This window comes from Peromyscus eremicus, chromosome 17 (assembly GCF_949786415.1).
Source record: "Peromyscus eremicus chromosome 17, PerEre_H2_v1, whole genome shotgun sequence".
Taxonomy (NCBI): domain Eukaryota; kingdom Metazoa; phylum Chordata; class Mammalia; order Rodentia; family Cricetidae; genus Peromyscus; species Peromyscus eremicus.
Window position 1 is genome coordinate 34276030 of NC_081433.1, and position 144179 is coordinate 34420208.

At 37.2% G+C, this 144179-nt stretch overlaps 2 protein-coding genes, 2 long non-coding RNA genes and 1 pseudogene across 8 annotated transcripts; 2 read left to right on the forward strand and 3 right to left on the reverse strand.

Moving 5' to 3' along the window:
• Window positions 1–17073: 17073 nt before the first annotated feature.
• Window positions 17074–64103, reverse strand: LOC131894553 (disintegrin and metalloproteinase domain-containing protein 26A-like). Of its 3 annotated transcripts, none has more exons than XM_059244840.1 (2): window positions 64050–64103; window positions 17074–19658 (listed from the first exon to the last, which is right to left on the reverse strand). In XM_059244840.1, exon 2 carries the CDS (start codon window positions 19518–19520, stop codon window positions 17241–17243), a length of 2280 nt encoding a protein of 759 aa, XP_059100823.1. In that variant the 5' UTR covers window positions 19521–19658; window positions 64050–64103; the 3' UTR covers window positions 17074–17240. The 3 variants fall into 3 exon arrangements, 2 of the variants coding, with proteins under 2 accessions (XP_059100823.1, XP_059100822.1); XM_059244839.1 differs by lacking the exon at window positions 64050–64103 and adding an exon at window positions 30667–30790; XR_009374942.1 differs by lacking the exons at window positions 17074–19658; window positions 64050–64103 and adding exons at window positions 21908–22050; window positions 30667–31177.
• Window positions 30790–99156, forward strand: LOC131894555 (uncharacterized). 3 transcript variants are annotated; one of them, XR_009374943.1, is made up of 4 exons: window positions 30790–30910; window positions 64027–64297; window positions 96192–96450; window positions 98688–99156. It is a non-coding gene; the product is annotated as an uncharacterized LOC131894555 (long non-coding RNA). The 3 variants fall into 3 exon arrangements; XR_009374944.1 differs by having other exon boundaries at window positions 64027–64293; XR_009374945.1 differs by having other exon boundaries at window positions 30813–30914.
• Window positions 45830–64167, reverse strand: LOC131894554 (disintegrin and metalloproteinase domain-containing protein 26A-like). Its single transcript, XM_059244843.1, has 2 exons — window positions 64050–64167; window positions 45830–48367 (listed from the first exon to the last, which is right to left on the reverse strand). The coding sequence occupies exon 2, from the start codon at window positions 48227–48229 to the stop codon at window positions 46067–46069; it is 2163 nt and encodes a 720-aa protein (XP_059100826.1). The 5' UTR covers window positions 48230–48367; window positions 64050–64167; the 3' UTR covers window positions 45830–46066.
• Window positions 99157–103457: 4301 nt separating the features above from the next.
• Window positions 103458–103968, reverse strand: LOC131894534 (large ribosomal subunit protein P1-like; annotated as a pseudogene).
• Window positions 103969–121180: 17212 nt separating this feature from the next.
• On the forward strand, window positions 121181–122949 carry LOC131894533 (uncharacterized). Its single transcript, XR_009374936.1, has 2 exons — window positions 121181–121312; window positions 122570–122949. It is a non-coding gene; the product is annotated as an uncharacterized LOC131894533 (long non-coding RNA).
• The last annotated feature ends 21230 nt before the right edge of the window (window positions 122950–144179 follow it).

The following is a 144179-nucleotide window of genomic DNA, read 5'->3' on the forward strand; positions in this document are numbered from 1 at the left end:
TATTAAAATTGATTTAATGAAGAAATAGAGCCTTTGAAGAAAAGCTAAACTGAAATGAAAACCCTGGAAATTAAACAAAATGCTCAGAGGAAAGACTCTACAACAATTTGGATGAAGTGGAAAAAAGAACATGAGATCTTACAGGAAAACTTGAATAAATGGATCACTAAGTAAAAGCTCCAAAATTCAGGCACACAACATACAGGAGGTATGGGGCAGTATGAAAGAGCAAACCTTCAAATAATTGTTTAGGAGAGAGAAGAAAGCAAAGTAAAAGGCACAAAAATATTTTAAACAAAATCATAGATGAAAAATTTATTTCCCGTTTGTAAGGAAGAGATGTACCAAGATTCAGACTTCTACAGAACACCAAATAACAGAACCAGAAAATAAACTCTCCAAGTCATATGGTAATGAAGCCTCTAATTGTATAGAAAAAGTAAAGGATATTCAAAGCTCCAAGGGAGAGATTGAAGTCCCACAAAAGGTAGACCCATTAGAGTAACACCCAACTTTTTAATGGAGGCACTGAAGGCCAGAAGGGAGCCAGGACTGATAACTACAAGCTCTGAGTGAACATAGATGCCAAATGAGAATATTATGGAAATATATGAGGAAATGTAACCAGGGAAACTACTGTCAGTAATAATTCAAAGAGACAGAAAAGATTTCATGATGAAAACAAATTTAAGGAATCTATTCCCATTGAGACAACTCTACAGAGGGTACTGAAATTACTGTTTCAGTCTGAAAAGAAGGCTTTGTATACCCACGAAACATTAGGAATAAATAATTTCCAAAAAGTTAGGCAAAAATAATCTAAATATGACCCAAATTTATATAACAAAAGCTAATATTTTAAAATGCTAACATAAATAGTAATATTCTCATTTTCCCAATGAAAGCACACAAAATAATAAAGTAAATTAGAAACAGGATTCATATTTCTGCTGCCTCTAAGAAAGACAACTCACCATCAAGAACAGATATCATTTTAGGATTAAAAAAATGGAAAAATAAATTCAAGCAATTATAACAAACTAAACTTTCAACAAAAATTAATCATAAATCATAGCAAAGGATACTATTTAATCATTAAAGAAAAAATTGAATTCAATATTGCAGTTCTAAATATTTACATGGCGAACACAAGAACATCCTATTTCATAAATAAAAACTATTAGGCCGGGCGGTGGTGGCGCATGCCTTTAATCCCAGCACTCAGGAGGCAGAGCCAGGCGGATCTCTGTGAGTTCGAGGCCAGCCTGGGCTACCAAGTGAGTTCCAGGAAAGGTGCAAAGCTACACAGAGAAACCCTGTCTCGAAAAACCAAAAAAAAAAAAAAAAAAAAACCAAAAAAACAACAAAAAAAAAACTATTAGATGTACAATCATATACTGACCCTGATACAATAATAGTACTTGACCTCATTAGGTATTTGTATCAATGGATAGGTCATTCAGACAAAAGCCAAATAGAGAAACACTGTACTTCATGTATCATAAATGAAATCAACCTAAGAAGACACCTACCATTCTACCTAGACATTAAAGAATATACTTTTTTCTCAGCAACACATGGAAATTTCTCCATTGATCACATATTACAACATAAAGACTCAACATAGAGTATAAAATTTAAATCACATCCTTCATCCTATCTGACCTAGATTAAATCTTGATATCAACAACAAAATAAGTGACAGAAATTGTACTGTTTCATTAAATCTAAAAAACACTACTAAAAAATTGGGTTTAAGTAGAAATTAAGTAGGAAACTAAACATTTTGTAGACTTGAATAAAAATAAAAACCCAGCATGCTGAAATCTAAGTGACACAGTGAAGCAATTTCATAGCATAAAGTTCCAACATTAAAAAAAAAACTGGAGAGATCATATATAAATTGTAAGCTTTAGGAAAATGAGATAAAACAACATATGAAAAGTGTACATAGGAAGGAATATAAATTCAAGGCTGAAATTAATAAAATAAAAATGATAATCAATACAAAGATAGCAATGAAACAGAGTTGTTTCTTTAAAAAAAAACTAAGAAAAATGGCAAATCTTTCCCCAAATTTATCAAGAGGTAGAAAGAGAATCCAAATTGATAGAATGAGATATCAAAAGGGAGACATTATAAGAGACACTGAAGAAATTCAGAGAATCATAAGAGCACACTATAAAAACGTGTGTTCCGCACAAAAGAAAAGATTAATTTCTCAGGCTATACTATCTTCCAAAGTGAAAGCAAGATGAAACAATTTATATAGGCACATGAAATTTAACAAGAAAGAATCAATAATTTAAAAAAATATCCCAACTAAAAGAACTCTAGGATCAGATGGATTTAGTGCAGTATTCTACGTCACCTTCAAAAAAATAATTAACATTTACTCTTCATTTTATTTCATAGCACAGAAACTAGAGGAATATTTTCAAAATTTTTTGGAGCCACAGTTTCTCTTACCAAATTTGAAGATTCAATAACAAAAAGGAAAAATATAGACCAATAACTCTAGTGAACAAAGATGTAAGAATTCAAAAATAGAATAAAAAGGTTATCTAATGATCAAATTGACTTCCTCCTTCAGATGCAGGCAAGATTCAACATACGTAACATAAACCAATGAATACAATCCAACATGTAAAGGCACCTAAGGACAGAAATCATGTGATTCTCTTAACAACAGGAGGCCTTTAACGAAAATCTAACATCCATTCATGATAAGAGCCCTGAAGAGAATATGAAAAAAAGGAACATATCTCAATATAATTAAGGTAAGTTACAAGAGGCCCACAGCCAACATAATTCTAGATGGAGAGAAACTGAAGGCTTTTTCACTAAAATCAGGAACAGGACAACGACTTTCTTTTTTTTTAATTGAAAATGTATTCTTTTCACATATAATACACTGAGAGCATAGTTTCCCTCTTTCCACTATTCCCAGAACCCTTTCATCTCCCCTCTCTCTTAGGTTCACTGCCCCTCCTCTGTTTCCCTTCAGAAAGGAGCAGACCTCCAGGAGCCAACAGTCAAACACAACAAAACAAGAACCGGTGAGACAAGACACATATTGCAGCTGAATAAGGCAACCCAATAGGAGGAAGAGATTACTGAGAGCAGGTAAAGGAGTCAGAGACATATTTGCTCCCGCTCTTAGAAGTCCAAAAAAAAAAAAAAAAGATAACAGCCATAATATACACACAGAGGATCTGATGCAGACCCATGCAAGCTCTGTGCTTGCTACTTCAGTCTTTGTAGGCTCATATAAGCTCTGATCCACTGATTTGGTTGGTCATATTCTTCCAGTGTCTTCAACTTCTCTGCCTCCTTTAATCTTCCCTCCCTGTCTTGCTTGGGGTACCCTAATCTCTGAGGAGAGGGACCTGATAGGCCTACAATTTAGACACTCACCACATATGTCTGGCTGTTGGTATCTGCACCTTCTCCTATCTTCTGCCAGAGGAACCCTCTCTGATGAAACCTGGTACAGGAGCTATTATATGAGTATAGCAGAGCATCATTAGAAATCATTACATTGATTTCTTTTTTTGCCATTTGTATTTGGTTCTACCCTAGGTTCCTGGCAATCCACGAAGTGTCAGGAATGGATTGCCTTCTGTTGCCTAGGCCTCAAGCTAAACCAGACACTGGTTGGCCACTCCCACAAGTTCCATATCACCATTGCCTCAGCATATCTTGCAAGCAGGATAGATTGTAGGTCGAAGGTTGTGTGGCTGGGTTGGTGTCCAGGTATCTCTTTCTGTAGTCTGTAGTATCATCCTGCATCAAGGAGACTAAATGGGTAAAGACTCCATTCAGACCAGCCCTACCTCTCTACATTCAATGAGATGTCAATTTTCAGAGAGTGACCTTCTGCCCTAAAATGAGCCTGGGTTGTTTAGGGATCTCCACAGGTTTCCCTCAGCCAAGAAATTGACTGAATGCAACTCCATCCCACCACTGGAAGCCTTGTCTGGCTATAGAAGATGACCAGTTCAGACTTCATATCCTCCATTAGAAGGAGTCCTCATTAGGTTCACTCTCATAGATTCCAAGAAGTTTCTGCTGCAGTAGGTTTCCACACTGTCCCCCAGATGCCCTCCAACTGCAGACATATCTTCCCACACACTTTTTTCCATCGTTCCACCATTTTTTTGATTCCTCCTGCTTGCATACCTACCTGATTCGAGTCCACTCACAGTATCTGTTCTATTATCCCTTCCCAGGGAGATCCATGAGTCCCCACTAGAGCCCTCCTCTTTATTTAATCTCTCTGGGTCTGTGGATTGTAGCTTGATTATCATTTATTTAACAACCAATATACATTTATAAGTTAATACGTATTGTATTTTCTTTTTGTGTCTGTATTACCTCACTCATGGTGATTTTTTTCTAGTTGTATCAATTTGCCTACAAACTTCATGATATCATTTTTTAACAGCTGAGTAATACTATATATATTACGTAAATGTACCACATTTTCTTTACACATTCTTCAGTTGAGGGACATCTAATTTTTTTTCCAGTTTCTGGCTATAATGAATAAAGCCACAATGATCATAGTTGGGCAAGTGTCCTTGTGGTAGAATGAAGGCTCATTGAGGCATATGCTCAAGAGTTGTATAGCTGGGTGGTGAAGTAGATTGATTCCTAATTATCTATGGAACTTCCATATTGATTTCCACAGTAACTGTACAAGTTTGCACTCCCACTAGCAATGGAGGAATGTTCCCCTTTCCCTACATCCTCACAAACTTGAGCTGTTACATGTGGTATTGCTTTTTAGCCATTCTGACAGGTATAGGGTGGAGTCTCAAAGTATTTATCTGCATTTTCCTCATGTCTAAAGCTGTTGAGCATTTCTTTAAGTTTTTCTCATCTATTTAAGATTTCCCTGTTAAGAATTCTCTGTTTAGATCTATACCCTATTTTTTTTAAATTTGGATTATTTGGGGTTTTTTGATATCTAGTTTCTTGAGTTCTTTATATACTTTGGATATTGGTCTTCTGTCATATGTGGAATTGAAAAAAATCTTTTTTTTATAGGTAGGCTGCCATTCTGTCCAATTGATGGAATCCATTGCTTTATCAGAAACTTTCAGTTCATGAAGTTATTGTTGATTTTAGCACCTGCACTATTAGTGTCATATTCAGAATGTTGTCTCCTGTGCAAATGTGTTTGAAGTTATTCTTTACTTTCTCTTCTACCAGGCTCAGTGTGTTTGGTTTTATGTTGAAGTGTTTGATCCACTTGGACTTGAGTTTTATGCAGGATGCTAAATATGGATCTATTTACGTTCTTCTACAATCAGACACCCAGTTTGACCAGTGACATTTGTTGAAGATGCTTTCTTTTTTTCCAGTGTATTTCTGGATTCTTTATCAAAAATCACTTGTATTAAGAGTGTGTATTTATGTACAGCAAGGATTTTTGATAAATATGGGGCTGGAAATCTTAGTTAGAGCTATAAGACAAAATAGAGTTAAGGGACAGAAATAGGAAAGGAAGTGTCCTTAATGAGAGATGGTACAATTTTTTTTTTACACAAAAGACCATAAAGACTACTCCAGGAACCTTGTACAGCTGATAAACATATTAATCAATGTAGCAGAATTCAAAACACAGTGAAATTAGTAGGTTTTCTTTACACAAATGACAAAAACACAGAAAAGGGCATCAGGAAACCCATCCCTTTCAGAATAGTCCCAAAAATGTCTTTGAGCAAGTGGAACTTGGGAGTGACAGAATTATATAATGAAAACATAATAAAAATGTTAATAGATTGAAGATGGAATTTGAGACATAAGAAGGTGGAAAGACTGCCCATGGTTAAGACTGCACAGGCTTAATGTCACAAAAACAAACATCATGCTATAGGCAGTCTACAGATTTGATGCAAACTCCAACAAATTTTAACACAATGGTTCACAGAAATTGAAAAATAATCTTAAATTTCATACGAAAACGTGCATACAATAAAAGTCAAGTTTGCAATAGCAATCCTCAATGATGGAAGGTCTCTTAGAAATAAAATCCTTCTTGATATTAAGCTACACTGCAGAGAAATAGTAATAAATATAACATTTTTATTTAATAATTATAATAAATTAAATAAAACTAAATACATGAGAGTAATAAAATGCTCTCCTGGCATTCACATGAAGGCAGCCAATTAGGGAATAAAATTGAAGACTTAGTGTAAGTTTGCACACTTAAAAATGACCCAGTTTTTGACATATAAGACTAACATTGACACTGAAGAAAAGACAGCACCTTCAACAAAGGTGTTAGTCAAAGGGAATATCTAAACTTAAAAGCATGTCATGAGTTCCATATTCCTCACTCTGCACAAAAGTCAACTGTAAATGTACCAAGGACCTCAACATAAGACACGATAACATGAACTTAGTAGATGACAATATATGGGATATGCTTAAACTCCTTGCCACAGAAACGGACTTTCTGAACATTACCTTAAAACACAAGCATAAACAATTTACAATGAGACCACACAAAACTAAAAAAAAAAAGTTTCAATATGAAGAGATGATAATTTGTTATGTATGATTCTAATATCAGAATATCTAAAATGATAATGCAATGTTCCTTGAGCCTGGGTGGCTGGGTCTGGGTGACAATGTACTTACTATACATGTGTACTTCACATTAATTGTTCTTTGAATTTTGACAAGTTGTGTCTTTCTGTAATGGTCTCCACCTGCTACAAATAGACTCTTCTTTGTTGAGGAGTAAGCTACATATCTCCGGATATAAGGGCCATGGATACCTTACTCAGAATAACTGTTTCTAGCTCAAATAATTTACCTGAAAATTGAAATTTTTATTTTTTTCTTAAGAATGGAATAATATCTTCTTGTGGAAATGTGTCACATTTTCATGATACTTTCATCAGCTGATGGATTCATGGGCTGTTCCTATATTTAGGCTTTTATTATTACTATAGCTATAAGTTTTTAGAATGCTGTTAGAAATTCCATGGTTTAAAGAAAATGGCAGAAGCTGGTTCTCCTCCAAGTTCAATGGCTTCATCAGCAAAGAGTAATTCATAGGCACCACGGCTATATAGGGTTGTTGACGGCATTTCTCCCTCAGCAGCCTGTAGGTCTCCTTCAGATCTCTGAGAGCTAGTCAGTTTTTAGGGAGGAGGTTTCCATGTAACATCTTGATCAATTCTTTCTAGTCCTGTGTCCAAAGTCTGTGGTGTTGTCAACATTAGCCTCTTAAGTTCTTTGTCTGCAAGGAGACCAAGCACTGCTGCAATAGATTTATGGGTCTGTTGCACTCCTCTAAGAACAGGAGGTTTGCCACACAAGAGAGCCATTAGATGAGGCCTTCTGTTGCAAGACAATGTCTTCTAAAACATACATACAAGTTACATTATAAATACTAGGTGAAGTTCAAGAATACATATGCATGTGGACACTTGTATGATGCATGTAACAATTCATGATAAAATGGGACACAAATTTGAAAAATAGCAGAAAGGATTATATGAGTGATTTCGGAGGGAGCAAAGGAAAAAGAGAAAAGATGTAATATATTATAAATTCAAAAATAAAATGAAATGTGAAAAAACGTTTTACAAAATATCTCTGTTCATTAAAAATATAGAGAAAAGGAAGTGGAGCATCTAGGAAGGAAACTGTGAGTCTGACCGGAGTTGGGGATAAATATTGGACTGAGTATGATCAAAAGGTATCATATTAAGTACTCAAAGAATAAATTTTTATTATTATATTTATAATGATATACTATGATAAATTATTAATAATTTATTGATAAAATTAAATGCTCTCAAATGAAAACAAATAATTAAAAACATGAAAAAAATATTGGCAAACATAATGGGAGCATCTGTTACTAACACTATAACACCTTGCAAAGAACATACATAATACTTCAGGCGATGCTGAAATACTGAAACATTCACCATCTGATAAGAAACAAATCAAGAATATCCATTGTCCTTACTTTTATTGAATATGGTACTGACAATCATCAATTGTGTAGTTATAAAAGAATGGAAATAAAAACCTACTCAAATCAGAAAAAAGGAAGTAAAATATTCTTTGTTTAGATGACATAGCCATTAATATGGAAAATAATAAAGATGACACAAAGAAGTTAACAACTACCAAATAAATTTAATTTACTTCCAGAGATTCCATATAACTTCTGATCAAAAGCAGTGCTTACATACAAAATTCATATATATATATATATATATATATATATATATATATATATATATATCTTATATTAAGGAACGAAATGGCAGTTCCATTCATGAAGAATGTAAGTACATATAAGTGCACAAAATGAAAATTTTTACTGAAGGGCTCAGGCAAATATATGAATTAAGAGAGGTAAAAAGTGAATGACTGAAATGCAGACTACCCAAGACCACAATTAGAAGAAAAGAGTCAATTAAGAAGGAAAAATTATTAATCACCTTGAAAGATATTTGTGCATGTGTTTATGTGAAATTCTTTAATTGTAAACAGGTCTCATATTTGCCAACTACACTCTTTAAATATTTAAATTTGATTAACATTTTTCATTTGTGACTTTTGAATTTGGTGACGGTTGTAGGTTTTTTTTATAATACATACATATATATATATATATATATATTTTAATGTCAGCAGCATTTGACATGAAAGCACAGGTTGTGGAAATCTAACAAGTATCTACATTACTTGGAGATCTACAAAAAATTAATAGCTACTGAGAGAGGAGAATCTGTCTTCTTCATAGACAAACCCTCTAATAGGTTATCCATTCCCTAGTGGTGAAACCTAAATATATATACACACACATATATGCTTATATGTATATACATATGTATATATCTACATATGCATATATATGTATGTACATATTAATATATATGTATAAATATATATTAATGTACACGTAGGAAATTCTAAAGAAAATTCTTGAAAATCTTAGCTCAAGTAACTCTGAATAGTCTTAACATTCAATGAACAGTTTTTGCTTTGTGATGTAGTGGGTAGCCATTCCAGCTTTGATCTGGAAGTTCCAACCCCCATTGAGACTTCGGCAACTGTCCGCCTACAAGGCGGGGCCAAGGGAGGCGCCTGGAGACCCAAGATCTGGATGGGCAGGCTGGCACTCTCTCTGTTCCCGGGACCCTGGACGGTAGAGGTGGGCCAAGCAGAGCTCCAGAGAACACCGCTGGACTGCAATACACCTTCCCCAGACCCCGCGACCTACCTATCCTTTAATTTGTAAGTCACGCCATTAAATAAATCTCCTTTTAACTACGTGGAGTGGCCTTAATAATTTCACCAATATTGTGACTGCAATATTATGTTACAACTTGAGGTATTCTGTACTCCTGCTCTCTTACTTTTCATATTTACTTAGTTTCATGTGCTTTGTGGTAAGAATTTGCCCATTAATCAGTCTTCTAGTTCAGGAATTCTGTGATGTGATTGGTTCAGTGTCTCTACTGTGATCTTGCTCTATCTTGTAATAAGTAGTTCTAGAAACTTCACTTGGAGGACAGTGAGATGTCTCAAGTGGAGGGACATCTTTTCACTTGCCACGAAGCCTGACAATCTGGGATTGATCCTTGGACCCATGAAATAGAAACAGAAAACTAACCCATCAGATTTTCTAGTGAAATCTGTGTGTGTGCGTTCTCCACAATGACATACAGATGCACTCCGACTGATGAAATCATTTTATAAATCCATTTTCTTCTTTTAAACTTGTTCAGCACATTCTTCATTGTTGTCTTATGTTTTGCCTGTATTCCTCCTTTTTCAAATGCATTGATCACAACATTTTCTTTAGTGGATATATTCTTTTGATTATATTGACTGGACTCAGAGTTTCTGTTTCATTCCTTCTTCAATATACTTATCTACTTTACTTTTAAGATTATAATTACTTCACTTCCACTTTTATTTCTTCTATGCAAACCCTCCACACATCTCTCCTTGCTCTTTTTCATATTTGTGACCTTTTAAAAAATTATTTTAAAATTTTAATTATTATTGTACACATGTATGCATATATAATACATTAGTACAAACAGCTCAGTTCGTGAATAAAAAACTTCACTATATTGAATGCATACAATGTTTAAAATGAATAGAAATCTTTTATTGTATGCACTGTAGTTATAGAACCTTGAAGCATATCCATGTGGAAATATTCTTTTATTTCCTCTGTGAGTAAACAAAGCAGAAAAGCTGATTTTTTGAAGTCAGTCATTTGACAAAGTGAAAAATACTTGATGCTTGGGAAGGAAAGAGTTTATTTCATATTGCAGCTTATAGCCCACAATCCAGGTAATCTGGCTGGAAATAAAGGCAGGGAATTGGTGACAGGACCTGATGAATAGGCTTTGGAATTCAATCCACCTCACAGTCTATCTGTGCCATTGAGGCAAATATTTATCTTTGAAAACATATACTTATAAATAAATTCACACGTGGCTCCAAAATGGGCTAGGCTCAATGCACCATATCCATACTTTAACAGCAGATGGGCACCATTATGGCAAGTGTGTTTATAAGGCTATTTTTTTTTTCGAGAAAGGGTTTCTCTGTGTAGTTCTCTGTCCTGGATCTCGCTCTGCAGACCACGCTGGCCTGGAACTCATAGAGATCTGTCTGGCTCTGCCTCCTTAGTGCTGGGATTAAGGGTGCTTGTCACTACCACTTTACCAGGCTTTATTGATAAAATTCACTAGGACATAGTGACCTGTTTCATACATGATTCTACTACTTAGAATGTCTTTGATTCTAGGTCCAAGAGTCAAGTACAACCATATCAGTGTGTGGAAGAAAATGATGAACATTTAGTCACTTTATAATGATGGTTATATTTTCCTTTTGTACACGAGACATTGCATTCTCAGTGATACACAGATGTGGGTTGATGATTTGTCAGAGAATAAATTAAAAGTAAAAATTTTAAGAAAATTTACTGAATTGCAAGTGAAAAATGTCAAAAACTTACGTTTATCAAAAAATTAACAATGAATCACCAATATAATGAGAGAGAAAAGAGTCTGTAAGCTGCACAGATTTTGCAAATTCATAGACTGTCCCATGGACTACTGGTCCTTGCCTAGTGAGAGTCCATTTCCACAGATGCCTTGACATGAGGCAACCCATTGGGCAGGTAGGCATATGCTGATACTAGACTATGCTGCACAGATCCTGACAGTCTGTGATTTTTCTCTGTATGTTTGACCTTAGTTCATAGGAATGCTGTTGATTTGTATAAAGTTATTCCATATCCTACCACACTGTTGTATCTGTTTAATCATTTCTACAATTTTTAGGTAGAGTTTTTGGTATATATTTTTTCATTTTACATGCCAATCACAGATCCCCCTTTCATCCCTCCTCCCGTTCCCTGCTACATTTCTCCCACCTCCACCCCTCAACCCCTCCTCCAACAGGGTAAGTTCTCCCATAGGGGGGACAGCTAAGACTAGTACATTCAGTTGAGGCAGGAAAAAGCCCCTCCCCGCTTTATCAGGGGTGAGCAAGGTATCCGACCATAGGTAACGGGATCCAGAAAACTGGCTCATGCACAAGGAATAGATCCTGATCACACTGCCATGGTCCCCTCAGACAGACCCACCTACACAATTGTCTCCTGTATGCAGAGGGTCTAGTCTGGTCTCATGTAGATTCCACAGCTGTTAGTCTAAAGTTCTTGAGTTCTTTGAGCTTGGCTCAGTTGTCTTTTTAGATTTCCCCATTGTGATCTTGACCTCCCCTTGCTCATGAAATGCCTCTTCCCTCTCTTGGACTGGACTCCAAGAGCTCAGCCTGCTGTATGGATATGGATCTCTGCATCTGTTTCAATCAGTTACTGGATGAAAACACTATGATAGTTAGGGCATTCGCCTATCAGGTTACCAGGGTAGGCCAGTTCAGGCACCCTCACTACTGTATTTCTAATGTGTGGTTTATGACATCTGCAAATACAGTTTGATTTCTTGTTTCCTCGTTTGTATTCCTATAATTTACTTCCCATCCCTTGTTACTCTGTCCAATACTTCTGGCATAATGTTGAAAAGGCGTGGGCATAGTAGGAATCTGTTTCATTCCTGACTTCAGTGGAATTGCTTAAACTTTTCTCCATTTAGGTTGATGTTCACTGCAGGTTTCTCATATGCAGACTTTAGTGTGTTGAGCTATGTTCCCTTCAGTCTACATGTTCTAGGACTTTCATCATAAAATCATGTTGGGTTTAGTCATAGGTATTTTCTGTGTCTAATGAGATGATCATGTGACTTTCGTGTAAAATCCATTCATGTGGTTTACTACATTGATTCCATTGTGTATGTTGAATGATGCCTGCATTTCAGAAATGAAGATAACTTGTTCATGGGAGTTGGTCTTTTTGATATATGTCTGTATTCTGCTTGTAAGTATTTTATTGAGCATTTTGAATCTATGTTCATCATGGTTATTGGTTGTAGGTTTGTAGTTGTGTTATGCTTTGGTATAAGTGTGTCATCAGGTTCTTAGGAGTTTGTGCATGTTCCAACTTTTACTATCTCCTTGAATATTTAAGAATGATTGACTGTAAATCTTCCCTGAAAGTCTGTTAAAATTCTGTTGCAAATCCAACTTGCACTGGACCATTTTTTTTTTCAGCTGGAAGGTCTTTAATTACTTTTTCAATCTTTTAATTTTTAATGGGTCTTTTTAGATTGTTAATTTCTTCTTAGATTGAAAACTTCTTCCATCTTATTTTTCTTTCAGGTTTTACAGCTTAATGGAATACTTTTTAAAAGTTTCTCTTTTATTTATTTCTTTGTGCTTTCATATCATGCATAATCATCCCATTCATTTCCCTGTCCCTTTGTGCCCACCCTCTGCCCTTGCAAATTCTCCCCTCACCAAATAAAATAAAATTTAATAGAAACAAAAGATGAAAGAGGAAAAATGAGTAACCAAGGGGAGTTCCAGTGAGGGCTCAGTATGGATAGTGTAGCAGAGAGGAGATGCCTCGAACCAGACTAATGACTCCTTGCAATAAACACTTGCAAGTGAAGATAAATGAATAAAAGTGTTTACTATGTATGCTGTAACATTTCCCTCTTCATTTCTGATTTGGTTAATTTGGGTCCTCTCTTACTTTCTTAGAATTAGTTGGATGAAGGTTCTGATAATTTTGCTTATCTTCTCAAAGAACCAGCTCTGAGAATAATTGATTTTTTGTGTTGTTTTCTTTGTTTATATTTTGTTGGATTCTGCTTTAATTTTTATGATTTCTTGCTATTGTTTAAGGTTGCTACTGTTTTCAAATTTTTGGATTGTATCATTAGGTCATTTCCTAGACATCTTTCTGTTTTTTTTAATGAAGGTTCTTGGAATTGTGACTGCCATTTATGTATCCCAAAAGTTTGGTTGCATTGTGTTTTCAGTTTCAATAGTTTCAGTAAAACCCTTTTTAAAATATTGACTTCTTCCTAGACTCACCCATCATTCAGTGATGATGTGATTAATCTCTGTGAACTAGCATATATTTGAAAGATTTGTTGTCTGTGAGTTTTCAGTTTTATTGCATTATCATCAGATACGATACAAAGAGTTATCCCGTCTCTTTGAATTTGTAACTTTTTGCTTTGTGTCCCCCAATTTTAGAACAGCTTCAGTGACTTGTATCTGCACAAGTGGGGGTTCTAACTACAAGGTTTCAGTGGGGGAAGGTCATGGATGAGAAAGTGAACAGGACAGAAAGCTGGGGTCAGGAGGACTACATCAGCTGATGTCTCATGCCTGCAAGTTTATTTAACCACACTGATTCAAGTGCTATTTGCAGTACATGGACAGAATCAACAAAACACTATCACAGAACGGCACAGAGTCAGCAGGAAGATTATCAAGCAATGTAGTGGAAAGAGAACTCAGGCTCTCTCAAGTGTGTCAGAGGCCAAGCACACAGCAGTCTTGGGACTGATAACCATAGACTTTCATGGGAAAAGTCCACTTCCTAAGAACTGAAAACTTAACTTCCTCAAGGTTCTGGACCCCACCCAGCTGGGTAAGGACACAGAACTTAAGTTCTCTTTATCTTTTCATGAGGACCTTTCAGAGAGGCCCCATTGCTTTCATGTGCCAATGAGAGGAATGTATGTATTCTTTCCTGTGTTGGTACGATATTCTATAGCTAATATCAAGTCTATGAAGATTCATGATGTCAATTATTTTTGTTATTTCTTTGTATATTTATTTTTGTCTAGATCACATGTGTACCGGAGAAAGTGGAGTACTGAAATAATCTTCTATTAATGGATTGATGTTAACCTGTGCCTTAAACCTAGTAGTAAATTCTTTTACAAGATAGAGAGCACCATAATATGGTGCATGTATGTTGGAGATAGTATGATGTTCTTGATTCCCTTGATAAGAATGAAGTGTCCCACTTTATCTCCTTTGGTTAGATTTACTTGGCGTTTACTTTGTCAGATGTTGTGAAAGTTAAGCCTACTTGCTTCCTGCCCTCAATTGATTAGTATACTTTTGTCAACCCTTTAACTCTAAGGCAGAATCTGTCTTTAAAAAATGCATTTCTTGTAGACATCAGATAAATAGATTTTGTTTCTTGATCTATTCAGTCAAACTTTGCTGTATGTGTTAACTGTGATTATTGTGTTGTTGATATTGGATGTTGTTGATTGTGTTCTCAGTGGTACTTTGTGTTATATTTATATTCACAATTTTTTTTGCTATGCTCATTCCCTTTTTTTAGCCCAAATGGGAAATGGTGAGAGTCAGATTTCAAATAGGAATAAAGTGTGGTATTTCTCCATCATTAGAAACACTTATCCTTGAGTTGACTAAGCATGCTAACTGGAATGTGTGGTTCTCGACACTGGGACTAGAGACCAAAGGGAAATAAATGTGGATAGTCGCTCATGGCTATGAAAGCTGTTACCAGACTGTGGGAGGATAATCTCAATGGAGAGATTTGTTGGAGGCTTATCTGAAAACAGTAGAGGGCTCAGAGACTTGAGATCACAATACTTGGTGTGATGTTTCATAGTTGTGCTTAATCTCTAGAACTGATACAGTTCTGCTGGCAAGATTTACGTTAACCTGAAACAAAGTAGAGTCATCTCTAAGCAGAGGAATCTTTGATTCAGAAAATCCCCCCATAAGGTTAGGCTGTGGACAAGTCTATAGAACATTTTCTCACTTAATGATCGATGGGGGAAGTCCATGCCCTTTTTGGTGGTGCCACTTCTGGGCTGTTCATCCTTGGTTGTATAAGAAAGCAGGCTGAAAAAGCCAGAAAGACTAAGGCAGGAAGCAGCACCCCTCCATTGCATCCGCCTCAATTCCTGCCTCCAGGTTCTTGCCCAGTTAGAGTTCCTGTCCTGACTTCTGTAGATGATAGAGATGGATAAGGAAATGAGAGCCAAATGAATCCTTTCCACCCAACTTGCTTTGATAATGGTGTTTCATAATAACAATAATAATCTTAACTAGAACAGGTCTGTTGGTGAGTTTTCAAATCTGTGTTAAAATCACCTGCAGAGGCCTGAGGCTCAGCCCTGAGCTGCCCACAACCAAAGTCTCCACCCCACACGGGCCAGAGTCTCTTTGGCTTCTTCTCTCCTGATGGGTTGTGGGCTCTCTCTGGATCCCCATCTCAGACTTCTTCCACACTAGGTATCTGCCTTCAAACTCCCTCAGGGTTCTACTGTTCTACACAGTCGTTAGAGTTGGTGAGTAAATTAAGATTTCTTAAAGGGAGAAATTAGTTAAAAGGGAATTTTTTTCCCACATTAAAAAATTGGAAACATTTTTACAATGGAGAGAATTTGGTCTCTGTTTGATAACACATTAGGTGGTCTGAAATGGAACTAATAAATAGAGGGTAATTAGTGTTGATGGGATTTATATAATATCAATTATGAATATTATTTGTTTGATCATTTTTTATCATTAAAAAGTTTGGTTGAAATGAGTGTCAAGATAAAAGTTTTAGAAAAACTTGTTAAAACAGATCATAGAAGTATTCAGACCTAGACAGAAAAATTTAAATGTAAACCTATCTCAGCATTGCATTATATGGTTATGGAGAAACAGCCTAAGGCTTTCAAACATTCAATCTTCATCTATCCGGTAACCGTACAGGAACTGCCAAACGCTCAAAAAGTGTACGAGCTGATTGGACTCCCATGCAAATATTAGATTTGAGGAGATTCAAGGAAGCTATAGTCTCAAATGGTATGCATTCTCTGTAAAGCAGATGTTAAAATTGTGGTCAACTTGTAATAGAATTATCCCTCAAGATTGGAATGGTTTGGTTACAGCTGTTTTAGAGTTCTGAAGTTCTGTAGAGACAGACAGGAAGTGATAGAGCAGGACAGAAAGAGGAAGTGATGTAGTTGGGCAGAGAAAGGAAGTAAGATGGGAGGTCACAGAAAAGTATATAAGGTGTGAATGTGCAGGAAGTAGCTTTCTTGGGTGAGGATTCCAAGTAGCAGTAAGAACTTGTGGCTTGCTTGTTCTATTCCTCTGATCTTTCAGCTTTTACCCCAATATCTGGCTCCAGATTTTTTATTAATAAAACTGTTTACCAATTTGTGTTACATTTTTCCACTCTGATTTGCTTTGGTAATGGTGTTTTCTAATAACAATAATTACTTAACTAGGACAGATCTGTTTTTGAGTTTTCAAATCTGTGTTAAAATCGTCTGCATACTGAGAGCCTCTGATTCCATCAAGGTGTGAGCCGAGACTACATCAACCTTCCTCAGAACCTGAAACCATTCCCTCAAGTTTCAGATCTCACTCTGGCTCTCCTAAAGGGCAGGTTCTAGCAGACAGGAATTCCCATGAGGAAATGGTATTTGCAGGTTCCTTCTTGCTATGTGACAAAGCAGACTGAAAAGGGGAAGGGCTTTAGAGCTGAGAGAAAATAAATGCAAAGAAACACATACAGAAGACCATGAGTTGGATGTATGCTAATGGCCGACAGATATCAATTCCATTAAAAATACAGCAACAAAATGATGAAAATAAAATAAAATATGAATGCGATAGGACCTCCTTTTATTTGATGGTGAATGGTTTTGATATCCAAACAAGGAGGTCTCCAAAATTTCTGGCCTTGGTTTTCTTACACACACAGTGATACTACTAGGTTCAAAAGTCTACAAGTTAATAAATGATGGATTTCCCAGAGAGTAAATATTTTCTTATTTTTTCTTTTTGTGGTCTTTTTTACTTTTACGCTTCTCACTTTTTCTCTTTTCACTTTTCTCATGTTTCTTAGATGAAGCCTTATGTTTAATTTTAATGCTACCTTCTCTCTCAGATCCAGGTTCATCAGGTTCAGGTTTTGTCTCTGACATTTGTTCTGGTTCAATTTCTTGGTCTGATTTCCTTCTTGTGATTAGACAAGCCAAGAGAAATAACAAAACCAAAAAAAGAATTAAAAGAGGTAGCATTAAATTCCTACTCTTCCTCTTTCTCCTACGTTCTATCTTTGGTGCTGGTCCACTGTCTATACTACCTCCATAGCCACTTAGTAGACAGTCTGGTGGCTCCCATTCCTCATCGCAATGGCAGTGTTGTTTATTGTTGCACACTCCTTGGTTATTGCATTGGGCCGAACAGTTATTAAACAAAAAAGGGTTAGGGATACACTTCCTATCAATGCACATATAGCTTGGACCACAAGTTGTGCCATCTCTCACTGCTCCGACGTCCTCTGTGGTAATTCCAAAATGGTAGTCCGTACTCCAGCAGGTGACATCATTGAAGTGAGTCCAATGCACTGTTTCATGGTTTCTCCTCTGTGGAATCTCTTCTACATTTTCACACTGAATTCGTCCACAGAGTACATCAGTATTATTACATCTTCTGTAGTTACGGCTATCGTTACCACAGTTACCAAAACGGTCACCCCTTCTGTTCATTTCCATGTAGCAAGTCTCATCTGCACTCTTGGCACTGTCACCAAAAATACTCTGACAGTGTTCTTTGCGTTTAGGACATGTCTTATTATAGCAGTAACCATCATCTCCACAAGAAGTTCCATCTTCCATGTATACATCTTCTGGACACTCAGCTGAAGTTCCATGACACCACTCTGGAAGGTCACATTCATTTTTTTTTTCTCTACACACGGTGCCTGCTGGAATGAACTTGCAATCTTTGCAACAAAGTCCAAAAGCACATTCAGCATCAGGTTTGAACACACACTCTTCGGTACAGCATGCATCACTCTGACATGATTCAGAGGATCCACAGTCACACTGCTCTCCTTCTTCAACTAAACTATTCCCACACGAGGTGAGGTTTAATTTTACTTCTATATCTGGAATATTGTATAAACAATTTCTTCTGTTAATCACTGAATACATATTCTCATAACTGCAGTTGCTGAATCTAGGGGAATTAGATTGATATGCAGCCATTATGCAGTTTGATAACCCACAAGTACAGAATTTATCATCATGATGCATACCCAAATTATGACCCATCTCATGTGCTATAATGAATGCCATGCTTTGAAGTGAATCTGTCGTAAAACTGTTAACTGCACAATTAGAATTTGAGCAAATTGTACCTACATAAGCTAGCCCTAAGTACATGCCGTATCCTTGCCTGGCAAAAAGATGTGCAATATCATTTCTAATGCGATTGTCAATGTTACTCCTCTTCCAAGCACAGAAATTGGATAGGACAATACCTATAGATTCTGATACATTGACATGGTTTGTTTGAGTCCAAACTTCCAGGGTAGTTAAAACCACCTCAATATCTATCTGAAGATAATAACCATTTATTCCATTGACAACTTGCAACATTTCCTGCATACAAGCTGTGACATTATTATTTTTGTAAACATATCGTTTATTATCTACTGCCACATAATATTCAAGATACTTGTGGTGGGTCCACCAATTCTCATATTGGCTTTGCATAAGTGTGGAGTCTTTGCTTTCTTGAATCTTCATTTGTCGTGCTATCTCTTCATCTGTTAACCCACATCTCATAGAAAATGATTCTGAGTCCTCACTGTCTATTTTGTATACCAGATGTTCAAATGTGGATGTTTGGTTCTTGGGCATGATTTCATAAACTGTGCCATTTATCTCTATTATGCCTTGCAAACTCCCAAAACAGGTGTTAATAATGAGCATGGACTCAGGTTCTCCATCTACATAACCATGGTAGTAGCAGTCATTCTGAACAAAAGGCTGTTCTACAAGGAGATCATCTTGGTCAGTGTAAGTGAACAGTAGGAAGTTCCGGGATACAAAGTATTTTGTGGGTTTCATGGTGATAATATGTCTCTCTCCTCCAAAGCGCAGGCTATAAGAGAGCCAGTCTGGGGAAACATCATGTGTACTAGGGTCAGTGATCCTCAAGGGTATCACTACTTCTGGAGGGCTACTGTACCTAGCATGTACAGTTGGTGACCATGCAGAGAGTAAGAGCAACATCCACAGGCAGAGCTGAAGGAACATGATTCTCTCATGGACCAGGGCTTCACCCACAGACACCAGAGGGCTTTGCTCTCTTAGTCCTCACTTTGTCTGGTTGCATGCAGCACTGGTCTTTAATGGTGTGTCTTCTGGCAGAATTGATCAATCAGAGCATCAAGACTAAAGGAAATAGTTAAACAAAGGGCAAATATAAGTAAATCATGATGAAGTCAGGTTAGAAAATAAAATAGCAAGAATTGGGCTTACATCAGTTTATATTCCAAGGTGTGTCAACAGTGTTCATGGAGATTCTGATTGATTGTTGTAAAGTATACTTGTTCCTGTGCAAATTGATTTCTAATACACTACCAGCTTTTAATAACTTGCCCTCTATTCCACATTGTTTCTGAATGTTTTAATTTTCAAATTTTCCTCAATAGCCGTTAACGATTTCATAAGCTGAAAAATAATTTCATATTAGCTCTTGTAGTTCAATGACATTAATTTAAATTAGAAAACACTAAACCTTTTCCTGCTGATTGAGTACATTTATGTTCCTTTCTATCATTGCTTTGGCAAAGCCATGGGTGTCAGAAGCCTCTCTCACACTGAACAGTTTTCTCATGTGTATTTTTCATTTTCTTTCTTAGGTATTATTATTAGTGAATGTGAGTGTGTACAGTAGTGAAGTGAAGCTTGTGTGCCTGTTAACATATGTGTGGAGGCCATAGCTCATCCTAAATTGGTTCCTCAAAATCATATACTTTCTTAAGACTTTTATTTTTCACATTTTAATATTTTATCCAGTTGTTATAAGTTTGAATTGATGTGAGTTTGTGAGTACATGTAGTTGTGTGTGTGTGTGTGTGTGTGTGTGTGTGTGTGTGTGTATTAATGTAGAGTTCAAGAGTTAGTCTTGGATATCTTTCCTATGTCACTCTCCACCTTGGTTTCTGACACAAAGTTCATCTTTTACATGGCACTCACTAAAGAGGGGAGAGTAAGCCTTAGTAATCTGCATATCTCTGCCTCTCCGTTGTTGGCACTGCACGTACAGACCACTAAACCAGGCTTTTATATTGTTGCTGAGGATCAGTCTCACATTCCTCTGCTCGTGAAGCGTTCACTTTACCAATCAAACTATCTAACTTGTCCTGGGTCCTCATCTTAGTGTATAATTATTTGAAAAAAGTAGTCAAGTAAGGTATAAATTGTGTTACCAACTACAGTGCCAAGAGCCTACAACAGTAAAATCATTTATAAAGATATTTAAGGACAATATTGTGGAATTATGTCTAAAATCCCAACATGAATATTCATTATTCATAAAAGTTTTAATTTACACTTAATAATTCTTATAGCATGTAGGTTGATGATACATGGAAAGGAATTATTTATTCCTAATATAAAAATATTAAAATCGTACCAACAAATGTATGTCAGAATTAATGACTAAAACTCGAGTAACCAACAGAAGGTTAACAGAAACACATTAAGGAATAGTTCAGCAAGTATAGACTTGTATTAATTTAGTTCCTGTTAGCAATAATTCCAGCATCCAGAACTATGGAGAAATGATAATATTTTCATCCAAAATATGGTGCATCTATAACAACAGAGATTTCAAGATGACTCTCAGATATCATCTTTTACCCTACCTTTTTTTCTCCCCATAACTTGATCAAATTCACCAATAGCTAACCATTTACCACACAAGTTCTGTACAGTTTGGGATGTAATTATCACAGTAAACACTCTAGAGTCATCATGATAAACTTGAAGGGATTGGAAATAATTAAAGGAAATGCCATCCCCAGATCTGAACAACTGGAAGGGAATTAAGGGAATTTTTTGCTTCTATCCTTTACAATAAATGTCCTAAAAGACTTACCACCAGATGCAGTGATGCCCATGGTTACTTCTAGTTATGTCCTTGCTCATGAAGCATTTGAAAAGCCCATCTTAGGAGCAAAGGTTTTTTTTGTTGTTTTTTTTGTTCTTTTTCATTTGTTTGAGAATGCATAAGAGACCATGAATACTTTTCTTTCTTTGTCTCTCATGGACAAGGCCCTAGATCCCTGTGTCTAGCTACAAGATCTTCTCTTTAGCATTAGGAGCATTGAGAACCTCTGTTCCAAAGAATCAGTGTCTGCTATTAGTTTCCTGTCTGTGGTCATAAGTATCTCAGAGACATTGCGCTCTTGCTCATGTAGATGTAGATGCTTTGTCTACTTTATAAAACAACTATTAAAACTAATTCGTGAATTTAGAATTGTAGGGGTAACTGTGTAGGATTAAATTTCTTTGGTAGACAGCTGAGAAAATATCAATCTGAGACAAGCATATTTTATAAATTGTTGAAGGCAAATGGTAGAAACAAGTGTATTCCTTAATTAAGGTTGCCAGTGTCAGGAAGCTTGGTGACCTGCCAGTGTGCTGCATTGACCCTTCCATCATTTTTACTTATTAATTTCTTTGAGGATTTTACACTTTATATTATGTTCTTCCTCACCCTTCAATTCTCCCAGAACCCTTCTCCCTTCCAATCTACCCAACTTCATGTTGTTTCTCTCTAATAAATACAAACAAACAAATAAAAAAAGAAACACTGCAGAAAACCTGGAGTCCAGTTTGTGCTTGCCATCATCAGGTCTGCCCTTGAGTGAGTCAGTGAGTGGGGTTAATATATCTCTGTTTCCCTCCACTGAAGAAAACCAATTTCCTTACTCTTAGCAGTTTCCACTTACAGAGAGCTTCCTGCCTAGGGGTGGAGCTTCACAATCTTTCATTTAATTTTTTTCCAGAAAATATCTTTTGATCATATTTTTTTAGTGATGGGACTTTGTGCCCACTTCTCCTTCCTGATGAGATTCTCTGTGGCTTGAGCTTGTGTAAGTCTTGTTTTCACAGTTTTGTGAGTTCATATGTGTGTCTGTCTTATTATATGTGGAGAATTCAAGTTTCATAAAGTCATCTATCACTTCTGACTCTTAGAATCTTTCCATTTCCCTCTGCACATAGATCTCTAAGTCTTGAGGGGAGGGGTTTGATAAAGATATCCCCTTTAGGACTGAGACTTCCAACTTTATAGCTTTCTATTGTTGTGGATCTCTGTGCTATTTACCATCCAGTGCATGAAGAAGCTCTTTGATGAGGGTTGAGTGACACTCTGAACTATAGATATAGTATGTTATTAGGAGTCATTTTCTTGTAATATTATTTTATTAGAACCATAGTAGTATGTTTCCATCTAGTTCCCATGACTTCTAGTCTAAGATTCTTGGCCACATAAACAATATCAAATATGGGTTCACTATCATGAAGTGTATCTTAAATCCAATTACAAATGGAAACCCACTATAAATGCTTCCTAAAATTTATATAGAGTTCATATAGAGTTAACATACAATGAGTGATACAATGCCCTAAATAGACATTTCATTCATCCCAATTGCATTCCCAGCACCAACAATGGATTTCATCCTTTTGAATGTTTGTTGTCTAATAGGGTCCCACAAAAAAATTCAGATATTCTAGGCTATTGCCAGCGCCATTTGTTATACTTCACAACCTAATGGTAAGAATATTGCTGAAGATAAAACATACCATGTCATCAGATAAGGAGAAATGGGGCTAGTGTCCAATTAGAATCTTTCCTCCTTTTGACTAGTGTTCATAGTGCTGGAAGTTACCAGTCTCTCCAACTATGGACCTCGTGAGCTCCAATAGCAACTTCCTGGCACAATATATTCCCTGGTGCAATACAGCTACAAATGTTACAGGTGTAAACCACCCAGTTGTTATTGCCTTTAATGCCCACATCATGAGAATCCCTCATTATATGGTAATGCTATATAATACTCAAAAACTCTGACATGGCTAACGTGGTCAAAACCTGTGGTCAGATAGGTCATGAGTTCAAGGGGAAATCCTGTAATAAATATTATGCTTGAAGAACATAGCAGTAAAATGACTTCCAATGATACTCTCCTATGTATGTAGATCACTACACGACTGAACTTTCATCAGAGAAGCTTCTTCTTGTAGTAGCTGGCAATTAACAGAGAGACCCATGATTAGACATCATGCAGAAAGTTTGGGACTTTGGGGCACACAGCCATAGATGGCTATATCATTCTCCTACACTCAGTGTTCAGGGACCTATAGAGAAGAGAAGGCAGAGAGATTATAAGAACTAGAGGAGGTGGATGATTCCAAGGAATCAGCAGTTTATAGATAGACACAGCTTGGCTGGTGCATACAAGAACTTACAGAGATGGAGATAGCACACCAAAATTCTGCACAACTTCAAATAAACGAAATCTCAGCAGGAATAATGGGAAATGAGTACAAAGTTCCACCCCTACCCAGGAAGCTATTTGCAGTTAATAGCTTCTTGGAGAGAAAAAAAAATCAATAGAATGACATTGTGTATGTCAGCTACTATCCAGAAAGGCACAAATGCTCAGGCATAGCTGGACAATACCAAATAGACTCCAGGGTTTTTTTTTTTTTGGTTTGTGTGTGTATGTGTGTATGAGATAGAGAGATATATATAGAGAGAGAACAAGAGAGAGGGGGGAAATTTTAGTGTTGACTTTGACTTTTTATGAGAAAAATAAGAATTTTCATGTGCTTCAGGGAATCTGGAATTAGTTTAAGTAAGGGGAATTATGTGACCAAAATACAATGCATGAGTAATTAATAAATGAAAAAAAAAACCTCTCACCAAGACCAGGGGCTGTGGATAAAGTGTTTGCAACATCAATATATCAATACAAGAAACTCCTGAATTTATATTTCCAGAACCAAGACAGGAAGTTGGAAATGGTACACTAGCCCTTTGAAGTTAGGTAAAGCAGGCAGATTCCATGGGTTTCTTGCCAGCATTTCTTAGAGAAATGGGTTGAATAAAGTTCAGAAAGAGAGCCTGTCTCAAAACCTAATGAAAATGTTGTAGACATTACTAACACCCAATGGGCTTCAAGAGGGCTTCTCAAAACAAAACAAAACAAAACAAAACAAAACAAAACAAAATATTAAACCAAAAGAAAAATTTATATTGCTGTGGGGTATATACCAGATACAACTGTTTGAACATGGGTTAAAGCCAATAGAAAGTCTGTTTGACTATACTGGGTGTTCAGGATCCCAGTATATACTGAGCCTCTATCAGAATGAGCTTTTAAGCACAAAACCCTTTTTCTGAGTTGACATATTCCAGTTAACAATAACAGTTAGTCAGAAGTAGAACATCAGAAGTTAAAAACAGCAAGTTTAGTACATCAGTACATTTTGAGACTTTCCTAAAAGTATATGGACTTCCATGGATTAGGTCTTTGTTTTAGTTTTGGCAGGTGGTGCTGTCTACATGCTGAGCTTTACAGTCTAAATGGCACTTCAATCATGAAGTTGTACTAAGGTCTGGGGGCCTGTTACACAGATAAAGTAAAGCAAAAATCACCAATAAATTTTAACTAAAATATGATGATCCAATCACATGCTATAATATAACTTCAAAAGATCAAAGGGAAAGTGAATACAGGAATCAGCAAGACAAAAATGACAGATAATGTGTTTCAATGTGCCTGGATGCAAACAAACTCCTTTATAAATGACAACCACACTAATAAGAAAACCACACAAAGATTCCATTCAAAATAGCTTCAAAAGATCAAACGAGCTTGAAATAGTTCTAGCCAGAAGTGAAAAGCCTCTACAATGAACAACTTTGTAAATGAGGAAAAACATTGAGGAAGATAGGTTTCCACCTCTCTAGACCTCTCATGATTATGGATTCAAATAACATGAATGACCATCAAACCAAAAGCCCCCTGCAAATTCATTGCAGTTCCCATTAAAATTTCAGTGAAATTCTTCATAGAACTGGCAACATAATATTAAAATCGATATGGAAGCACAGTAGAGCCTGGATAGCCAATGCAAACCCAAGTAAAAACAACATTGCCTAAGGCATCATCATACCTAATTTAAAACTATATCACAGAGCCAGAGTGACAAAAGCACTGTGTTGCTGAGAGAACAACAGAAGTATATTCTAATAGCACAGGAGACACAAAGATGTGTTCCCACAACTACAGCCACTTGCTTTTGAAACAGATGCCCAAACTCACAGCACTGGAGAAAAGCCAGAATGTTTAACAAATGATGCTGACAACAACAGATATATTTATATAGGACTGGAAAAAATCCTTATGTCTCATACTGCATTGAAATAAAACCCAAAATACAACACTCCAAATGGACCAATGTTTTCCTGGAGTGTCTAAAACTCTGCAACTAATAGAACTAAATTGCAGGAAGTAACCTTTAACACTGGCAGAGTTAAGGATTTTGTAAATTAAACTGATTACTCAGGAAATATGACCAGCAGTGTACATATATGGCCCCATAAAAACAAAAATCTTTTATATAATAAAATATCAATCAAGTTTCTGTAGAATAAGAGAAATATTTTGTGTGTTATATATTTCACAGAGGATTACTGTTCAGATTATACAAAGAATTCAAGAAACTAAACATCAACAAAACAAATCCTTCCATCAAAAATTATCCCCTGGGGCCTGGGTAAGAATGAAAATCAGGCCCGGCAGTGGTGGCACACATCTTTAATCCCAACAATCTGGAGGCAGAGCCAGGTGGATCTTTGTGAGTTCGAGGCCAGCCTGGTCTACAGAGTGAGATCCAGGAAAGGCGCAAAGCTACACAGAGAAACCCTGTCTTGAAAAAACAAAAACAAACTCATCAGTAAAGAGAGCATCAGGTTCCCAAAGGCAGCCCTCTTGACAGCAAGAGTCACTTTTTCAGGAATCAGATGATCCACGAAGGCACTGCTCTCTGTCTTCAGTCTAACTATATCACAGAGCTTCTATGTCACTAGACTTTCTTCAAGTGTTAAGTTGTTTAAACATGTCTCCTGAAAATGTTGTTCCATAACCAAGCATAATTGCTGCTGCTGAATCTATTGGACAATGTTTTTTCCCCCCGGGGCCATTGTGCAGTTTTCCTCCCACATTTACAATAAGTACAGTCATGACTTATGCCCAAATTATGACCCAGCTCATGTATTATAGTGTAGGTTAGATAACCCAGTGAGTATGAGAGGAAAATGTTGACTCTACAATTTTGATTTTGAACACTGTTTCAACATTGGCTAGTACTAAATAACCAGGATAGCCTTGCCTTGCCCACAGATATATGACATCATGCCTGTGATGCTGCATGTTTTTTTTCTATTCAAATTGTAAAAATCTTTTAAGACTTGATATATTCTTCCTTATACTTATAGCAGATTTTGTTCAGTCTAGATCTAGGTCCACCTAAAAATACATCAGTAAAAACACCTGTTTGAACGTAATAACCACTCATTCCACTGATACTATATTCTGATAATGCTTGATTCTGATAGGTTGTAATACTTCCCATGTAAACAAATTGTTTATTACCTAATACCACAAAATATTCAATAATCTTTTTATGAGCCTACTGGTTCTCATAGCTGTTTTGCTTCACTTTGGAAGTATGGAAGAAGGGTTCTTGGGCATAATTCATGATGTCATAAATCATGCTACTTATCTCCAGCATGCCTTGTAAAGCTTCCAAATGGGTGGTTAGAGCAACCATGGATTCAGAGTTTTCATCACCTAGTCATGGTAATAGCAGTCTTTCTGTACTAAGGTTGTTCCTCAAGGACATAACCTTGGTCAGTGTAGATAGACCATGAGAAGTATTTGGGTATCAAGTATATTTTGAGCTTCATGGTGATAATATATCTCTGGCCTCCAAACATAGGGTATAAGACAACCAGCCTGTAAAATTCTATCTCTATTCATGTTAATGACCCATGAGTATATATAACCACTAGTAGGGGGAGGGTGTTGCATTGAGCATATCAAGCTTTTAGCCATACAGAAAAGAAAAGCGACCTTCATAGCCAAATTTGCAGGCAAGTTATCCTCACCTGCACCAGCATCTCAGCCAGAGCCACCATATCCTTGTGAGAACCAATGAGGAGCAGAAATCCCTGTAGTCTATGTCTTCAAATTGTCTCTTTCATGTTTTACTGGTATGTATTTTTTCAGAGTTTATCTATCAGAGCATCATAAATAAAAGATACTAGGCAAAGAAAGACAGACCCATGTATAGTAAAGTATGAGCAAGTCAGGTAGAAGAAAATTATAGAGTATGTACTAAAATGGATTGGATATTAGTTCAAGGTATATGAACAGTATGCTTGTATTTTCTGTTAAGTTTGATTGAAGTATTTTTGTTGCTATAGAGGTATATTTTTTATGCAGTCCCCATTTTAAAATTATTTTGCCTTTCCATGTTGTTTCTAAATGTTATCATTTTATAACATTCCACAACAACCGGAAGAATCCTCATCTAAAATGGGTGTTGTATGTTTTTGTTTTGTTTATAGTTTTTATTATTGCATTTCTGTAATGGTGATTTGTAGCAGGCTTTCTTGGACTGCCAGTCCAAAAATCATAACACAAAGACTTGTTATTAATTATGAAAGCTTGACCTTAACATATGCTTGCATCTAACTCTTATAATTTAAAATAACCCATTTCTACTAATCTACTTGCTGCCACATGGCTCGTGGCTTTCACCTCTCCTTCTGCATGTCCTGCTTCCTCTCTGGCTCCCGTTATGTCCCTCCCCTGGCCCTAAATTCATCCCCTCTTCATTTCTCTCTGCTCTGAATTTCCACCTCACCTCTTCCTGCCTACCTACTGGACATTCAGCATTTTATCCAACCAATCAGAAGTCACATTGGCAAACACACATCTTCACAGTGTATAGAAAGATCATTCCTCAACAATGAGTTACATTGTAAAGCTAGACTGAAATCTGGCTTATTAAGTACAGGTTGGATGCTCATTTCAGTCTATGCCTTTTTATTGCCATGGGTGAAAGGAAATTGTTTCAAGACAAACATTTTTCTCATTTGGATTTTAGTGTATGTGTATTCTAGGCATGAATGCCCAGGTTGTATGGATTGTGTGCCAGTTCATAGTACATGTACTTCTCTGTATGAATGTAGGACAGAGTTCATCCTAGAATGGTGGTTGTGTGGAGGCATATACATTGATTCTATGTTTTACTTTTTACACTTATATTTTTGGTTGGTTTTTGGGTGTTTGTGTGTTTCTTTAGATATTTTTGTGTGAGTGTGTATGTGAGATTGTATCTTTGTGTGTGTGGGGGTGTTTGTGTTTGTGAGAGTGAGAGAGATTGAGAGAGGGGGGAGAGAAAGAGGGAGAGACAGAGAGGAAGACAGAGAGGGAGAGAAAGACCCTTATTTTTTAAAATGGTGGTTGACTTCCACTGGTCAATGTGAAATATACCAGGGAACTGTAGTTATTTAACTATAAAATATGAATATATTCCAGAGAAGATATGAGGTATGAAAATCATGATTTGAAAAAAGGACTTGTAGAAAATTATGAGGTCAGCAACTGGACAGTATGGGAGCTACAACATAGGACTTGGAAGCCATGAAGACAGGTGGGAAAATGTATCAATTCATTATGCATGTTTAAAAGGAGAGGGAGAGGGAGAGGGAGAGGGAGAGGGAGAGGGAGAGGGAGAGGGAGAGGGAGAGGGAGAGGGAGAGGGAGAGGGAGAGAGAGAGAGAGAGAGAGAGAGAGAGAGAGAGAGAGAGAGAGAGAGAGAGAGAGAGAGAGAGAGAGTTTAGGACAAGGACTGTCTTCAGGGAGCATTTCAAAGTCACTATCCAACCTCCTTTTTGTCATAGAGTCTGGCATTGCCTTAAAGCTCACTAAAGAGATTCAGCAGGCTGGACAGATAGACCCAGCTATTGTCCTGTCTCTGCCTCCTGACACTGCTAGGAGTCCAAGCACATGCTGCTAATGCCTGCTGTTAGAATATGCTGGTGTTCAAACTCAGGTGGTCAAGTTTCTGATGCATATCCTTTACCAGCTCAGGTCTCTCTCCCATCCAGTGTGCTCATTTTCCTAGAAACAAGAGTGTCCTAATCATGAAGAAAACTAGTTATGAAAAAAAGAGAGCTACAACACAATAGTGCTAAAAGGCCATAAGAGATATTCTCCAGTAAAACAGATTTTGAAGACAATATCTTTGAACTTGTGATTAAAAATTTGACATACTAGGTCACTGTCTATTATGGTTTTGATTCATGTTTCATAATTATTTGAATGCCTAGATTTGTATTGTAACAACAGCAACAACAAAAAGTATTATATGTGTTTTAGTGTAGCACTCTTAATGTTCTGTCAATGTGAGTCTCAGGATCCCTTATTAAATATATATTTCAAAAGTGTGTAACAGAAAAAAAACTGGAAAGAATAATTGTGCAAGTCTGACTTTGTATTCATTAAATTACTGTACACAATGATTCTAGAGCCCAAAGGTGTTGACAAAATTGAATACTTTCAGAATGATATTAACAGTCTTCCAGGCAACTCCAAAATGCCATCTTTTATTCATTGCTTTTTCCCCTTATATTTTCATCAAATTTATCAATAACTAGAAACTCACCATTTAGGCTCCCTGTTATCTAGAGAACATTAAACCACATTAAGAACACCGCAGCACTCTACACACTACACAGGCAATATACCAACTGCAAAGTAAGCTGTGCTTCTTATTCTGAGGTCTATAATTTCAGCACTCAGGGGCTGAAGGCAAGAACATCAGTAGTTCAGAACTACATAGCAAGCACAGGACCAGCCTGAACTAGATGAGACCATGTTTAAAAACAAACATCTTCTGGCTAAATGAAGGAATACTCTCATGAAGTTCAGCACTTCCATGAAAATTCAAAAAATTTAGTGAAACTTAGACTACCTAGCAGTTTCCTTGATACAAGTATCCAATATCAAACATTATATATAAAGCAGAAACATTTTTTTTAAAAATGAGCATGCATTTTAATCTCCAAATAAACTAATATCGTTGATTTTCCTGTGAGTAGAACTGTCTATCACAATGCCCAATGTCACAACAAACTACAAGAACAATGAGAAAAACTCTACAGAGTCATCAAAGAAAGAGAGAAAAGCAGTAGATATTTAAAGGAAATGCCATCCCCCCGATTTTAAACAATTGGCAAAGAATTAGGGGATGTATTTTTATTCTCCTGGTAATCATCTGTCCTTCTGTCCTCTAGAAGACTTACCATGATGGAGTGATGCCCATAGCTCTAGTTCTGACTCTGCTGTGGAATCATTTGTAACACCTGTCTTCTGAGACCACTCATGATATAGGAAACTCAAGGGCTCTCCTTTGTCTCTCATGGACAAGGTTCTAGAATCCTGCACCTAACAACAGAAGCTTCCCAGTCCATAGAACCTGGCAACTGATGAGGTTCTTTTCATCTATTCCTCTTTCATCTCAACCAAACTTATTAGGACTTCTTCCATGTGAGTAAGTCTGTTTCCTCCCTGTCATTTGATATCCTCCAGTATCTCTAGTATGGACCAACCCCATTTCATGACATTCATTTTACTTTACTATATATAAATTGTAAACATCAGCTGAACTCTGTTCTTTTGTTCATATTACACCCTTTTTCTCAGTTCATTTCCTCAGTAGTGGACAATACTATGGAATACTCTTAAATAATTCAAATCTACAGGAACTTTTCTACCCCTTTTACACCATAGCCTAAGGAATCACGTGTCTATCACTTCTTGTCTTTCAATGGCCAATGGATATATCAGACACTGCAACTGCTCATAAAGATGCTTTATCTATTTCATACAACTGTCATAAAAAAGTAAGGCATAAACAGAACTTAGAAGAGGAGACATGAATAAAATAGCAGAATAGGGATACATTTTGTTGGCAATCAGTAACTGATTCTTGGGAAAACAATAACCTGAAACCAATGCTTTTAACAGGATGGCTTGGACACATGGTGGTAACACGTCTATTTACTAATTAAAATTGTCTTGTCACCCACCAGTGTTCTTCTTTGACCCTTCCATCTTTAGGACACTCCTTTGACTCTTCATAGTTGTTCAGGCTTTGCACTACAATGCTATTTGTCAGCTTCTATGGTCTTTTTATAAGTTTTATACCATTTATAAGAGCCAAAAAAAAAATAAGTGAAAAATCCCAATTCAACAGTCAAAATCATATATGGTAAAAAATATCAGGATTTGGGGAAACTTTAAATGTATTAATAATGTACATCATATATCAGGATACATAGCTATACTAATCAGATATTGTCAGATTAATATATGTTATTAGGTTGCTTAAAACTCCAGCTTTCACCAATAGATTGAATATGCAGGGAGAAAGCCTCTAGCCAAATAGTTTCAAATTTGAACAACTATATCAAATGTTTTTACAATAATTTTTTATATATTTTATGAAGACTAGTGGAATTGGAAATTTTCTGTACCAAATAAATAATAATTCTTATGGGAATAACAATGACAATTACCCAGATTTTGTCATCACACTTTATAAATGAATGAGTCAGTTTTTCATGAATACTCAAAAGGATGTACAACTCTGTGTCAGCATAAAAATAACAAATTCTAGTGTATAAAAGAAAATAAATAAATTTATTTGATTTTAAATGGAAAGGAAACAAACATGCAATCAAAATAGCTCACATACAATACTTATTTTTATATACTTATGGATTATTTATTTACTATATTCCCTTGTATAGTTATTTATACTTAATAATATCAACATAAAATTAGTAAAGGGAGTAATAATCTTATCTGACCAAGTTTTATTAGTTTCACAGTAATGAGTTTCATCGTGGCATCTTCATTTGTCTGTATCATCATAGTTTGCTGTCATTCATTGTTCATCCCATATCGTTATTCTTTTAAAGTGCATTCTATACAAGATCCAGTTATGACAATGAAAAGCTTGATCAGATATAGTATGCTAACTTTTAGACTACAATATGTGTGTTCTATTAAATATTACATGACTTACAAAGTGTTCATTTCACAATAATTTTTGCTTCCTAATTTATAATCCAGTAACAATAACACTAACCTGGTGATTGCTAATTCTCAACTTTCCTACTGGTAAACTTAATGAGAATGAATTCTTCTAGGAGTTCTTGAGACTCCTTTATGTAAAGGAGTATGTGTAGTGCTTATGTTTCTATAAAGCATTTGTGTCCCTGAAATAGGAGAGAAAAGGAACAGTTTGATGTATTTATTTCCTCCAGAAATTATTCATTCTGTAAATGCCAATTTGAATCAAACTCCACAATTTTTCATAAGAGTGTAAGATTTAAAGTTTAAACAAAAGTACTGGGTTCACATGAGGTCCCAAATATGAGCTGAAGAAAGATGATACCAATTAACATGTAAAGCATGTCAGGGATAAGTCCAGAAGGCCTCAGTACCATAGAAAGGAGTATAGGCAATGGAGGAGAACTGGAAGGGAGAGGTGGTCTTCCCCATAGAAGATCACATCAAATGATTGTGAAGTGGCAAAGAGTCAGCCCTGAGAGCATAAATACAAGTATCATTATATGGACTAAGGTGGTTGTAAGCATGCAATAACAGTCAGGGGAAGAAGAGGCCATAAATTTGAAGGAAAGTGGGGACAGGAATATGGGAGGTCTTGGAGGGAGGAAAGGGAAAGGAGAAATGTAATTAAATTACAATCTCACAAAATGTACGGGGTTCAGAAGAGCATTGACTAAAGGACATAGCAACGATCATGTTAAAATGATAATCAACATCATTGTGTCTTTCAGCCGATCATTAGCGGTGAATTTGCAAAACATTTTGAGTTTCTCTTGAATATAAGAGGACACTGAGTTTCCAAGTTGTTAGAGAACTGTAGTAGGCTCTGAGGTTACTGACAATAGAAAGCCAGACTCTGAGATGTGCTGCTAGCAGAAGACCAGTCATGCCAGGAATGGGAAAGGTGACTAAGTGGATTTGTTCCCGGGTTTCCATGAGACCATTTTCTGAACAATACCTCACTTACAGCCTAGTGAGTCCTAGAGAAAAAACTCAACAAGATTATGCCAAGAAATTCTTGGTTCATTGAGATGCTGAGGTCATGTACACATGTGTGTTCAAGTCATTAATTTGGGAGACAGTTATTTTACATAGTGATCAATTATCACTATAAAAATTAGGAAATAAATTTTCCCTCCCTTACTTTCTATCATCTTTGCCTTAATAGCATAATGATGCCATCTGATATTTGTTTTGTAAATCAATTGTCTTTAAAAGCTCAACACTGCACTGGAGAGATGTCTCAGCAAGAGAATTAGCTGATGCTCAAGGCTGAGGACCTAATTTTTGGAACCTCAGAACCTACACAAAACCAGCAACGTGCCATGCATCTGTATTCGCAAAATCCTGAGGTGAATGGAATGCATAGATAGGAGCTCCTCAGAAGATCTAGGACCAGCTACCCTGCCCTAACAGTAGTGAACAAAAGGGTCCTGTCTCATATATGGTTCAAGAATAACTCACGTGTCATCCATCAGTCACATAGGAACACATGCACACACACGTATCATACAAATACACTAATAAAAGCATATTAAAAGATATTTTCCAAAAATGTTTTATGCTGAGACACATTATAATTATATTTTCAAAAGTTGAAGACAATGAATTTTGAGATTAATAAGAGAAAGGCAATTCATTATATACTCTGGAAACTCCATAAGGTTATCATTGAATCTTTCAGTGGGGATCTGAATGATTTTAGTCAAAGTGGGAATCAAATAAAATGATAGTAACAAAAGCTGTACCAGACAAAAGAGTCTTGTAACAAGGAGAGACATATGAACATTTTTTTTTCCAGACACCAAAACCAGATGCACTTCAGCAACACTACACTTGCTTAAGAGTGTTTAAATCTCATTGGTGCAAGCAAATATATAGATGAGTATAAAGTATCATTACTAAGTGGTGCTGTATAAATTAATGGTACTTACTGTTTGTTAAAAGACAAAAATATTAGGCAAAATTGCAACCACAAGGTAACTAAGAATATATACTAAATGTAATCAGTGTGACTTCATAGACACAGAATATGTGAAGTGTGTGGTGTTCTTAAAGATTAAGTTCTTATAACCATATAGAGATCATTATAAACACAAGATACTGTGAAAGCTTCTGGTAATTACAAAATTTTGCAATAGATACATCAAAGATTAAGAACAAAATAAGCCACCTACCCACTATGGCAATTTTTGAATGCATGGAATCTGACCCTGCACTTCAGCCCAAAACCTCAAGTAAGAAATTCTAGAGCTGCTTTCACACACTTTACTGTCAGCCATCCCACTCACCAATAGACCCCAGACCATATATAGCCACACTCAGAAGCCTAGTTAGAGGTCATTAGAGTCAGTTCCCTCTCCCTGCCTGTTCACCTACCCAGCACCACACCTACCATGCTCATAAGGGGCTGCTTGGTTTCAGAACCCTGAATTCAAACCAGAACTTTTTGTAGCCAATTTTAGATCTAATCCTCACTGACCCTACTGTTAGCCACCCCACTCACCAATGGGCCCTAGTCTGTGTGGAAGTATTCTCCAGACCCTACTAAAATACCTCTGGAGAGAGTCCTATCTCCTAGTAACCATCTGCTGACCACACAAACCCTACCCACCACATCTATCTGGGGTAGTTTGGAATGCAAATCTAGAGTCTAAACCTGAAATTCAGAAGGAAATCCAAGAGCCTGCCCACCTACCTCCAGAATGCCAGTTACAGATGTGTATAGCTAGTCCTCTTCCTACATGTCATTTCCTCTACCAACCATGTGACCTCCTGTCCTAAATTAGGACACCTAGGACTCTGAAATTAACCCAGAGTGCCCCCCAACTGAGAATCAAGTATCATTTAGCTGATACACGATTTGACATCTTGGGATAATATTAAATAAATATCTGACATCCACCCAACTTAGGCAAGACTAGCTTTTCACGTGGAGAAATATGACAAATGTCCTAACTCTTGATGCCTAGATCCCATCATCCAAACAAACATCAACATTTAAGACAACATGCCTCTTCTAGAATCCAGCAACTTTCTTTTAATATTTCTTTAGAAAAGTGATGTAGCTGAAGCTCAGGACAAGGACTTCAAAATAACAAATGTAAGAGTGTTCATGGAGCTCAAGACAGACAGGAAGAATACATGCCCAAATGAAGACTGGGAGGGAAAAACACTTGATTGACATAATGGAAAACAATTCAAAATATTAAAATTGATTTTAATGAAGAAATAGAGCCTTTGAAGAAAAGCTAAACTGAAATGAAAACCCTGGAAATTAAACAAAATGCTCAGAGGAAAGACTCTACAACAATTTGGATGAAGTGGAAAAAAGAACATGAGATCTTACAGGAAAACGTGAATAAATGGATCACTAAGTAAAAGCTCCAAAATTCAGGCACACAACATACAGGATGTATGGGGCAGTATGAAAGAGCAAACCTTCAAATAATTGTTTAGGAGAGAGAAGAAAGCAAAGTAAAAGGCACAAAAATATTTTAAACAAAATCATAGATGAAAAATTTATTTCCCGTTTGTAAGGAAGAGATGTACCAAGATTCAGACTTCTACAGAACACCAAATAACAGAACCAGAAAATAAACTCTCCAAGTCATATGGTAATGAAGCCTCTAATTGTATAGAAAAAGTAAAGGATATTCAAAGCTCCAAGGGAGAGATTGAAGTCCCACAAAAGGTAGACCCATTAGAGTAACACCCAACTTTTTAATGGAGGCACTGAAGGCCAGAAGGGAGCCTGGACTGATAACATACAAGCTCTGAATGAACATACATGCCAAATGAGAATATTATGAGGAAATGTAACCAGGGAAACTACTGTCAATAATAATTCAAAGAGATAGAAAAGATTTCATGATGAAAACAAGTTTAAGGAATCTATTCCCACTGAGACAACTCCACAGAGGGTACTGAAATTATTGTTTCAGTCTGAAAAGAAGGCTTTCTACACCCATGAAAACACTAGGAATAAATAATCCCCAAAGAGTTAAGCAAAAATAATCTAAATATGACCCAAATTTATATAACAAAAGTTAATAAATATTTTAAAATGCTAACATCAATATTAATGTTCTCCTTTGCCCAATGAAAGCACACAAAATAATAAAGTAAATTAGAAACAGGATTCATATTTTTGCTGCCTCCAAGAATGACAACTCACCATCAAGAACAAGTATCATTTTAGGATTAAAAAAATGGAAAAATAAATTCAAGCAATTATAAAAAACTGAACTTTAAACCAAATTAACCATAAATCATAGTGAAGGATACTATTTATTCGTTAAAGAAAAATTCAAGTCAACATTACAATTCCAAACATTTACATGGCAAACACAAGAACACCCTATTTCATAAATAAAAACTATTGGATATAAAATCATATATTGATCCTGATACAATGATAGTAGTTGAACTCATTAGCCACTCTTTTCAATGGATAGGTCATTCAGACAAAAGCCAAATAGAGAAACAGTGCACTTCATATATCATAAATGAAATCAACCTAACAAGACACCTACCGAACATTCTACCTAGACATTAAAGAATATACTTTCTTCTCAGCAACACATGGAAAATTTCTCCACATTGATCACATTTTACGACACAAAGGCTCAACAGAGAGTGTAAAATTGAAATTTTTTATAAATAAATTTATAAATAAAATCACGCACGGCTCCAAAATGGGCTAGGCTCAATGTACAATATGCTTGCTTTAACAACAGATGGGCAACATTATGGCAAGTGTGTTTATAAGGCTATCTTTTTTTTAATTGGCATTAATGCATTTATTTTCTATTACTTTCGTGTTTCTTTTTTTTCTTTATTTTATTTTACAATAAAATTAAGTTCTACATATCAGCCATGGATTCCCTTGTTCTCCCCCCTCCTGCCCCCCTCACCTTCCCCCCAACCTAACTCCCATTCCGATTTCCTCTAGGACAAAGCCTCCCCTGAGGACTGAGATCAACCTGGTAGACTCAGTCCAGATAGGTCCAGTCCCCTCCTCCCAGGCCGAGCCAAGAGACCCTGCATAAGCCCCAGGTTTCAAACAGCCAACTCATGCAATGAGCACAGGACCCGGTCCCACTGCCTGGATGCCTCCCAAACAGATCAAGCCAATCAACTATCTCACCCATTCAGAGGGCCTGATCCAGTTGGGGGCCCCTCAGCCATTGGTTCATAGTTTTTGTGTTTCCATTCGTTTGGCTATTTGTCCCTGTGCTTTATCCAACCTTGGTCTCAACAATTCTCGCTCATATAAACCCTCCTCTTTCTTGCTAATTGGACTCTGGGAGCTCCACCTGGGGCCTAGCCATGGATCTCTGCATCCAGATCCCTCAGTAGTTGGATGGGGTTTCTAGCACGACAATTAGAGTGTTTGGCCATCCCATCACCAGAGTAGGTCAGTTCGGGCTGTCTCTCGACCATTGCCAGCAGTCTGTTGTGGGGGTATCTTTGCAGATTTCTGTGGACTCTCTAGCACTTTGCTTCTTCCTATTCTCATGTGGTCTTCATTTACCATGGTCTCCTATTCCTTCTTCTCCCTCTCTGTTGTTGATCCAGCTGGGATCTCCCGCTCCCCCAATCTCTCTTTCCCTCGACCCTCACCCTTCATTACCCCCACTCATGTCCAGATTGTTCATGTAGATCTCATCCATTTTTCTGTCATTGGGTGATCCCTGTGTCTTTCTTGGGGTCCTGTTTTCTAGGTAGCCTCCCTGGTGATGTGAGTAGCAGTCCAGTCATCCTTGTTCCACATCTAGTATCCTCCTGTGAGTGAGTACATACCATGTTTGTCTTTCTGAGTCTGGGTTACCTCACTCAGGATGATTTTTTCTAGATCCATCCATTTGCCTACAAACCTCATGATGTCATTGTTTTTCTCTGCTGAGTAGTATTCCATTGTGTGTATGTACCACATTTTATTTATCCATTCTTCAGTTGAAGGGCATCTAGGTTGTTTCCAGGTTTTGGTTATTACAAACAATGCTGATATGAACATAGCTGAACAAGTGCTCTTTTGGTATGATTAGGCATTCCTTGTGTATATGCCCAAGAATGGTATAGCTGGATCTTGGGGGAGATTGATTCCCAATTTTCTGAGAAAGCGTCATATTGATTTCCAAAGTGGTTGTATAAGCTTGCATTCCCACCAGCAGTGGAGGAGAGTTCCCCTAGCTCCACATCCTCTCCAGCATAAGGTGTCTTCAGTGTTTTTGATCTTAGCCATTCTGACAGGCGTAAGGTGGTATCTCAGAGTTGTTTTGATTTGCACTTCCCTGATGATTAGGGATGTTGAGCAATTCCTTAAATGTCTTTCAGCCATTTGAGTTTCCTCTGTTGAGAAGTCTTTGTTTAGTTCTATAGCCCATTTCTTAATTGGACTGTTGGGCATTTTGATGTCTAATTTCTTGAGTTCCTTATATATTCTGGATATCAGTCTTCTGTCAGATGTGGGGTTGGTGAAGCCTACCCATTCTGTAGGCTGTCACTTTGCCTTGTTGACTGTATCCTTTGCTCTACAAAAGCTTCTCAGTTTCAAGAGGTTCCATTGATTGATTGTTTCTCTCAGTGTCTGTGCTACTGGTGTTATATTTAGGAAGTGATCTCCTATGTCAATGCATTCAAGACTACTTCCTACTTTCTCTTCTAGCAGGTTCAGAGTAACTGGATTTATGTTGAGGTCCTTGATCCACTTGGACTTAAATTTTGTGCACAGTGATAGATATGGATCTATTTGCAGCCTTCTACATGTTGACATCCAGTTTTGCCAGCACCATTTGTTGAAGATGCTTTCTTTTTTCCATTGTACACTTTTGGCTTCTTTGTCAAAAATTATATGTTCATGGGTGTGAGGATTAATGTCAGGATCTTCAATTAGATTCCATTGGTCCACATGTTAGTTTTTATGCCAGTACCAAGCTGTTTTTATTACTGTATCTCTATAGTAGAGCTTGAAGTCAGGGATCGTGATGCCTCGTGATGCCTCCAGAGGTTGTTTTACTGTACAGAATTCTTTTGGCTATCCTGGGTTTTTTGTTTTTCCATATGAAGTTGAGTATTATTCTTTCCATGTCTGTGAAGAATTGTTTTGGTGTTTTGATGGGGATTGCATTGAATCTGTAGATTGCTTTTGGTAAAATTGCCATTTTTATTATGTTAGTCCTGCCTATCCATGATCATGGGAGATCTTTCCATTTTCTGACATCTTCTTAATTTCTTTTTTCAGGGACTTAAAGTTCTTGTCATATAGGTCCTTCACTTGCTTAGTTAGTGTTACCCCAAGGTATTTTATATCGTTTGTGGCTATTGTAAAGGGTGATGTATCTCTGATTTCCTTCTCAGCCTCTTTGTCAATTGTATATAGGAGGGCCATTGATTTTTTTGAGTTGATCCTGTATCCTGCTATGTTGCTGAAGGTGTTTATAAGCTGTATCAGTTCCTTGGTTGAATCTTTGGGGTCACTCATGTATAATATCATGTCACCTGCAAATAGGGAAAGCTTGACTTCTTCCTTTCCAATTTGTGTCCCCTTAATCTCCTTATGTTGTCTTATTGCTCTGGCTAGAACTTCAAGTACTATATTGAATAAGTATGGTAAGGCTATCTTTTTCTTTCTTTCTTTCTTTCTTTCTTTTTTGTTTTGTTTTTCAAGAAAGGGTTTCTCTGTGTAGTTTTGGTGCCTGTCCTGGATCTTTCTCTGTAGACCAGGCTGGCCTGGAACTCACAGAGATCTGCCTGGCTCTGCCTCCTGAGTGCTGGGATTAAGGGTGAGTGCCAGTGCTGCTTGACAAGGCTGTCTATCTTTATTGGTATAATTTACTAGGATCTAGTGACCTGTTTCATACATGTTTCTACTACATAGAGTGACTTTCACTCTAGGTTCCAAAGTCAAGTACAACCATATCAATGTGTGGAAGAAAATGATGAGCATTCAGTCACTTTATAATGATGCTTATATTTTCCTTTTGTACTCGAGACATTACATTCTCAGTGATACCCCAATGTGGGTTGATGATTTGTTAGAGAATAAATTCAAAGTAATGATTTTAAGAAAATTTACTGAATTGCAAGTGAAAATGTGAAAAACATATGTTTATCAAAAAATTAATTATATATCACCAATATAATGAGAGAGAAAAGAGCCTGCCAGCTGCATAATTTTGCAAATTCGTACACTGTCCCATGGACTACTGCCAAGTGAGAGTCCATTTCCACAGATGTCTTGCCCTAGAGGCAAACTGTTCGGCAGGTAGTAATATGCTGATTCTAGACTAGGCTGCACAGATCGTGACAGTTTGTGATTTTTCTCTGTATGTTTGACCTTAGTTCATAGGAATGCTGTTGATTTGTATAAAGTTATGTCCTATCCTACCACACTGTTGTATCTGTTTAATCATTTCTACAATTTTTAGGTAGAATTTTGTTTTTTTATTTTATATGCCAACCACAAATCGCCCTTTCATCCCTCGTCCCATTCCCTGCCACATTTCCCCCATCCCCTATCCCTCATCCCCTCCTCCAACAGGGTAAGTTCTACCATGGCGGGCTCAGCTAAGCCTTGTACATTCAGTTAAGGCAGGACAAAGCCCCTCCCCGCTTTATCAGGGGTGAGCAAGGTGTCCGACCATAGGTAATGGGATCCAGAAAACCGGCTCATGCACCAGGAATAGATACTGATCACACTGCCATGGTCCCCTCAGACAGACCCACCTACACAATTGTCTCCTGTATGCAGAGGGTCTAGTCTGGTCCCATGTAGATTCCACGGCTGTTGGTTTAAAGTTCTTGAGTTCTTTGAGCTTGGCTCAGTTGTCTTTTTAGATTTCCCCATTGTGATCTTGACCTCCCCTTGCTCATGAAATGCCTCTTCTCCAAGAGCTCAGCCTGCTGTATGGATATGGATCTCTGCATCTGTTTCAATCAGTTACTGGATGAAAACACTATGATAGTTAGGGCATTCGCCTATCAGGTTACCAGGGTAGGCCAGTTCAGGCACCCTCACTACTGTATTTCTAATGTATGGTTTATGACATCTGCAAATACAGTTTGATTTCTTGTTTCCTCGTTTGTATTCCTATAATTTACTTCTCATCCCTTGTTACTCCATCCAATACTTCTGGCATAATGTTGAAAAGGCATGGGCATAGTAGGAATCTGTTTCATTCCTGACTTCAGTGGAATTGCCTTAAACTTTTCTCCATTTAGGTTGATGGTCACTGCAGGTTTCTCATATGCAGACTTTAGTGTGTTGAGCTATGGTCTCTTCAGTCCTACATTCTCTAGGATTTTCATCATAAAATCGTGTTTGGTTTAGTCATAGGTATTTTCTGTATCTATTGAGATGATCATGTGACTTTTGTGTAAAATCCTGTAGCTAGATTTTTCTGCAGTCCTGCCTGGCCCACGGTCAGGACAAATCTCTCTCACCTGTCAGTCCCGCAGCGGCTCAGACCCAACCAAGTAAACACACAGAGACTTATATTGCTTAAAAACTATATGGCCATGGTAGGCTTCTTGTTATCTAGTTCTGCTATCTTAAATTAACCCATTTCTATTCATCTAAAAGTTGCCACGTGGCTCTCGGCTTACCGGTATCTTAACATCTTCTCATGGCGTAGCTGGCAGTGTCTCTCTGCTTCAGCCTTCTACTACCCAGACCTCCCCTCTCTCTGTTCCGCCTATATTTCCTGCCTGGCTGCTGGCCAATTAGCATTTTATTTGTCAATAAATCATCCACAGCAATCCCTTGATATGGTTTATTACATTGATTCCATTGTGTATGTTGAATCATGCCTACATTTTAGTAATGAAGATAACTAGTTCATGGGAGACAGTCTTTTTGATACATGTCTGTATTCTGCTTGTATTTTATTGAGCATTTTGAATCTATGTTCATCATGGTTATTGGCTTGTAGGTTTGTAGTTGTGTCATGCTTTGGTATAAGTGTGTCATCAGGTTCTTATGAATTTGTGCATGTTCTATCTTTTACTATCTCCTTGAATATTTAAGAATGATTGGCTGTAAATCTTCCCTGAAAGTCTGTTAGAATTCTGTTGTGAATCCAACTTGCACTGGACCGTTTTTTATTTTTTTCAGCTGGAAGGTCTTTAATTACTGTTTCAATCTTTTAATTTTGGTGAGTCTCTTTATATTGTTAACTTCTTAGATTGAAAACTTCTTCCATCCTCTTACTTTTCTTTCATGTTTTACAGCCTAATGGAATACTTTTTAAAAGTAACTCTTTTATTTTTTCTTTGTGCTTTGACATCATGCGTAATCATCCCATTCATTTCCCTGGCCATTTGTGCCTACTCTCTGCCCTTGCAAACTCCCCCCCACCAAATAAAATAAAATTTAAGAGAAACAAAAGATGAAAAAGGAAAAATGAGTAACCAAGGGGAGTTCCAGTGAGGGCTCAGCATGGATAATGTAGCAGAGAGAAGATGCCTTGAACCAGACCAATGACTCTTTGTAATAAACACTTGCAAGTAAAGATAAATGAATAAAAGTGTTTACTATGTATGCTGTAACATTTCCCTCTTCATTTCTGATTCGATTAATTTGGGTCCTCTATTACTTTCTTAGAATTAGTTGGATGAAGGTTCTGATAATTTTGCTTATCTTCTCAAAGAACCAGCTCTGAGAATAATTGATTTTTTGTGTTGTTTTCTTTGTTTATATTTTGTTGGATTCTGCTCTGATTTTTATGATTTCTTGCTATTGTTTAAGGTTGCTACTGTTCTTCAAAATTGTTTGGATTGTATCACTAGGTCACTTAATAGATGTCTTTCTGGTTTTTTAATGAAGGTTCTTGGAATTGTGACTGCCATTTATGTATCCCAGAAGATTGGTTGCATTGTGTTTTCAGTTTCAATAGTTTCAGTAAAACCCTTTTTAAAATATTGACTTCTTCCTAGACTCACCCATCATTCAGTGATGATGTGATTAATCTCTATGAACTAGCATATATTTGAAAGATTTGTTGTCTGTGAGTTTTCAGTTTTATTGCATTATCATCAGATACGATACAAAGAGTTATCCCGTCTCTTTGAATTTGTAACTTTTTGCTTTGTGTCCCCCAATTTTAGAACAGCTTCAGTGACTTGTATCTACACATGTGGGGGTTCTAACTACAAGGTTTCAGTGGGGAAGGTCATGGATGAGAAAGTGAACAGGACAGAAAGCTGGGGTCAGGAGGACTACATCAGCTGATGTCTCATGCCTGCAAGTTTATTTAACCACCCTGATTCAAGTGCTATTTGCAGTACATGGACAGAATCAGCAAAACACTATCACAGAACGGCACAGAGTCAGCAGGAAGATTATCAAGCAATGTAGTGGAAAGAGAACACAGGTTCTCTCAAGTGTGTCAGAGGCCAAGCACACAGCAGTCTTGGGACTGATAACCATAGACTTTCATGGGAAAAGTCCAGTTCCTAAGAACTGAAAACTTAACTTCCTCAAGGTTCTGGACCCCACCCAGCTGGGTGAGGACACAGAACTAAAGTTCTCTTTATCTTTTCATCAGGACCTTTCAGAGAGGCCCCATTGCTTTCATGTGCCAATGAGAGGAATGTATGCATTCTTTCCTGTGTTGGTACGATATTCTATAGCTAATATCAAGTCTATGAAGATTCATGATGTCAATTATTTTTGTTATTTCTTTGTATGTTTATTTTTGTCTAGATCACATGTGTACTGGAGAAAATGGAGTATTGAAATCATCTTCTATTAATGGATTGATGTTAATCTGTGCCTTAAACCCAGTAGTAAATTCTGTTACGAAATAGAGAGCACCATAATATGGTGCATGTATGTTGAAGATAGTAAGATGTTCTTGATTCCCTTGATAAGAATGAAGTGTCCCACTTTATCTCCTTTGGTTAGATTTACTGTAAGTTTACATTGTCAGATATTGTGAAAGTTAAGCCTACTTGCTTCCTGGTCTCATTTTATTGCAATACTTTTGTCCACCCTTTAACTCTAAGGCAGAATCTATCTTTAAAGCTAAGATGCATTTCTTGTAGACATCAGATAAATAGATTTTGTTTCTTGATCTATTCAGTCAACCTGTGCTGTGTGTGTTAACTGTGATCATTGTGTTGTTGATATTGGATGTTGTTGATTGTGTTCTCAGTGGTACTTTGTGTTATATTTATATTTACAGTTTCTTTGCTATGCTCATTCCCTTTTTTAGCCCAAATGGGAAATAGTGAGAGTCAGATTTCAAATAGGAATAAAGTGCAATATCTTTCCATCATTAGAAACACTCATCCTTGAGTTGACTAAGCACACTAACTGGAATGTGTAGCTCTTGACAGTGGGAATTGAGATCAAAGGGAAATAAGTGTGGATAGTCGCTCATGGCTATGAAAGCTGTTACCAGACTGTGGGAGGATAATCTCAATGGAGAGATTTGTTGGAGGCTTATCTGAAAACAGTAGAGGGCTCAGAGACTTGAGATCACAATACTTGGTGTGATGTTTCATAGTTGTGCTTAATCTCTAGAACTGATAATGTTCTGCTGGCAAGATTTACGTTAACCTGAAAAAAAAAATAGTCTTCTGAGCAGAGGGAACTTTGAGAAAATTCCCCCATAAGGTTAGGCTGTGGGCAAGTCTATAGAACATTTACTCATTTAATGAATAATGGGGGAGGTGTGTGCCCTTTTTGGTGGTGCCACTTCCGGGCTGTTCATCCTTGGTTCTATAAGAAAGCATGCTGAACAAGCCAGGGGGACTGAGGCAGGAAGCAGCACCCCTCCATTGCCTCTGCCTCAATTGCTGCCACCAGGTTCTTGCCCAGTTAGAGTTCCCGTCCTGACTTCTGTAGATGATAGAGATGGATAAGGAAATGAGAGTCAAATCAATGCTTTCCACCCAACTTGTTTTGATAGTGGTGTTTCATAATAACAATAATTACTTAACTAGGACAGGTTTGTTGGTGTGTTTTCAAATCTGTGTTAAAATCTCCTGTAGAGTGAGAGCTACTGATTCCATCAAGGTGAGAGACTGAGACTACAGCAACCGTCCTCAGAACCTCAAACCCGTCCCTCAAGTTTCAAATCTCACTCTGGCTCTCCTAAGGGGTGGGTTCTAGCAGACAAGAATTGCCATGAGGATATGGTATTTGCAGGTTCCTTCTCTCTATGTGACAAAGCAGATTGAAAAGCATAAGGGCTTTAGAGCTGAGAGAAAACAAATGCAAAGAAACATACAGAAGACCATGGGTTGGATGTATGCTAATGGCCAACAGACATCAATTAAATTAAAAATACGGCAAAAAATTGATTAAAATAAAGATAAATATGAGTGTGATAGGACCTCCTTTTATTTAGTTTTGAATAATTTTTATATTTGAACAAGAAGTTCCCCAGAATTTCTCGGTTTGGATATCTTACCCACACAGTGATATTTCTAGGTCCAGGTGTCTACAAACTAACACATGATGAATTTCCTAGAGAGTATGTATTTTCTTATGCTTTCTTTCATTTTTTTTTCTTTTTGTTTTTGTCATGTTTCTGAGGTAAATTATCAGGTGAATTTTCAGGGAAAGGAGGTGTGGCTGTAAGTTTCAAGTTCTCCCATGTCTTCTGGTTCTTGGTTTGACCCCCTAATTACGACTAGAGCAATCAAGAAAATTAAGAAAATAAAAAAAATAATAAAAAAACCTAGCACTATCATACCTCCGTGGGAAGTCTCCTCAGTATATATTCTTGGTGGTGGTCCACTGTCTACACTACCTCCAAAGCCACTTAGTAGACAGTCCGGTGGCTTCCATTGGATATCGCAATGGCAGTGATGTTTATTGTTGCAGACTCCTTTCATATTGCATTGGAATGCTGAACAATTACTTAACAAAACAGACTTAGGGACACACTTTCTGTCAATGCATATAAGGCCTGGACCACAAGCTGTGCCATCTCTCACTGCCCCGATGTCCTCTCTGGCAATTCCAAAATGATAGTCCATACTCCAGCAGGTGACATTATTGAAGTGAGTCCAATGCACTGTTTCATGGTTTCTCCTCTGTGGAATCTCTTCTACATTTTCACACTGAATTCGTCCACAGAGTACATCAGTATTATTACATCTTCTGTAGTTATGGCTATCGTTACCACAGTTACCAAAACGGTCACCCCGTGTGTTCATTTCCATGTAGCAAGTCTCATCTGCACTTTTGGCACTCCTGCCAAAAAGCATCTGACAGTGTTCTTCGCGTTTACGACATGTCTTATTATAGCAGTAACTATCACCTCCGCAAGGGCTTCCATCTTCCATGTATACATCTTCTGGACACTCAGCTGAAGTTCCATGACACCACTCTGGAAGGTCACATTCATTGTTCTCTTCTCTACACACTGTGCCTGCTGGAATGAATTTGCACCTTTTGCAACAAAGCCCAGTAGCACATTCAGCATCAGGTTTGAACACACACTCTTCGGTACAGCACGCATCACTCTGACATGATTCAGAGGAGCCACAGTCGCATTGCTCTCCTTCTTCAACTAAAGTATTCCCACACAAGGTGAGGTTTGTTGTTAATGCTTTATCTGGAATATTGTATAGACAATCTTTCCTGGTAACTACTGAATACATACTCTCATAACTGCAGTTGCTGAATCTAGGGTAATTAGATTTTGCTGGGGCCATTATGCACTTTGGTAATCCACAAGCACAGTTATTCTCATCATGAGGCATACCCAAATTATGACCCATCTCATGGGCTATAATGAATGCCATGTCTTGAGTTGAATCTGTCATGAAACTGTTAACTGCACAACTAGCATATGTGCAAACTGTACCTAAATAAGCTAGCCCTAAAGTTCCACCATATCCTTGCCTGGCAAAAAGATGTGCAATATCATTTCTAATGTGATTGTCAACATTTTTTATCTTCCAATGACAGAAATTAGGTAGGACATCTTTTATAGATTCTGTCACATTGACATGGTTGGTTTGAGTCCAAACTTCCAGGGTAGTTAAAACCACCTCAATATCTATTTGAAGATAATAACCATTTATTCCATTGACAACTTGCAACATTTCCTGCATACAAGCTGTGACATTATTATTTTTGTAAACATATCGTTTATTATCTACTGCCACATAATATTCAACATACTTGTGGTGGGTCCACCAATTCTCATATTGGCTTTGCATAAGTGTGGAGTCTTTGCTTTCTTGAATCTTCATTTGTTGTGCTATCTCTTCTTCTGTTAACCCACATCTCATAGAAAATGATTCTGAGTCCTCACTGTCTATTTTGTATACCAGATGTTCAAATGTGGATGTTTGGTTCTTGGGCATGATTTCATAAACTGTGCCATTTATCTCTATTATGCCTTGCAAACTCCCAAAACAGGTGTTAATAATGAGCATGGACTCAGGTTCTCCATCTACATAACCATGGTAGTAGCAGTCATTCTGAACAAAAGGCTGTTCTTCAAGGAGATCACCTTCATCACTGTATGTGAACAGTAGGAAGTTCCGGGATACAAAGTATTTTGTGGGTTTCATGGTGATAATATGTCTCTCTCCTCCAAAGCGCAGGCTATAGCAGAGCCAGTCTGGGGAAACATCATGTGTACTAGGGTCAGTGACCCTCAAGGGTATCACTACTTCTGGAGGGCTATTGTACCTAGCATGTGCAGTTGGTGACCAAACAGAGAGTAAGAGCAACATCCACAGGCAGAGCTGAAGGAACATGATTCTCTCATGGACCAGGGCCTCACCCACAGACACCAGAGGGCTTTTCTCTCTTAGTCCTTACTTTGTCTGGTTGCATGCAGCACTAGTCTTTAATGGTGTGTCTTCTGGCAGAACTGATCAATCAGAGCATCAAGACTAAAGGAAATAGTTAAACAAAGTGCAAATATAAATAAATCATGATGAAGTCAGGTTAGAAAAAATAGCAAAACTTGGGCTTACATCAATTTATATTCCAAGGTGTGTCAACATCGTTCATGGAGATTCTGATTGATTATTGTAAAGTATACTTGTTCCTGTGCAAATTGATTTCTAATACACTACCAGCTTTTAATAACTTACCCTCTTTTCCACATTGTATCTTAATGTTTGAATTTTCAACTTTTCCTCAGTAGCAATGAACGATTTCATAATCTGAAAATTAACATTATACCTGCTTTCATAGATCAATGGTATAACTTTAAATTAGAAAACACTAAACAATTTCCTGCTTATTGAGTACATTTATGTTCCTTTCAATCATTGCCTTCGCATGGCCATGGATGTCAGAAACCTCTCAAGATTAACAACTATCTCGTGTATTTTTTCACTTTATTTCTTTGATATTAATGGTAGTGAATGTGAGCATGTACACTGGTGCACATTTGAAGCTTGTGTACCTGTTAATATATGTGTAGAGGCCATAATTCTCCCTAAAGTGAGTCCTCAGAAACTATATACCTCGTTTATGCATTTAATATTTACATTTTAATATTTTATCAGTTTATTATATCTTTATATTATATGAGTGTATGAGTGCACATGGTTGTGTGTGTATATGTGTGTATTTTTGTAGAGTTCAAGAGTTAGTCTTGGATATCTTTCCTATGTCACTCTCCACCTTGGTTTCTGACACAAAGTTCATCTTTTACATGGCACTCACTAAAGAGGGGAGGCTGGTTGTTCAGCAAGCCTTAGTAATCTGCATATCTCTGCCTCTCCATTGTTGGCACTGCACGTACAGACCACTAAACCAGGCTTTTATATTGTTGTCGAGGATCAGTCTCACGTTCCTCTGCTTGTGAAGCATTCATTTTACCAATCGAACTATCTACCCTGTCCTGGGTCCTCATCTTAGTGTATAATTATTTGAAAAAAGTAGTCAAGTAAGGTATAAATTGTGTTACCAACTACAGTGCCAAGAGCTTACAAAAGAAAAATAATTTATAAAGATATTTAAGGACAATATAGTGGAGTTATGATTAAAATCCTGATATGATAACTCAATATCTATGAATGTTTTATTTTAGATTTAATAATTCTTACAGCGTGTAGATTGGTGGTGTGAAGAAAGGAATTATTTATTCCTAATGCAGTACTATTGATAGTGCATGCGCAAATGTATGTCAGAATTAATGATGAAAACTACACTAACAAACAGAAGGTTAAGAAAAACACTTCAAAGAATAATTGAGCAAGAACAGTCTTGTAATAATTTAATTACTACTAGCAATAATTCTAGCATCCAGAACTATGGAGAATAGATAACATTTTCATCCAAAAATATGACACATCTATAACAGCAGAGATTACAACTCTCAGATGTCCTCTTTTACCTTACCATTTTCACCCCATAACTTCATCAAATTCACCAATAGCTAGCCATTTGCCAAATGAGCTTCCTACAAATTATCCCACTAAAAACTCTAGAGTCACCGTGATGAAATTGAAGGGATTGGAAATAATGAAAGGAAATGCTGTCCCAAGACCTGAACAATTGGCAAGGAATTAAGGGATGTGTGTGTCCACCTCCTAATTTTTTTTTTGTGCTTCTGTTCTTTGCAACAACTCTCCTGAAATACTATCACCAGATGCAGTGATACCAATGGTCCCTTCTATTTATGTCCTTGCTCATGAAGCATTTGTAAAACCCATCTTAGCAGCAAAGGATTTTATTTTTGTTGTTGTTCTTTTTCATTTGTTTGAGAATGCATAAGAGACCATGAATTCTTTCCTTTCTTTGTCTCTCATGGACAAACCCCTAGATCCCAGTGTCTAGCTAAAGGATCCTATCTTTAGGATTAGGAGCATTGAGAACCTCTGCTCCAAAGAATCAAGTGTCTGCTATTGGTTTACCTTTCTAAGGTCATAAGTATCTCAGAGACATTGCACACTTGCTCATGTAGATGTAGATGCTTTGTCTACTTCATAAAACAACTATTAAAACTAATTCGTGAATTTAGAATTGTAGGGGTAACTGTGTAGGATTAAATTTCTTTAGTAGACAGCTGAGAAAATATCAATCTGAGACAAGCATATTTTATAAATTGTTGAAGGCAAATGGTAGAAACAAGTGTATTCCTTAATTAAGGTTGCCAGTGTCAGGAAGCTTGGTGACCTGCCGGTGTGCTGCATTGACTCTTCCATCATTTTTATTTATTAAAATCTTTGAGGATTTTGCACTTTATATTATGTTCTTCCTCACCCTTCAATTCTCCCAGAACCCTTCTCCCTTCCAATCTACCCAACTTCATGTTGTTTCTCTCTAATAAATACAAATAAACAAATAAAAAAGAAACACTGCAGAAAACCCGGAATCCAGTTTGTGCTCGCCATCATCAGGTCTGCCCTTGAGTGAGTCAGTGAGTGGGGTTGATATTCTCTGTTTCCCTCCATTGAAGAAAACCAATTTCCTTACTCTTAGCAGTTTCCACTTACAGAGAGCTTCTCAGCTAGGGGTGGAGCTTCATAATCTTTTATTTAAATTTTTTTCCAGAAAATATCTTTCGATCATATTTTTTTTAGTGATGGGACTTTGTGCCCACTTCTCCTTCCTGATGAGATTCTCTGTGGCTTGAGCTTGTGTAAGTCTTGTTTTCACAGTTTTGTGAATTCATATGTGTGTCTGTCTTATTGTATGTGGAGAATTCAAGTTTCATAAAGTCATCTATCACTTCTGACTCTTAGAATCTTTCCATTTCCCTCTGCACATAGATCTCTAAGTCTTGAGGGGAGGGGTTTGATAAAGATATCCCCTTTAGGACTGAGACTTCCAACTTTATAGCTTTCTATTGTTGTGGATCTCTGTGCTATTTACCATCCAGTGCATGAAGAAGCTCTTTAATGAGGGTTGAGTGACACTCTGAACTATAGATATAATATGTTATTAGGAGTCATTTTCTTGTAATATTATTTTATTAGAACCATAGTAGTATGTTTCCATCTAGTTCCCATGACTTCTAGTCTAAGATTCTTGGCCACATAAACAATACCAAATATGGGTTCACTGTCATGAAGTGTAGTTTAAATCCAATTACAGATGGATTGGTAACTCCCTTAAAATTCTTTCCACTCCTGCCCCTAGGTCCTATCACTGGGCATCAGCCATTCCTAGGAAGACCCGCCCAACTTGGCCCCAGTTTGTGGCCATTGGGTGGAGCCTCTCGGAAGGTTCCCCTTTTCCAAGACCCCCGGCAGACCCTGCAGTATATATGCCCTGTCCCCACATCCATCTACCGGAGACCCCCCCCCCTTACTTCCTGAGAATTGGAGACCAGCTCCCAGCTCCCATCCAGATGAGAGGTGAGTGTCTGGAGTCATACCCAGAGAGGCCTGCCCCAGGTCCAATCCCTAGGCACCAGCCATTCCAGGGAAGACCTGCCCAACTTAGCCCCAGGTTCTGGCCATCAGGCGAGCCCCAGTGGGAAGGTTCCCCTTCTCCTACACACACCCCTGGCAGACCCTGCAATCTACACACTCTGCCCCACACCCATCTGCCCGGAGACCCCTGCCACTTCCTGAGACTTAGAGACCAGCCCCTAGCTCCCATCTGGCCTGGAGCTCCCATCCGGGCCAGAGGCTTCCTGAAATGCCGAATCTGTCAGCTCTGTCTAGACCAAGAGCACTGCTAAGACCAAGAATGAATCCATGAGGTTATGGGCAAATGTCAAGGCAGAAGTACATACAACAAAATAAAGAGCAATACAGCATCACCAAACCAAGCCATCTTCCAAAAGCTAGACCTGAACATCACAAATGGAAGTAGAAGAAAGCAACCTTAAGAATAACATCATGAAGATGCTAGAGACTTTTAAAGAAGAAATCAAAAATGAAATTGAGGAAAAGACAAACAAAAAATGGGAAGAACGCTATAAAAAACTAGAGGAAAAGACAAATAAACCAGAAGAAAACAATAAATCCGTGAAAGAAAACCATGAAAAAGCAATGAAACAGATGAGGGAAACAGTACAAGACCTGAAAAGGGAAATAGAAAAAATGAAGAAGACACTAACAGAGGGAATGCTGGAAATAGAAAATCTGAGTAAACGAACAGGAACTACAGATGCAAGTATAACCAACAGAATGCAAGAGATGGAAGAGTGGATCTCTGGCGTTGAAGATACGGTAGAAGAAACAGATTCATCAGTCAAAGAAAACACTAAAGACAACAAAATCATGACCCAAAATGTCCAGGAAATTTGGTACACCGTGAAAAGACCAAAACTACGAATAATAGGAATAGTGGAAGGAGAAGAATACCAACTCAAAGGCACAGAAAATATATTCAACAAGATCATAAAAGAAAACTTTCCCAACTTAAAGAAGGAATGGCTATGAAGATACAAGAAGCCTACAGAACACCAAACAGAGTAGACCTCCCAAAACAGTCCTCTTGCCACATAATAATTAAATAACTAAACATACAGAATAAAGAAAGAATATTAAGAACAGCAAAGGAAAAAGGCCAAGTGACTTATAAAGGAAAACCCATCAGAATAACACCCAGTTTCTCAATGGAGACTTTGAAAGCCAGAAGGACCTGGACAGATGTAATGCAGACACTAAGAGACCATGGATGCCAGCCTAGACTAATATACCCAGCAAAACTTTCAATCATCATAGACAGAGTGAACAAGACATTTCAAGACAAAGCCATATTTATTTATTTACTTATTTATTTATTTGGTTTTTCAAGACAGGGTTTCTCTGTGTAGCTTTGCGCCTTTCCTGGAACTCGCTTTGGAGACCAGGCTGCCCTCGAACTCACAGAGATCCGCCTGCCTCTGCCTCCTGAAGGCTGGGATTAAAGGTGTGTGCCACCACCGCCCGGCCTCAAAGCCAGATTTAAACAATACTTATCCACACACCCAGCCCTACAGAAAGCACTGGAGGGAAAATTCCAACCTAAGGAAGTCAGATATACCCTCAAAACCACAGGCAACAGATAATGCCACAGCAGTAAACCCCAAAGAAGAGAAGTATACACACGAAACCACCACCACCAATAATAATAATAATAATAATAATAATAATAATAACAATAATAATAATAACAACAACAGGAATGAACAATCACTGGTCATTAATATCCCTTAATATCAATGGACTTAATTCACGTATAAAAAGACACTGGCTAACAGAATGGATATGAAAGCAGGACCCATCATTCTGCTGCATACAAGAAACACAACTCAAATTCAAAGATAGACACTACCTAAGAATAAAAGGCTGGGAAAAGACTTTCTAATCAAATGGACTTAAGAAAAAAGCAGGTGTAGCCATCCTAATATCCAGCAAAATAGACTTCAAACTAAAATCAATCAAAAGAGATCAAGAAGGGCATTACATACTCATCACAAGAAAGATCCACCAAGATGAAGTTTCAATTCTGAACATTTGTGCGCCAAACACAAGGGTACCCACATATGTAAAAGAAACATTAATAAAGCTTAAATCACATATAAAACCCCACACATTAATAGTGGGAGACTTCAACACCCCACTCTCATCACTAGACAGATCTCCCAAATCGAAACTTAGAAATAAAGGACTTAACTGATGTTATGACTCAAATGGACTTAATATCTACAGAACATTCCACCCTAACAAAAAAGAATATACCTTCTTAGCCCCCCATGGAACCTTCTCTAAAATTGACCACATAATTGGCCACAAAGCAAATCTCAACAGATACAAAAAAAATTGGAATAACCTCCTGCATTCTATCAGTACCATGGCTTAAAGTTAGATTTCAACAACAACAACAACTACAGAAAGCCTACAATCTCATGGAAACTGAATAATACTGAACTGAATCACCAATGGGTTAAGGAAGAAATAAAGAAAGAAATTAAAGACTTCCTAGAGATCAATGAAATACCACATACCCAAACTTATGGGACACTATGAAAGCAGTGCTTAGAAGGAAATTCATAGCACTAAATGCCCACATAAAGAATTTGGAGAAATCTCACACTAGTGACTTAACAGGACACCTGAAAGCTCTAGAACAAGAAGAGGAAAAGTCACCCAGGAAGAATAGATGCCAGGAAATTATGAAACTGAGAGAGCTGAAATCAATAAAATAGAAACAAAGAGAACAATACAAAAAATTAATGAAACAAAGAGTTGGTTTTTGACAAAATCAACAAGATAGAGAAGCCCTTATTCAAACTAACCAAAAGACAGAGAGAGAGAGCACCCAAATTAACAAAATCAGAAATGAAAAGGGGGACATAACAACAGACAATGAGGAAATCCAGAGAATCATTAGATCATACTTCAAAAACCTCTACTCCACAAAACTGGGAAATCTTAAAGAAATGGATAATTTTCTTGATAGATACCACATACCTAAGTTAAATCAAGACCAGATAAACTATTTAAATAGTCCAATAACCCCTAAGGAAATAGAAACAGTCATTAAAAGTCTCCCAACCAAAAAAAGTCCAGGACCAGGTGGTTTCAGCGTAGAATTCTACCAGATCTTCAAAGAAGATTTAATACCAATACTCTTAAATTGTTCTATACAATAGAAACAGAAGGAATGTTACCAAACTCCTTCTATGAGGCTACAGTTACCCTGATTCCTAAACCAAACCAAGATGCAACAAAGAAAGAGAATTACAGACCAATCTTCCTCATGAACATTGATGCAAAATACTCAATAAAACACTGGCAAACAGACTCCAAGAACACATCAAAACAATTATCCACCATGATCAAGTAGGCTTCATCCCAGGGATGCAAGGGTGGTTCAACATACGAGAGTCCGTCAATGTAATCCACTATATAAACAAACTGAAAGAAAAAAAACACATGATCATCTCACTAGATGCTGAAAAGGCATTTGACAAAATCACAAACCCCTTCATGTTAAGGGTATGGAGAGATCAGGAATACAGGGAACATATCTAAACATAATAAAGGCAATTTACAGCAAGCCAAAAGCCAACATCAAATTAAATGGAGAGAAACTCAAAGCGATTCCACTAAAATCAGAAACAAGACAAGGCTGTCCGCTCTCCCCATACTTATTCAATATAGTACTTGAAGTTCTAGCCAGAGCAATAAGACAACATAAGGAGATTAAGGGGATGCAAAGTGGAAAGGAAGAAGTCAAGCTTTCCCTATTTGCAGATGACATAATAGTATACATGAGTGACCCCAAAAATTTGACCAAGGAACTGATAAAGCTTATAAACACCTTCAGCAACATAGCAGGATACAAGATTAACTCAAAAAAATCAGCAACCCTCCTATATACAATTGACAAACAGGCTGAGAAGGAAATAGGAGATACATCACCTTTACAATAGCCACAAACGATATAAAATACCTTGGGGTAACACTAACTAAGCAAGTGAAGGACCTATATGACAAGAACTTTAAGTCCCTGAAAAAAGAAATTAAGAAGATGTCAGAAAATGGAAAGATCTCCCATGATCATGGATAGGCAGGATTAACATAATAAAAATGGCAATCTTGCCAAAAGCAATCTACAGATTCAATGCAATCCCCATCAAAATACCAAGACAATTTTTCAGAGACCTGGAAAGAATAATACTCAACTTCATATGGAAAAACAAAAAACCCAGGATAGCCAAAAGAATCAAGTACAATAAAATAACCTCTGGAGGCATCACGATCACTGGCCTCAAGCTCTACTATAGAGCTACAGTAATAAAAACAGCTTGGTACTGGCATAAAAACCGACATGTGGACCAATGGAATCGAACTGAAGATCCTGACATTAATCCGCATACCTATGAACATATAATTTTTGACAAAGAAGCCACAACTGTACAATGGAAAAAAAGAAAGCATCTTCAACAAATGGTGCTGGCATAACTGGATGTCAACATGTAGAAGGCTGCAAATAGATCCATATCTATCACCGTGCACAAAACTTAAGTCCAAGTGGATCAAAGACCTCAACATAAATCCAGTTACTCTGAACCTGCTAGAAGAGAAAGTAGGAAGTAGTCTTGAACGCATTGGCATAGAAGATCACTTCCTAAATAGAACACCAGTAGCACAGACACTGAGAGAAACAGTCAATCAATGGAACCTCTTGAAACTGAGAAGCTTTTGTAGAGCAAAGGACACAGTCAATAAGACAAAGTGACAGCCTACAGAATGGGAAAAGATCTTCACTAAGCCCACATCTGACAGAGGGCTGATATCCAGAATATGTAAAGAACTCAAGAAATTAGACATCAAAATGCCCAACAGTCCAATTAAGAAATGGGCTATAGAGCTAGACAGAGAATTCTCAACAGAGGAAGCTCAAATGGCTGAAAGACATTTAAGGAATTGCTCAACATCCCTAATCACCAGGGAAGTGCAAATCAAAACGACTCTGAGAAGCCACTTTACACCCATCAGAATGGCTAAGATCAAAAACACTGAAGACACCTTATGCTGGAGAGGATGTGGATCAAGGGGAACTCTCCTCCACTGCTGGTGGGAATGCAAGCTTGTATGGCCACTTTGGAAATCAATATGGCACTTTCTTAGAAAATTGGGAATCAATCTCCCCCAAGACCCAACTATACCATTCTTGGGCATATACCCAAGGAATGCTCAAACATACCACAAGGACACATGCTCAGCTATGTTCATATCAGCATTATTTGTAATAGCCAGAACCTGGAAATGACCTAGATACCCTTCAACTGAAGAATGGATAAATAAAATGTGGTACATACACACAATGGAGTACTACTCAGCAGAGAAAAACAATGGCATCATGAGGTGTGCAGGCAAATGCATGGATCTAGAAAAAATCATCCTGAGTGAGGTAACCCAGACTCAGAAAGACAAACATCGTATGTACTCACTCATAGGAGGATATTAGATGTAAAACAAAGGATGACTAGACTGCTACTCACAACTCCAGGGAGGCTACCTAGAAAACAGGACCCCAAGAAAGCCACAGGGATCGCCCGATGACAGAGAAATGGATGAGATCTACATGAGCAAACTGGATGTAAGGAGGGGGATAATGAAGGACAAGGGTTGTAGGGGAGCAGGAGATCCTAGCTGGATCAAGAACAGAGAGGGAGAAAAAGGAAAAAGAGACCATGATAAACGAAGACTCCATGGGAATAGGAAGAAGCAAAGATCTAGAGAGGTCCCCACAAAGATACCTCCACAATAGACTACTGGCAATGGTCAAGAGAAAGCCCAGACTGACCTACTCTGGTGATAGGATGGCCAAACGCCCTAATGTGGTGCTAGAAATCTCATCCAGTGACTGATGGAAGTGGATGCAGAGATCCAAGGCCAGGCCCCAGGTGGAGCTCCAGGAATCCAATCGCTGAGAAAGAGGAGGGATCGTATGATCGAGAATTGTTGAGACGAAGATTGGAAAAAGCACAGGGACAAATAGCCAAACTAGTGGAAACACATGAACTATGAACCAATAGTTGAGGAGCCCCCAACTGTATCAGGCCTTCTGGATAAGTGAGACAGTTGATTAGCTTGAACTGTTTGGTAGGCACCCAGGCAGTGGGACCAGGACCTGTCCTTAGTGCATGAGTTGGCTATTTGGAACCTGGGGCCTATGCAGGGACACTTTGTTCAGCCTGGGAGGAGGGGACTGGACCTGCCTGGACTTAATCTACCAGGTTGAGCTGAATCCCCAGGGGAGTTGTTGCCCTGGAGGAGATTGGAATGGGGGGTGGGCTGGGGGGAGGGCAGAGGGTGGCGGGAGGAGGAAGGACAGGGTAATATGTGGCTGATATGTAAAATTAAATCAAATTATAAAATTAAAAAAAAGACTTGCTGGGTGGATGTGGCACATGCCTTTAATCCTAGCCCTTGGGAGGTAGGGGCACCTGGATCTCTGTGAGTTCCAGGCCAGCATGGTCTACAGAGCTAGTTCCAGGACAGCTAGGGATGTTATACAGAGAAATCTTGTCTTGAAAACAAACAACACACAAACAAACAAGCAAATGCATGGTATTGGCATAAAAACTGACACTTTGAACACTGGAATTAAATGCAAGTTCCAGACATAATTCCACACTTATGTAGACACCGAATTTTTAATAAACCAGAAATACACATCGAGGAAAAAGAGACAGTATCTTCAACAAATGGTGCTGCTCAAATTGGATCGCTACATTTCGAAGAATGAAAATAAAATCATACTCATTACCCTGCACAAACTCCTAATGGATCAAAGACCTCAATATAAGACCAGGTATCCTTAATCTGATGGACAGAGGTGGGAAATAGATAATATGTAACAAATCAGCACCCAACACCATCCTAGACGGATTTACATGAAACTCATGAACAAGAAAAAGGTGTTCATTCTTCCTATTAAATGCAATGCTTGAAGGATTAGCTAGAGCAATAAGAGAAAAGTGTAGGAGATGCAGTGATAATAATGGTAAAGTATCAAGCCAAAGTACCCTTATTTGCAGATGAAATATATACAAATGTCCCCAATATCTCCACCATAAAACTATTACAGCTGATAAATATATTAAGCAAAGTAACTGACAACAAAATTCACATACAAAATTTGATCTTCTTCCTATATACAAACCACAAGCACATCAAGAAAGAAAGCAAGGAAACAATACCATTTACAATAGTCTAATATACCTATCTATATCTATATCTATCTTACCTATGTATCTATCTATCTATATCTCTCTATATATATGTATACATATACATGCACACACATACACACATATATGTATATATATATACATATACATACATATATATGTATATGTATATATATGGATAAATCTAACCAAGGAAATAAAATACTTTTACAAACATACTTTTTGGTTTTTTTGTTTGTTTGTTTGTTTTTTCTTGTTTTTTTTTTTTGTTTTTCGAGACAGGGTTTCTCTGTGTTTACAAACATACTTTTTAAGAGAGTGAAAAAAATAATTTGAAGAAGATGCTCTAGGATGGAAAGATTTCCCATGCTCATGGATTGGCGGAATTGAGAAAAACATTAAACCTACAAAAGCAATCTACAAAGTTGATGTTCTCCCACCAAAATTTCAATGCAATTATTCACAGAAATTGAAAGGAACAATGTTAAATTTTATATGGAAATACAAAATACCCACTATAGTTAAAATAATTCTGAACAACAATACAACAAAAATCTACTGGAAATATCACAATTTCAATGTTAAGTTAAACTACAGTGCTACAGTAACACAGAAAACATAATACTGATATAGAAACAGACTCGCTAGTACAGGGAGCATCAGGTTTCAGAAGGCAGCCCTCTTGACAGCAAAATAATGACTCCACAAATGTGATTTTGAACACTAACTGTTTCAACAGTGACTAGTCCTAAATAACCAGGACAGCCTTGCCTTACCAAGAAGTATATGACATCACACCAATGATGCTTCATGGTTTTTCTATTCAAATTGCAAAAATCTTTTAAGACTTGATATATACTTCTTTTCACTTATACCAGATTTTGTTCAGTCCAGATCTCAGGTCCATCAAAAACACATCAGTAAAATAAATTGTTTGAACATGATAGCCCTTTATTCTATTGTTAATTTAAAATACTTTATTGTGATCGACTATAATACTTCCCATGTAAACTTATACCACAAAATATTTGATAATCTTTTTATGAACCCACTGGTTCTCATGAAAGTTTTGCCTCACTTTGGAAGTGTGGAAGAAGGGCTCTTGGGCATGATGTCATAAAAAGTGGCATTTATCTCTATTATGTCTTGAAAAGCTACCAAACAGGTGGTTAGAACAACCATGGATTCAGGTTTTCCATCACCTAGTCATGGTAATAGCAGTCATTCTGTATTAAGGTTGTTCCTCAAAGACAAGACTTTTGGTCAGTGTAGATAGACAATGAGAAGTGTATAGATATCAAGTATATTTTGGGCTTCAATGTAATAATGTGTCTCTGGCCTCCAAAGTACAGGGCATAAGACAACCAACCTGCAAAGTTCTGTCTCTATACATGTTAATGACCCTTGAGCATATATAACCACTTCTAGGGGGAGGGTGTCGCATTGAGCACATTCAACTTCTAGCCATACAGAAAAGGAAAGCTGCCTTCACAGCCAAAGCTGCAGGCAAGTTATCCTCACATGCACCAGGATCTCACCAAGAGCCACTATATTCTGTGAGAGAACAAATGAGGAACAGAAATCCCTGTTGGGTCTATGTCTTCAAATTGTTTGTTTTTCATGCTTTACTGATATGTATTTTTTCAGAGTTTATCTATCAGAGCATCATGAATAAAAGACACATAGAAAAGAAAAGAAAGACAGACCCATGTATAGTAAAATTATGAACAAATCAGGTAGGAGAAAATTATAAAGTGTGAACTAAAATGAATTGGATTTGAGTTCAAGATATATGAACAGTGTGCTTGTATTTTCTGTTAAGTTTGATTAAAGTATTCTTGTTCCTGCAGAGGTATATTTTTCATACAGCACCAATTTTTAAAATTATTTTGCCTTTCCATGTTGTTTTTAAATGTTATTATTTTACAACATTCCCCAACAACAGGAAGAATCCTTATCTAAAATGGGTGTTGTCTGTTTTTGTTTTTGATTTTAGTTTTTATTATTGAATTTCTGTCATGGTGATTTGTAGCAGGCTTTCTTGGATTGCCAGCCCCCAAATCATGACACAGAGACTTATTATTAATTATGAAAGCTTGGCATTACCTTTTGCTTGCATCTAACTCTTATAACTTAAATGAACCCATTTCTACTAATCTACATGCTGCCACATGGCTCGTAGCTTTCATCTCTCGTTCTGCATGTCCTGCTTCCTTTCTGGCTCCTCTGGTGCCTCTCCCCGACCTAGATTCATCCCCTCTTCATTTCTCTCTGCTCCGAAGTCCCAACTAACCTCTACCTGCCAACCTAGTGGACATTGAGCATTTTTATCCAACCAATCAGAAGGTGCATTGACAAAGACACATCTTCACAGTGTACAGAAAGATTATTCCGCAACAGTGATTTATGTTGTAAAGCTAAACTCAATTCTGTCTTATTAAGTACAGGTTGGATGCTCATTTTAGTCCATGGCTTGTCATTGTCAAAGGAGGCAGGAAATTGTTTCAAGACAAACATTTTTCTGATTTGGATTTTAGTGTAGATGTGTTCTAGGCATGAATGTCAAGGTTGTGTGGATTGTGTGCATGTGCATAGTAAATGTACTTCTCTGTATGTATGTCAGCCAGAGTTCATCCTAGACTGGTGGTACTCTGGAGACATAGACATTATTTTTTTGTTTTACTGTTTATGCTTTTGTAATTTTTGAATGTGTGTTTATTTGATATGTGTGCGTATGATTGTGTATGTGTGGATATTCATCTATGTGTTGGTGTGGGTGTTTGTGTTAGAGAGAGAGAGGGGGAGAGAGAGAGAGGAGAGAGAGAGTGTGAGTTTAGGACAAGAACTGTCTTTAGGGAGCATTTCAAAGTCACTACCCACCTTGCTTTTTGACACAGAGTCTGACACTGACTTAAAGTTCACTAAAGAGATTCAGCTGACTGGACAGACAGTCCCAGCCATTCTACTGTCTCTGCCTCCTGACATTCCTGGTATTCCAAGCATATGCTGCTAATGCCTGCCTGTTAGAATATTCTAGTGTTCAAACTCAGGTCTTTATGATTATGATGCATATACTTTACCAACTCAGCTACCTTTCCCATCCAGTGTGTTTATTTTCCTAGAAACAAGAGTGTCCTGTTATTGAAGAAAACTAACTAAGGAAAAAAGTGAGTTGCCATAGGCAGTGCTAACAAGCCATAGAAGATAATTCTTTGGTAAAATAGATTTTGAAGACAATATCTTGAACTTGTGATTAAAAATTTGACATGCTAAGTCACTGTCCATTATGGTTTTGATTCATGTTTCATAATTATTTGAATGCTGTGGGAGCCCGTTCTCGGGTTCCTCGTGGCTTTACCCAGCAGGTCCGCATAGAGGATGATTAGGACCACGGGCCTGAGTGCAGGTGTCTGAGATGGTCTGCACTTGGCTGTGCTGGGGGAGGAGGTCTTTTGCTCCACCCCTTGGCATCTCTATAAAACCCTGGGGCAGAGACAGTCGGGGGCCGTTGGAATAGGTTCCAGGCCCTCTTGAGGCTATCCTTTATTTTCTATCTGTTTATCTTCGCGATATTCTCCGCAATAAATCCTTCTATCTAATATTTCCTGCTGCTTGCACTCAAGAAAACTCTGGGGAACTGTGGGGGTGGTGGGTAAACGCCCCACAGAATGTCTAGATTTGTATTGTAACAATAGCAACAACCAAAAGAATTATATGTTGTAGTGGGTAGCCATTCCAGCTTTGTTCTGGAAGTTTCAACCCCCATTGAGACTTCGGCAACTGTCACGCGGGGCCAAGGGAGGCGCCTGGGGACCCAAGATCTGGATCGGCAGACACTCTCTCAGTTCCAGGACCCTGGATGGTGGAGGTGGACCAAGCAGAGCTCCAGAGAACACCGCTGGACTGTGATACACCTTCCCCAGACCCTGTGACCTACCTATGCCTTAATTTGTAAGTTACGTCATTAAATAAATCTCTTTTTAACTACGTGGAGTGGCCTTAATAATTTCACCAATAATATGTATTTTAGTGTAGCACTCTTAAAGTTCTGTCAATGTGAGTCTCAGGATCCCCTATTAAAAATATATTTCAAAAGTATGTAACAGGAAAAAAACTGGAAAGAATACTTGTGCACAATTGTGTAAATTACTGTACACAATGATTCTAGAGACCAAAGGTGTTGACAAAATTGAATACTTTCATTGAAAATCTGGTGCAGAATGATATTAACAGAGTCTTCCAGGCAACTCCAAAATGCCATCATTTATCCATTGCTTTTTCCCCTTATATTTTCATCAAATTCATCAATAACTAGAAACTCACCATTTAGGCTCCCTGTTATCTAGAGAACATTAAACCACATTAAGAACACCTCAGCACTCTACACACTACACAGGCAATGTACCAACTGCAAAGTAAGCTGTGCTTCTTATTCTGAGGTCTATAATTTCAGCACTCAGGGGCTGTAGGCAAGAGCATCAGTAGTTCAGAACTACATACCAAGCACAGGACCAGCCTGAACTAGATGAGACCATGTTTAAAAACAAACATCTTCTGGCTGAATGAAGGAATACTCTCATGAAGTTCAGCACTTTCATGAAAATTCAAAGCAGTTTAGTGAAACTCAGACTACTTAGCAGTTTCCTTGATACAAGTATTCAATATCAAATATTATTTTGAAGCAATAACATTTTTAAAATGAGCATGCATTTTAATTTCCAGATAAAATAATATTGCTGATTTTCCTGTGAGTAGAACTGTCTACAACAATTCCAGCTGTCTTGACAAACTACAAAATCTATGAGAAAAACTCTACAGAGTCACCAAAGAAACAGAGAAAAGCAGAAAATATTTAAAGGAAATGCCATGCCCCAAACTTTAAACAATTGGCAAAGAATTAAGGAATGTATGTTTATTGTCCTGATAATCATCTCTCCTTCTGTCTTTTAGAATGAAACTCCTGTAAGACCTACCATGATGGAGTGATGTGCATAGCTCTTGTTCTGGCTCTGCTGTAGAATCGTTTGTAATGCTCATCTTCTGAGACCACACATAATAAAGAGAACTCAAGGGCTCTCCATTGTCTCTCATAGACAAGGTTCTAGAATCCTGTGCCTTGCAACAGAAGCCTCCCAGTCCACAGAACCTGGCAACTGATGAGGTTCTTCCCAAGTATTCTTCAGCCATCTCAACCAAACTTATTAGGATTTCTTCAATGTGAGTAAGTCTGCTTCCTCACATCATTTGATATCCTCCAGTATCTCTAGTATGGATAAACACCATTTCATGACATTCATTTTATTTTACTGTATGTGAATTGTAAACAAAAGCTGAACTCTGTACTTTGGTGCATATTGAAACCTCTTTCCCAGTTTATTCCCTCAATTGTGAACAATAGTAAGGAATATTCTTAAATCATTCAAATCTGCAAGAATTTTTCTATCTCTTTTACAACATAGCCTAAGAAATCAAGTGTTTGTTACTTCTTTTCTTTCAATGGTCAATGAATATATCAGACACTGCAACTGCTCATAAAGATGCTTTACCTATTTCATACAACTGTCATAAAAAAATAAGGCATAAACAGAACTTAGAAGAGGAGACGTGAATAAAATAGCAGGATAGGCATTAATTTTTTTTTGCAATTAACTAACTGATTCTTGGGAAAACATCAGCCTGAGACGAATGCTTTTAACAGGATTGCTTGGACACATGGTGGTAACAAGTCTATTTACAAATTAAAATTGTCTTGGCACCTGCCAATGTTCTTCCTTGACCCTTTCATCTTTAGGACACTCCTTTATCTCTTCATAACTGTTCAGGCTTTGCACCACAAATGCTATTTGTCAGCTGCTATGGTCTGTTTCTAAGTTTTACACCATTTACAAGAGCCAACAAATAAGTAAAAATCCCAATTCAACAGTCGTAATCATATATGGTAAAAATGTCAGGATTTGGGGATACTTTAAATATATTAAAAATAGGTATCATATATCAGAATTTATAGCCATACTAAACAGGTCTTGTCAGATTAACATATGTTATTAAGTTGCTTCAAAATCCAACTTTCACCAATAGATTGAATATGCAGAGAGAAAGCCTCTAGCCAAATAATTACAGTTTTGAACTGTATATTTGAATGGTATATATATATCGATTTTACAGTAACTTTTTATATATTTTATGTAGAACTAAAGGATTTGGAAATTTTCCATACCAAATAAATAATAACAATTTTTAGATGGTTAACATTGACAATTACCTGGATTTTGTCATCATACTTTATGAATGAATGAGTCAGTTTTTCCACGAATACCCAAAAGGATGTACAACACTGTGTCACCATAAAAATAGAAAATTCCAGTGTGTAAATGAAGATAAATTTATTTTGTTTTAAATGAAAAGGAAACAAACATTCAATTAAAATAGCTAACATATAATACTAACTCATTTTTATATGCTTATGAATTATTTACTTACTGTATCCCCTTGTATATTTATACTTAATAATATTAACATTGCATTAGTAAAGGAGTAATAATCTTATCAAGTTTTATTAGTGTATCATTCACAGTAATGAGTTTCATCACGGTATCTTCATGCGTATGTGCCATTATAGTTTGCTGTCATTCATTGTTCACCCCACATCGTTATTCTATTAAAATGTTTTTTATAAAACATTCAGTGTTGCCAGTGACAAGCTTGATTAGGTATAGTATGCTACTATTTGACTACAATATGCATGATCTATTAAATATTACATGACTTATAAAGAGTTCATTTCACAACAATATTTTGCTTCTCATAACAAGGCCATGAAACTGATGACTGCTAATTCTCTTCCTCCCTATTTGTAAACTTAACTAGAATACATTCTTATAGTTCTTGAGTTTTATTTATGCAAAGGAGTATGTGTAGTGCTTATGTTTTTATGAACCATTCATGTCCCTGAAAATGAAAGAAAAGCTGTATTTATTTTCTCCAGAGATTATTCACTCCATATGCAAATTTGTATAAAATCTCCAGCAATTTTTCATAAGAGTGTAAGGTTTAAAGTTTAAAGAAAAGTACTGGGTTCATATGACTGCTCAAATATGAGTTGAAGAAAGATAAGAACAACTAACATGCATAACTGGTCATGATAAGCCCACAAGGCCTCAATACCATTGACAGAGCTATAGGCAATGGAGGAGAACTGAAAGGGAGAGGTGGTCTTCCCCATAGAAGATCATGTCTATTGATTGTCCAGTGGCAAAGAGTCAGCCCTGATGGCATACATACAAGTAAATAACATTATATGGACTAAGGTGGTTGTAAGCATGCAATTATAGTTAGGGGAAAAAGAGGCTGTAAATTTTAAGGAAAGTGGGGATGGGAATATGGGAGAGTTTGGAGCGAGGAAAGGGAAAGGAGAAATGTAATTAAATTACAATCTCAAAAAATGTACAGGGTTCAAAAGAGCATTGACTAAAGGACATAGCAACGATCATGTTAAAATGATAATCAACATCATTGTGTCTTTCAGCCGATCATTAGTGGTGAATTTGCAAAATATTTTGAGTTTCTCTTCAATATAATAGGACACTGAGTTTCCAAGTTGTTAGAGAACTGTAGTAGGCTCTGAGGTTACTGACAATAGAAAGCCAGACTCTGAGATGTGCTGCTAGCAGAAGACCAGTCATGCCAGGAATGGGAAAGGTGACTAAGTGGATTTGTTCCCTGGTTTCCATGAGACCATTTTCTGAACAATACCTCACTTACAGCCTAGTGAGTCCTAGAGAAAAAACTCAACGAGACTATGTCCATATTCCTAGTTCACTGAGATGCATAGGTCATGTATGTATGTGTGTTCAAGACACTAATTTGAGGATAATTATTTTATATGATGATTGATTATCACTATAAAAACTAGGAAGTGAATTTTCCCTCCCTTACTTTCTATCATCTTTGCCTTAATAGCATAATGATGCCATCTGATATTTGTTTTGTAAATCAATTGTCTTTAAAAGCTCAACACTGCACTGGAGAGATGACTCAGTATGGAAGTTAGCTGATGCTCAAGGCTGAGGACCTAATTTTTGGATTCTCAGAAGCTACACAAAGCCAGCAAAGTGCCATGTATCTGTATTCCCAACGCTCCTGAGGTGAGGGAAACAGAGACAGGCGTTCACCAGAAGCACCAGGACCAGTTTCCCAGCCCTAAACAGTAGTGAACAAAGGCATCCTGTCTAATAAATTGTCCATGTCTGACCTCTCACACCCATGTGTTATTCATCAGTCACATAGGAACGTATGCACACACATACATCATAAAAATATACTACATAAAATAATATAAAAAGGGTATTTTCCAAAAATGTTTTATCCTGAGACACATTATAATTGTATTTTCATATTGCTTTCTGGTTTTATTCAATTAAATGTTTAAACTATCTATGGAAAAAAGTTTTTGCAATGTGTGGTTTTTCCTTGTGATTGTATACAGATTGAACTCATAGTCATGTGATCTTTTCTTAATCCTCAGAGTATAAATTGCCTGAAGCTCTGAATAAAGTCAGCTTTTGAAAAAAAAAAGTGAAAGACAATGAATTTTGAGATTAATAAAAGAAAAGCAACTCATTATATACTCTGGAAACTCCATAAGGTTATCATTGAACTTTTAAATGGAAATGTGAATGATTTTAGTCAAAGTGGGAATAAAATAAAATGATAGTTAAGAAAAAGCTATACCAGGCAAAAGAATCCTATAACAAGCAAAGATATGTGAATGTTTTTCCAGACAACAAAACCAGATGCAATTCACCAACACTACACTTGTTTAAGAACATATAAATCTCACTGGTGCATTATATAGATGAATATAAAATAAATATCATTATTAAGTGGTGCTATACAAATTAATGATATTTGCTATATGTTAAAGACAAAAATATTAGGCAAAACTGCAACCACAAAGCAACTAAGAATACATATTAAAAGTATTCAGCGTGACTTCATTAACAGACAATATGTGAATTGTGTGGTTTTCTTAAAGATTAAGTTCTTATAGCCATATACAGATCATTATAGACAAAAGATACCGTGCATGCCTTCTGGTCATTACAAAATTTTGTAACAGATAAATCAAAGATAAAGGAACAAAAGAAGCCACCTACCCACCATGGCAGTTTGTAAATGCTTGGAGTGTGAACCAGCAGTTCAACCCTAAATCTCAGGTAGGAAATCCTAGAGCTGCTTTCACACCCTCTACTTTCAGCCATCCCACTCGCCAATAGACCCTAGACCATGAAAAAAATTAAATTAAAAAGAAATTGAAAATCCTAACACAAACAACTCTGAACAGTCTTAGCATTGAAGTTGTGACTGCAATATTATGTTACATCTTGAGGTATTCTGTACTCTTGCTCTCTTAGTTTTCATGTTTACTTGGCTTCATGTGCTTTGTGGTAAGAATTTGCCCATTAATCAGTCTCCTAGTTCAGAAATTCTGTGATGTGATTGGTTCAGTGTCTACTGTGATCTTGGTCTATCTTGTAATAAGTAGTTCTAGAAACTTCACTTGGAGGACAGTGAGATGTCTCAAGTGGAGGGACATCTTTTCACTTGCCACAAAGCCTGATGACCAGGGATTGACACTTGGATCCATGAAATAGAAACAGAAAACTAACCCCTCAAATATTTCAGTGAAATCTGTGTGTGTGCATTCTCCACAATGACATACAGATGCACTCCGACAGATGAAATCATTTTATAAATCCATTTTCTTCTTTTAAATTTGTTCAGCACATTCTGCATCATGGTCTTATGTTTTGCATGTATTCCCCACTTTTCAAATGCGTTGATCACAGCATTTTCTTTAGTGCATATATTCTTTTGATTATATTGACTGGACTCAGAGTTTCTGTTTCATTCCTTCTTCAATATATTTATCTACTTTACTTTTAAGATTATAATTACTTCACTTCCACTTTTATTTCTTCTGTGCAAACCCTCCACACACCTCTCCTTGCTCTTTTTCATGTTTGTGACTGGGTGGTGGTGGCGCAGGCCTTTAATCCCAGCACTCGGGAGGCAGAGGCAGGCGGAAAGGCGCAAAGCTACACAGAGAAACCCTGTCTTGAAAAACAACAACAACAACAAAATGATTTTAAGTTTTTAATTTTTGTTGTACATATGTATGCTTATATAATACAAAAAGCTCAGTTGGTAAATAAAACTTCACTACAGTGAATGCATACAGTGTTTAAAATGAATAGAAATCTTTTCTTGCATGTACCGCAGCTATAGAGCTTTGAAGGACATCTATGTGGAAATTTTCTTTTATTTCCTCTGTGAGTAAACAAAGCTGAAAACCTGATTTTTCTAAGTCAGTCATTTAACAGAGTGAAAAGTAAGTGATACTTCCATAAACCTTGGATTAATTTTCCTCCCTGGTCTTGCCCTGGGCTTGCCATAGTTGCAACTAAGGACTTACATTGTTTTGCATCCTCAGCTTGGGACGATAATTCTATTTAAGCTCCTAAGGTTCACAGTCCAATGTGCCAGTCACATACAATACCCACATTCAAATTCTTTTCTTTTTATAAAATAAATGTATTCATTTATTTAAATTATATCCCTGTCATAGTTTCCCCTCCCTTCTGTCCTCTCAATCCGCGCCCCCCATCTCCCTTCTGTTGCTACTCCCCAATCTGCTCCTCCTCTGTTTCTATTTGGGAAAGGACAGGTCTCCTATGAGTATCAACAAAACATTCATGAGTATCAATAAAACATGGTATATTAAGTTGCAGTAAGACTAAGCATCTCCCCATGTATTAAGGCTGGGCAAGGAGGCTCAATATAGGGAGTTGGGTCAATAAAGCCAGTGTAAGAGAGTGGCTCCTGTTCCCACTGTTGGCAGGCACACAAGAAGACCAAGCTACATATCTGTCACATATATGCAGAGTGCCTAGTTCAGTCCCATGCAGGCTCCTTGGTTGTTGATCCAGTCTTTGTGAGCCTCTGGGAGCCCAGGTCAGTCGCTTCCGTGAGTTTTCTTGTTTCCTCTTTCCCCCCTTTGGCTCTTATGATCCTTTCTCCCCATCTTCTGCAGGTTTCTTGAAATTCTACTTAATATTTGGCTGTGGGTCTCTACGTCTATTTCCATTAGTTTCTAGATGGTGCCTCTTTGATGACAATTGGGCTAGGTACCAATTTGGTCACAGAAGATGGCCAGTTCAGGCTAATTATCCGCTATTGCTAGGAGGCTTAGCTGGTGTCATCCTAGTAGATTCTGGGGGAGATTCCCTTGTGCCTGGTTTTCACCTAACCCCAAAATGCACCTCCCCTTTCCAGTAGTCTCTTTCAGTACTCTCCCCCTTCATCCCCACCTAGCCTGTTAGTTTGTGTTCCCATTCCCACTTAACTAAATAAAACCTAGGAACAAACATTTATTTTGTTATATTATGTCAAAAGTATAACATGATTTTATTAAGGTGCTTTAAAAATTACACAATAACTCACCAGGATCCTACAATAATTTCAAATTCTACTAGACTTTGGAAGAAGAATTAATGTCAACACTCCTCAAGTTATTCCACAAAATAGACACAGAGGAACATTGTCTAATTCTTTTTGTGAGCCCACAATTACCATAATACCTAAACCATACAAAGACCCAACAAGGAAAGAAAATTATAGACCAATATTTTTTGTGAACATAGATGCAAAAATTCTCAATAAAATACTTGCAAACTTTATCTAATAACACAGAAAGAGATTATCTACCATGATCAAGTAGGCTTCACCTCAGAGATGCAAGTATGGTTCAATATAAATCCATAAATGTAATCTGCCATATAAACAGACTGAAAAGAGAAAAACCACATGATCAACTCATAGATGCAGAAAATGCCTTTGACAGAATCCAACACCCCTTCATGATAGAAGATTTGGAAGGACTGGTGATACAAGGGACATCTCAATATAACAAAGAGGGTTTAAAGCAAGTACATAGCCAACATGAACTTAATTGGAAAGAAACTCAAAGCAAATCCATTACAATCAGCAACAAGACACGATTGTCCACTTTCTCCATACCTATTTGATGTACTACTTGATGTCTTAGCTAGAACAAACAGTAAGACTACTGAAGGAGAAAGAATTGGAAAGAAAGAAGTTAATGCTATGGGCCACAAAAAAAAATATATATGAAGTAGAAATTCAGCTGATTATGACAAAGCTATACCTGGAAGAGTTAAGAACTCTTCCAGATGTTAAAGCCATGGCTCAAGGAGTCTTGGTGACATTAGCTTTTGAATATTAGCTGTTTCCTGCTATGAATTTCTCATGTGCTACTGTAACTTTTCCATCATTCACTGGGCACAATTTCCCCTATACAATTAAAGTTATTTGTATAACTCTTTCCAACTATGCTACAACAGACACAGTCAAAAATCCCCAATTTCAGGCCTATCTATAATTATCATCATTAGCAGCCTCTGGCCAGGACCATCCCTGGACAGATGAAAGTATCTTATCTGAGATACCTCCCAGACTAAGAACAGACTTAAGCATCCAGACTATCTGTTTGAGAAGTCCAGGCAGATCTGCTAATTAAGCTTATCCTTCCCCTTTCCAAAGGCTTATCTATAGTTTTAGATCCACCCTTAACAATTAACTGAGAACTAAATGGTTTCTACTTAAGGGTACATCAAGCTATGACTCAGGGTGCCTAGCCACCGAGTGTACTCTCCCGCTCTGCCAGAAAATGGCAGTAGCCAAGATAGCTTGGACAGATAAGGAACCAAAGGAAAAAAGAAGGCAGAAGGCAGTTTTATTTTTACCCATGACCTATTGACTTATAGGTTCTATAGATTCCTAACATTTCAACTAATCACTTCTAAGAATATAGTTTGAGCTCATAAATTCCATTTGCTTACATATTAACCAAGTTTAGTTCTCAGTTGATTCATTTCCCATTAACCACTTGCCTTTTGGGTTGCAGTTGATCACTGGCAATTACTGCTCTTTTGTGTGGATCTTATTGCCCCTCCTTTTAACCCTGAGGGAATTCAAGCCTGGTGACCTTGCCTTGGTCATAGCATTGCTATTTGTGTGGGTATATAACTGTAAACCTCAGAGACTTGAGAGGAACTAGGTTGGAGGACTAGAAGCGAGAACTAGAAGGACAAGATGGAAGATGAGCAACAGCCAGGTGGGGAAGAAATAGGTGAATAAAAACAAGATGAGAAAGACCAAGATGGAGCAGAACTAATATGAAGTAATTAAGATAGCACTTAGAGGGAACAGCCGAAAGATGTAGAGAGAATTGGGCAAGATTGGAGCAATTTATAAGAACAGAAAAGAAGCTATATAGAGAGCGAATTGACTCAGAAAAATAAAGTTTATGGACTAAAGAGTATCATGTATGTAGATTCATTTAATATCATTGAAGATTAAATTATCGTCTGGTTGCAGATTCTGCCATGGACCCTGGGAGAGGGTTATTGAGGGGCTGGACCCCAATGTTCCCCATTAAGTCAAAGTATCTTAATTTGAAATTATATGATTTTATACATAAAAGACATAAAATCCCACCAGGAAACTTCTATAGCTGAGAAACATTTTCAGCAAAATCAACACACAGAAATCAATGGCCTTTCTGTACATGAATGGCAAACAGTCTGACAATATCTTTTATGATAGCCTCAAAAAATATCTTATGATAACACTAATCAAGCAAGTGAAAACTTGTATGACAAAAAACTTAATGACTTTGAAGAAAGAAATTGAAGAAGTTATCAGAGGATGGAAAAAGCGCCCATGCTCACATATCCTGGTTAATAAAAATACTGCTAGAGATATCACCATTTCAGATTTCAACTTGTGCTAAAAACAGCATGGCACTGGCATAGAAACAGGTATGTTGGCCAATGGAGATGCAGAAATAAGTCCATATACCTATGAACACCAGATTTTTTATTAAGAAGACAGAAATATACATTAGAAAAAAGATAGCATCTTCAACAAATGGCACGGATCAAATTAGATGATTGTATGTAGAAGAACACAAATAGATACATATTTATCATCTCTATAAAACTCAACTCCAAATAAATCAAGAACTTCAACATAAGCCCAGATACTCTGAATCTGAAAGAAGAAAAAGTGGGAAATGTTCTTAAACTCATTGGCACAGAAAGACTTTCTGAACAGGACACTGATAGCACAGGCTTTTAGTGTAATAATATAAAAATAAATGTGACCATATGAACCTGAAAAATTTCTGCATGGCAAAGGATATCATCATCTGAACAAATCAGAAGTCTGTAGAATAGGAAAAGATGTTTACCAATATATGTCTAATGGAAAGTTAATATCTAAAATGCAAAGAATTCAAAAAGCTGGGCATCAAGAAAACAACCCAATTCATTATGGGCATAGAACTCAACATAGAGTTCTCATAAGATGAAGCACATGGCTGATAAACACTTAAAGAAATGTCCAACATCCCTAAAAATGCAAATCAGAACTACTTTGAGATTTCATTTTACACTAGTGGGAATATTCAAGATCAACAATACTAATGACAATTAATGCTTTTAAGTATTTGAGGTAAGAAGTGCAGTCATCCATTTTTGGTGGAAGTTCAAATATTCATATAGATCAATAAAATCTATTGCTGCTCTTTTTAGATAAATTGTAATCAGAATTACAAGCATCCTAGATAACCATCAGCAGATGAATGAATAATGAACATATGCTACATTTATACAAGAAAATATTATTTAACTGTTAAAAATAAAATCATGAAATTTGCAGGTTCATGGATGGAGCTTAGGAAAATGATATCATTCTGAGTTAGATTAACTCAGAATCAAAAAGATAAATATTGAATATATTCTTTTATATTTGCATGTTAGTTTTAAGCTTTGAAAAGCAAACTATAATCTATATAACTGTAGAGGTTAGAGATAGAGTAAGGGACTAGAGAAGATGAAAGGACCTTCCTAGGAAGGGGAATAGAATAGATATTTATGGATTGTAGCCTGAAAGTTTCTCTGTTGCCTCTTCCATAGTTGATTTTCATGTATTATTTGAGATGACTGACTACAAATCCAATCAGACAAAATGTTAAAATATTTTAATTAAAATGTGAAACTTGTGCTCAGACCTGTGTGTAAAGGTCTGCTTGAGCATTTTCAGAGATGAAGGTATGTGTTTAGCACATATGACATATGTGAATCTTCTTTAAGCCAAAGATACAGAAGTACACACCTTCCAACTCATTAATAGAAATTAAATTCCAATGTAATTCAATAGGCAGAGACCTTTTTCAAATCAGACAGAGTAATGACAGCTCTATGTTTTTCTAAATCAGAAGCAACAGTCCATGGTGGAGTTTCAATCTCAGGATTTAAGATTATGACACCTGCTAACTAGCCATGTCTACATTGCTTCCTTGGAGGATAGGAGACTTGAAAATAAATTTGTTGAGCTGAAAACATATAAGAAATTGTTTGGACTGAACACAGAACTTCCAATTTTTACAGTCAGTATGTATGTCATTCACAGAAATATGTTGGTATTATTTTACCTTTAGTTGGAATTTTTAAATATTTAAGCATCATTTAAATAATAAAACGATCGCTTTTTTATTCTATACAAGTTGCAATGATTAATATTTATTATTAACTTGAGTGGATGTGGAATCAACTAAGAGAACCCCACTGAGCACACCTATAAGGGATTTTCTTCATCAGGTTATTTGATACAGGAAGAGCTACATTAAATGAAAGCAGAACCTTCTGGGAAAAGCTTCACTGGTTTTTGTTTGTTTGTTTGTTTGTTTGTTTCTTTTCTTCATTGCCTTTCATTCTGGGAGTGATTTCATGACCATGTTTGAAAGTTCATCTACCTTACATTGTTCTTGGGCTACTGCTACATCATTACCAGGTGTCAGAAAGCAGATTCTTTGGTCTTCCATCTGGAATAAAGGACCTATAGCTCTCTAGGAATCCTCTAGACTTATGATGCCACAATAGGACCCCTGAAGTGTCTAGTCTTACGGGTTCTAATCTTCTCTAGTGTGAAGACAACCACTGTTGGACTTTCCAGACATTATTGTGTAAGCAAATATAACAACTCCATTGAAATGCAAATATTCATTTTATCAATTATGTTCTTCATGGGAACCCTGGTACTGTAACAAGTTAAATCAGACATTCTTGAGAAAAGATTTTGGATTTGTAAATTATGTTATACTCTGATTTACTCAGAATCTAACCCTCAATAAAGGAGTTATTAAAAAGAAGGTGGGTTCAATGAGATATATGTGTGAAGACATGTGTGAAACTTCTTTGAGCTTTCTTTGGATTATTGATATTGTATATAAACAGTCCAGGCAAAGTCTCATGTAGTGAATGGTTTGTCCTGGTTCTAAGGTGGGGCTTTAAGGAAGTGATTGGATCATGAGGCAGAGGTGCCATTATTGTGTAAATTGGAGCTTTTTTTAAAAAAAAAAAAAAAGAAAAGAAAAAGAAATGGGTTTCTGGGGGACATGTCCTGGAGAAGTGTATCTGTGCTTGGACCCATTTCTCTGATCCTAACTTTCTGTTCATACAGTTTAGCTTTAGTCCATCCATCTTTACTTGCAAGTGTTCATTGCCTTGAGACATTGGTCTGGCTCAAGGCTTCTGGTTTCTGCTACACCACCAATAATGGGCTCTCACTGGGCTCCTTCTTAGATATTCTGTTGTACTGTGTCATGGAGATCCTGCTGTTTTGGATCTGTAAATTCTTCCCCTTTACATGTTCCAACAGTTCATAGATTCAGTGGATGTTGGTCTGGGTGGGCGAACTAAGTCCTAATTCTGGGCCTGGGTGGTACCTAGATTGGTCAGCCTGCCAGTTTTCCCTCATGATCACTACCGAGGCAAGCTCTTCAGCACTGCCTCTGCTAGCTCACCGATTGCAGCCTGTAGCAAGGAGCAGGGCCAGTTATCCTACTCCCGGGTCCTCAGATCCGGGTCATCCTCATTCATATTACCAAAGCCAGCTCTTCTCTTTTGTCCAGGCAGGGTGCAGGAACCTCTCTCCTGATTGCTGTAGGGGACATATGGGGGCGGGGAGTGAGTTCTCCTGTCCTCAAGCCCTCTGGGCTGGCTCACCTATGTCCACACCCCCCCACCCCCAATAACAGGGTCAGCTCTAGTATGCTGCCCAGGTGGGGTGCAGGGCCCACTCTTCTGTGTGCTGCAGTTGATGAGGGGCAGGGCTAGCTCTCTCACTCTTGTGACCCAGGGGCCAACTCTCTCACTTGTGACAGGTAGCAAGGGACTGAGGCAGGAAGGCATCTTTCCCTCATCCCTGCTATCGCGTATGGAATGGTAGACAAGGGTGGATGGGTCTGCTGTTGCTCTTAGGCCCTCAAAGCTGGCTCTAGTGTGCTGGCCAGGTGAGGTGCACTCCTGTGGTGAGGGATGGAACCACCTTTCCTGGGTACTCTCCCCTGAGGGGCAGGGCCAGCTTCCCTACTACAGTATCCACCCAGGGGCAGGGCCAGCTATCCCAGGGCCAGTGAATGATGGTGCTGGCTCAGGATAGCGTGGCTCCAATGAGCCCTTGTGCTAACATGGTCCATGGACATCATCACAGACCCCAACTGCAGCAGGTCCAAGGACCCGGACATGGCCCTTGGCAGCAGTTTGGGCCCAGACATCACCACAGCCCAGTTACTGCACCATTTTTTTAATCCTTTGCCTTTTATTATTTGATACATGAAATTGGAATAATTATAAAAACAGCAACTGTTTTAGGCAGCTCCAGGTATTAGATAAGGTCAGATGTATGTCATGTGCTTAGGCAGAAGCCTGGTGTTTAGTAATCATTTGTCTTACAGATAAGATTGTAAGCATGACCCATATTGTATATTAGTTACTGGGTTATTTTAGGGCTTCTCCCCTTCACCAGATGGAAAGTTGACCCATAGGTGGAGATTCAGAATGTTTGTCTTGCTTCATTAACTTTGCAGCCCTCAATGGACCCACGAATGGCATTATGGGTTGCCATATTTCTGTTTTAAGATTAGCTTCAGTGGAATAAGGAGTCCATTAATACATTATCTTTAATGGGTATATATGTTTGCTTTGCAGCCAAAAGAGCTTCAAAATTACATGATTGCAAATAAAACATCACTAAAGACATTTAAGAAATGGAAAATGTGTTCCTTTTTCTATGCATTGTAAGGCAAATGCAGGAAGAAATGGATGTTTTCAAACTTGAAAATACCTCTGATTATATCCTGATGTAGGTTTTGAGTTGTATCTAAATATAAATGGGAACAACTATTTTGTAAATAACACTTCCAGTGGTATCAAAATTTGAAAATGACATTAATTCAACTTCTACTTCACTTATGAAAGTTTTGAGGAATTCCTTGTAAAGCAATGATAAATCCATACAGGAAAAAAATGTAAAAAGTTCATTAGCGACTTTCTACTCATTGTATAGATGTAGCTTTGCAAATGATTGGTGGTTGGAGTCTGTGAGCCATTTAGAGCTGTATTTTTTCCCACACAGTGTTCAGTTGTAAGACTTAGCCATTTCTGTCCAGAAGCTGAAAACAACACTCTGCACTTGAAAAAAGAGGGGAAAAAATAGAAAAATGGTAGCATATAGAAAATAGAGTGTTACACAAATTGTATGTAATATTAATTATATGAATCATTGCTATTCTTATAGCATCTATACTGGAAATTGAACAAGAAAAAGCATTTGATATCTACATAGCTCTAAGTTCTGGGCATTTGACATCTACATCATCAGTAACACTGAGACTGAAACATCTGTGGTTTCTTAGTAACAAAAAGAGGAGATAAAGCTAATACTTTCTGTACAGAATGTGGCAATGATTTTTCATCCTTGCTGCTTGGTGAATTTTACATCCAGGTGGGGTACCACCACAATAGGAGGGACATTAAAAAACTCATATTCACTCTGGACTTTGAAGCTCTCTGATATTATATCAGAATATAAAATTAAGTTACCATAGAACTTCCAAACAAGCCCACTCAAATGGAAATATTCCCCAGCAAACCCAGTCTCTGAAGATGGATGTGTCAAATTTGTCAATAGAGATGTAAATCTATATAAGAAGAGCTAAAGAAAGATTTTCTCATTAAAAAGACAAAATAAGACATCAGTAACAGATTCTAAAGATTGATAGATGTAAGCTAATGACTTATATGAGCCAAAATTCAAAATAATGATTTTAAGAAAATTTACCAAATTGCAAATTAAGAAAATTATCAGATGAATTTAAAACAAATTTTTTATTTCAGTTTCTGCTATTTACTTTATGAAACTGAAATAAAAAATTCCTCACAGGTGTTCTGTTCAGATGACTGGGTGGTAAAGAGTGATTTCTGTCCAAACAAGACACCTGAGTTCAACCTGCAGCATCCACAGTTCATGGAGAGAACCCAACTTTTAAAGTGGTCCTCTAACCTCTATGTGCATCTTGACATGAAAATGATCATGTTCATATGCATAAACATGTGATAGGCACATAAGCAAACTCCCCTTCTCTATCGCCATCTCTCTGTATGTGTCTCTCTCCTCTCTGTCTGTCTGTCACTCTCTCTCTCTCTCTACACACACACACACACACACACACACACACACACACACACAAGGAGGGGAGAGAGAGAGAGAGAGAGAGAGAGAGAGAGAGAGAGAGAGAGAGAGAGACAGAGAGACAGAGAGACAGAGAGAGAGGGGAGGGGAGGAGGGGAGGAGAGGAGAGGAGAAAAGAAGAGAAGAAAAGAGAAAAGAAGAGAAGAGAAAGAAGAGGAGAGGAGAGAGAGAAATAATAAAGTAAATAGCAGAAAATTAAAAGAAAATCCAAAAGGAGATATGAGAGCTAAAAACAATGTAACAAAATAAAACAAAAATGTAGTGGAGATACTTAAAAGCAAAACTGGTCAATCAGAAACATAATCAGTGATCTATAAAATTCACAGTTCACAATGCAGTCAGAGGGGAAAAGGTGAATAAAAAGGAACAAAATTATGTGATTGTTTATTATGTCATCAAAAGACTTATCAGTGATTTTGGTCCAAGCATGACTGAAGAATTACCAGTGCACGGAGAACTTATTCAAAGACATAATAAGAGAATTTAACAAATGTAAAATAAATTAAATAACTTGATACAAGACTGATAAAAAATCAATCAGCATCTAATGAAACAAATCAGGCCCCTCATATACTAAAATCAAACTTTTGATGTTCAAAGAGAAATGAAGAATGCCAAAAGCATCTATATATTGCTGTTGGTAGAATGGTCATTTTGACAATATCAGTCCTAAAAATGCAGGAGCACGGGAGGCCTTTCCATCTTCTAATGTCTTCTACCACTTCTTTCTTCAGTGTTTGAAAGTTTTCATCAGAGAGATATTTTACTGCCATGGTTAAATTTGCCTGAGATTTTTCATTTGTTTTTGTTTTGAGCCAATAGTAAATGGGATTGTTTCCCTGATTTCTTCCTCAATCTGTCACTGTTTATGTAGGATGACTACTAAATTTTTCTTTTTATTTTTCTTTCTTTCTTTTCTTTTTCTTTTTCTTTTTTTTTTTTTTTTTGAGAAAGGGTTTCTCTGTGTTTCTTTGGAGCCTATCCTGGAACTCACTCTGTAGCCCAGGCTGGCCTCGAACTCACAGAGATCTCCCTGCCTCTGCCTCCCGAGTGTTGGGATTAAAGGCATGTGCCACCACACCCAGCCAACTACTAAATTTTCCATATGTTATATGTTGCAATGTTGCTGAGAGTGTTTATAAACTCAATGATTTTTGTAGTTGAGAATTTAGGGTCTGGTATGTTTAGAACTACATCACTTGTAATTATGAATGTTCCAACTTTTAAGTTTCCTATTCATATTCATTCAGTTTTGATATTACATTTCATTCCAATTAGAATGGCTAAGAATGAGATTATAATAAATTAAAGCTAATGATGGTGAGGATGCGAAAAAGGGCAAAGCTTTTATACTGTTTCTGGGAGTATAAATTGGCGGAGAAGTTACTGTATTCAATACAGGCATTCTTTTTTCATACTATCTCACTTGGTATTTCAGGTTGGCATGTAGCTTACTGCATAGGTGAGGATTTCTGTGATTCTGCATTCAGAGAGCTGGGATTAAGATGTGTATCACCACATGTGGCTCATTTGTGGTAATCTTTAAGAACTAAAAATATAGATAACATATGATCCACTCAAACTTTGTCTGTATGTATGTGCAAATGATTCTGTATCATAGCAGAAAAATATTTGTATGCTCATGTTCATTGCTGCACTATTCACAAGAGCAAAAAAAAAAAAAGAATGAACCTCTATGTTCATCAACTAATAAGTGAATAATGAAGATGTAGTACAAATACACAATGGAATTTTATTCAGCTATAAAAAATGAAGTTATTAATTTGTCAAGAAAATTGATTGACTAGACAACTTTATACAGAGCAATATCAACCTAGACACAAAAGCACAATGCTACCAATTTTCTCTCATGTGTGGATCCTATTTTTTTTTAATCTGTAGATTTAATAATTTATCTTTGAGTCTATAGAGGCCAGGAAGCTTGAAGGGAAGCAGGAAATGATATAAAAATAGAAGCCTTATACTGTGGGATGCCTTTCTGTATGCTGTGAATATGTGTCACTCTGATTGGTTGATAAGTAAAGCCGTTTGTCCTATGGCAAGTCAGGTTATAGCTAGGCAGGAAATTGAAGAGACAGACAGGAAGAAGAAAGGCAGAGGCAGGAGAGATGCCAGCCTGCTGACCAAGGAACAGCATGCCAGCAGACCAGTAAAGCCACAGAACATGTGGCAAAACATAGATTAATAGAAATGGGTTAATTTAAGATATGCAAGCTAGTTAGCAAGAAGCATCAGCCATAGGCCACCCAGTTCATAATCAGTATAAGCCTCTGTGTGTTTACTTGGGTCGGAGTGGCTACGGAACTGGGCAGGATACAGGAGAACTTATGGCTACAGCCTTAAGGAGGATACAAAAGCGTATGTGATATAGCCAGGCATAGTGGCACATGCCTTTAATCCCAGCACTCTTGGGGCAGACACAGAACTCTGTGAATTCAAGTTCTCCTGGTCTGTAGAGTGAGTTCAGGACAGGCAGAACTACACACAGTGAAAATCTGTCTCAATAAGACAAAAACAAAATATAACAAATCCAACCAACCAACCAACCAAAAACAATAAATAAATAAATAAATAAACAAAAAAATAAATAAAACTCCAAAACAAACAACTTATATATGATATGAAAAATGCAGGGAGTAATGTGTTTAGAGGTGTGAGAGAGGATTACTGTGGGAAAATGTTGGAAAGGAACAAAAAGTGTAACCCAGAGATGCATATAAAGTCACATGGAAACTTACAACTATGTAAATTAATTTAAAGAACACAATTAATATAAAATTTCAACAAAGGTACTTTGCATGAGTACATATTGTTTCTTCCTGAATCTGTGGGTTATTTAAAAAACATCTTAGAGCCAGTAGTGGGATATCTCCCTATGGTAGTTTGAATGGAATAGGTCTCCATAATCTCATAGGGAGTGGGATTCCTAGGAGATGTGGCTTTGTTGGAGTGGGTATGGCCTTACTGGAGGAAGTGTGTCACTGTGGGGGCAGGCTTTGAAGTTTCCTATGTTCAGGATATCACCATGTGTCTCAGTTGACTTCCTGCTGCTTGCAAGATGTGGGACTCTCAGCTAATACTCCAGCACAACGTCTGCTTACATGCCTCCATGCTCCCTTTCCTGATGATAACGCACTAAACCTCTAAACTGTTAGGGAACCACCCCAATTAGATGTTTCTTTATAAGAGTTGCTGTGGCCATGGTGTCTCTTCACAGCAATAGAAACCCAACTAAGACACTCCTTGTCACTGAGTTGATTGTCACAGAAGCAAAGGGGTTCCCCAAATCTATGCAGGCTACTGTGATAGCTCTTGGATGACAACAAGAACAAGATTATAATACACCATTGTTGAGGACCACACACTCTCTACTTACAGGACATAGAAAATCACAGTGAAACTGACCTGGCAAGTTTTCATAGTGCCAGAATATTCCATAAAGGATATTGAGGAAGAAAAGATATCAGTGTGGGCCCTCCATGCTATGTATTTCCAGTCTCCTGGGCAAAATGTCCTAACCGCTATAAAGGAAACATGACACTTATGGAAATAAGAAACTGCTCTCTGATTGGACTTAAAACCTGCTCCATGGTGAAGAGACCATGGCTCAGGGATCTGTAGGCTCTAGCAGGAAAGATGTCACTAATCTTTTATTAAATGAACAGGCTACAAAATTGCTTGCTCAAATTTATTACTACACCTCATCTTTTTTTCAGTGGGTGCTGATTAAAACAGAAACTCATAACTGGTCAAAGTGTTGAGAGAAAATGACAGTTTACTGCTAATAGTTAAACAGTACATCTATACCACCCCTTCCAAAGCTCTGGGCACATATGTAGTCCTATGTGACTAAGAGTTTGGATCTGTCTGTAAGCCAAACCCATTGTATGCAGCATCAGCTCATGCTCTGGAGGGAAAAGTAGAAGGTAATCCAACTCTCTTCAGAATGGTTTTCTTTATTTGAACTATGAATTCACTTAGTCATCCTTTTGAGGACAGGCTCCTGTCTGCCTTGAAAGTTTGGTTTTTTAATTTTAATAGGGATTTTTATTTTTTAAACAATGTACATATATTTATCTTATGCAGCACAGAATTGTAAATATCTTCATAAGCTCATTATAGACAAAGTTGACCAGAAGTGGGGTGTCAGAATCTATTGTTTTCTGTTACAGATGATAAGAAATTAACACCCAAGCTTAAATTACTTTCCTATAACAGTAAAGGGCAGCGATGTTACTTTGAATTTAGCGTAGTACTAAAGTGTGCCATCACTCTGTTTTGAGAGACATTCACCCATGAGATGACCAAGGCTGCTAACTGGAATGTGTAGCTCTCTTCACTGGCACTAGATGTCAAAGGGAAACAGGTCTGGATAGCTGTTCAGGGATTTGAAGGCTGTTCCACGGCTGTGGGAGGCTAATCTTGGAGGACAGATGTTGGTGCTGGAACTTTAGAATCTGGTGGAGAGCTCAGTGACCTGAGATTAGAATTCTCTTTGAGATGTTTCAGAGTTGTGCTGAATCTTTGGAAATCTATGTTAAAATCACCTGCAGAGTGAGAGCTACCAACACCAGGCAAGTGAGAGCTGAGCCTGCAGCAACCATGACCTGAACCATCGCAAACCAGTTTCTCAAAAGGGACTTTGGACCTGAAGGAAGCAAAATACAAAGAAACACATACAGAGGCCAATGGGCTGGACCTATGCTTATGGAAGACAGACATCAATTCAATAAAAAAATGAGACAATAAATTAGTGAAATCAATGAAAAGTATGAATGTGGTAGGGCTTCCTTTCATTTGGTGGGGAGTGCTTTTGATACTCAAACAAGGGAGTGCTTCAGAAATTCTGGATCTTTTGACACATGCAATGACATTTCTACATCCAGAAGTCTACAAACTAATACATGCAAAGATTCCTGGAGGATGAAGCAATTTTTAATATTTGTCTTTTATGTGAAGCTTCATCTTTGCCCCCCTCCCTTTCCCTCAGGTGAATATTCAGCTTTGGCAGATACTGTCAAGGTAAAATTTCAGCTTTGTGTTCTGCTTCTGCTTCTGTCTTAGATGATGGTTTCTTCCTCATAATTAGGCATGTTAAAGAAAATAACAAAATCACGAAGGAATTAAAGACCCTAGCATGTAGTTACACTAGCTGGGGTTTAACTTGGGTAGTTTCTTAGGGGTTTATCTAGGGTAGATTTTTAGGTACTTCCACAAGAGGTGGACCACTGTCATTACTACCTCCAGTGACACTTAGTTTATAGTTTGGTGGGCTCCATTTATCATCACGATAACAGTGATCTTTGTTGCTGCAGACTCCTTGCATGTTGCATTGGCATGGTGAACAATCACTTATCAAAGCAGACTTACTGATACATTTTCTTATCAATGCATATAACTTCTGGAGCATGATCTATGCCATCATTTATGTCAGCAGTACATTAGCCCATCCCAAAAGTCCGCAGTCCAGCAGTTGACACCATTGAAGCAGCACCATAATACTATGAAAAGCCCACACCTAATATTCCACATGATGATGGAATCCTGAAACTTTCACAATATAATCAGAAACAATCAAGCATGTTAATCATCCTCACTTTTACTGAACACATTGGTGACAGACCTCAACAGTATATTTAGACATATGAACAAAACCTGATCAAGATTGCTGTGTCAAATCAGAAAAAAAAATAATTAAAATCCAAATCAGAAAGGAAGAGGTGAAATACTGTCTTTAGATGACATGACCATATATGTAGAAAACTATAAAGACACCACAAAAATGGTAACAACCAACACAGCACTAATTAACTGTGGAGATTACATGCAACTTCCGATCAAATATCTTCTGAGTATACAAAATACTTCTTTGGATATAAATAAGCTGAAGTTATATCCAGGAATAAACTGGAAATTCTGAGATGAAAATATCATTGTAAAAATAACATTTGTCATTAAAGAGCAAAAGCCAAATATTCAACCTGACAGAAAAAAGAACATCTTTAAAGAGAAACAGATTAAAGAACACAATCAAAAGAGAAAGATAAACGAAGAAGGATAAATCTGAAGTGTTCTTTAGAGATATGTGACAAATTCTGATGTAGTAGCTTGAATTTTTTCCCTTTAAATTGTGTCGGTGTGTGGATGTAAGCCATCTTTAACTGTAAACATGTTCCGTGGACAGACTTTAAATCCTTAGGTCTTTTTTTCTTATATTAATGTTTTCATTTGTGACTTTTGACTTTCAGCATGGTGGGGTTTATATATATTTAATGTTGACACTAGTTGACATGCCAAGACAGATGGGAATCTCACAAGGTCCCACACCTAGGTGAAGAGCTACAGCAGTTAATACCTTCTGAGAGAGGGTGAATTGGTCTTCAGAAGGCATAATTCCCCTGGTAGGTTATCCATTCCATAGATATCAGCCTTAAACACATAAACCCATTAATAAAACCAAATGAACTCGGCAGGTTTTACATAAATATGCATATGTGTACAGAAATATGCACGTGTATACAGAAATATGTGTGTAAGTAACAAATGTTAAAGGTCATGAAAGGAGAGTTGGGGGAACATTGGAGGAGGTAAAGAGTCAGAGGGAGGGTTGATGATGTTGTGTATATAGCATGCATGTAGAAAATCCCCAAATAAATAAATTGAATATTTTCTTGAAAAAAAACCCAACAACTCTGAATATTATTGGCATTCAACTAACAATTTTGCTTTGTGACTCCAATATTAAGTTTGTTAAAATTTGATGTGTTATGTATTCTTGCTTTTTTAGTTTTCTTGTTTTCAGTTTAACCAGAGTGCTTTGTGGTAGTTCTCTATTAGTCAGTTTCCTAGTTAAGGAATTCTGTTATGGGATCAGTTTAGTGCATCTACTGTGATCTTATACTATATTGTTATGTGTAGTTCTAAAACCTCCATTTTGAGGAAAGTGAAATGTCTCAGGTGGTGGGGGCATTTCCTACCAAGCCTGGCGACCTGAGTTTTATCCTTGGACCCAAGAAATAGAAGCAGAAAACTAAATCTCCCAGAATATCCTGTGAAGTCTCTGTATCAATATGCATCCTCGACATAAACATATGCATGCACTCAGACTGATGAGATAAAAACATACTCATACATGTACATTCACACCTATGAAATGAATGCAATACCTATAAGTGTAATAATTATAAATCCATTTTCTTACTTTAAATTTTTTGAGCATGTTCTCCATTTTGTCTTGTTTTTTTTTTATGTATTCCTATGTCAAACACACTGATCACAGCACTCTCTTGAGTGCTTGTATTTCCTTATCTTGACTATCTTCATAGTTTCTGTTTCTTTCCTTTTTCATTTATTGGTTTATTTTACTTTTTAGATTATATTACATCATTTCCCTCCTTTATTTCTTCTTTGTAAACCCTCTTGTATACTCCTCTCTCTTCCTTTTCATGTTCATGATGCCTTTGTAAATTGTAGTTTCAATATACATCTACATATATGTACACATGCATACATATAAAATGCATGAGTACAACCTGATCAGTCTATTAAAAAGCTTCAGTAAATATAATCTATAGAATAAATAGTATGGAAATATTTTATTCCATATAGCGCTACTACCGAACTTGAAGGCCATCCTTGAGCAAACTTAGCTTCCAACAAGGACAAATTAAGTGTTTCAAAGTACCCAGAAGTAGACTTTATGCCAGAAACCCTAAGGACAGGAAAGGGTCAGATGCAATAGCCAATGTGCTAATGAGAAAATAACTTACCAACTCTGTATATTTTACTCATCAAAACTATGTATATTCTTAAAAAATAACATATGGATAAAGGTATTTCTAGACAATTTATTTAGAAGGAAATTAAGTGTAAATAGACCTTCTTTCCAAGAAATGCTAATAGAAACTATGTGCACTGAAAAAGTAGGATGATAGTATTATATGAGAATACCTGAACATGTAACTATGGCAAGAATAACTACTGGGAATTCAGATTGCTTTCACATAGCAGTACTGGAAAATCACTCTACTGTTTCCTTTAGTAGGAAATTAGAAGGAGAAAATGTGTAAGGAAGTTACACCTGGAATAATGTGTTAAAGGAGATGAAGTATGAGGAATATAATTTATGACATAAAAAGCATCACATGCAGCGAAAGGAAGAAAATAAGAGTACTTTAATAATTTTGATTTCTATTTTTGGCCATCAGATTTAACTTATCAGATCAAGATAACCTGTTACAACTATCAAGTGTTCTCTGTAAACACTTTGTGGGCTTCAAAGCAACAGCTTTTAATAGAATCAAACACCTACATCAATAAGAAGCAACATTGAAAATAAATACTGTAATGTTGCATCTCAAGTACAAACAAAACACATAAATGGTAGAAGGAAAAATAATGAACTGGGGGGTAGTACATGAAATTCTGTGTAAAGAAACTATCAAAGATCAATGAAATGAAGAAATGGGTTTTTGAAATGAGAAAAAGCAGTGTCATACCTTTACCCACTCCAATTGAAAAAAATAAATGAGAAAACACATGTAAGAATTTTTATCAAGGACAAATAAGGACAATTTGGCTGATACAACAGAAATACAAAGGCTCATTAGAGGCCTACATAATAATTATACAACAGCAAATTGTAAAATCTAGAAGATATAGGTATGACTTTGCACATACATAACACATCGTGGTCTAATTAAGAAAAAGCAATGAAAGATGAGCAAGGCACTGGTGATCTTCAAGACTGAAGCAGGAAGTTGGTGTTTCCATTAGAGAAAATCCCAGGATCGAGTCTTTACATCTATTTTGAATTTCAACAACTAATACTATTTTTAAGTAAGTTATTCCAAAGGAAGTAAATGTAAAAGGATTCTTCCATCTCATTCTGTAAAATTAGCATTGTTTTGGCAACTAAACCAGATAAATATTCAACAATGAAAATCAAACTACAGACTAGTGTCCCTGACCAATTTAGGATAAACATTCACAAAAAAATATCAGTCACCAAACTCACCAGCAAGTTAAAAATATCACTCAACAGGATCAAATAGCTTTTTTTACCAAATATAGAAGAATAGTTTAGCATGTTATGTGAATCAATAATCGTGATAAGCCACATTAATCAACTGAAGTACAAAATAACATGATTAAACCAGTAGCTGAAGAAAATAGAGGTTAGGAAAATTCAACATCTCTTCATGAGGGATTAGCACATGAAAAATATAAATAAATGAGAAAAGACATGGAAGAATTTTTATCCTTAATTGTGGGTAATGGGGTTTTATATATTCCCAAGCGTTACAGGTTATTGCATTGCTGTTGGTTATCCTTCTAAGTCCCTGCAGTTGAGACAAAGTGAGTTTTGTCACCTTGAAGAAAATAAAATTTATAGGAAAATGGCTTGAACTGGAAAATAACCTACTGAGTGAGGTAGCCTAGATCCTGAAAGACAACAAACAACCCATATTCCCATAGGACTATATTCCAGACATATACCCAAATGACTATTGCTGAGACACTTGGCCATTCCTGTTCATTGTCACTCTATTCACAACAGCTAGGAAATGGAATAAATTTAGCTGCCCACCCACCAGTTGAAGAATGGATGATAAGATATGGCATATCTACAAATGGGAATTTTTTTCACCTTAAAGAAACAGAATTGCAGGATAGAACTAGACAGTATTATACTGAAGGAGGTAGCTTAGACCCTGAAAGACAGCAGATGACCCACGTTCCCACTCTATATGGACCCTAGCTTCTTATTTTGAAGTTTGCGAGTTTATTTTGGACTACATTATAGAATCCAGGAAGCCAGAAAGGAGCCATGAGCAAGTAGACAAAAAAGTCTTTGTTGGGGGAGTGTTAGAGTAGAATACAAATAATATGAAAGTACAAGTGGGTAATGGATATGGAAGAAATTAAATCAAAGATGGGCACAAATAGGGAGAGAAGTGAAATAAAGTCGAGAATATATGAAAACTCCACATATAAGCTTACTACACTGTAAGCTAATTAAAAACACAATTGGAAATAGCCACTTTGAACACAAGTAGCCAACATGTATGGATAACCTAGAAGAATAGGTTATCAAAAAATAATCCGAATGCTAGGCTTGCTTGTGAGTTGTCTGTCTGGAAACCCTAGAGTTTCCCACCTTCCAAACATGACTGGCGACTAAAATGGCATTACTTCATGACTTTCATTATTAGATGGTAAGACCCTATTGCTAATAACAATGAGTACTGTGATTAAAGGACACAGGGTGACCAAGCTGGTTCTGAGCTGGAAGCTCCTTCCTTGCTGGGAAGCTTTTCTAGAAACTGAAGCTGCTGTACAGGCTAATGGGAGAAAAAAGTCACCGGTGATTCTACCCAGCTGTTGTGCCTGCATACCACAATTCCCACTTATCAAAAAATATGTATCCAGTAGTACAATAATGGCATGACTATTATGGGAGAAGTAACTGCCCTGTGATTGCATTTGAGGCCTGGACATGAGTCCATGTGTGGAAGCTCACAGGCTCAGAGCAGCAGTTCTCAACCTGTGAGTTGAAATCCTTTTGGGTGGTCACATATCAGACATTTTGCATATCAAATATTTACATTATGAATCATAATAGTAGCAAAATTATAGTCATGAAGTAGTAACAAAATTCTTTTATGGTTGCGGGTTACCACAACATGAAGAACTGTATTAAAGGGCTGAAGTATTAGGAAGGTTGAGAACCACTGCTCTAGGGGAGAATTTACTGGTGATGTTTTGCTTAAGTGGACATGCTGTTAAACTGCCTTCAGAATATTTAAAATCAGTAATAACCTGGAGAGAAAGAAAAATGAACTAAAGACTACCAAACATCAAATGTACATACATAGTCCTCAAAAGCCTAATCTAAATACATAGTCCTTTGTTGAACTTAGAACATTAGGTACCTGTCTGAGTAGAGCTAGTCTCCTCTGGCTGAACAAACCCCATCTTCAACTCAAATGCTGCTTCAGCCTGTGCTCCATAGAAAAGAGTGGAGGACCATTCAACTCATTTAACAATGTTTTTTCTATTTATGATATATGAATTCACTCAGCCATCCTTTAACTACAAGCTCTTATCTGCCTCTTAAGTATACTTTAAGGTTAATTTGGATTTTTTTTAAAATTTTTGTTTGCAGTGGAAAAGCAGTTTGCAAGTATTTACTTTACTCAACAAAAAACTGTAAATACTCTTAAGATCCCATTTTCCTTTTTTTTTTGTTTTATTCCTCATGTTCCCATCCTCCATCCCCTCCTCTCTAATCCCCCAGTTCCAGGTCCCCAGTTTACCCAGGAGATCTCATCTATTTTCCCTTCCCAGGGCAATTCATGCATCCCTGTTTGGGTCCTCCTTGTTATCTAGCTTTTCTGGTGCTGTGGATTGTAGTCTGGTTATCCTTTGCTTTACATCTATTATCCACTTATGAATGAGTACATACCTTGTTTGTCTTTCTGGGTCTGAGTTACCTCACTAGGGATGATTTTTTTCTAGTTTCATCCATTTGCTTACAAATTTCATAATATTCTTGTTTTTTTACTACTGAGTGATACTCCATTGTCTAAATGTGCCACATTTTTTTAAATCCATTCTTTGGTTGAGGGGCATCTGGGTTGTTTCCAGGTTCTGGCTATTATGAATTATGCTGCTATGAACATAGTTGAGCAAGTGTCCTTGTGGTATGATTGAGCATCCTTTGGTTGTAATCCCAAGAGTGGTATCACTGGGTCTTGAGGTAAATTGATTCCCAATTTTCTTAGAAACCACCATATTGATTTCCAAAGTGTCTGTACAAGCTTGTGCTCCCACCGGCAGTAAAGTGTTCCCCTTACTCCACATCCTCTCCAACATAAGCTCTCTGTAGTGTTTTTGATCTTAGCCATTCTGACAGGTTTAAGATGGTATCTCAGAGGTTTTTTTTGATTTGCATTTCCCTGACAACTAAGGATGTTGAGCAATTCCTTAAATATCTTTCAGCCATTTTAAATTCTTCTGTTGAGAATTCTTTCTTTGGATATGTACCCCATTTTTTTTTGAGACAGAGTTTCTTTGTGTAACAGTCATGGCTGTCCTGGAACTCACTTTGTAGACCAGGATGGCCTCGAACTCACAGAGATCCATGAACCTATGCCTCCCAAGTGCTAGGATTAAAGGCATGCACCACCACTGCACAGTTGTATCCCATTTTTTTTTTAAAATTGAGTTATTTGGTATTTTGACATCTAGTTTTTTGAGGTCTTTATATATTTGGAGATCAGCCCTCTGTCAGATGTGGGGTTGGTGAGGATCTTTTTCAATTCTGTAGGCTGCGTTTTTGTTCTGTAGACTATGACCTTTGCCTTACGGAAGATTTTCAGTATCATGAGGTTCCATTTGTTAATTGTTGACCTCAATGTCTATGCTACTGGTGTTATATTCAGGAAGTTGCCTCCTGTGCCAATGTGTTCAATGCTGCTTTCCACTTTGTCTTCTATCAGGTCGAGTATAACTGGATTTATGTTGAGGTTTTTGATCCATTTGGACTTGAGTTTTGTGCATGTCAATAGATAGGGATTTATTTGTATTCTTCCATATGCTGACATTCGGTTATGCCAACATCATCTGTTGACGATGCTTTATTTTTTCCATTGTGCAGTTTTGGCTTCTTTGTCAAAAATTAGGTTTTCATAGGTGTGTGGATTTATGTCAGTGTATTCAATTCAATTCCATCGATCCACGTGTCTGTTTTTATGCCAATACCAAGCTGTTTTTATTACTACAGTTCTATAGTAGAGCTTGAAGTCAGGGATGGTGATGCCTCCAGAAATTTCTTTATTGTACAGGGTTGTTTTAGCTATCCTGGGATTTTTGTTTTGAGTATTGTTCTTTCAAGGTCTGTAAAGAATTGTGTTGGAATTTTGATGGAGATTGCGTTGCTTTTGGTAAGATTGCCCTGGCAGTCCCACAGCCCACTTATAAAATAAACACACAGACTCTTATATTATTTAAACTGTTTGGCCTAATGGCTCAGGCTTCTAGGTATCTAGTTCTTACATTTTAAATTAATCCATTTCTATGTATCTATACCCTGCCACATGGCTCGTGGCTTACCAATATCTTATATGTTGGTACTAATGGTGGTGGCTGTCAGTGTCTCCTGACTCAGCCTTCCTGTCCCCAGAATTCTCTTTTCTGTTTGTTCCTCTTATACTTCCTGCCTGGCTACTGGCCAATCAGCATTTTATTTATACAGAGCAGTATCCACAGCCCTACTGCCATTTTTAATATGTTAAGCTTACCTATCCAAAAGCATGAGAGATCTTTCTATTTTCAGATATCTTCTTCAATTTCTTTCTTCAAAGACTTAAAGTTCTTGTCATACAGGACTTTTACTTGTTTGGTTAGAGTTACCTTAAGATATTTTATATTATTTGTGGCTATTGTAAATGGTGTTGTTTCTGTGATTTCTTTTTCAGCCCGTTTATCACTTGTATATAGGAGGGCTCCTGATTTTTTTGAGTTATTCTTGTATCCTGCCACCACATTACTGAAGGTGTTTATCAGTTGTAGTAGTTCCATGGTAGAATTTTTGTGGTCACTTAGGAAAATCTAAGAAATGGATAATTTTCTGGATAGCTTCCACATACCAAAATTATATTAAAACCAGATAAACAATTTAAATAGACCTATTGCCCCTAAGGAAATAGAAGCAGACAGACATTAAGAGTCACCCAACCAAAAAAAGCCCAGGGCCAGATGGTTTCAGCCCAGTATTCTACCAGAATTTCAAAGAAGAGCTAAATACCAATACTCCTCAAATTCTTCCACATAATACAAACAGAAGGAACATTGCCAAACGCTTTTTATGAGGCTGAAGTTACCCTGATACCAAAACTACACATATACATCTTCAGGACACTTAGCTGAAGTTTCATTGGACCACTCTGAAAAGTCACATTCACTCGTCTTTGCTCTACACTCTGCCCACTGGCATAAACTTGCAGTATCTGCCACATAGTCCAAGTGCACAATCAGCGTTGAGTTTCAGAACACAATCTTTTTGACAACATGGATCATTTTTACATGACTCAGTGGATCCACAATCACACTGCTCTCCTTCTTCAATCAAATTATCCCCACATAGACTCAATGTCACAATGATGTCTTCATCTGGTGAATCAAGCAAACATGTTTTTTTAGGCAATGCTGGTCATCATTTGAGCAGAATTGCGGTTGCTGAATCTAGTGGGAATAGTCTTCACTGTGGTAATTATGCAATTTTTTTATCCTCACAAGTGCATGTCCTGTCATCATGGCACATACCCAGATTATTACCCGGCTCGTGTGCCAGAATGTATGGAAAGTCAGAGGGTGAGTCTGGTGTGGAACTGTTAGCTGGACAGTTCACATCTGAGGCACAAACTATTTCAATATGGCCTAGTCATAAATAAATACCATATCCTTGATTTGACCAAAGATGTATTGCATCATGCTTAATTCGATAATTAAGGTCGCCTGTCTTCCAAATGCAAAATCTTGTTAGAAGAGGGTCTATGTTTGTTTCCACTGATAGGTAATTCTTTTTATTCCAGATCTCAAGTCCAACTAAAATCACTGCAATTTCTATGGGAATATAAAAGTCATTCAATCCATTCACAACTGTGTTTGCTTCAATTTGAGTAACTGTGATGTTACTTCCTGTATAAACAAATTGTTTATTATCTATCACCACAGCAAACTTGAGTCCTTTTGTGTGCCCACCAGCCTTCATAGCTGTTTTGCTTCAGGTTATTGTCCCTGTAAAGTTTCAATTGTCTTGCTATTTTTTCATTTGTTAATCTGCATCTCATTGAGAGTAATTGTGTGTCCTCAATAGTGATCTTGTAAACCAAATGTTCAAGTGTGAAATCAGGACCCTTGCGCTTGATTTTATAAATAGTGTCGTTTATCTGCAGTGTTCCTTGAAACCCACCAAAACAGGTGGTAATAGCAACTGGGTCCCCATCCATACAGCCATGATAGTAGCAGTTATTCTGGACAAAAGGATGATCTTCAAGTAGAGCACCATCGTCAGTGTACATGTTCACAGAGAGCTGTCTGGATACGAAAATTCTCTTAGGCTTCATGCTGATAATGTGTCTCTGACCTCCAAAGTGTCAGTGATCTTCAAAGGTTTCACCAATTCTGGGAGTTGTTGTATCAAGCATGTCAAGTTAGTAAAAAATAAGATAGGATAAGCAACATCCATGTCCAGGGCTCTAGGTGATTGATGCCCCGGAGTCTCACCCACAGCCATCATGTCCTATGACAGAGCCAAGGAGGAGCAGAAGAATGTGTTGCCATCTGTGTCCTGACTTTCCCTGGTTGTATTCAACATTGACCTTTACCAGTTTCTCTTCTGGTGTATTTGGTCCACCAGAGTATCAGGATTAAAAGTAACATAGAAAATAAAGGCAGACATAGGTGTGGGTAAAGCATGATCAACTCTGATTAGAAGATAAAACAACAGAGTATGGGCTAAAATGGATGAGAATTTGGTCCAACCAATTTGTATCAACCATGTGTATGGATTTTCAGCTCAATTGTGGTAAAGTACACTTGTTCCTGAAAAAATATGTTTCTCATACACCTCCAGCACTTAAAAGCATCCCCTTTATCGTTTCAATGCAGTCTTATTTTATAGCTTTCCTAACCAACAGATAGGACTCTCAATTGAAAATTGACACTGTTTTTCAAAAGTTGTTAATATTGAACTTCAGTCCTGGTGATTTCAGTTGTAGTGCAAAAATAAATTCCTGCTTACTTAGTACAGGTTAGACGTCATCTCAATCCCTGACTTATTGCCATCAGTGACAGGAAATATTTGTAGGAAGAGAATTATATTCACCTGGATTTTGATTTTCATTTATCATTATAATGCAAGTGTGACTGGTGGGCATGGATGTTCAGGTGCTATCTAAGGTCACATGTGAATTGTTTGGGAGGTGTTTGTATAGGTGATTGTATATGTACATGGAGGCCAGAGTTCATGCCAAAATGCTGGTATTGAGTAAGCATATACATTGATTTTGTATTTACATTTTACACATTTTTATTTTATTTATTTGTCCTCTTGTGCATTTATGTACATAGGTGTATAAGTGGATATGTGAAGTGTCTGTGAGTTTGGGTTTTGGTGTGTGTAGAGGCCAAAGGTTGACCTTGCACGTATTTACAAAGTCACTGTCCAACTTCAGTTTGACACCAAGTCTTTTTCATTGACTTGGATCTCACTAAAGAGGTTAGGTTGGTCCCAGAAATCTTCCTGTCTCTACCTCTGCAATTCTGGGATTACAAGATTATTACCACACTGACTGCCAATAAACCACATCAGAAAACTGGGCAGTAACAGAGATTTTTAGTAAATATACTAAAATTATTATTAAAATTCTGACATGTTGAGTCACTGTCCATGGCTGTTTTCATACATGTTTGATAATTATCACAAAGTATAAGTTTATGCTTTAATAAAAAAGATTTATAAAACACTAATGTAGCATTGTTGAGATTGTATCAAAGTGAGTTTCAGAATTTATTATTAAAATGATATTCCAGAAGTAAGTAATAGAAAAAAAACATGGAAAAAATCTGAGCATGTCTGATATTGGATTCATTAAATTATTGTGCAAAATGATTCTGGAGCCCCTAGTGACCCGTCCCGCGGGCCAGGTTATTTGAGGGTCTCGAGGAGGGTCCACCTGTAAACCAAAAGGGGGGAGAGGGAAAGGAGACCAGGCGCGTAAAGAAAGACGGAGTCAGTCTGAATTGCGTCAAGGTCTCAGTTTATTGACTGGGAATTGAAGCTTATAAGCAGGGCTTCAGGCAGGGAGGGGAAGCAGGGGAAGCAAGGATGAAAAATTCCTAAGGGAGGGTGAGGTCGCTTTGGTCCCAGGCCCCTGCGGCTGGCTGATTAGCACATACTCCAGGAAGTTGTACAGCTCGAGGTTAGGCCAGGAACTTCCTGCTTTCGTAAAGTTTGATAAAGCAAGGAAGGTCACACAAAGTTCAAGACACAGCTGTCCGGAATTGGTCCCCAACACCCTAGCTCCTGAGAAAGCATAGCATTGTATTCCAAACAATAGTACAGTGTGGTAACAGTGACGTTCAGCTATCTCTCAAATGCTAACTAACATCTTTCCATTGCTTTTTGCTCCCCACAACTTGATCAAATTCATTAACAGCCAAATGCCACCTATGTTAGATGTCATTTAAAGTATACTCAATTACACTAAAAACTTACATAATCACCAAAGAGAGACTAGAAAATATTTAAAAGGAATTCCATGATCTAAATATGAACAATTGGAAAAAGTCATGGGATGTATATTTTTTTCACCTGGTAATCATCTATTATTATCTCTTATTGAATGAAGCTCCTGAAGACTTACCATGACACAGTGATGTGCATAGCTCTAGTTCTGGCTCTGCTGTGGAATCATTGGTAACACTCATCTTCTGAGACCACACATGATAAAGACAACTCAAGGGCTCTCCTTTGTCTCTCATGGACAAAGTTCTAGAAACTTGTACCCAACAACAGAAGCCTCCCAGTCCACAGAACCTGTCGACTGATGAGGTTCTTCTCATCTATTCCTATGCCATCTTAACAAAACTTATTAGGACTTTTTCCATGTGAGTAAGCCTGACTTCCTCAACTTCATTTGATATGCTCCACCATTTCTAGCATGGATGAGTCTCATTTTCTCCCATCCATTTTTTTTTATTCCTCATATACAGTAAAATCATCTGAACTCTGTACTTTCGTTCACGTTGTAAATTTTTTTCAATTTCATTTCCTTAAAAGTGAACACTACTATGGAATATTCTATGTATTTCAAATCCCCAAGAATTGTCTGACATTTTTTTACAACATAGTCTGAGGAATCAAGTTTCTGTCACTTGTTCTCTAAAGGTCAATTAATTATGTCAGAGACATTGAACATCTGCACATGAAGATGCTTTGTCTAGTTTATATAACTACTGTGAAAAGCTAAGGCATAAACAGAACTTAGAAGAGGGTGAATAAAATAGCAGAGTAGTGATAAATGTATTTGGCAATTAACTGTTCACTAAACGGACAAATTTTGACCTTATGTTTTTAATCTCCTTAGCAATGTTCTATCACATTCATCATAAGGTAAAAAAAAAACCTGATGGAATTAAATGATATGCATCCAAATCTTACCCCATTTACATGAATTACTAATTAGATCATGAAATATAGTTATTAAGTAAGACAAAATCATTTTAACAGCCAAATTCATAAATGATTAATATGTCAGGTTCTTCTGATTCTTTAAATATATTGCATATACATATACATATGCATTTAATATCAGAACAGTTAAGTACATTAAACAGATATTGAGAGATCAATATGGAAAAAGTAACAAAATATATGTTTTTTTCACATAATATATCTTGATTATGATTTCTCCTCCCTCTCCTCCTCACAGTTCCTTCCCAACTGTCCTTCTATCTGGATCCACCTCATTTCTGTCTCTCATTAGAAAAAAAGAACAGGCCTCTGAGGGATTATAACAATATAATATAATATAATATAATATAATATAATATAATATAATATAATATAATATAAGTTAACACATTGGAATGAGACAAAACAAGCAACCAAAAGGAAAAAATGCCCAAGAAAAGGCACAAGAAACAGATATAGATGCAGAGACCCACTCAATGCACAATCAAGCATCCCATAAAAATTAAGCTGGAAGCTGTGGGAGGTATGGAAGTCCTTGTGTTCAAAGACAAGTACTAGGGGTGCCAGGAATATTAAATGCACATGGTTGTCCCTTCAAAGGGAGGTATTTTTAAGCTCTTTATGCCCCAAATACTGGCCATAGATTTGGTTAATAGCTTGGTGACTTTTGCACTATCCATGTGTTCTAGACCACCCTGGATCCTCCCACAGATCCTTAATATGATCCTGTCAATCTATAGAACCTATCTTTATGGAAGGTGTCACCTATACTCAATCTATAGAACACATCATGTGGAAGATGTCATATGTACTTTAAAGAGTTTTGATGATATCAGTTAAGTTATAAGATCAATAGAAACAAACAATATGTTGTCTAAGCTTTTGGGTAATTGCAGAATTTCATAATAGGTACGTAAAAGATTAAAAGAACAAAAAACAAGCCACCCATACACCATGTCAATACATGACTGCAGTTTAAACCAGAATTTAGGGTAGGAAATTCTAGAGCCAGTTTCATATCTTTCACTGTCAGTCATCCCACTCAAGAGCAGACCCTAAACCATAAACCCTAGTTAGAGACCTCCAAAGTCAATACTCTCTCCCTGGCCTTATTTTCTCAACTCTAAACCACCCACATATTATAGCAATCTGTGACACCTTGGAATCCAGAGTCTGAATGTGAAATTCCAGAAGAAACCCCCAGAGTCAGCTCACTCACCCACTAACTCTCAAACCTTTTCCCTACTAGGGGTGACAGGGATGTCATGGAGACCGAGAGAGAATTTCAGTTAGAGACATCAAAGTCAGTTCCCTCTCTACTTGTCTTCTCACATATCAGCCATCCTATCTACCATGTCAATCTAACACCAGTGGGAGTCTGGACCCAGAAACATAGAGAGCATTGATCATTGAAAAACAAATATCATTCAACTGGTCCAAAATCAGATGGGTTGGGGTAAGCACACACACACACACACACACACACACACACACACACACACACACACACACACACGTCCTTGAAAACACATCTGGCAAATATGAGAAAGATATCCATACCCAGAAAGACCACAAATGTCCTAATTCTAGATGCCTAGATCCCACCCTAAAAACATAAACAATAACAACCTAAACAATATTTTTCTTTCAGGAACCAGGATCACTCTTGTAATGGACTCTTAGAAAAGTAAGAGAATATTGACAGCAAGACCATACAGTTGAAGACACCACATTTTCAAATCATGGAGCACATAGAAATCTCTCTGGTATTCACCTGGAAGCTTTAGCTCTACTGATGAGCTTACATGGGGATGGAGGGTGTTATGTATGTGATCAGAGAAAATTTATCATTAATCTTATTCATCTGTGAACTCTGTGTGCTACACAGTAATAGCCTGCCATTCAAGATAAGCCTACTGGTGCAATAGTGGCATGAATATGATATGAATCATCAACCACTTCTCTTTATTAGATTTAAGGCCCACCCATGAGATACAAGTCATACTTGACACTGTCACCAAGGCTGCGATCCAGAGGCTAAACAGGTCATGAGCTTTAGGGCAGAACCTATTCCCTTTACTCCACTAAATGAATATAGCATTAAAATGATTCCTAATGAATTTTTTATATTATTTAATCTTATCTGGGGTCCTTCTTCCTTCAGTAGATGGTAATTAAGACAGAGACCTCAAAACCAGTCAACAAGAGACTTTGGAGTACGTAGCTCTAAATGGGGCATTGATGTCACTCTTTCCCTCAAGGCTCAGGAATCTACACTGAAGAGATGACGCAAAGATTGTAAGAGCCATAAGTGGTGCATAATTGCAGGGCAACAATGTTTTCTGGACACAACAGCACAGATGCAATATGAACACACAATGACTTTGACAGCATGCAAAATGTGAGCCCAAGCCAGACAAAATCCAAGTAGGGAGGAGTTAAAATAAGCATGATTCCTACACTTCTAGCTAAATGGCTAGTGGCGAAAATTTTTGAACATAATTCCATTTACAATGGCTATAAAAGAGAATGCATAGGAATGTTCTAAACAGAGGGGTTACAGATTTCTGCATTGGGAACTGTGAAACTGATGAAAGAAATGGAAGATAATGGCAACAAATGGAAATAAGGTGAGTTACTGGAGTGGAAGTTCATACTATTAACACATTTGCACTGAGTAAAGGGATCTGGAGAGTCAACACACTGACTGGTAAAATTCCAACTCGATTCTTGAGCAAAATAGAAAGTAAGAAATACTAAAATACACATGGAATGAGAAAAGTTCTGGGATACTCTGGGCAGTCTTTTAAAAATTGGAGACATCACCCTACTTTACTTTAAAATATCCATAAATTCAAGGAACACATGCATATCTTTAGGCAGCTTTCAGGAGAGGTATACATTGAGTCTGTCTTCAAGCTGTGGGTAAGGACCACGAATGGATGCCAAATAAGAGCCAGTTTAGCCCGTTTTCATATTATATGCCCATCCAGATTTCTATTCTTTATACCTATCCTGTCTATATTTAATACTTCATGGTTTTTAAATCATGCTGTATCCATTTTCTTCTTCTTCTTCTTCTTCTTCTTCTTCTTCTTCTTCTTCTTCTTCTTCTTCTTCTTCTTCTTTCTTCTTTTTCTTCTTCTTCATCTCCTCCTCCTCCCCCTCTTCCTCATTCTCTCTTTCTTTCTCCCTTTCTTGTTTATGTTCCTCTGTCATTTTTCTTCCTTTCACTTTATTCTTTGCTTTTACTCTTGCCTCTCCCAAAGAAATTAATCTTACCTGTGCTTTATCACCCTGGAGAAAGGGCTGATCCACATTATCTGATCCTATATTGTTAACTGCCTCTGTCTGATCGACCTTTAGGCACAGTTTTCTCATCCCCTGAATGTTTGTCTCCACACTTCTTCTTTCTTGTGACATTCATCTTCTTTGTTTCTACCATTCCAGTAATAGTCATTATTCTTGAGCTGTATTTTTCTTCTACTTTTTTCCAGTCACACCTACAATAAATTACACATTTGTACATACAGTGCTATCAGTGTGTCTTCATTACATGGAATGATTGGTGTTTAAGAAGTGACAATTATACAGTAGATTATTGCTCTGTTTATATACTGAGTCTTCTCTACATAGTGACTGTTCTTATAGGATAAGGTTTAGTAGAGAGCCTAGTAAATTGATCACAAGTCTTGTAGTGGGAAATGACAACATAACCCTACCATAACATTCTTCCACACAGCGCAAACACTTGAAAGATGAGTAATCTAAATCAGAAAACATGGAACCAGTGATCTATCACCGGGTGTGCAAATTTAAACACAAAAAACACAAATAACAGAAAAGCTCCATATAGCCCATCTCCTTGACAATCTCCCACTTCAACTATAAATGCCCACAGTAAGAATGACTTAGATAAATTTTCTGATACCAATTTCAAAGCAAGCATAATAAATATGTTCAAGGAAATTAAAGTGGCATGAGTAAACTTCTAACCATAATCTGAAAGAGCACAGACAATGAAATGAGGTGAAGAGGTCAATGTGGATTATGATTAGCATATAACGAACAGGTAGAAGTGCAGAAGAAAACACAAAGGGAAAGTTGACAGAAGTGAAAATTCAAAAAGTCAAGGGAAAAGATCAGTAGAAATCCTGAACAACTGAATACGCTGGGAGAGGTCAGGATATCATGGCTCAAAGACAAGTAGAGGGATGGATTTATTCAGTCAAGGATAACAATAAATTCAACCATAAAATGCCCATATGAACTTTCAAGAACTCAGAATACTATGAAAATACCAAACCTATGAATGATTGGCATAGAAGACAAGGAAGTACTCCATGCCAACTGTATAGAATACATTTTCAATATAAACAAAGCAGAAAATATCCTGAATCTACATAAAAAGAAGAAATCTAAGTGCAAGGTGCAGATGGAGCATCAAGTAGACAGGTCCAGAAAAGAAATACCTAACAGCATTTTATAATTAAGAGAGAACAAAGAAGGTATGGAGGACTATGAGAGTGAAACACCAAGTCACAGAAAAGTGTAGGCTAGTAAGTTCTAAATGATATTGCCTCATCTGTTAGCCAGAAGGTCATGGAGAGATGTGGCTCAAATTCTAAACTGCCAGTTGCCAACCCAACTTGCTATACTTTGGCAAACTTTCTGTCATAATTAATGGAGAAGTAAAAGTCAGGATAAAAGAGTTGTGTTTTCCTTCTGCACCAGCTCTTAATCCTGTGAGAGATTCTGTAGACCGAGGAAAATGATGAACATACACTACTACAATAGTTCGACAACACCAAACACTATGAATCATTGAAATGACCTGAGTTAGCACACACCTTTCAAAATGAACTCAGAGTATTAATGGTCTCAAATCTAATCAAAAGACACAGACTAATAGATTGAGTAGAAAAAAAAACAACAACAACAGGATCTACATAATTGCTGACTCCACAAATACACTTTACTTTCAGATATAGACTTTTTTTGGGGGGGGGGTAAAGGAATATAAAAAGGCATTTCCATTTGCCTTCAAATTTCCTGATAGTATTTTTTTAACAGCTGAGTAATACTTCACTGTGTAAATGTACCACATTTTCTTTATCCATTCTATGGTTGAAGGGTATGCAGGTTGTTTCCAGGTTCTGACTATTAGAAACAAAGCTGTTATGAACATAATTGAGCAAGTGGCCTTTGGTGTGACTGAGTATCCTTTGGGTATATACCCAAGAATGATATCGCTGGGTCTTGAGGTAGATTGAGTCTTCATTTTATGAGAAACCACCATATTGATTTCCAAAGTGACTGTACAAGTTTCCACTCCCCCCAGTAGTGGAGGAGTGTTCCCCTTGCTCCACATCCTCTCCAGCATAAGCTGTCACTTGTGTTTTTGGTCTTAGTCATTCTGACAGGTGTAAGCTGGAATCTCAGAGTCATTTTTATTTGCATTTCCCTGATGGCTAAGGATGTTTAAGTGTTTCTTTGACATTTGAGATTCTTCTGTTGAGAATTCTCTGTTTAGGTCAGTACCCAATTTTTTAACTGGATTATTTGGGTTTTTTTGATATCTAGTTTCTTGAGTTCTTTATATACTTTAGAGATCAGCCTCTATTCGATGAGGGGCTGGTGAAGATATTTTTTTTTTCCCATTGTGTGGACTACCACTTTGTCCTATTGACAGTGTCCCTTGCCTTATAGAATCTTTTTAGTTTTATGAGATTCCATTTATTAATTGTGAATCTTAGTGTCTATGCTACTGGTGTTCCATTCAGGAAGTTATCTCCTGTGCCAATGTGTTCAAGGCTACTTCCTGTAGTGGGTAGCCATTCCAGCTTTGGTCTGGAAGTTCCAACCCCCATTGAGGCTTCGGTAACTATCATGCCTACAAGGCAGGGCCAAGAGAGGGCCCTGAAGACCTGAGATCCGGATGTACTGTCCTCTCTTGGTTCCCGGACCCTGGATGCTGGAGGTAGACCAGGCAGAGTTCTCCAGAGAACACTGCTAGACTGCGCTACATCTTCCCCAGACCCTGTAGCCTATCCCTTCATTTTTAAGTTATCCCACAAAATAAACCTCCCTTTTAACTACGTGGAGTGGCCTGAATAATTTCACCAATAACTTCCTACTTTCTCCTCTCTCAGGTTTAGTGTAACAGGATTTATGTTGAGGTCATTGATCCACTTGGACTTGAGTTTTGTGCAGGGTGATAGATATGAATTTATTTGAAATCTTCTACATGTTGACCTCCAGTTATGCCAGCACCATTTGTTGAAGATGCTTTCTTTTCACCATTGTATAGTTTTGGCTTCTTTGTAAAAGAAATCAAGTGACCATAGGTATGTGGACTTATGTCTGGGTCTTTGATTTAATTCCATTGATCTACCTGCCTATTTGTATGCCAATACTATGCTTTTTTTTTTTTTTTTTACAGGTTCATCTTTTTATTGGACATGTTAACAAAAGAGGTTTAGTCAAAAAGACCAAAGCCCATGTCGTCATCAGACTCCTCAGATTCTTCCTTCTTTGCTTCCACTTTCTTCTCCTCAGCTGGAGCAGCAGCAGTAGAGGGGGCAGGACCGCCTGCTGGCACAGCTCCAGCTGCTGGAGCAGGCCCACCAGCCCCTATGTTGCAGATGAGGCTCCCAATGTTGACACTGGCCAGGGCCTTTGCAAACAAGCCAGGCCAGGCCAGAAAGGTTCAACATTGACACCAGCTGCTTTAATGAGGGCGCTGATCTTGTCCTCCGTGACCGTCACCTCGTCGTCGTGCAGGATGAGGGCGGAGTAGATGCAGGCGAGCTCGGAGACGGAGGCCATGTTGCGGACTGCCGGCACGGTGCTAGTCGCCGGATGAAGTGAGGGCCTCACCCCAACGCGGCCTTAGCTTCCTCGGAAGAACCGAGCACCTTGGCGGCAGCTGAGGAAAAGCTATGCTGTTTTTATTACTATAACAATGTAGTAGAGCTTGAGATCAGGGATGGTGATACCTCATCAGTTCTTTTATTGCACAGGATAATTTTAGCTATCCTTGGTTTTCTTGTTTTTCCTTATGGAGATGAGTATTGTTCTTTCCAGGTCTGTAAACAATTGTGTTGGAATTTTGATAGGGATTGCATTGACTATGTAGATTGCTTTTGGTAAGATTGCCACTTTTACTATGTTAATCTTACTGAGCCATGAGCATGGGAGATCTTTCCATCTTCTAATATCTTCTCCAATTTTTTAAATGAAGGCAGCTGAGATGAATCATTGAAACATTCTTTCCATGCATGTCTGATGGCCTGACTTCAAGCACTAGAATAGGTATAGGAAGCATATACTACTTCTGTATTTATAGCAGATTCTGTAATTATAGAACTCCTAATGGGTGGTTGGAGCTGGAAACAGGAAAATTGCTTGAAAACTTGTAGACCAGCTAGTTTCGAGTGAAAAAGGACATGAACAGGATAGATCCTGGTGGAAAGAGAGAAGCAACTCTGGAAACTTACACTTAGTGTGTTGCAGGATGTATGTGCATTTGTTCACACAAAAACATAAATACATCTTTATGAAAGTGTCAAAACATCTCGGCCATCAGAAAACGCAAACTAAAACTACTATGAGATTATATCACACCCTAGTCAGAGGGGTTATCATCATGGACACAACTTACAACAAATGCAAGTGAGGTTGTTAGGAGACAAATAACTATTTGTCTGTTGTATTGTATTTAGTGGATCCCCTATGGAAAACAGTGTGGAGTTTCTCCTAAAGCTAAAAAGAAAAGAACGACTACATTCCCCATCTCTAACACTTCTTAGCATATACCCTAAGGACTACTCCTGAGACACTTAGACATTCATGTTTACTGCCGCTCTATTCACAGCAGCTACAAAATGGAATAAATTAAGTTGCCCGCTAATTCGTGAATGGATGATGAAAATACGGCATATCTACAAACTGAAATTTTTTTCACCTTAAAAAATAAAATTTGCAGGGTAGAACTAAACAGTATCATACTGAATAAGGTAGCTTAGGCCCTGAAAGAGAACATGTTCCCACTCTATGTGGATCATACATTCTTATTTTGAAACTTGTGTGTTTATTTTAGGCTACAAATAGACTTCAGGAAGCCAAAAAGGACGTGAGTAAGTACACAGAAAAGTCTTTTTGGGGGTGTGTGTTATAGTAGAATACAGGTAATATGGAAGTACAAGTATGTATGGATACAGAAGGAACTAAATAAAGGATGGGCATAAATGGGGAGAGAAGTAAGTTTAAATAAAGTTAGTATATGAAAACTCCACATAGGCACTTATTACATTGTAAGCTAATTAAAAATATAAATAAAATTTGAACCACTTTGAACACAGGTAGCCAACATGTATGCATAATGATGCCCTGAAAGAATAGTTTATCAAAAAATAATCCAAATGCTAGGCTTGCTTGTGAGTTGTCTGTCTCGGAAACCCTAGAGTTTTCCACCATCCATACACTACTGGCTGCTAAAATGGTATTACTCCATGACTTTCATAATTAGATGGTAAGACCCTATTGCTGATCATAATGTGTACTGTGATTAAAGAACATAGAGTGACCACGCTGCATCTGAGCTGGAAGCTTCCTCCTTGCCGGCAAGCTTTTCTAGGAACTGAAGATGCTGTTCAGGGTAATGGGAAGAAAATGACACTGGCGGTTTTACCCAGCTGTTGAGCCCTCATGCCACAATTCCCACTTATCAAAAACTATATATCCAGTAGTACAATAATGACATGACTGTTATGGAAGAAGTAATTGCCCTGTGATTAGATTTGAGGCCTGGACATAAGTCCATGTGTGGAAGATCACAGGTCCTAGAGAATTCACTGATGATATTTTGCTAAGTAGACATGTGATTAATTTGTCTCCTCTTTGAACATAATAGCCACTCATTCCATTGATAATTTGAAATACTTGATGCTGACAGGCTGTAATACTTCATATATAAACAAATTGTTAATTATCTAATACCACAGAATATTCAATAGTCCTTTTATGAACCCACCAGTTCTCCTAACTGCTTTGCCTCACTTTCATGTTTCCCTTTCTTGAAGTTTCATTTGCCATTCTATTTCATCTTCTGTTAATCTACAACTCAATGAGAGTGAGTGTGTTCTCAATGACCACCTTGTAAACTAGATGTTCAAATGTGGAAGAAGGGCTCCTGGGCATGATGTCATAAATAGTGCCATTTTTCTCTTGTCTGCCTTGAAAAGTTCCCTAATAGATGATTAGAACAAGCATGGGTTCTGGTTTTCCACACGTATAGTCATAGTAATAGCAGTCATTTTGGACAAAAGGCTGTTTCTCAAGGACATAACCTTGGTCAGTGTAGGTAAACAATGACAAGTGTCTGAGAATCAAGGGTTTTTTTTTCTTTTTTGCTTTTGTAGGGTTTTTTTTGGTTTGTTTGTTTGTTTTTGGCCTTTATGGTAATAAGTTGTCTCTGGCCTCCAAAGTCCAGGGTATTGGACAGCCAGTCTGTAAAGTTTTTGTCTCTATTTATGCCAATGACCCTCAATGATATCACTACTTCTGAGGGGCTATTGTATTAAACATATCCAGTTTTTGGCCACACAGAAAGGAAAAGCAACCTTCCCAGCCAAGCCTGCATGAAAATGATTGTGACATGCACCAGGGTCTCACCCAGAGCCACCATGAGAGAAGAGAGGAACAAAAGGCCCTGCTGCAGTCTGTATCCTAAGTTCCCTGTTTTTCATGCAGCATTAGCTTTTACCAGTTCCTATTCCATTAAATTTGATCCATCAGATCATCAGGATTAAAGAAATATGGAAAAGAAAGATAGACACAAGCACAGTACACCTATGATCAAGTTGTGTTGGGGTTACATTGAGAGAGTATGGGCTAAAATGGATTGGTGTTCAGTCAAGATGTGTCCACACTGTACACAGATTATTCACAGATTATTTTCTGTTTAACTGTGTAAAAATAAACTTGTGCATGGAGAAGTAGGATTCCCATACACCCCCAATTTTATAGACATCCCCTCCTTTTCAACATTATTTCTAAATGATTCAGATTTTTATAAAGACACATACAATCCCAAAGTGAAAACTGATATTGTCTATTTTTTTTTTAACAAATTGCAATTACTGACTTTTAGTCATGGCGATTTAAGCCGTAAAACTAAACTAAATTCCTACTTATTCAGTACAGGTTGAATGCTCATTTCAGTTCACTTCTTCTTGTTGCCATAGATAAGAGAGAATTGCTTCATGCCAAACACGATTTTCACTCGGATTTTTAAATTTCTGTTCATCATTATTGTGTATTTTTGTGCTGTGAGCATTAGTTCTCAGGTTGTATGGGTTGTGTGCCTCTACAAATGTACATGTGTATGGGCACATATATGCTTGTGAATTTGTGGGAAGGTTGAATTCAATTGACAGTGGTAGTACATAAGAGGTACATATGTTGATTTTGTATTTTCTTTTGTATTTTGTTGTTGAGTATTTTTGTGTTTATGTGTGTGTGTGTGTGTGTGTGTGAGTGTGTATGTTTATAGATAAGTATGTTAGTCTCTCTCTCTCTCTCTCTCTCTCTGTGTGTGTGTGTGTGTGTGGTAGAGGCTAAAGGCCGACTTTGGGAATCATTCCAAAGTTATTATCTACCTTGGTTTTGGCACAACCAAGCTCTCTGTTATTTAGAAAATACTGAGTAACATCAACAACTCTACATCTGATACAATTCCTATATCAACTGCCAAATGAGATATGTTTCTCATTCTGAGATCTATAATTTCAGCACTCAGGCAGTGGAGGAACAAAGATCAGTAGTTCAAGACAAAATAGCAAAGACAGGACCCTACATGAGACCCTGTTAAAAAACAAACAAATAAATGAACATCTGTCTAAATGATGGAATTCTCTATGATGAAGTTAAGTACTTTCATAAAAATTCAGAAAAATTAGGTCTCTACAGCAATTTCCTTAGTATTATTATTTAATAACAAATATCATATATAGTACAGAAATGTTTTAAAAATATATGAACATGTGTTTTAATCTTCACACTAAAATTAAAATGCTGGTTTTCCTATAAATAGAACTGTGTCTATCATAATGACAGTTATTCTGAAAAACAAGACCAACCAAAATGCTACACAATCAACAAAGAAATAACTGGTTTTACCTTCTCCAAACGTGGAAAAACAAGATACAATAAGACAAGGCAAAGGCACTCAATATCAAGGCTGCACAAGGCAACTCAATAAGAGTAAAAGAGTCCCAAGAGCAGGCAAAGGAGTCAGAGATACACCTGCACCCACTGCTAGGAGGTCCACAAAAACACTAAGCTAACAGCCACAGCATATAAGCAGAGGACCTGGTGCAGACCCATGCAATCCCCATGCTTTCTACTTCACTTTCCATGAGCCCTGATTAGTTGATTTGTGGGCCATGTTCTCCTGGTAAGATTGTAGGAGTCAGAGGGGATACAGAATACCAGGAGTTGTTTCTTTGTGTGTTCCTTAAACTCCTTGAATTCTTTGAGGAAGTTTATGATTGTTCTCTTAGTTTCTGTGTCCTAGAGTTCATTGAGAGAATTTTCTTTGGCGAGCATTTCTATTGGACTGTGAGGTGCAGAAGAGAAGGCACTGGCTGGATCTTCCATATTGTTGGCATTCTTTCAATGAGATCTAGGCACGTAGACCTCATTTGTTAGTTGTAATTTTGTTACAGATGGAGAAGGAGAAGAGAAGATGAGGTCGCATGGTCTAGATGTTGGAAATGGCTTGTTGGAATGGAGTCAGCTGGACATAAGGAACTGAAACTGTATAGAAGATATACTTCCTGTTCAAAGATGGAAGTGTGCAGGTAGATAGGTCTGAGTGGAAAGATTTTATATGACATGGGAGAATACTATGGTTTGGGAGATATGAAGGCAGGATAGTGGCCTAAGCCTATAGCTCCTCTGCAGTGAAGGCAGAGACCAGGCTAGAGTTGTACACTGGATGTGGGACTCTGGCTGTATCTGGTAGAATGCAGAAAGTGTATTGCTGAAGAGGTCAGCAGTGCTCACCGGCTAGACATTGGAAGAACAATGGAAAGTCTAGGTATGAGGTGAGATGATAGAGGTGTCATAAAGTGTCCTCTAGATAAATGCATTTCACTTATTAGATTTTAATGTGAAAAGAAGCAAGCATGAGACTTGAACTAGCTAATGTATAATACTAACTTATTTCTACATGCTAATGGATATTGTACTTATTGTATTTATTTGTGCATTTTTGTAACATCATTCATAATACTATTACATTAGAAATGTATAAAATTATTGTTTGATAAAGTTTTTTAGGTTATCATTCACAATAAAGAGTAGCTTAGTGACGTCTTCATATATGTGCACCACCACAGATTGTTCTCATGCATTATATTCTCACATTTCTTTATTCTGGTGAAAATGGTCTTTACTAATGACTCACTTTTGCCAATGACAGGCTTCAGCAAGGATATCATGTTAACTTTTTAGCTACATTATGTATGACCTATTAAACTTTATATTGCATATAACGAGCTCATTCCCTACTAATTCTTTTGCTTCCAATAATATAACAAATGACAAGGCCACTAACCCAGTGAGATGGACACTGTCTTCCCTGCCTTAGAAGCAGCATATGTAAAGCTTAACTAGAATGCATTCTTGAGAAATCCTTGTGCTTCCTTTATGCAAAATAGTATGCATAGTGCTTATTTTTCTATAAGCCATTCTTGTCCCTGAAAATGAATAAAAACCTACAGTTTAATGATGTATTTCTTCCAGAAATTATACACTTGACAATGGAAATCTGTATCAACCCTCAAGCAAGTTTTCATAATAAAGTTTAAAATTAAAAGAAAAGACTAGATTCATTAAGAATATCGATTAAAGGAGATAGTGCAGAGCACATTAACAGTTGTAATCAATACCGCTCGGTCCTTCAGAGGAGCATTAGTTGTTAAACTACGAAGTTTTCTAAGCCTCCTCTTGAATATAGTGAGAGAATTAGTTTTCAAGGTAGCAGAGAATTGTTGGAGGCTCCAAGACAACAGAATATGGGAAACTGGAGATTGTGTACTGCTAGCAGAAGACCTGCTAAGATAGGAATGTGGAAGGCTGACAAAGTGTGTTTGTTCCCTGGTGGGCCTACACATGAGGCCATTTTCTGAATTTATAGCCTAGTGAGACGTAGAGAAAAAAAAATCAACAAGGCTATGCCTAAATTCCTGGTTCACTGAGATGCTGAGGTCATGCATGCATGTGTGTTCAAGACACTAATTTGGGCATAGTTATTTTACATAATGATCAATAATCACTATAAAAATTGAGAAGTAGCCAGGCAGTGGTAGTACACGCCTTTAATCCCAGCACTTGGGAAGAAGAGGCAGGTGGATCTCTGTGAGTTTGGGGCCATCATGACCTACAGAGCAGGTTCCAGGACAGCTGTTACACAGAGAAACCCTGTCTCAAAAAATCAAATAAACAAATAAATAAGTAGATTTTCTCTTCTCAGCTTTCTATCATCTTTGCTGTAATAGGATAATGATGACATCTGATATTTGTTTTGTAAATCAATTGTCTTTAAAAGCTCAACAATGTATTGTAGAGATTTCTCAGCATGGAAATCATTGGTGCTCAAGCTTGAGGATCTAATTTTTGCATCCTCAGAAGCTACACAAAGCCAGACAAAGTGCCATGAATCTGTATTTCCTATGCTCCTGAGTTGAGATGGGAAGCATAGACAGGGGCTTCTCAGAAGCTCCAGACCAGATACCCTACCCTAAACAGTAATGAACAGAGGCGCCCTGTCTCATAAATGGTCCAATGTCTGACCTCTCACACTCACATGTTATACATCAGTCACATAAGAACATATGCACATACACATACATCATAAAAATGTACTAAATATAGGAACACAAAAGAGATATCTACTAAAAATGTTTGTGCTGAGACACGATATAATTACATTTTCAAAAGTCAAAGACACTGAATTTTGAGATTAGTAAGAGAAAAGCAACTCATCATAAACACTGGAAACTCCCTAAGGTTATCACTGAAATTTTAAGTAGAAATATGAATGATTTTAGACCAAGTGGAAATAAAATAATATGAAAGCAAGAAAAAGAATCTTGTAACAAGGAAAAAATATGAACGTTTTTTAGATAACAAAACCTGATGAAATTCACCAACATTACACTTGCATAATGAATTAATCTCACTGGTAAAAGCAAGTATATTGAAAAATATATAAAACATAATTATTAAGTAGTGGTGTACAAGTTAATGATAATTACTATATGTTAAAAGACAAAAAATATTAAGCAAAATTTCAATCACAAATGTAACTAAAATATATATATTAAAAGTAACCAATGTAACATTAGCACAAAATATATGAAGTGTATGGTTATCTTGTAGTTGTATTAAGGTTGATTTAAATTAAGTTCTAACCATGTACAGATAATTTTAAACAAAAGATACTGTATAAGCTTTCTGGTAATTACCAATATTTTAAATAGATACATCAAAGATAAAAAAGAACAAAATAAACCACCCACCCACCATGGCAGTTTGTAAATGTTAGGAGTCTGACTCTGCACTTCAACCTAAAACCTCAGGTAGGAAATTCTAGAGTTCCTTTCACACACTCTACTGTCAGCCATCCCACTCAACAATAGACCCCAGACCATGTGGAGCCACACTCAGAAGCCTAGTTAGAGGTATCTAGAGTCAGTTCCCTCTCCCTGACTGCTCACCTTTTTACCACCACACCTACCATGCCCATATGGGGCTGCCTGGTTTCAGAACCCTGAATTCAAACCAGAACTTCTAGTAGACAATTCTAGATCCAGTTCTCACTGACCCTACTGTTAACCACCCCACTCACCACTGGGCCCTGGGTCCATGTGGAGGCATTCCCCAAACCCTATTAAAATACCTCTGGAGAAAATCATCTCTCCTCATCACCATCTGCTGACAAAACCCCACCCACCACATCAATCTGGGACAGGTTGGAATGTGAACCTAGAGTCTAAACCTGAAATTCAGGAAGGAACTCAGAGAGCCAATCCACCTACCTCTAAACTCTTAGATACTTCATTCTTCTTCCTGCTGCTGGTCTCCAGGATGGCATGGACACCAACCCAGAATCCCAGTTACAGATGTGCATAGCTATTTCTCTTTCTACATGTCTTCTCCTCTACCAAGCATGTGACCTCCTGTCCTAAATTAGGACAACTAGGACAATTAGGACAACTCTGAACCCAGTAACCCAGAGTGTCCCCCACAATTGAAAATCAAGTATCATTTAGCTGATACACAATTTGACACGTTGGAGTAATATTAAATAAATACCTAAACGCCCACTCAACAAAGGCAAGATTGGATATTCACATGAAGACAGACTCTAGATGCCTTGAGCCCATCCCCCAAACAAAGAACATGAGCCTCCAAGACAATACACCTCCTTCAGAAACCAGCATCCTCCTTTGACCCTTATTTAGAAAAGTGGCAGAGCTGAAGCACAAGACAGGGACTTCAAAATACCAAAGACACATGTGTTCAAGGAACTCAGAGAATATGAATGGAGGCCTGAAAGAAAACTGTGACAACCAAAGCAATTGAATGCAATAATGAAAAAGATTCATGAAATGAAAATAAAATGAAAGAAATAGAGTCTCTGGAGAAAAGTAAAACTGAAATAAAACTCAACATGAAAAAGCTCAAGAAGTTAAATGAAATTCTCAGAGGGATATCTTTCCATTAGGTTGGATGCAGTGGAATAAAGAACACCAAATCATAGACACTCAGTAGAACAAATGCAAATAATACCAAATCCAGACCTAATAAAATCCCAAAAATATGGGCAATATGAAATACCAAATCTACAAACAATAAGTATAGTATAAAGAGACAAACCCAAAGGCATAGAAAATATTTTAAACAAAAAATTATTTCCCAAATAAAAAGAAAGAGATGAATAACAATATGAAAGACTAATAAAGAACAACAGATAACAGAATCAGAAAATGAACTCCCATGGCAAATAATAATCAGAACACTAAATGTATAGGAAAAAAAAGGATAGTAAAAGCTGCAAGGGAAAAGACCATGTCACAAGAAAAAGCAGACCCATTACAATAACATCCAACTTTAAAACAAAAACTCTGAGGGTAAGAAGGGCCTGACTTAATACTCTACAAGCTCTGAATGACTATATAGAAGCCAGATCATAATGTTAAACATATTAAATACTAACACTATCTGTCATGATCAAAAGAAGTAGAAAAATGTTTCATGATAAAAACAAATTAAGGAATTTATGTCCACCAAGACAACTCTACAGAGGATTCTAAAACATTTCAATTTAAAGAGAAGGTTACCCACACCAGAAATAAATAATTACAGAACAATTAAGCAAAAATAAATCTAAAAATATGACCCAAGCAGTGGTATAACAAGAATTAATAAATGTTCCTCAAAACTAATTCTCAATATTAATGGTCTCAATTCTCCAGTAAAAAGACTCAGAAAAATAAATTGGATTAGAATCAGGATACATCTTTGAGTTGCCTCCAAGAATGACACCTCATCATCAAGGAGACTCCTCACCTTAGGACAAAAGGATAGGAAAAGGAATTTCAATTAAATGTAACTTATAAATAAAAATGTGTAGGTATATTAAATTCTGATTAAATGGACTTTAAACCATTTAAATCAGAAGTGATGGTGATGGACAATACTTTTTCTTTTAATAAAATTTCCACCAAGAGGATATTACGATTCTAAACATCTACATGCCAAATACAAGGTCACCCAACTTCATTAAAAAACCACTATTTGATATAAAAATCATATGTTGACCCCAACACAGTGATAGTTCTTGACTTCAGTACATACTTTCATCAATACTTCATCCAGACAAAAATCAAATGGAGAAATTCTGGCATTAAATAATATCCTAAATAAAATCAACCTAATAGATACTTCCAGACTATTCTACCTAGACCTTAAAGAATATACCTTCTTCTCAACAACTAATGGAAATTTCTTAAAAACTGACCACATGTTAGGACACCAAGTCTCATCAAATTTAGAAAAATTGAAATCACATCCTGCATCCTATCTGACCCCTTGAATCAAAGATGGATATCAACAACAAAATAAGTGACAGAAAAGATAGAAATTTATTGAAGCTAAACAGCACACTACTGAGAGAAAATTGGTCCAGGGAAAAAACAGGAAGAAAACTGAAAACTTTGTAGAATTGAATGAAAATGAAAACATAGTATGGCAAAATATAAGTGACACAGTGTAAGCAGATCTAAGAGGAAATTTCTAGCGCAAAGTGCCTACATCAAAAAATTGGGGAGAACTGACACAATTTGAAAGCTTTAGAAAAGCAACATTTAATAAGAGCAGATGGAGTAATATAAATTTAAGACTAAAATTAAATAGAAATGAGAAGATACAAAAAATCAATGAAACAAAGAATTGGTTCTTAAAAAATTGACACATCTTTAGGCTTATTTAACAAAGAATAGAGGATACAAGTTAATAAAAATTGGACATCTAAAGGGAGTCATTTAGGAGTCACTGAAGACATTCATATAATCATAAAGACACACTATAAAAATTTGTATTCCACTAAACTACAAAACTTAAAAAAAGGGATAAATTTCCTAAGGTATACAATCTTCCAAAGTTAAGTCAAAGTAAAACAAATAATTTAAATTGACACATGAAATCCATCAAGAGAGAAGCAGTAATTAAAACAATACACCAACTAAAAGAACTTTAGGGAAAGATAGATTCAGTACAGAATTCTATGACACTTTCAAACAAGAACTAACATCAATATTTCTTAATTTATTCAATTTAACAGAACCTGAAGAAACATTCCCAAATTCTGTTTATGAAGCCACTGTTTCTCTGTTCCCAAATTCAGACAAAGATTCAGTGACAGAAAGTAAATTATAGACCAATAACTCTTGTGAGCAAAGATGTAAAATTCTCACTAAAATACTTATGCCCCAAATTCAAGAACACAACAAAAGGTTATCTGATGTTCAGGTTAGCTTCCTCCAATAGATAGAAGGATGATTCGATACACATAAATCAATAAACACAATCCACCACATAAAAGCATTAAAGGATGGAAATCACTTGATTATCTTCAGAGAAGGCCTTTGACAAAAACCTAACATCTCTTCATGATAAGAGTCCTGAAGAGACAAGGGATACAGGAACATATGTTGATGTAATAAAGGCAATTTCCAGAAAACTCATTTCAACATAATTCTATGTGGAGAGAAACCCAAAGTCTTTCCATTAAAACTAGGAAGAGAACAAGGATTTTCACTCTTTATGTATCTGTTAACTATGGGGCTTGAAATCTTAATTAGAGCTATAAGACAGACAACTGAGGAAGAGTGAAGGGATAGAAACAGGAAAGGAAGAAGCCAAAGTGTCCTTAGTGACAGATGATATGATTTTATACATAAGACCCTAAAGACTATTCTAGGAAACTTGTACAGCTGGTAAGTATATCCAGCAATGTAATAGCATACAAAACCTACAAATTTTTTTTTTTGTTTTGTTTTTCGAGACAGGGTTTCTCTGTGTAGCTTTGCGCCTTTACTGGAACTCACTTGGTAGTCCAGGCTGGCCTCGAACTCACAGAGATCCGCCTGGCTCTGCCTCCCGAGTGCTGGGATTAAAGGTGTGCGCCACCACCGCCCGGCAAAACCTACAAAAATTTGTAGCTTTCCTATATGCAAATGACAAACACAGAGAAAAACACATTAGAAAACAACATCTTTTCCAATAGTCTCCAAAGTATAAGTAATGAAGTGAAAAAAATATACAATAAAAACATTAAGATTCTGAAGAGATGTATGAGGTTACCATATAATGGGGTCAGACAATTCTTCAACAAACTATCACATGCTACCAAATAAGACATCCAGCATTAGGAATAGTTACATATTTTGAGTTGTTCGATAATGGGTTTCCATATACCCTTTAAACATTACAGCCTATTTCAGAGCTTGAAAGTATGACCCTATTGCTGAATAAACTACATAATTAAGTCACAGAACACGGAGAAATACAGCTTGTAACTCAACCAAAATCTTCACCCCTCTTAGCTGGTATTGCTAGTGCTATACATGGCTACTGAAAAAGAAAAGCAATTGTCACTCTCATCCAGGTATAAATCCTGTGAGCCACAATAATGACCTGCCTGGCAATACATGCCCACTGGTGCAACAGTAGCATAGATATTGTGGGAGTAACTAACCTTTTTATTTTTTAAGGCCCACTATGTGAGATGGAATTTTTACCAGACACTGTCAATGAGCTCCATGAACATGAGGATAGAGAGGCCATTGGACCTAGAGGAAAACGTACTACTGTGACTCTGCTAAATGAACACAATGATAAAATGGCTCCTAATGACATATTCCTATAGCCAGAGATCAATATATTGTTTAGCTTTCATCAGAGAAGCTTATTCTTTCAGTAGATGGTAATTAACACAGAAAATGACAACTAGTCAACATGGAGAAAATACACTTTGGAATGCTCAGACCTAAATGGGATGTCTATTTACTACCTCTATGCTCAAGGCTCGGGTATCTATGGAAAGATTGAAAGAGCCAGAGGTGGTGGATGATGTCAAGGAAACAGCTCTTTCTGGACAACACGGAATGGATACACATATATACATCCAACACATAATGTATACACATAGAACATGACAGCAGACACAAGACCCAAACAAGATCTAGCTAGACAGAATCCCAGCATGTAGGAGGGGAGGTGGAAATGACATCCTATATCTTGCAAAGAAGACAGTGTCAATTGACGGCTGGTAAGAGAGGGAAAGTCAGATTTCTTTAATGAAGTGACAGTGGTAAAATCAATCAGACTCCAGGGGTGACCTCAAGCTCTCGAGTCATCAACCAACACAAACTGGACTCAACGTTCTTTGTCTTGATCTTTAAAGAGTAAGAAAGAACATGAGGCTTTGTGTATATGGATATACTAGAGGATCTGGGAGGAGTTCGGGGAAAAGGATATATGAATTTTTCACAGAATATATAAATCTCCTTAAAAAAGAGAAGAAAAAAACTACAAAGCTAACAGAAAGTTCTCTGTCAGAAATACTAAGCCTTCAAATGCAGTGTTTTAAGATTAAATATATTGGTGTCATTATGTATATGTCATATATACATATGCTGACTTCAAGGGAACCTCTTTGGTTGTAAATATACAGAATGAAGAAGACAAAGGTAGTTCATGGAAATAGGAACCAAAGAAAACAAGGTATTGTATTTGTATCAGAAAAAATATGCTGTTTAAAGATAGTTACTAGAGATATAAAAATGTAATGATATGGTGATAAAAGATTCAACAATAAGACATGACAATTTAATAAAGATGAACCCAACATTAGAACATCTAAAATGATAAATCATGTTGCTTGCATTTTAAGAGATAGGGTTGTGTTGTAAATATATTAATTGGGGGAATACTCCACAGTTAACAGTTCTCTTAATTTTGACCAGTTGTGGCTTTTTGTAATGGTTTCCATCTGCTGCCAAAAGAAGCACATACAAAGATACAAAAATATGAGAGGGACTTCTCGGTAAGAAGGGGTTCACTAAGAGAGTTGGGGGAGTATAGAGAGTAGTAGGAGATGAAAGTTGTCTTAGTCAGTGTTCTACTGCTGTAAAGGGACAACATGACCCCAGCCAACTCTTGGAGAGAAAAACATGTAATTGGTGCTTGCTTACAGTTTCAGAGGTTTAGTTCATTATCATCATGGTAAAAAACAGTATCATGCAGGCAGACATGGTGCTGGAGAAATAGCTGAGAGTACTACATCCAGATCTGCAGGCAGCAGGAAAAGAAAGCCATTGGGTTTGGTTTGGGCTTTTGAAAACATAAAAGCCAACCTCCAGGTATATACTTTCTCCAACAAGGTCATACCTCCTAATCTCTTCAAATAGCACCACTCCCTTGTGATCAAGCATTGAAATCTATGAGCCCATGGGAGCCATTCTTTATCAAACCCTCACAAAAATTATTACTATACTTTATGTGCTGGATAGTTTTATGTCAATTTGACACAAGCTAAAGCCATCTGAGAGGAGGAAACCTCAATTAAGAAAATGTTTCCTGACATGGGGCTGTGTAAGCTTGTAGGGCATTTTCTTAATTAGTGATTGATGGGAGAAAGCCACCTCACCGTGGATGGTGCCTTCCCTGGTGGTCCTGGGTTCTAGAAGAAAGCAGGCTGAAAAAACCATGGGAAGCAAACCTGTAAGTGGCACCCCTTCCTGACTTCTGTATTAGCTCTGGCCCTCAGATCCCTGTACTGTCTGAGCTCCTGTCCTGCTTCCTACAATGAGCAATGTATGTTGTGGAGGTGTAAGCTAAATAAACCCTTTCTTCTCCAACTTGCTTTTGGTTCAGGTGTGTTATCACAGTGATAGAAACCTAACTAAGACACTTTAAATGTACGTAGGGAATAGTCAATGAATATAATCACTTGATAAAGCAAGAAGTAAGAAGGTAGAAAACGGGAAATCTTTCGTGTTGATTATGAGAATGCATCATAGTACAGAAACCATTAAGTGAGTAGAGAGGCCCTGAAGCCCTAAGAATACAAGAGTAAAAAACTTAGTTCAGCACTAGAATATTTTCTGCTCATGCTTAGGCCCTATGTTTGATACTTAGCACTGAAAGATGATAACAAAATGAACAAACAGTCTTTACAACAGAATATGATTTAGCAATCCCACTCTGACTATATATGTAAAGTAAATGAAATCAGTGTTGGGAACATGGACATACCCTCCAATGTTTCTTGTAACCCTATTTATAATAGCTGGGGGTGGGGGGTGGACCTATCATGCCCATCAACAGACAAATAAAGAAAATGTGTAACACATACAGAATAGAATAAATCAGTCATGAGCAAAAGCTCATGGGAAACAACATGAATGGGCTTGGAGAACATAAGTGAAGTGAAATAAAACATGAAAAAAAAAAGATTAATGTTACATGGTCTCACCTACTTGTGGAATGTAAACAAGATTATCTCATAGAATTTGAGTATAAAACAGACCCTAATACCTAGATGGATCAGAGAAGAGGTGAATGAAGGGAAAGTCGGGTCACTGGAGAAGACATTACCATTAGAAAGAAATCAGACCTATGCTCAGAGAACACAGAACCAATTTCATAAAAAAATAAATTGATGAAATTCTTAAAGTAATATCAAGTGTGGGTTTTCTAGGAATTCCCTTTATTTGGTAATAAATCCTGATGATCCAGAAACATTGTAACTCTCTGGGACCTCTCGTGGGAGTTTCTGACACATACAGTAAATATTTTACTGCCAGGACATTACACATTAATATGTGTGGGGGAGGGGGGTGTTCCAGATTAATTGGGATTATTTTCTGAAGTTGGAAAAATTTGCTCTCCAGTTGTGATTTGAGCACTATGCTCTTCATTCTCTGTTGGACTGTGAATATTCAGGTTTTGTTTTTACTTACTTGGGATTTATCCTTGAGCTATTTGATCCCGAGTAATGTTTGAGCATTATCCGCTTCAATTTCAGGTGAAGTCTGAACATTGAGCTCTTCCTTAATTCTGTCATTTAGCTCTTCTGTCTCAAGTGAAGTTTTGACTTTGTGCCCTTTATTGTTTCTCATACAAGACAAAATTAGAAACAAGCCAAAAATAACCCAAGAAGGAATCAACAAACCTAAGGTCTAATCATTAAGCCTTGATAGTCACATGTACCAGGGTCTCAGTTAGAGTTGTCATGAGAGCAGTGAGGTGTCATAAATACTTCTTGTGTCCATCCTTTACTTTGGTTGTGTTCAGCACTGACTTGTAATGGTCTGTCTTCTGACAGAGTCAGTCCATTAAAACAGCAGAACTAAAGGAAACAGGAAAAAGAAGGGGGAAGTATGCATGGGTAAACCATGACTGCATCAGGGTAGAAGAGAAAAAGCAGGACATGGGGTAATATAGACCAGCATTTATGCAGTGCTTTGGATGTGCCCTTCAATATTTTTAAACAATTTTTATTTTAAAAGTTACTTATGTGTATCTGTTTGTGTTCATGTCTGTGTGTGTGCTTAGATGTGTGAGGGTACCAGCAGATGCTAAGGAGGGCATAGGCTCTTCTGAAGCTGGAGTTACATGTTATTATAAGCTGCCTAATGTAGGTACTGAAAATCCAATTTGAGCTCTCTGAAAGAGCAGCAGGTTCTCTAAACCAGTGAGCCATCTTTTCAGCTCCCTACCTTTTAATTGTGATAAAGTACAGTCAGAGCACTGTGGGTGTACAGAATGATAATTGACACAGGCTGAGAGAATTTCTTTCTTTTCCACTCTGAATAATATCCATTAATTTTATTTAATTTTTTTCATTTTAAGAATTTCTTAACTGAGATAAAGGACTCATGACTTCTGTTCATTTTTAGAATATATATGTACATTTGTGAACATTTTCATAAAAAGTATTTTTAAAAGAGTACAAATGCAAGCTGAAAGAGACTCGGTATATTCATACTAACATAGAATGAGTATCAATACTCTTACATTTTAAAGGATGAATTATTTAATTATATTAGAGGGATTTTTTTTAAAAAATACACAGTCATTGATCATTCATGGCGTTCAGTATGTAATTTATGGAATAAACCATTAACTTTTCTCTCTTCCTTAATCCTCTCAAATCACAAAGTTGGTGTCAAAGCATCAGTTGTCCTTCAAAATAATTTCTGTATACTACAACATGTACCATTGCTCACTAAAACAAACACTTGTAAAACTGAAGCCAGCAGAATCCTGGATCCTGGGATGTTAAACTGATACTTAGGCATGTCCCTATTTCATTATCTCTTAGGAAAAATTTTTTCTAAAGTTACTGGTCACGTGGAGTGAAATGAAGATTAAAGTGTCTTGGGAGATAACGTTGGAAATGGGGGAGAGTGCAGTGTCTCCAGACATGAAAAGTCAGTCACTAACCCAAAGACCATTTAATTCATTTACGTGCGTCATAACTGTTCTTTCTCTGTTTTCCTTTCAGGCTCCCAAAATTGTGCCTGTCATCCCCACAGTGAAGCTCTAAACTCGTTATTGCTGACTACATTGTTGAACTCAGTGGAGATGAGGGATTTTTCACACACAGTTCAGCCTGAAGACCAAAGTCCCTAAGAAGTATTTTTCTCAAATACTCCTATGCTTTTAATAATTTTCTACCTTTCTTCAAGTGCACACAGGCTCCTCAAATAGACACTGCCTTTGCTTTTTTATAAATTGATATTATTGACTTTAGTATGGTAGTTTAAATTGTAAAACCCAAACACTTTTATTTGATATTTCGTGTGTAGGGGTGTCTAAAGAGCTATTTGTGTGTATATGATGTGTGATATATTATAGGATTGTGTACAAATATGTATATTTTAAAGATACCTTGACTTCAAAATTTGGATGTAAGGATGTGTTGCTTTGGAAAGGAGACTCTGCTTTTGTTCCCACAGAAAGCCAGAGGCTATGGATTTGTTCCAGATTAAGATACATCAGGTTTGACAAGCCAAGACCCCCTGAAAGGTCTCCAATGACACCATGGCCCAGATGATCCAACATTCAGAATTGTTTCAAGGCAACTGGCTCAGATGATACAGCCTCACGGACTACTCCATGATCCTAAAATTTTCTTTGTGTCCCCATAAGATACAGTGCCCCCCTCTAGCAGGAAGTAGTAATAGAAGCTACGCCCAAATTCCCAAATTATATGTAATTTTACTTTGTTAAGGTTAAAACCTTCCTTTTTGAAAAAAGAAAAAAGAAAAAGAAAAGGGGAAGTGCTGTGGGATGTTCTGTATGACAAATGTGTTGCTGATTGGTCAATAAATAAATCACTGATTGGCCAGTGGCCAGGCAGGAAGTATAGGTGGGACAAGGAGGAGAATAAAGCTGGGAAGTGGAAGGTTGAGTCAGAGAGACACTGCCAGCCACCACGATGACAAACAGCATGTGAAGATACCAGTAAGCCACAAGCCATGTGGCAAGGTATAGATTTATAGAAATGGATTAATTTAAGCTGTAAGAACAGTTAGCAAGAAGCCTGCCATGGCCATATAGTTTGTAAGCAATATAAGTCTCTGTGTTTACTTGGTTGGGTCTGAGCAGCTGTGGGACTGACAGGTGAGAGAGATTTGTCCTGACTGTGGGCCAGGCAGGAAAACTCTAGCTACAAATGGCCAATCAGCATTTTATTTATCAACCAATCAGAGCAACACTTTTACAACATACAGAGCACCATCATCCATAATTTTCCTATTGTCTCTCTCAATAGAAGAAAGTATGAAATGACAAAGTATATTGCCACTTTCCATGTACAAAGAAATGGAAAAGAATTATGGGAAATGTGAGCATAATTACATACTAATTATTTATGCTTTTCTTTAAAAGCTTACCAACAGGTGAAGGGATGCCCATGGTCCTTTCTCAGTGTGGCTCTTTTCATGACTCATTTGCTATATCCATCTTCTGAGCAGAGACTTTTATTTGAGACCTCACATGACAAATAAATTGTAAGTCCTCTCCTGTGTTTGCCATGGAGTAAATTCTAGATTTATGTGCCTAGCAACTAGAACCTCCCAGTCTACAGAAAACTGCAATCAACTGAGCTGTTTCCCAACTCTGCCGACATCTTCTCAACCAAATTTGCTCCTCAAAATCAACAAGTCTGAATAACTCATCCTTGTTTGCTATGCTCCAATATCTTTAATCTGAATGAATTTTATTTCTTCACTTGTATTCCTCTTGTTTTTTAAATATGGCAAAAATCAGTGTATGTTCTGTACTTTTGTTCGTATTGCAGACCTCATTTGAGTTTATTTCCTCAATATTGAAGTATGTGATAGGACGCTAAAAGTATTTCAAGTCCCAGAAAGTCATTCTACCCCCTTTTGAAAATAGTCTAAAAAAAACTGAGCGTCCCCTGTTCCTTGTTATCCTCCTCATGTCGGTGAATAACTCAGTGAATAACACTGCACATCTGCATGTGCAGAATCTTTTTCTTTTTCATGGAGGTGTCATACAAAGGAAAAAGGAAAGTAAGCAGAATGTAGAAGATTTGAGCAACAGAATAGAGCAAACATATGAGAACTGATAACATAATATATAATGAAATATATCTGTAACAGTAACACTACAGAAAAAGAGGGTGTAATTTTAAGATGCAGGTGGTGGTAGTAATGAGAGGAGTTGTTGGAAAGGGAAAGGGGAGAATTATATAATCATATTTTAAATTTCTTTTTAAAAGGACTCAAGGTTTGGTGGGTCTGGAAGTGGAGGTAAATCGATGAGGAATTGGGGGTGTACAAATAATCAAAACATATTGAATGAAACTCTCAAAGAAATTACAAAAATACACATTTTTTTAAAAGTTAGCAAAAGAAATAGAAGACATTCAAAGACCTGCAACTCTATGGATATAAGGAATTAGTACTGTGAAACGCCTATACTACCAAAAATAATCCACAGATCCAAGGCTGTCCTCATCAAAATTCCAGCAGCATTCATGCCATGAATACAAATTACAGTCTTGAAATTCATATGTACACACAAAAGACCTTGGGCAACAAAAACAACTCTGAACAATAAGAATAGTGCTGGAACTGTCACCAGAATTTATTTCAGGTTCTACTACAGAGCTATTGAAACAAGATCATCAAGGTACTGAGACATAAACAGACATGTAGATCAATGCAGTAGAACAGAAGTCCCATATATAAACTCATGCAGATCTAGATTTGTGATTTTGAACAAAGATGCCAAAAATATGAATTACAGAAAAAGGCTGCCTGTTTTACAAATGGTGTTGGGAAAAACTGAGTATTCTTATGTAGAATGGAACTAGATTCTTATCTCTCATTCTGTGCAAGAATTAACTCCAAATAGAGCAAATATAGAGTCTAATCATGAACTTCTGAAGCTACTAGAGGAAAATGTAGGAAAAACAATTTAAAATAGGCAAGTGCTTTCTGAATAAGACTGCAGTCACTCAGGAAGTAATGTCAGTGTTTGACCAATGGGACATCATTATACTAGAAACTTTCTCCATAGCAAATGCAACACATAATGAATGAAGAGACAGATTTCAGGATGGGAGAATATCTTCGGTAGTTATGCATTTACCAGAGAATTAAAATTTAGTATATTGAAGTAATTTAAAAACTTAAACTATTGATCAGGCATCCCAATCAAAACATAGGCTAATAAAATGAATCTACAGTTTTCAAAATTGAAATAGAAACACCCAATATTGACATGAAAATAAAAAGGTCCAGCCTTCCTAAGCATCAGAGAAATTACACTAAACCTTTTCTGAGATTCTTTCTCATCCCAATCATAGTGGTAGCCACAAAGAACAGAACAACAGATGTTGGTAAGTTTGTGGACAAAGAGTAACCAACCCTTCCACACCAAGTAGTAGAACCTAAACTAGTCCAGTGACTATGGAAATCAGGAAGGAGTTTCTTTTCAAAAGATGCAAAAGACAGGGACAGGGGAGACAGAGATGTCTTAGCAGTTAAGGGAGCTTCCTGCTCTTCTAGAGGACCGGTTATCAGTATATAGCACCCTTCTCAGGCTGCTTACAACCGCCTATAAGTTGTGACACCCTCTTTCTGGCCTCTGTGGGCATTTGCTCATGTGGGGTGTACTTATAGAGACACACTCACATATATATATATACTAAAACAACAGCAATCAAACCACCTAAATGGATCTACCATATAACCCAATTGTATCACTTCTAATATTTATGTAATTGAAGCCAGTGAACACATCACAGAGATACTTGCACATCTGTCTTCTTGCAGCATTATTCACAACAGCAAAGCTATAGAACAAACATAGGAGGCCAAGAATAGAGGAATGTATGAAATGTATATGTGTGTGTGTGTGTGTGTGTGTGTGTGTGTGTGTGTGTGTGTGTACAGGAATATTTTTCAACCAATAATAAAGGTTGAAGTTATTTAACTTGTAGGAAGACAGATACAATTGAATATAATTTTATTATGTAAATAAACGTACTCTGACAAAATAAAATACCTTAGGTTTTCTGTTGTAGAATACTACCTCAAGATGTGTTAAATTTGTTTATGCTGTGGTTATTTGTTTAATGATACAAAGATGTGTTGCATTCTTTTTTTTTTTGCATTTGTTTAACTCTGTGAAGCTGTGCTACTTTGCCTGTCTAAAACACCTGATAGTCTAATAAAGAGTTGAATGGCCAATAGCTAGGCAGGGGATAGGATAGGCAGGGCTGGAAGGCAGGGAATAAATAGGAGGAGAAATCTGGGAGAAGATCAAGGAGCAAGAAAAGGAGAAAGACATCAGGGGCCAGCCACCCAGCTACACAGCCAGCAATGGAGTAAGAAAGAAAGGTATATAGAATAGAGAAAGATAAAAGCCCAGAGGCAAAGGTAAACAGGATAATTTAAGTTAAGAAAAGCTGGCTAGAAACAAGCCAAGCTAAGTTAAGGCTAGTTATTCATAAGTAAAAATAAATCTTGGTGTTTATTTATTTGGGAGCTGGGAGGTAGACCTCCAAAGAGCCAAAAGAGTAAGAGTTAAAAGAACAGTTTTCTCTTATATGTATCTTCTAGATTTTTTTATAAATACATAAAATTGTGTGGATATATATTATATGAATATAGAATCAAAATTTTCTAGGGTACAAAGGTGATAATGGCATGGGGAAGGGTGACTATGCTCAATATACAATATATGCTTATATGTGAATGATTTTATGCCATGTACAGTGAAAATATACAAAGAAAAAATTAAACTTTAAATTTTATTGTTTTGTTCCATTGATTATGGATCTCAATTAACTTCTTTCATACTTAAAATACAAAAATTTCACACAAAAATTTCAGGCTTTAAATCATCTAGTCCTTGGTAATGGTAACATCACCATCTCATCTTAAAGTAAAGTCTAACTCCCTCTACAATTTTTGGTGACAATAAACTTTCAATTTCAGCATGACTTATATCATCATAGATTCTTCTTTCTTTCTAGGACATTCTTCCACCCACAACTTGCCTGGTTGGCTCTTCAGAGACAGTTTTTCCTTTTACCAAAGTTATATAATCAAATTAAAATATATAATTACAACGTGTATGTGTGTGTGTGTGTGTGTGTGTGTGTGTGTGTGTTATATCCCATAATAGGCACTCTGCATAAGACATTTATATATTTAGTTTACATCTGATTAATTAAATTGATATATTACACTAAGAAGCAACTTCCTACAAGTAGTTAAAAACGATGAGGAACTCATGAACATTAAACCCACAGCTGTGGAACCTGCATGGAACAGAATTAGACCCTCTGCATACAGGAGAGAAATGTGTAGCTGAGTTTGTTTGAGGGGCCCCTGGCAGTGTGATCAGGATCTATCCCTGGTGCATGAGCTGGCTTTCTGGAGCCCATTACCTAAGGTTGGACACTTTGCTCACCCTTGATGCAGCCGGGAGGGGCTTGGTCCTGCCTCAACTGAATGTACCATGCTTAGCTGTCCCTCCATGGGAGAACTTACCCTTTTGGAGGAGGGGATGAAGGGGTGGGTTGATGGTGGGGAAAGTGGGGGAGAGGGAAGGGGAGGAGGGATGAGAGGGGGATTTGTGGTTGGTATGTAAAATGAATTTAAAAAAATTAAAAATAATAAGATGATGAGGAAGGCCTTTACCTATCTGTCATCAGAATGATTGCTTAAGATATGTCATCACTTCTTTGATCCTTTGGAAAACCTGACCCACCTTGTTTTGGAGTCTGTGTTCTCAGTGTTTTCTCCTACTTCCACTCATCTTCTTTTTTTTTTGTAAACTCATAGCATCTGGAAATGTTGTTGGCAGTGATACAGATAGCAGAATGTCCAGTGAGACTCTAACATTGTTTCTGGACATAATTGAAAAGATGCTGCTTTGATACTGTGTGCATGCCTTTGTCCTAGAGGTTATGAATGTAAGGATGGATACCACACAGTTATTTAAAGAATCATGAAATGTTATGAATGGTAAATTGTTCATTTACATCTCTTAGATGGTACCATTTAAAAAAGACTGTCAACAAATCTTAAGATGGCTAGTCGTTGTTTTCTTTATGTTCTAAATTTTTTTTTAATTAAAGGTCATTGTAATGACAAAAAAATCACTATTAAAAGTGATAGTGGTATCTTTGCTGAAATACTGTTCAAGAAAAAAAGAGAAAAATCCTCATTGTCATCTCCAATGATAGACTTTCATGTTAGTGATATTTTATGTGACTTTGTCTTCAATAATCTCAATTGTTTTTCAATATAAATGCATGGCTCTTTCTCATTTATTTTGCTATAACTGGTGTTTATTATAAAAGATACAGATTAATAGTTAGATGAAGGGGTTAAAAAAGTAGGTCCAGAAGGGTCTTGAGCCACTAACACTGTGGAAGTGGACTATCTAGCACATAGATGTGTTTGCTAATTAAAATTCTCCTAAAAGTTATCACTTAGAATTTCCTTTATTATTCTTTGACAGTTTCATTCATGTATATAACTTTAATGATTTTCATTGCCTGTTTTCCTCCCTTATCCCCTTCCTCCTACACAAACATTTTTTCCCCATAAGTCCTCCATATTATATCTTCTTTTTTGTGTAAGACTAAGTTGAATAGTTGTGGATTGCATGAGCATGGGTGGGAGGTTGTTTACTGGAACACAAGCAACTTTTTGTTAGTTGCAGTACTGAAGGAACTGACATACTCTCCCTCAACAACTATTAACTGACAGTAGTCTCCTAAAATCCTTCTTTCATAAGTGATGTGATATTGAGGGCCCAGTCATATCAGATGTTGCATATATTCACAACTGCAGTGACTTCATGAGGACAATGGTTATGCTCTGTCTAGAAGATAACCTTACACTGCACATCTCCACATCTTTTGGCTCTTAAATTCTTTCCTCCCCCCTACTGTGAGGTTCCCAGAGCCTTCAAGAAGATGACATAAATGTCCTATTTACAACTGAACACTCCACTGTCATTTATTTTCAGCACTTTGGCCAGTTATGAGTTTCACATTAATCATTGCTTGCAGTAGTAAGAAGCTTCTCGGTGAAGGGTGAGAACAGCACTAATCTACAGACATATACACGGGGCTATAGAAGACCGTTTGAGAACATGTCCACCTTGCAAAACAGTAGTAGTTTCCTCTAGGGCCAAAACTTCCTTGGGCACAGATTATCATCCAGGTTACAGAATCAGGCATGAGTCCTTTCCTGTGGAGCATGCCTTAAATCCAATCAGAAAATGATTGATTACCCACATAACAGTCAGCAGGAATAAATAAGAGGGCACATCTTCTCTAGCAGACCATTATTGTAGTTTGCTATATTCATTCCTGCATAGCACCTTCTGGCACTTTGAAAGGTAGTCAGTAGAAAGAAATAGACTCAAAATATATATATAATGAAAATATTCTATTAATTTGAAGTCTCATTATAGTCATCAAATTAGAGCACTTTATTTTTCCACAGCCATGCTGTAGATAACACAATTCCAGTAGTTTTGAGAGACTAGAAGTTAGAGAGACCTCCTGGTAGGCAGACAGATAGGAAGAGGGGACATGGTTAGGTAGTAAAGGTGGCGAACTTTCAAGACGGCTGGCTTCTTCTTTACCCTCATGACTTGTGACAAAAGCCTGGTAGCTTAAACAAGTAAATGACACCAAAAGGTCTTGTAGGCTTCCCCCCCCATCTCTCACCAAAAGGCCCCCCGATGATGGACTGGATCAACAAGTTCAAGGCAAGATCAGCACATGTTATAGTAGAGTTGTGGGGCCCACAACCATCTTATCTTTCTTCAAACTGATCAACACTAAGTTAGGGGAGGAAAACACTTGGGGGTCTTTAAAAACCCTAGCTCTTGCAGAGACTGAGTTTTTCAGCTGAGTCCTGGCCTCACCCCCTGCTTTGTGGTGGGTTATTTTTTTTCTGTGTGTCAGCTACATGTGCCTGTTTGCTCATTCCCAGTTAATGTTTTTTTTTTTTTTTTTTTTTTTTCAACTGCTAATTTTGTCTACTCCTATTTGTGGTGTTTGAGCTTTCCCTGGTGCTACCTGTACTGCCCCAGACTCTTCCTGCCTTTAAATTCTTTAACTGGCAATGAAAATAAACCTGACCAAGACCCCTAGACTGCAACGTTTCTTTCTTTCTTTTATTTCAGCATTGTAATAAGGATTTTATTAAAGCTTAGAGATATATTTCCCAAGCTTATTTGTCAGAATCCAAATATGAACCCAAGTGTGTGTGTGTTTTTTTTTAAACCTCTATGCTATTTACCAACCCATAATAACTTTTATGAGTCTAGGCAAGGGAGTTGACAATAAATAAATTTAGTATATTTAGGTTAACCACCAATCTTGGGAACAAATGAATACACTATGTAAGGTAATCCAGATAGTGTCATAGTTATGGTATGACTTGAGCATTTATCTACTGTGGTTTGGAGAACGCATTGACTGATATAAGAAATTATAATAAATAGATTATAGAGACCTGTAGTGGGTAGCCATTCCAGCTTTGGTCTGGAAGTTCCAACCCCCACTGAGGCTTTGGTAACTGTCATGCCTACAAGGCGGGGCCAAGGGAGGACCCTGAAGACCTGAGATTGGGATGTGCAGCGCTCTCTTGCTGCTGGGAGCCCAGACACTAGAGGTGGACGGAGGAGAGTTCGCCAGAGAACATCGCCGGACTACTGCTGCGTCTTTCCCGGAACCCTCAACCTACCTATCCCTTCATTTGTAAGTTACGCCATTAAATAAATCTCCTTTTAACTACGTGGAGTGGCCTCAATAATTTCACCAATAGAGACCACTATCAGAAAACCTAGTTAGGTTTCTCTATTTCCTCTACTTTTCCATTCTTTTATTCTGGGCTGGAGAGATAGCTCAGAGGCTACAGCATTGACTATTCTTCCAGAGATCCTGAGTTCAATTCCCAGCAACCACCTGGTGGCTCACAACCCCTATAATAATATCTCGGTGCCCTCTTCTAGCCTGCAGACATACATGCAACATGTTCTCACAGCTCTGTGAAAAAACAGTGAGACTATGTTCCTTAACCTTGCCAACATTGGAAGAAGTTGAAGAAATCACAGTGTAAAAGAATCACCAAGAAAGTCAAACTGTGTCTTTAGAAAGGATAAAGTACAGGATTTTAATTACTCAGTCATAAAGATTTCATAGTTTAAGTCTATACAGGATTAAGGATTATTTGAAAATCATTGAAGAATGTTATTCGTAAACAGTGGTAAAATTGTTGGTGTATGTACATCATACTTATTGAGGAAAGGAAAACTAGTTAAAATATGAAAATTAAATCACTAATTTCTGTAGCAAAATTATTACATTTCCTCAATTAGTTATCATTTAGCCAGATTTTGATTTATTTATTTATCTGTTAGCATTCAAAGTTGGTCACTAAAGCAATTTTAACTTGAAGTCAGGAGACAGGTTTAATGCTACAAATATTAAAGATGCAAATATTCCCAAAATTATCACCTGCTGGGAGTTCACTTTGCTTTCTATCTACAGGAACAGACTCATAGTAATGTGAATATTTAATCCTTATTATAGTTGATGCTTAAGGAATCTACTTGTACATTGCAATTTCATAGACAGTGAGTAAATCTCACAGGACCAGGCCATGTGGTGAAATAACAAACATAACACCCTCCAGAAGGATTCTAGAAATTAGCATTTAAAAGAACAAGTCATTCTGAAGCCAGTAGATGAATAGCTAAAGAAGCTGTTGTTTTTCACTAGTTACCCAGCATGACTTTCACATCCCAACTGAAAAAAGTACTTGTCGAGTTTTATGTCATCTGTTAACTAAATGAAAAGTACTCTATTTTTAGTAAAACAAACTCCAGTTGTTACCAAAGAGTTCTGAGACATGAAATCCACACTATACGCATAAACAATAATTTCTTTTCCACACATAGAAGAAATGTACATGAAGATCAGACACTCTCTTTCTGTCTGTCTGTCTTTCTCAGGGTCTCAGTGTATAGCTCGGGATGGCTTTTGAACTCTTAATCCTGCCTCAGCCCCTGGAGTGCTGAGTTATAAGTATGTATCACTGCATCCAGCTCCCAGAAACTTTCTTTTAACAGAATTCTACTATGTTATGGACTTGGCAGGACCTGAGGTTTTTTAATAATTAGCTGACAATTGTAACCAAAGTCTTGACTTCTTCAATCAGCACAATGTGTGCCCTGAGGAGGTCAGAAGAGAATCACTAGTCCAGAGCAGAGGGATCCTGCTCTTGGGACTCTTTAGCCTTCCCTTCTGATTCAGTTAAGAAGATGTTTTTATTTTAGTACTTCGGTTTCTTCTTGGTGTCGGTATGGGTCTTTCAGCTGGGTTCTCTATTTCCAAACTGGTGTGCACATGGCATGTGTGCTGTGATCTGTTAGCACTTGATTCATTATGTAGATCTCTTAGGCCTTTTCAAGGTTACTTTAAAAATAGTTCTCAAATACCTCTCTAATCTATAACCAACACTTACAACTTCATTTCACTTTGGTTTGTCTGTTTGGTGTTGTATTACATAAAGTAGAGCAGCCAGAATACTCTCTAAGTGGCACACACACACACACACACACACACACACACACACACACACAAGCACACACACATACAAACATATACAAACACACACACATAAACACAGGCATACACACACATATACATATATACAAACACACACACACACACACACTCATGCACACACAGACACACACAACTCTAGTAAGAAACATACTCTCCCAACAAACAAAAACTTCATGTTTATAATGACAGACCATTAGAGACTGTAATTTCACAGTGTGTCTGCTGATCTGGTCTTCAATTACATTCAGCATTTATTTCTCATCTCTCACTACACATGCTGTGTGAATTTGTTTGTCCCAGGAACATCAGAATCCTAAATAATGTCTTCTTGATAAAAGAAATGAAACAGGTATAGCTTGTGGACCTTCTCAAATGTTCTCCTCCTGCAGAGCTTGACTTCTTTTCAAAGGCTGATGCTCATCAGGATTGCAGGGATGCTTATGTAAAATAGAACACGTGAGCAATACATGGGTCCACAGTGCGGGTCTAGATTTCAGCGTCAGCATTCTATATTAATGTTGACATCACTCTGAGTTCTATTTTGAACCATAAATGTCTTCCCAAAAGCCTAGATTTTCACTGTCTTTTCAAGATACCTGCAATCTTTTGGGAAACTGGAACTTTTAGGAAGTATGGTCCAGCTAGCAGAAGCAGGCCACAAGGGAGAGGCCTTCAATAGCTATAGCTTAGTTCTTGGCTCCTGTCATGTTCTATGCTTTCTGGCCTACCTCATGCTTTATCAGACTTAGGGGTCATCACCTAAGTCTCAAGACAGGTCTAGCCATCCATCTTCAACAAGTCAATTAAAGGAGCCATATTCATAGCAGAAAAACAGAAAAAGATATATTTAAAGTAGCCACATTGGGAAGAGGGACAAAGAGATCCATCATCTAAGTAATATCAAAGTTCAAATAGAGAGCCAAAGATATACGCATCTAACGAGTCCCAGTCAAGATGCAGTTCAGTCCACCATCAAATACTTATCATTATATGCATATCAGTTCCATCCTGTAAGGTGGCCTATCAAGTTGTTACTCATGTGTGTAATCTCTTTTAGGGGGACAAGTTCTCCCCCTGGCTACTGCTTTTTCCTTCTCCCAGAATGAGAATCTTGTGGAAATTCCCATTTCTTTGGAGTTCATTGTTTCAGAGATCTGATAGCCAGATTGAGAGGCACAAATGTCTCTGCAGAATAGCTTCATTTCTGGCAGGCTACTTACACTGCCATGAGCTCTCTCATGCTTCCTGTCCATGAGAGACTAAAATCCTCTGGACCGTGAGGGCAAATAGATATTTCTTCCTATGTAGATTCCTACATATTTTCTCCCTATATATTTTCTTTATATAAGTAAATATTTTCTTTCTGTTGTTTCTTCATAGCAATGGAAAAGTCATTAATACAATTTGGGTCATCAGCAGCTTGCTTTTAAAATTCTGGACTTTGCAAGATGCTAGAAAGAAAACCGAAATTTCTTCTGATATTGTTATATTAATATCCCATTGCAAAACTGTTAATATGGCTGTTAATGTGGCTGAGTTCATACTCCTGCTCCTCCACCTTCACCGCCTTCATGATGGACTTAGAGGCTTGTCCCAACTTGCACAGCTTTAAAAATATTTCAAAGTTTACTGAAAGTACATGTATTTCCAAATTATACTGCATTCAGGTAAAGCTACTCCACGCACCCCATCATTTAGTAACCTAGCAAGTATAGTAATGTTAGCAAATGAGGCGTTTCTAGTGGAGCTACTATGGATTCAATTTATCCAGAAAAAAATATTGTAAAACAAAACAAAGCCTAAAACAAACTAAACAAAACAATAAACAGAGTAATAAGAGGCACTTTAAGAACTTGTTATATAATTCTACAAAATGCCTTATTGAGTGCTGGGACCTTCTATTATATTACTCTTTCATATTTTACCAGCAAAGACAAGATGGAGGGTTGTGGTCCTGCCTGGCTTCTGGAAGAGGTGGGGAAAACAGCTGACATTAGCCAACCATACAGTCTTAAATGATTTGTTAATTTATCATTAAAAATGCACTATTTTACTCCTTTTACTGTGATAACAAAACATCTTACTGCATAATGACCACAGGCCTTTTAGTTGCAGGCAATAGATCCTGAGTGCTGAGTGTAGGCCTGGAGATTCTGGCTGCTTGGGCAGAAATGAGACTCTTGAGTTCCCATCTGGGATACACAAAGTCTACCTCATGATAGAATCTGTTATCATCCTTTTACAGAGAAACTTAATTGGTAGTTGGAAAAACAGAGTTCATTCCACCAGCTGCCCTTCTGAATGCTGAAATAAGTTGTTTTTTGTTGTTATTTATTTAATTATTTATTTATTTTGCCCCAGATTTTAAACTAGTCATATCATTTTAAACAGCCATCCTGATAACTGTTCTTTAATTTGCTGTGGTTTGATATTTTATTGGCACTTAATAACTGTTTCCATATATTAGGTTTATCACCGCCTTCCAGAGCTGTGATTACATTTCAATTAGATTTGTGTAAAATGCTGAATTGCAAATTCTTTTCAAACAGAATGAAATAGCCTATCATCCTAGCTCTACCCACTCAGACAGTTTGATTCATTTGATTTAATATACATGTAAAACAAATTGGTCTAGTAAATTTGCATATAAAACAACACCAGCCCTAAACGGCTCTAATGTAAACAATTAATTCCCTGTTTTTATCTTGCAGAAACACTGGTTTCCTACAGAACAAAACCCAGCCCTGTAATGTTTATATTTTGTCATCATGGCAGGGAGGAAAATATCCAGGACACATAAACCTTGTGCTGCTTTTACCATCTAGTCCTTAAGCCCTTTCAATTTTTTCTCAATGTCTTACTTGTATTCATTAATATCAAGGGCACCAGGAGAGATTTTTTTTCCCTGAGTTTAACTCATTGTTCAGCTTGAACAAAAGTTCTGCACTGGTGAGATGGACTCAGTGGATGACAAGGTGCCCAGCCTGATAACCAAGTTCACTCCAGGGGACTCACACAATGGAAGCTAAGAACTGGATTCCACAAGTTGTCCTCTGACTTCCACATGGGCACTGTCACAAAAATCATACATGGAATTTAAAAATGAAAACAAAAACCTTTACCAGAAATGTTGTTTAGTCAGAAAAGTGTGTGCATCACATGCAGACTTAAATAAGTTTAATTTTCAAACCACATAAACCACAGACTCCTTTTTGAAGCCAATATTACAACTTGGTCTTGTTGGGCCTAGAGATATTTAAATCCTTAATGTGACACGTTTATTTTTAATGAATTGAGATGCTGGGTTTTCTTTGACGAAAATTTGCAGACTATCTGAGTCATTAATCAAAAGCATTACACTAGTTCTTCAGTGTGTCAATAACCACAGGTCCTTGAAGTTGACAATAGAAGCTGAAACAGAATTTTGTTATAGCCATCCTGGATGTGGTATGCCTTTTACTTTTTGACCATTATTTACTTGATTATGGCAGCCTTAGAAATTAGTTTTTGAATGTTTGGGGGAAAGGTTTTATTACCTTCCATAAAGCAAGTTGGAGAGGAAATAATTTATTTATCTTACACTTCCACATTGCTGTTCACCACTGAAGGAAGTCAGGATAGGAGCTCAAACAGGATCCTGGAGGCAGGAGCTGATGCAGAGGTCATAAAGGGAAGCAACTTACTGGCTTGCTTCCCCTGGCTTACTCAGCCTGATTCTTATAGAACCCAGGACCACTAGCCTAGGGATGACACCACCCACAATGGGCTGGGCCCTCCCCCATTGATCCCTAATTGAGAAAATACCTTACGGCTGAATCTCATAGAGACATTTCCTCAACTGAGGCTCCTTCCTCTCTGATGACTCTAGCTTGTGTCAAGTTGACACACAAAACTAGCCAGTATAAAGATATTTGAATCAAAAATACACATTGGCTTGTACTTTGTTAGTGTGTATGAATATGGGGGTGGAGATATGTGTGTTTTCCTAGAATGATGAGATAATGGTGAAAAGGTAGACTCTTCTAGAGTTCCTACATGACTATGTTGATTTCTCTTGTCCCCCGAATAAAACAATAAGTGCTAAAGTAATTTAAGTATGTCTTTTGGTACAAATGTGATACCCAAGTTCTTTCATTAGATGCTTTACATGTCTTCAGAAATGCTACTGACTTCTATATCATAAATATTTCTATATAAATTCTATTGTAAAGAAATAAAACTTTTAAAGGAATGTGTTCATGTTCTTCTGATCAAGATTCTCAGTGAGAAATTTTAACTATGTGATATTATGGTGCTGGATAGTACACTTAAATATTTAATTACATAATTTTAAAATATAAAGAAATCTTCCTCATAAGTTGCAGCTCAGGGGTAGAGGATATGTTTGGCATGACCATGCCCTTTGACCGTGACTATGACCATGAACAATGACCTTTGTTCAATCACTAACACTGTATATAAATATTTATATTTTTAGATATTAAACCATAAAATTTATTGTTCTCCTAAAGATAATCTGAAAACTATAAGCATAGACATTGTATTACTTTAATAGAATTTATATTTTAAACATTATTATAAAAGTATTAAACAAAAAGCCATCGTTGTATTAATTTATTGGGTTGGGGCAACTTTCAGTTCATTATTTGTTGTTGTTGTTTTCTACGGCATCTTTCTAGTCTATGGATGACTCTGATCTTGGTTGAGTCATTGCTTTTATAGCTTGAAGCACAGCAGTTAGTGTGTTTCCCCTGTTAGATACAGCTTGATGAGGTGTAGAATTTCTGGGGCTGGTGACCACTAACTTTTGAAAGATGCACTTGTTGCTAGAGGTAAGGGTCAAGGCAGGCTAATCATTTGTCTTCTCATCTGCTCTCCTCAAGCCTAGTGAAACTGAAGACTTGCAGCTCCCTAAAGATAATTAATGTAAAATTTTAACTCCCAAATTTACTTTCAAACAGTATGAATACCTAAACACAGTCAGTGCGAGAGACAGAATCAAGATTCTCCTTGATGAGGCTACTTTGAGCCAAGAAGCACTGTAAGTCATTGGAGAATGTCTTTGTGGCTTAATCTATTACTTAATATAATAATAGAATTAAATCAAGAAAATACCTATGTTTAACAATGAGATTGTCTATTGTAATCTAAAATAAGCAACTTTAAATTATTCTTATGTATTTTTCTTAGATTGGGAATTTAAACACAGAAGAACTTTTTCAGTATTTGTTCACTTCTTAGGTGAGAGGATTTATGCACATTTTCTTAAAAAAAAAAAAAAAGAGTTGCTTAGGACTATGAGCAATCAGCACATGCATTCCAGTGATGATCCCCAGTAGCAGTGCATGACATCAAATGAAAACCAATTAAGCTCTTTCCAAAGCAGATGTTTTTCCTTGCTAAATTAAACTAAAATTAAGCTAAAAACCCATGATGCTCCCCATTGATGCATCTCTTGCTAGATTAGTATATACATTTGAGACACAACATTGAGAGCTTGAATATTTCTCAAAGATAACAACTGGCAATGAACTTCACATTCTTTAATCCACTTGATTGCCCTTCCTTCAAGGTAAAACATTAAGAATATTTAATGTCAGAAAATGGGTTGAAAAATAATTTCTCATTTTCCATAAACCTATTGACCCACTTGAATTTTTATTTGCATAGAGTAAATGTACATAGTAAAAAGTTTCACTATGTCATTTTCATCATTTCATCACCATAATGGATTTTGAGTATATAAACTCTCCATTTCCCTTTGTTGTCCTCTTTATACCTCCATAGATCCCTTCCTCTTCCCAACTAGTCCTTCTTCTGTGCCCCTCCTCTGTGTGTGTGTGTGTGTGTGTGTGTGTGTGTGTGTGTGTGTGTGTGTTGGTGAGTTGAGGTACTATGGTTGCTTTCAAGAGCATGGGGGAAGGGTAATTCAGAGGAGCATAAAGGCCTTGCTAGTAGCTATATACCAAGAAAATGTTTAACTCTTGCCTTAGTTACTTTTCTTATTGCTGTGATAGGATACCTGATTGCGGTGATATTTTATTTGTGCTGAAATGTGATATTTTATTTGTATGTTAATAAATAAAGTTTGCCTGGAGATCAGAGGTCATAGTCGGTCATATACAGAAGTCAGGTAGTGGTAGCATACACCCTTAATCTGATCACATGGCAGGCAGAGTCTGTGTTTTCAAGGACACAGCCAAGTGTAGTGACACATGCCTTTAATCCCAGTACCAACCACAGAGACCTGGAGGTTTGTATAGATAGGCAGTGATGAGGAAGCAATGTGGCTGGGCTTAAAGCCAATGAGAAGGCAGAACAAGAAGGCAAAAAAGGCACAGGTTAGACAGGAAGAGGCTCTCTTGGGAAGCTATGGCTAGGTGGTAAGCTAAGGTTAGTTGTTCTGATCTCTATGGCTTGCACCTCCGTATTTGGCTCTGCGTTTCTTATTTAATAAGACTGTTTAGGAATTCACCTACACCTGATAGATAAAATGCCTGAGAAATGCAACTTAATGGAGAAATGGTTTATTTTGGCTCGCAGTTCTAGAGGGCAGTCCATCATGGTGGGGAATTTAAAGCAGTTGAATCTTAAAACAGGTGATCATATTACACACAAATTAGGAAACAGAGATTGGAACATTTGGACTTAGATCATTTTCCCGCCTTTTTACACAGTCAGGCATCTCATGTCAGGGAATAGTGCCACTCACAGTCAGTAAGTATCCTGCCTCAATTAAACCAATCAAGACAGCCTTTTAGGGGAATTTCCAGAGGCCTGTCTCCCAGAAGATGATTCTAGAACTCGTCAAGTTGTAGATTAACCATCACATCTCTGTGGCAACCATGACTGTCTGAATATCCTCAGAGAAGGGTGGGACCTCTGAATCCACTTCCTTCACACTGGTTGGTCCAAACTTGTACATGCTTTGGCAGGTAATCACACCTAGTTTAAGTTGAAGAATGCAATGGCGACATCATTCCCCAGAAACAGCATTTACATGGCTTCATTTTGACCTCCTCTTCTGCCATGTCTCATGAGCCTTGGAGGGAGTGAAATTGACATGCCATTTGTGGTTGAGCACTCAACAGTCACTTATTCTGAGCACTCTGACTAGTTATGAGTCTATGAAACTACCACAGGCCACTGCAGAAGGAATCTTCTCTGACCAAAGCAGGGCAAATCTACAGGCATAAACATAATTATTGAGAGTACATTTGACAGGCACACTGTGTCCATTTAGCAAAACAATACCAATAGATTTTTCCACTAGAGCTTATAATCTTCCCAGCCAGGCCTTTTTGACTGGGTTTTTTACTACCAAATGTGAATTGCTTTCTGCGAAGTTTTCTTAAAATTCAATGAAGTGATTGGTTCCCCCATAACAGAGTCACCATTATTGCACCAGTGGGCACATCTTTCATATACAGTCAGTCGTATCACATACAGGTAGGGTCTACTTTTAAGACTGTTGAGAACGGTTCTTAACCCTGGTAGCTTGTAGCACACTTTGAATTTTATGTGGTCTGTTAGGCAACTGACCTCTGACACAATACAGACTAATTCCAGAATGAACCAAATAAGTTTTAGGGGGAAAGCAATGGTTTCCTCAACTAACATGTTTTCCAGATGATGTTACAACAAATACCTGGGCATTTCTTTGTTCAACTAAGCATGATGTGCCTCCATGACCTTTTCTTTTTTTTTTTTTTAATGTTTTTTAAAGTTATTTATTTATTTATTTATTTATTTATTTATTTATTTATTTTATGTGTATTGGTGTTTGCCTGAATATCTGTGTGAGGGTGTCAGATCTTGGAGTTATAGACAGTTGTTAGCTGCCATGTGGGTGCTAGGAATTGAACCCAGGTCCTCTAGAAGAGTAGTCAGTCCTGTTAGCCACTGAGCCATCTCTCCAGCCCCAACCTTTTAATTATTTTGTGACAGGCTTCATTCTTGATGAATTTTCCTAGAGGAGCATATTATAGTGATCTGTGTATAATTCTCATTCATTAGCTTGCCTCTTTTGAGTTTGCTAGTCCACAAACACATACACCCTCCACATACTTGAGTGATATCTATATATTGCAGATACCCACTACTTAGACATGATAACTTTCCCTTTAACCTCTTTTTGTTGTGGATCCTCACAGCCCCATAGAGTGATTGTTCCTTATAATTTCTTTTTCTAATAAACTACATAGAAAAGAACCATCCCTCAAAAAATATTCCCATAAGAATTAGTGATGTGTGTTTAATCTAGCCATCCTATCACTTATTTACTCAATTACAATATCTAAAAAGTATATTATCTTTTAGTATTTCTCTGGCAGAGTAGCATAAAAAAATTGCCTTCCTGGGAAAAATGGCTGGATAACAGTTCAAAGACTATATGTCATCAATTTTTCTTATTTCTAAACAAAACTGACTATTTCAGGGTGATTTGTTTAGGTGCTTAGGGTCAAGAAAATTAGGGTACTTGTATCTTTAGTCACAGTAGTACTGAAACATTTCCTGTTTCTCTGAAACCTATAAGAGGGATCCCTTGGATTCTGCCTCATGGATATAAACTCTTTTTAGAAATACCACCATACTGTGTTTCTGTACCATTAGTAATTGTATTAATAAATCTTTTTTCACAAAAGGCCAAGTCACCTTAGTGTCCCCCTTGGACTCCAATTCTGGAATCTCACTGCAAGAACTTGCCAAGATTTCCAGGGATAAAATAACAATCAGACAACAGGCCAACTCCTGTTAGACAACACTACTTCATAATTATTCTCATATTGTGACACAACAAAAGGAGGAATTATCAAATAAAGAAAGCAGTGGATGTAGGAAGAGTTCTACATCAATTACTATTACTATGGGGATACTTATGTATGATTTGTTCCTTATTAGGACTCAGCTGAGAAACTTCTAAAAAGAAACAATCTGACCATCTCTGTGAACAAGGAAATACTCTCTAGCTAAACTTAGCCAATCAACATTTGGATAAGGTATGCGCCTTTGACATTCATAGAAAACTCAACAGTTAGTAAGTGCGTTACGGTGTGCTTATAATGATTTTCCAAGAGTTAATAGCCTTTAGTGAATGTTATCTATTATATTTCCTGGAGTGGAAGTCTTTTATTCTATGGTGGCTTCCTAGTTACTTGGAAGCATTCTCTTTGTTTTGAAGATGCATTACTGTGAGTGTGGGCCCTCCAACTTCCTTTTTCTTTACTAGAAGAAAACAAACTTATCACTAACTTTTTAAAAACCAATTCTGTCACTCTTGTGTCTATTAGCCAGACTGATAAAATGAGTAGAGAAGAGTTTTCTGAATAATGCCTTCTAGGTGATGACCATTACGGGCTATCTTTAATCTTAAAGCTAAGTGGGGCTGACGAGCTTTAACAAACACCGCTGTTGTTTTCTGTTTGTAGAGAGTTAAGTTCAGCCGTGGAATAGAAAGTGATTTCTTCATCTTTGTAATTTTTAATAAAAGTAAACTGGACTGTCTTGGCATGTTTACTGTGAGTTTTTTCTATATTACCTAAAAACAAAATAAAACCTTTCTTTTACATCTACATCTTAAGGACTTTGCCATCCAGTGTTTCAAAATGTTACCCTGGAAGAATTTTATATATGAGGAAAATATACTGATGTTTTTACTAGCATAACTCCTGGATAATACTTATCTTCATAGCCAGAACAATTATTTCACTATTTTGATGAAAAACTGAAGTAGCCAAGGTATTAGCATAGTGACTTTTGTTCAACTAAGCATTAGTCAGTAAAATATTCACTGAGTATAATTTGCAGCCTAGCCAAATATATACAGTTGAATCACTCAAGCTTCCAAACACATTTGAAAACATCTGAAAATCAATTTTCAAATACCAAATAACAACATGATCTCTTGATTTTGAGATTCTTAACCCACTCAATACTAGCAACGTCTTATTCATCATTCAAAGCAATATATTCACACATTCTTGAAACTAGTATATGGGCATGTAGAGCATCTACTAACTAGCCTATCATGTATGAGCATCATAAAACATCTGATAGTGGAGGAATCCACCCAGGAGTTAGTGTGGGGAGTAAACAGGGGGAGATCAATTTTTGAACATTAGTACAACATGAAGAGCCTAAGAATAGAGGGAAAATTATCCAAAAATAACTGAGAAAATTATAATAAAATATAATTGTCTGCAATGCAGATCACTCACAGAGACAGAGATAGAGAGACAGAAAGAGAATGAGATAATTCAGTTAAGAGGGAGTCATCTGTCTTACAACAGTGCTTTAATTTAATAAACTTATTCTGTGCAAGCCAATTATCTAACACTGAAAATAAAGAGAGGAATGAAAAAGTTACCCAGAATTATTTCCATAGGAGGAAACTTCCAGGAAGCAAAGAGATCAAGTATAACAGTCAGAAAACATAATAATAAATAGTAAGGAAAATTAGAACAATAATCATGAAAGGGAGTAGTGGGAACAACTTACAGGGGTTTTATTTTAGGTTGGGTGGTATGCAAGGGCTCCCAAAAGATCATAGTCAGTTGCAAAAAAAAAAAAAAAACCCAGATCATGGACAATGTTGTAGGAAGGTAGTTCCAGGCAGAGAAAATAACTAGTCAGTGACCCTGGTGAGGAAGGGCTTACAACACTTTTGAGAGAAAAGGCACCTACACTCCTAACATAGAGACTACGGTAGTGTGATATTAGATCAAGTTAGGAAGGTAAAATAGTCTCAAAGTATATTAGGACCTATAGGCAGAAGTCAGTAAGGGGAATAGAAAATTAAAGGGGATGTTTTACTTCGTTGTGATAGGCCCTTATTTGTGTTTTTAATAGAATTTGGCTAATTGCATAAGGCTAACAAAGAAAGGTTCACGTTAGGAAGACTACTCAGAAGAGGACTGCAGCAGTGAAGGAGAGAGATGGAGCTGACATGGACTAAAAGCTTGAAAGCAGAACTATGAATCATGGGTAGATTTGGGGTGGACTGTCTAAGTGCAGTGGACAGGCATTATGAACACACTCAAAATGCTTGATAGCTCTCTTCTTGAATATTAAGAGTGTTTTCAATTTTAACTACTATAATGGATGTTTTAAAATGAATAGATTGTTAGGTTATTTAGATGCCCCAATATAATGTTGAGAATTTGTATAGAAGGCAAGATGAAAGAAGGAGCTGGGAGCAGAGAAGAGGAATTGGATTGTAACAGTTTGAAGGTGGAGGGAAGAGCCATGAACCCTCCAAATCCTTTATTATTTTTTTTGCATACATAAAGCACACACACATATGTATCCCGTTGAATGCATTTCGTGTTGTGCATATTTGTTTAGGAACAACTACTTGGAACTGAATAATCTATCAGAAGGCTCATGCCTGAAGAAGACTGTTTCTCTTTCTCTCTCTCAACAGCAATCTCTTGCCTATAGCTCATTACCTACTGATGGGGACTTGTGAGGTTTCCCCCATCCACACTGGCATGCCAACTGAAGCTATCTTGTACAGGTCTTGTTTTAGGGACCATATTGCTGAGATTCCATGGATACAGTTTCCTTGTTTTATGTAGAAGACATTGCATTACAACAGTCTTCCTAGTCCTTTGGCTCTTACAATCTTTCTTCCCACTCTTCCCTAGTGCTCCCTGATCCTTAGATGTAGGGGTTGTATTGTGTTGTAGATGTATCAGTTGGGGTTGAGCTCATGAAGTCTGTTTTGTGTTGGCCTATTACAGGACACAGGGCCTGCCTTGGTTAGTCCTTGGTATACCCAGTGACATTCCATTGGAGAAAACATATTTTCCCTTTCCAAACACAATTGCAAATAGCTTCTTGGTTAAGGGTAGGATTTTATGTCTACCTCCCATTGCCAATGCTGGGACTCTGTCTGGTTTGAACCTGTGTAGGTCCTGAGTTTGCTGTAACACTTCCTATGAGCTCCTATGTACCAGTTCTGCTGTGTCTAGATTATGTTGTTGCCTTAGAGTCATCCACCACTCCTGGCTCTTATATTTCTACCTCTTCTTCCATGTAGCTTCTTAAGTCTTGAGGGGAAGAGTTTGATTAAAGACATCTCATTTAGGACTGGATACTCCAAAGTCTCTCACTCTCTTAATGGTTGTGAGTCTCTGTTTTAATTGCCATCTACTGCAAGAAGGAGCTTCCCTGATGAGGATTAAGTAATGCGCTTATCTAAGTTCTAGCCTAGTGTAGCCTTTATGCAATTTTGTTAAGCATGTAAAACTTAAGTTGCAAGCACTGGATTCTGCCACACAAGTGTGTGAAATGTCCTCTAAATTGCAAGACCCCTTGGGTTTGATGCTACCTACCATCACTTTGAAATCATGACTCAGA

Excerpts from the sequence above, each read along its gene's own strand:
- LOC131894553 (XM_059244840.1), bottom strand. The coding sequence starts at position 19,520 with ATGTTCCTTCAGCTCTGCCTGTGGATGTTGCTCTTACTCTCTGCATGG.
- LOC131894554 (XM_059244843.1), bottom strand. The coding sequence starts at position 48,229 with ATGTTCCTTCAGCTCTGCCTGTGGATGTTGCTCTTACTCTCTGTTTGG.